Source organism: Callithrix jacchus, chromosome 19, assembly GCF_049354715.1.
Source record: "Callithrix jacchus isolate 240 chromosome 19, calJac240_pri, whole genome shotgun sequence".
Taxonomy (NCBI): domain Eukaryota; kingdom Metazoa; phylum Chordata; class Mammalia; order Primates; family Cebidae; genus Callithrix; species Callithrix jacchus.
In genome coordinates, this window is record NC_133520.1 from 30299858 (window position 1) to 30442396 (window position 142539).

Consider the following 142539-nt stretch of genomic DNA (forward strand, 5'->3'; position numbering starts at 1 on the left):
TTCACTAGCATATTGTCCTTAAGCTTCATCCATGTTGTAACACGTGACAGGATTTCCTTCTTTTTAAGGGCACATAAAATTCTATTATGTGCATATAATACATTTTCTTTACCCATTTATCTGTTGTTTCCTCCTGTTGGCGATTGTGAATAATGCTGCGATGAACGTAGCTGTACAAATATATCTGAGATTTGTTTTGAATCCTTTTGGTTATATACCCAGAAGGGGGATTGCTGGATGGTATGATAATTTCACGTTTAATTTTTTTTAGAAACTCCATACTGTATTTCATAATGTCTGTATTAAATTTCCCACCACCAGGGCACAAGAACTCCAACTTCTCTGCATCCTTGTCAACACTTGTTATTTTCTGTCATTTTTATAATGGCCATCCTGATGGGTGTGAGGTGGTATCTCGTGAGTTTTATTTACATTTTTCTAGTGATTAATGATGGCAAACACCTTTTCATGTACTTATTTATCATTTGTATATCTTCTTTGGAGAAATGTTTATTTACATCCTTTGCCCATTTTTAAACCGGATTATTTGGGGTTTTGTTGTTAAGTAGTACAAGTTCCTTATATATTCTGGAGATTGATCCCTTATCAGATATATGATTTTGCAACTATTTTCTCCCATTCCATAGGTTGCCTTTTCTCTCTGTTGACTGTTACTTTGATATGTAAAAAAAATTTAACTTTTATGTAGTCCTATTTGTCTTTTTTTTAATTTTGTTACCTGTGCTTTTGGTATCATATCCAAGAAATTATCCAATTGTTGGCATATAATGTTGTTCACAATGGCATTTACATTTTAAGAAATTGCTAATAGTAAAGCACTTACTATTGCTATTTTGCTCATTGTGTCTGTTTCCCTTGTAGCTTTCTCTGTTCCTCTGTTTTTTCTTTTGATGACTTCTTTTGAGTTTCTTTAAAACTTGTGTGTGTGGTGACAGATTTTGATTCCCTTCTCATTTCCTTCTGTTTACAGTCTTTGTCCATTTTCTGTGGTTATAACAGAATACCTGGAACCTGGTAAATTATTATTATTATTATTATTATTATTATTATTATTATTATTATTTTGTGTGTGTGAGACAGAGTCTCGCTCTGTCCCCAGGAGCCAGGCTGGAGTGCAGTGGTGTGATCTCAGCTTACTGCAAACTCCGCCTCCCAGGTTCAAGCGATTCTCCTGCCTCAGCCTCCCAAGTAGCTGGGATTACAGGCGTGCGCCACCACACCCAGCTAAATTTTGTATTTTTAGTAGAGATGGAATTTCACCATGTTGGCCAGGATGATCTCTCGATCTCTTGACCTCGTGATCTGCCTGCCTCTACCTCCCAAAGTGCTGAGATTACAGATGTGAGTCACTGTGCCCAGCCCTGGTAAATTGTTTTTTTTTAAAAGAGGTCTGTTTAGCTCACAGTTCTTGATGCCAGGAAGTTCGAGACCAAAGCGTTGCATCTGGCCGAGGGCTTCATGGAGCGTCATCACGTGGAAGATGGCGTCACATGGTGGTAGTGCGTGTGAGAGCGCTGAGTGGGGACATGCAAAAGAGAGAAAACATGAGGGACGACCTTGCTTTTAACAACCCACTCTTGCGGTAACCAACCCAGTCACTGAAGAGCAATAATTCACTCCTGTGAAATGGCGTTAATCCCTTTATGAGGGCAGATGGCTTATGACCCAAACGTCTCGGAAAGGTCCCACCAGTTCTCAACACCTTTACATGGGGAGCAAGTCTCAACATGAGTTTCAGGGGGGATAAACCATATTCAGATCACAGCACCTGTATTCTATACATGTTGTCCTTGTGGTAACCATTGCAATTACAAAAAAAAAAACAACTTCATGTTTTAACAATCTATTTTTAATGAGTAACATGTGGTGGTTTCCTAATTAAAGCCCCTTAATTCGGAAAACCTGCCTGCTTGCTTGCTTGCTTGCCTGTTCTCTTATATACGTGTGTCTTTATAGATAAATTAGGGAAAATCTGTCCCTTTGTATTTCAAAAAAGGGCAAAGTTGTAATTAGATTTCTGGTAGACACACTCTTTTCTCCATGGGGGAAGCTAATAAAAAGAGGGTATAACACTTTCCCTAGCTAGAATTCCCCACAGAAGTTTGCCTTTGGACTGCAAATGAAACTGCTCTTTCATTCTTAATCATCAAATAAGTAATGCAGTACCATTGGGACAACTGTAGATTCAGATCTTTAGGGAGAAGACTGGAAGAATATGGGTAATATCATAACAGTCGATTTTAAGCTGATAACTTAGCTTCCATTGCATCTAAATCTCTGCTGCTTTACATCTCAGCCCCCCATCTTTATGTTACTGACGACTCAGATTACCTTTTTTATATTGCATATCCATTACCATAGATTTATAATTATCTTTTATGCTTTTGTTTTTTGAATTCTATGTCAAATTAAGAAGTGATTTACACATGTTACAATACTACAAGATTTTATATTCATCTATATATTTACCATTTTCATATAGTTTTGAATTGCATTTTATCCCCTTTACCTCAACTTCAAGAATTCCCTTCAGCATTTCTTGTAGGTCAGGACTAGTGTTGATAAACTTCCTCAAATTTTATTTATCTGGAAAAGTAGTAATTGCATCTTTGCTTTTGAAGGACAGCTTTGTTGGATCTAGCGTTCTTGGTTGGCAGGCTTTCTCTTCCAGCACAGACATGCCTCGTTTTATTGCACTTTGTTTCATTGTGCTTCACAGACATTGCATTTTATACAAATTGAAGGTGTGCGGCAACCCTGCGTCAAGCAAATCTATTGGCACCATGTTTTCCAACAGCACATGCTTACTGTGTGTCTCTGTGTCACATTTTGATAATTCTTAAAACATTTCAAACTTTATTATTACTAGTAGTATATCTGTTATTGTGATCTGTGATCAGTGATCATTGATGTTACTATTGTAATTGTTTTGGGGTGCCATGAAAAGACAGCAAATTTCATTGATCCATGCTGTGTGTGTTCTCACTGCTCCACCAACTGGCTGTTCCCCATCTCTCTTCTCCTTGGGCCTCCCTATACCCTGAGACACAAAAACATTGAAATTAGGTTAATTGATAATCTTACAATAATAGCCTCTAAGTGTTCTAGTGAAAGGAAAACTCTTATGTCTCTTGCTTTAAATAAAATGCTAAAAATGACTAAGGTTGGTGAGAAAGACAGGTCAAAGGCTGAGCTGGGCTAAAGGCTGGTCCTCTTGCACCAAACAGCCAAGTTTTGAATACAGAGAAACATTTCTTGAAGAAAATTAAAAGTGCTGCTCCAGTGAACACACAAATAAGAAAGCAAAACCACTTTATCGCTGACATGGAGAAAGTCTGGACAGACGATCAAACGAGCCACGACATCCCCTTAAACCAAAACCTAATTCAGAACAAGGCTAACTCTCTTCTGCCCGCTGGAGGAACCCCAGAGAAGTCAGGAAGCTGCAGAAGAAAAGTTTGAAGCTAGCAGAAGTCAGTTCATGAGGTTTAAGGGAAGAAGCCATCTCCGTAACATATTAAGTGCAAAGTGCAACAGCAAATGTTGATACAGAAGCGGCAGCAAGGTATCCAGAGGATCTAGCTAAGATCCTTCATGAAGGTGGCTACACTAAACCACAGCTTTTCAATGTACATCAAACAGCCTTCTATTGAAAGGAGATACCATCTAGGACTTTCATAGTTAGAGAGAAGTCAATGCCTGGCTTCAAAGCTTCAAAGGACAGGCTGACTCTCTTGTTAGGGGCTAATGCAGCTGGGGGCTTTAAGACGAAGCCAATGCTCACTTACCATTTTGGGAATGCTAGAGCCTTTAAGAATTATGCTAAATCTGCTCTGCTTGTGCTCTATAAATAGAACAACAAAGCCTGGATGACAGCACATCTGTTTACAGCAGAGTTTATTGAACATTTTAAGCCCACTGTTGACACATACTACTCAGAAAAAAAGATTCTTTCAAAATGTTATTGCTCTTTGGCAATAAGGCTGGTCACCCAAGAGCTCTGATGGAGATGCACAAGGAGATGAATGTTTTCATGCTGCCAACACACATCCATTCTGCAGCCTATGGATAAAGAAATAATTGCAACTTTCAAGTCTAAGAAATACATTTTGTTAGGCTACAGCCCCCATAGATAGCGATTCCTCTGATGGATCTGGGCAAAGTAAATGTAAATCTCCTGGGAAGGATTCATTATTCTGGATGCCATTAAGAACATTTGTGATTCATAGGAGGTTAGAATATCAACATTAACAGGAATTTGGAAAAAGTTGTGTTCAACCTCATGTATGACTGTGAGGGGCTCAAGACCTCACTGGAGGAAGTGACTTCATATGTGGAAATAGCAAGATAACTACAATTAGAATTGGATCTTGAAAATCTAACTGAACTGCTGTAATCGCATTTTAAAACTTGAATGGATGAAGTATTCCTTCTTATGGATGAACAAAGAAAGTGACTTTTTTTTTTTCTTTTTCCAATCAGAGTCTCACTCTGTTGCCCAGGCTGGAGTGCAGTGGTGCAACCTCAGCCCGCTGCAATCTCCACCTCCCTGGTTCAAGCAATTCTCCTGCCTCAGACTCCCAAGTAGCTGGGATTACAGGTGCATGCCACCATGCCTGGCTATGTTTTTTGTATTTTTAGTAGAGACAGGCTTTCACCATGTTGGCCCTACCGGTCTCGAACTCCTGACCTCAGGCAATCAATCTGTCCACTTCGGCCTCCCAAAGTGCTGGGATTATAGGTGTGAGCCACAGTGCCTGGCCGAAAGTGGCTTCGTAAGATGGAACCTACTCCTGGTGATGATGCTGTGAATATTCTTGGAATGACAGCAAAGGATTTAGAATATTACATAAACTCAGTCGATAAAGCAGCAGCACAGTTTGAGAAGACAGACTCCAATTTTGGAAGAAGTTCTGCGGGTAAGATGGTAAAATGCTGTCAAACAGCATCTGAGACTACAGAGAAACCTTTCCTGAAAAACAAAGAGTCAGTCAATGTGGCAAGCTTCACTGTTGTCTTATTTTAAGAAATTCCCACAGCCGCACAAGCTTCAGCAACCACCACCCTGATCAGTCAGTGGCCATCAAGGACAAGCTGAAACTCATCCGCAAAAAGATTGCAACTTGCTGAAGACTCAGATAGTCATTAGCATTTTTAGCAATAAAGTATTTTAAATTAAGGTATATACGTTGATGTTTCAGATGTACTGCTAGAGTACACTCAACAACTTTTATATGCACTGGAAAACCAGAAAATGTGTGCGCCTTACTTTACGGTGATACCTGCTACACTGTGGTGATCTGGAACCAAACCTGCACTATCCTCAAGATATGCCTGCATTTTATTTTGTTTTTTCATTATTCAGTTTGATATATATACATATATATGATTTGTATTTATATAAACATATAGATCATATATATATATTTGTCACCCAGGCTGTAGAGCAGTGGCGCTACTTGGCCCACTGCAACCTCCACCTTCTGGGTTCAAACGATTCTCCTGCCTCAGCCTCCCAAGTAGATGGGACTGCAGGCGCGCACCAGCACGCCCAGCTAACCTTTGTATTTTTGGTAGAGATGGGTTTCACTATTTTGGCCAGGATGGTCTACATTTCTTGACCTTGTGATCCACCCACCTTGGCCTCCCAAAGTGCTGGGATTACAGGTGTGTGCCACTGTGCCCAGCCCAGTTTGATTTATCTTTTAATGTCTCCTGTCATTGATTTTTTTGGCCTGTGTATTATTTAGTACTGTGTTGCTTAATTTCCAAATACCTATAACTTTTTTAGCTGCATTGTTACTGATTTCTATTTAATTCTGTCACTGCAGGAGAACATACTCTGTATGACTTCAATCATTTAAAACTTACGGAGACTTATTTTATGAACTAGTACATGGTCTATTTTGATTAATGTTCCATGTGTACTTGAGGAAAATGATATTCTGTAACTGTTCCATAAATGAAAACTAGGTCAAGTGGGCTTATAGTATTGCTCAAGTCTTCTATGTCATACTGATTTTTGTTAACTTGTTTTATTAACTGCTGAGAGCCAGACCCTAAAAAATTCTCCACTTATAATTGTAGCAGTTTCTATGACTCTTTTTGCTTTATCTATTTTTTTCTTCAGGTATTTCAAAGCTTTATTATTAGGTGTCCACACATTTAAGATTGCTATGAGTTTTCAAAAACTTTGGGCTTTTTATTATTATAGAACATACGGTTATGGACTAATGTATCCACCCAAAATTCCTCTGTTGAAACCTTAATGCCCAATGTGATGGTATTAGGAGGTGGGGTCTGCAGGATTTAACTAGATCATGAGGGTGGAGGTGGGGGTCTGCAGGATTTAACTAGATCATGAGGGTGGAGGTGGGGTCTGCAGGATTTAACTAGATCATGAGGGTGGAGGTGGGGGTCTGCAGGATTTAATTAGATCATGAGGGTGGAGCCTTCATGGATGGAATTAGTGCCGTTATAAAAGAGACCCCAGAAGGCTGGGCGCGGTGGCTCACGCCTATAATCCCAGCACTTTGGGAGGCCGAGGGGAGTGAATCACGAGGTCAAGAGATTGAGACCATCCTGGTCAACAAGGTGAAACCCCGTCTCTACTAAAAATACAAAAATTAGCTGGGCATGGTAGTGTGCGCCTGTAGTCCCAGCTACTCGGGAGGCTGAGGCAGGAGAATTGCTTGAACCCAGGAGGCGAAGGTTGCAGTGAGCTGAGATCATGCCATTGCACTCCAGTCTGTGTAACAACAGTGAAACTCCATCTCAAGAAAAAAAAAAAAAGAGACCCCAGAAAACTCATTCTCCCTCTTTGTGCCATGTGAGGATACTGAGAGAAGATACCTCTCTATGAGCCAGGAAGCAGGCTCTCACCTGACATTAAACCATCCTGGACTTCCCAGCCTTCAAAACAGTGAGAATGTTCATTATTTAAGCCACCCAGTCTATGACATTTTAGTTATAACAACCTAAATATACTGAGACATATGCCTCTTTATCTCTGATGAACCTCTTTTGTTTCAAGTCTATTTTATCTGGTGTTTATGTAGCTATACTACCTTTTAGTACATGTAGGGTGTGCATGGTATTTCTGTTTCCACTCTTGTAACTTGCCTGTGTCTTTGTGTTTAATGTGTGTTTCTATCATCAGCAGCATATAGTTAGATCTTGATTTTCCATCCAGTCTTACAATCACTGCTTTTTATTTGGCGCATTCATTTACATTTAATACATTTACTGGTGTGTTTATATCTATGTTTGTTTTCTTTTTGAGATGGAGTCTTCCTCTGTCACCCAGGCTGGAGTGCAGTGGTACCATCTCAGCTCACTGCAACCTTCACCTTTCAGGTTCAAGCAATTCTCCTGCCTCAGCCTCTCGAATAGCTAGCATTACAGGTGCCCACGACCACAGCCTGGCTAATTTTTTGTATTTTTAGTAGAGACAGGATTTCAACATGTTGGCCAGGCTGCTCTCAAACTCCTGGCCCCAATTGATCCACACACCTTGGCGTCCCCAGGTGCTGTTATTACAAGCATGAGCCACTATACCCAGCCTCTATGTTCGTTTCCTATTTGTTCCATCTCTTTTTTGTTTTTCTTCTTTCCACTTTTGATTGATGTGGCTATTTTTTTGGTATTCCATTTTATCTCATCTATTAACTTTTGATTAATGTCTCTTTATCTTTTAGTAGTTGCTTGAGAGATTATGATATGCATGTTAAGTATAATAGTCCATCATCAAAAAAATGTTCCCCACTTTGTGAATGGCATAAGAACCTTGTGACATTCAACCCCTCCCACCCTTAATGGTCTTGTCACATATTTTACTTCTAGATGTAAATCACAAAATCTAGTGTTACTATTTTTACTCTTTAAATGGTTGATAGTCTCATCAAGAGATATTTTAGATGGTGGTATGTGCCTGTAATCTCAGCTACTTGGGAGGCTGAGGTGGGAGGATCACTTGAGGCTAGGAGTGTTTGAGCCCGTGGGGGGTTATGATTGCGCCTGTGAATGGCCACTGCACGCCAGCCTGGGCAACGTGGCAAGACCTCTTCTTTGAAAAAATAAATAGACATTTTAGAGATAATAAGGTAGTCCTTTCTATTTACCAATATATTTATCCTTTATTTCTTTTTAAAGATTCACACTTGTATCTGGCATATCTTCAGTTTGAAGAATTTTTCTTAGCAAATCTTGTAGTGTAGATTTGTTTGACATAAATATCCCAACTTTGGTATGTATGAAATATTTCTATGCCATTTTTATTTTGAAGAACATTATCACTGAATGTCAAATCCTAGTTGAGAGTCTCTGTTTTCTTTCAGAATTCTGAGATGTTATTCCATTTGTCTTCTGGGCTCCATCGCTTCTAAAGAGAACTCAGTCATTTTTCTTAAAGTGTTTCCACTATAGGTAATGTATCTTTTCCTCTGACTGCTTTAAATTTTTTCTTTATGTTTTGTTTTCAACAGCATAACTATCATGAATCTATGCCTATAGTAATTTTCGTTTCTTTTTCTTTTTTCTTTTTTTGGAGACAGAGTCTTGTTTTATTTCCCAGGCTGGAGTGTAGTGGCATGATCTTGGCTCACTGCAACCTCTACCTCCCAGGTTCAAGTGATCCTTGTGCCTCAGCCTCCCAAGTAGGGAGGTGTGCACCACCACGCCCAGCTACATTTTGTATTTTGAGGAGAGACGGGGTTTCACCACGTTGGCCTTGAACTCTTGGTCTTGACCTCCTGGCCTCAAGTGATCCACCCACTCTGGCCTCCCAAAGGGCTGAGATTACAAGCATGAGCCACTGTGCCTGCCCCAGAGTCTACGGTCATTTTCTTTGTATTTATTTTGCTTGGGATTTGCTGAACTTCTTAGATCTATAGCTCAATACCTAAAACTTCTCAGCTATTATTTCTTCATGTATTTCTTCTGCTCATTCTTTTTTCCTCTCTTTTTTATGCTATGTATATATGTAGTATATAATGTGATACATTTGTTAGATCACTTAATACTGCCCTAGACCCTGGGTGCATGTTTCTATTTCTTAACAAATATAATGAAGATAAAAGTTTTTTATCTTCATAATTTAGTTTGGATAACTTCCATTGACCTACCTTCAAATTCACGTTTCCAGTCTGCTGATAAGCCCATCAAATGATTTATCTCTGTATAATATTTGTAACTTCTAGAATTTTTCATTATGCTTTTTAAAATTTTTATTTTAAAAACTTTTTAATTTTTAATTTCTTAGAGATGAAGTCTTACTCTTGTCACCAAAGCTGGAGTGCAGTGACAAACATAGCTCACTACAGCCTCAAATTTCTGGGTTCAAGCTATCCTCCTGTCTCAGCCTCCCAAGTATTTAAGTCTACAAGTGCATGCCCCCATGCCATGCTAATTTTTTTAATTTTTTGTAGAGATTGAGGTCTCACTGTGTTGCCCAGGCTGGTCTCGAACTCCCAGCCCCAAGTAACCCTCTCACACTGGCCTCCCAAAGCATTGGGATTATAGGTGTGAGCCCTCAGGCCTGTGCTCTTTTTTACAGTTTTTATGTCTGTGTTGAAATTCCCCGTATGTTTCTGCGTATTGCCTGCATTTTCCACTAGATCCTTTAACACGCTTTTAATAGTTATTTTAATGTTTCCATCTCATAATTCCAGCATCTGCGCCATCTTTGGGGTCTGTTTCTATTGACTATTTTCTTTCTTCCTTGATTGGCTTATTATTTTTTATTAAATGCCAGACACTGTGTGTAAAAGAATAGTAGAGACTGAAGTATATGCAATATATGGTTAGAAAAGTGCTCAGCCCTTCCTCTGCTAGGCTTTTAGAGTGGCGGACTGAGTCAGTTTGATGTGTAATTGAGCTGGGACTGGTCTCGTGGCAGCTTTAGTTTGATTCTGCTTACTAATGGTTTCAAATGACTTGAGGGCAAGATGAGAACCTCTCCTTCAGCAGGTACCAGGGAGATTCCAGAATTATTATTATTATTATTTTAGATGGTGTCTCACTCTGTCATTCAGGCTGGAGTAGTGGCACGATCTTCATGATCTTAGTTCACTGCAACCTCTGCCTCCTGAGTTCAAGCGATTCTCCTACCTCAGCCTCCCAAGTTGCTGATACTACAGATGCACGCCACCACACCCAGTTAATTTTGCATTTTTAGTAGAGATGGGGTTTCATCATGTTGGCCAGGCTGGTCTTGAACTCCTGACCTTGTGATCCACCCAACTTGGCCTCCCAAAGTGCTGGTATTACAGGTGTGGTCCACCATGCCTGGCCTCAGAAATGTCTTTATGCTCTACAGTCCAGCCGCTAGCTTTTTGAACTGTGGGAATATGCCACCTAACTCTAAAGAACGGCTGCTAGCTTTTGGATCTTTGGGAAGATTTCTTTGCTCTGCAGTCCAAACTCTGGCCTTCTGTGCTTCGGGAGATCTCTCTCCACCCTGATTCCTGATCCTGAGCCATGGAGTTCCAAGGCAGGATATTCGTTGAAAGGCCAGAGTGTCTGTGAGCAGCTTGCTCAGCTCTCCTTTCCTGCTCCCAGCTTGAGGAGACTTTGTGTGTCTTTGCTCAGGAAGATCTTTCTCAGCTCTCCTGTCCTGTCCCATCTCAGACAGCCTCCCAGAGGGCCCAGTTTCTCAGAGGGTTTCTCTCAGTTCACGACCCTGTCCTCAGCAGGCCCTGTGCATGTCCACCTGAAGAGAGAGTCTCTCCATCCTCTGCCCCCCACCTTCACACCTGGGAAAGTCCATGATGCAGCTTGATGAGCAGGTGCAGGCTCTCTTCGAGGCTGGGGCTTGTCGGGACCCTGGCCCATCATGCTAGCCCACACTGGTTTCTTTTTACCCTGATCAAGGAGAACCTCCTTTCCCTCCTCTGAAAGTGGCTGTGGGCCTCTTATCTCTTGGGAATGGCTTATTACTTTCAGGAATTTTAATGGACTTATTTTTGTTCTGCTTTGCTCTGTTTGCAGCTCTCTGATGGCTTTTAAAAACTAGGCTGCTGTAGGTGTTCCAGCCGTCATGTGATGTTATAATCCTGTTCTCGCAGGATTTTTTACGTGGGAGCAAAACGCCCCCAGTTGTTTTTTATTATGTTCAGGACATTGTGCTTGGAAAACTGCAGGAATATAATTGAGGCCTGGGATGATGTCATTTTCTTCCAGAGACAATTTTTATTTGCTTCTTCCAAGCCTAGCAAGCCGAGGAGTGCTGGCAGTCTGGAGTAAGTTTAAGCCAGTTTTAAAATTGAGGTTTTTCTGAGCCACCCAGAGGACTGAAAGCTGGGCTGCAGCATGCAGGGAACAGACAACTCCTACCCAAAGCATGGGTTAGGGTGGGGTGTGGGGTGTTATCAGGGCCCCACCTGGGTGCATTCTAGACTCCAACTTTTATCCCCTAACTCCATGAGGCCCTCATGAGTAATGTTGAGCCTCTCGGCTGTCTTTTCTTGATTGGCAAATATTGTTAGGGCAACAGTGGCTCAAATGCAGACTCACCTGTCAGGACAACTGCTTTCTTCCAGATCTTGGCCCATGACTCCACACTATCATTTCAGGGCTCCTATGCTTTCAAAGTGTTCAGCTCACCTCATTGTCATTAGCAGGAGAATCAGTCCAAATTAGCTAATTTGCTATTACCAGAAACTGCCATCTCTGTATCTTATTTTTTAAAAACTCAATCTTCAACAGCTGACATCAGTATTTAAAAATTTCTCTTCTCGCTGCGCACGGTGGCTCATGCCTGTAATCCCAGCACTTTGGGAGGCCAAGGTGGGTGGCTCATGAGGTCACTGGATTAAGACCATCCTGGCTAACACAGTGGAACCCAGTCTCTACTAAAAATACAAAAAACAAATAAATAAAATTAGCCGGGCATGGTGGCACGTGCCTGTAGTCCCAGCTACTTGGGAGGCTGAGGTAGGAGAATCTCTTGAACCTGGGAGGTGGAGGTTGCAGTGAGCGGAGATCGTGCCACTGCGCTCCCGCTTGGGCAACAGAGCAAGACTCCATATGGAAAAAAAAAATCCTCTTCTCCTACATAATTTGTGGTTTAGACAACTTCTGAATTTCGATATATTTCACATTATATCTTTTGATGCAGCATTATTTAATGTTTTAAGGTTCATGGTGGTTATAAACACACGGTGGATATTTTATGCCCTCTATTTCCCAGCCATTGCTTTTTTGCCTTAAATTTTACATTCTGTTTTTGTGTAAATTTCATTTACTTGGTATATCTTTGCCTATATCATTATTTTGTAAACATTCAAAAACATTTAGCTTTAAGCTGTGTTATAAAAGCATTCTCACTGTCACTACCAGCATGATTTATCTACTCTAATTTTATGTTACACATTTATATCTTTTGTTCCTCTTTATTATTTTCTTGTCCTTTGCTATGTTAATCCTTTTTTCCTTGCTCTTTCTCTTTAGGTTCCTGGGAATTTTTCATTCGGCTTTTAGTCCACTAGTGGATGGATACCTCTTATTTTATTTTTATCATTTTTTTTTTCTTGAGACCAAGTCTTGCTCTGTCACCCAGGCTGGAATGCAGTGGTGCAATCTTGGCTCACTGCAGCTTCTGCCTCCTGGGTTCAAGTGATTCTCCTGCCTGTCTCCAGAGTAGCTAGGATTGCAGGCTCCTGCCACCACATACAGCTAATTTTTGTATTTTTAGTAGAGACAGGGTTTCACCATGTTGGCCAGGTTGGTCTCGAACTCCTGACCTCGTGATCTGCCCGCCTCAGGCTCCCAAAGTGCTGGAATTACAGGCGTGAGCCACCACGCCCAGTTATTATTATTATTTTTTTTTTTGAGACCGAGTTTCGCTTTTGTTACCCAGGCTGGAGTGCAATGGCGTGATCTCGGCTCACCACAACCTCCGCCTCCTGGGTTCAAGCAATTCTCCTGCCCCAGCCTCCCGAGTAGCTGGGACTAGAGGTGCGTGCCATCAGGCCTAGCTAATTTTTGTTTTTGGTTTTTTTTTTTCAGTAGAGACGGGGTTTCACCATGTTGACCAGGATGGTCTCAATCTCTTGACCTCGTGATCCACCCACCTTGGCCTCCCAAAGTGCTGGGATTACAGGCGTGAGCCACCGCGCCCGGCTAACAGTTCACTGCAGACTTGACCTCCTAGGCTCAAACCTCTGAGGAACCAGGACTACCAGCTTGGCTTGCACCACCTTTCCCCGCAAATTATCTTCTTTTTTGTAGAGAAGACAGAGGGTTGGGCGTGGTTCTCAATATGTTGCTCAGGCTGGTCTCAAATTCCTGGGCTCAAGCAATCCTCCCTCCTTGGCCTGGGATTACAGGGGTGAGACACTGCCCCTGGCTGATACCTTTTGTTTGAAATCTCAAATTTCTTAACATCAAGTATAAAACGATATCAACCAATATGTCCTAAGATAGATGCATATGCTTTTGCCACCTCTCACTTTTTATTAATAACCTTCTCTTCCTTTGCTACCTCCCAGTTTTCGTCAAAGTAAATTGTGATACAAAAACCTCAGTTTATAATCATGAAATATTTTTTATATATAATTTTAACATTGATTAGTGTTGTTTCATATTATATTAATTACAATTATTTCATTTATGTAGTTTCATTGATTTGATTCTTTGCCTTTTCTTTTACCTTTTTTTCTGTTAAATTCTTTATTTTGATTCGTTTCTTAGCTGACAGTACTATGACCTCAAGTACTGTTTTTCAAAAAGGGTTTGCAGAAGAGCTCTCCCACCCCCAGTGGAACTGGATAACATCCTGTACCAGTTACCAATTTATTACGGTCTGGTTCCAAATCCACCCTTCACAGATGCCTGCAAAGTTTCTCCCTTGCCAGCGGGCACGATGTTAAACTTTGTCAGTAGAGGGCGCTAGAAGACAGAGGGAAGAAGTGACTTCTCTTGCGGTTTCTTTAAGCTTTCCTTCCCACTTGCTTGTAGGACTTGAACCCACAGGGAGTTCCTTCTCAGCTCAGTTTCAGGGCCCTTCCGCAGGCATCTTCACGGCCAGTTCCCTGGGTGTCCCACCTGGTTTCCCAGCGGTGACTTCAGCCGCACCGTCTTGGGCGGATCCCTGGTGGGGCAGACGCGACCCAGTCAGTTTCCTGCGGACGCTCCCGGGGGCAGCTTCCCAGCGCGTCCTGCGTGAGCCCTCGGGGGCTTCGCCGTGAGTTCAGTGCATCCTCCAACAGCAGCTACCGGAGGAATTTTGTGGGGACCCCAGCAGGAGGCCTCCAGCCCCTCAGGCGTGGCCTGCGGTTCTCTTCCCCGCAGTGTTCGCTCTCTGACTGCGGCCCGGTTCTGTCCGGGGACAAACCCAGAGACCTTCTCTGCCGTCAGTGGGCGGCGACGCATTTTCTCCAGCAAGGACTGAACCCCCGTCTCGGAGAGCCAGCCTCCTTCAAGTTCGTTCCTTCCTTTTGGATTCTCCCCCACCCCTGGGAGACCATCTAACTTTCCTCTTTATTCCCACTGAATCCACCCTGACTGATTCACAGCTCCGAGTTCCGAAGCAAGGGCAAGCTGTGGGGCGCTTCTGGAGGTCCCTACTCAAAACGGGAAAAGCTGGCCAGGCGCGGTGGGTCACGCCTGTAATCCCAGCACTTTGGGAGGCTGAGGCAGGAGAATCGCTTGAGCCCAGGAGTTCAGGATCAGTCTGGACAACATAAGAAGACCGTGTCTCTACAAATACACACATATATATATGTAAATTAGCCAGACATGGTGGTGAGTACCTATGGTCTCAGCTACTCAGAAGGCTGAGGCAGGAGGATCGCCTGAGCCCTGGGGTGTCGAGGCTGCGGTGAGCCGGACCTCACTGCACTCCAGCCTGGGGCAGGGACTGAGACCCCGACTCAAAAAATAAAAATTAAAAGAATGGAAAGAACCAATGAAATCTTGATGCAGTTAACACCTCTGAATATTTCTCTGGTTTCTAGAATCCACACAAAGCAGAAATCCTACAGAATGATGGCTTGCGGCAAGGGCGAGGTGAGGTCCCCACAGGGGACATCGTAATAGGGCCGTCAGACTAGTTGGAGAAGTATGCTCCGTCCCATAAAAACGTGCTCCTTCCTGACTTCTACCCCATGTGGGTGGGCCCATGATCTCCTCCTAGACTGCTCAGCTGGAATCACAGTCCTGCCCCTGTCTTTGCTGTCCTTCATACCTTCTCTTGGCTGCCTCACTGCCACACCCTGGCCCAGGCTCTGGTCACCTTGCCTAGGGTAGCGGCTTTCCTGGGAATGCCATCTCCACTCCATATACTCCTTCTGGTGCCTGAATGCCCTGCTCAAGGCCTCACCTCCCAGGAAGCTTCCTGATCAGCTTAACTCACGATTTCTTCCTGTTCTGCCCTCTCCTATTATCTGTGCAAATCTTAAGGCACTATCTGCTCTGTCGTGTACCTGATCTTCCCTGTCAACCTAGACTGCTTTGATTAAAGCTGTGACGGGCCGGGCGCGGTGGCTCAAGCCTGTAATACCAGCACTTTGGGAGACCGAGGCGGGTGGATCACGAGGTCAAGAGATCGAGACCATCCTGGTCAACATGGTGAAACCCCGTCTCTACCAAAAATACAAAAAATTAGCTGGGCATGGTGGTGCGTGCCTGTAATCCCAGCTACTCAGGAGGGTGAGGCGGAGGAGTTGCTTGAACCCAGGAGGCGGAGGTTGCGGTGAGCCGAGATCGCGCCATTGCACTCCAGCCTGGGTAACAAGAGCGAAACTCTGTCAAAAAAAAAAAAAAAAAAAAAAGCTGCTTCGGACAGTCGAGGAAACACTTATTTCCTCGGAAGTGGCGTCCTCTGCTGGTAGAAGTATGTAATGTCTGGAACTTCTCCCTAGCTCTGTAAAGGACCCTTACCGCCCAAAGCAGAGAGAACCAGTGATATCCAGGGAAATCCAGCTGCCCTCCTCTCTGCCCACCCCATTCCTTAAGCATGTAAAATTCAATCCGCCGACTCACCCACCAGATTTCCACACCTTACTATTACACTCAGATGTCCCTGATGCTCCAGTCTCATGGGTAATGGCAATCTCTAACATTAACTGGATATGCACTATCTATGCCATGCACTGGGCTAATCTCTTTACCTATATTGTATTATTTAAGCCTCATAGCAACTTTGTGAGGCAGACAATTGGGTCATGTTTCCTAAGAGCAGAGCTTGAGACATATTTCAGTGCACATGTACTTCTTTTGGGGAAGAACCCCCAGAAGAAAGAAAAGGAAGAAGAATGGAGTGGGAAAGTAGGGAGCCAGGCCGTGGGGTCAGCTGTGGCTGAGCTGTGGCCTGATTCCACGGGGAGCCGTGGAGCATGTGCTATACCTGAGTTCATCTTGTCTTGAGGTTGGGTACTGGCCTTTCCTGCCCTGTGTCAGACAAGCATCGGCTGCAGGCCCCAAGCAAGGCGGCTTCCATTACCGGAAGTCTCTGAAAGGGAATAACTGTGAACTGCTGCCATCAAACCTCACAGCAGCTGGGGGGCAGGGATGGTCTTTACTGGTCCAGTAAAGAGGGTTTAGCTGGGCACAAGAACAGCAACCATGGTACTGTTATTTCTACTGTACGAATGCAGAATTCCAATCCTCCAGGTTTTAGGTACTTTATAGATTTTGAGTGTTTTTATATTCCTTACCTCATCAATGTTACAGTAATCTTGAGAGGTGTGATCATGGTGCCCACTTTAGGAACGAGAGGGAGGGGGTGGGAGACTTCCTCGGATTGCCCAGTAGGTAAATATCTTCTCTGTTTGTAAAGAGCATCTTCCCAGATACATAGCCAGCTGTCATGGGTCCCAGTCCACCCTCTTCCCTGTGACATTCAGGATCTGGTCGTTTACCAAGGATCTTACAGCCCTTTTAACTCAGACTGAGTCCAATGCAGCCGTGAAGCTGACAACATTCATTGCTGAGACTAGGTATGAGAATACACCTCCTATCATAAGGGGCCTTACCTTGCCTGCCTGGCACTTTGCTGGGCTCAGAACGCATCTCCAAATTCCCCTATGGGAAGGAGATGCCGGGGCACTGCTTACCTGCTCCTGCTTCTGTAGGTTCCCTTGGCAGTTTCCTTAGAGGTGTCCCAGCAAGCTAGAGTCGGTCAGAGGACATTGAGGGTCAGGCCAGAGAAGTTTAGAGAGTCCCAGGACTACCTGAGCACTGCCATCACCCACCACAGGGGAAGCTGTGCAGTCAGTCTTGTGGCAGAGGCTGGGGTTTCTTGGATCTCAGGAGAAGCGTCACCTCTACCACCCTCTCAAGGCCCTGGGCTTTTGCCCTCAAGCTGCCTCTGGATCTAGCAAAGGCGTCAAGCCATCTTTGGGGTGGGGGAGTTCCAAGAGCTGCATCAGACTAGCTCGCCTCCTCCGACACCGAGTTCCAGGGGATGATCCACACCTAAGAGCTGACGGGGTATAGCAGGAGCACGTCGGGGACCCAGAAACCCAGCACTGTGTTGGGAAAGTATGGATTTAAGAGCTCACTGATACAGGTTCGAATCCCCCACTCTATCACAGGGCATCTCAGTTAAGATGAGGTAGACATGAGAGTAACAAAATTCACAACAGCAGCTATTGTGCTGTTAGTTAGTGGCCCTTGCCCTCATGGTAGGCCTTTGCCTACCAAGCAGCAAAACAGAGGGAGGGACAAAGAAGGAGGAGCAGAGACCAGACACACAACCTGTGCCTTAGGGAAGGCTCCAACACACTCCTGCCTAAGGCGTCCACTTACCTCTCTTTGGCCAGAACTCAGTCACATGACCACACCCGGCCACACAGGAGGCTGGGAAATGCAGTCTTTACTCTGGGCAGCCATGTTTCCTGCTAAAACTTTTCTTACCCTGATAAAAAGTAGCAAGTTACTGGAGACTAGCAGCTCCTACCACACTAGACTGTGGCCTCAGGCAAGTCTCATGGCCGCTCTAGGCTTGGAGATAAAGCTATTTTACCACAAACAAGTTGCATGAACTGAAACCCCGGATGCAAAGGATCTAGCACAGAGCCTGGAATATACTATGCTCAACCTCTCCTTTTCCGTTCCTGTCTCCAGATATTCTGGAATGTGCGGTGGTAGGTCTCAAACACCACAGCTCTCGCAGCCGGTGTCTGAGTGCTTTCTCTATGCAGACTCACAAGATCAATGTTGGAAATAGATGCTTGGTGCTGAAAAGAAAAATTAGCACTGAGACAACGGATCTTTCAGCAATGCAATTTTTACTTCCTGGACTGCAAGAAGGGTACACTCGCTAGCCATCTTGCTACAAGAGTACAATGAACAAAAGCAAACAGACAAATTTATCCCTTATGCATTTGGGTGGTCGTTACTGCTGTGTCTGATCTACATTGGCTGGAGCCAGACCTCACAATCTAAACTAAAACCCAATTGGTTAACAACTTAAAACTTTTCTAAACAGGTAAAAGCAATGGAAGGCTGGGATATGCCTGTGAGCACGTCCAGCACAGAAGTTTTGGTCAGAGTACAAGGACATAGAATGTACTACGTGTCTGTAAGCATACCGTGTCTGACAGCTATATAGAATAGGGCTTAACAAAGTTCTTAGCACACTTACTCTTTAGCAAGAAAGGAAACTTTAAAGAGGAACTTTTCTACTCCCCACAGTCACCCTGAAACTTCTTACCAGAACTTCTGAACCAGACCTCAGGGCGGTAGAGTAAGTCACAGTGACATTTATAGAATAAATAATGCCAGCATCACACACTATTTACCCCATGAAGTCTACACATTATTCCACTTCATTCCGGCACAACCCCAGGTAATAGGAACTATTATCCTGACGGACAGATTTGGAAACTGAGGTCAGAGAGGTTAAGCCACTTGCGGAAGGTGACACAGACAGTAACTGGCTGAACTGGGATCAGATCCCGGTCTATCTGGCTCTGAGTCCTCGTCCTGTAATCATCACGGTACAGCAGTCAGGGGTTTCCCTGTATGAGGCATCTACTCACCGCCCCGTGATGGAACCTATTGTTAAAGGATCTCGGCCACACGAGGGAATCGGGGAGGAGGGGACCCCATGAAGGAAGCCTTTTCGCTGGTGAGGAGACTGACCTCAGCTTTGCCGCCTGTGAGACACTGATTACAGCTGTTAACAGGCAGGCAACCTAGGAAGACGCCTGGAGCCTGGAGACACGATGTGAGTCAGAGCCTTGGACTTGCCTGCATACTCCTCATACTGCCCCAGCCTCAAGGGCAGACAGCCAGGACCAGATAGGAGTGGGGACAGCCCTAGCCCCTGGCCAACCGCTCTGAAGAGAAAAAGCTTCTTCCTAAGCCGCAGTAAATCCTTAGGGTTAATTGCAGCCCGAACATTCATTTCAAAGACCTCACTTCCTGAATCCCAGGAACGCCCAGGAGAATGGGGACCGAGGTGGCCTGGCCCAGAAAAAGCAAGATACAGACATTGTCTCAACCTGTACATTCTCAAGGAGAAAGAGGGCCCTCCCAGCAGGACAAGTGGGTGGGCCTCATGATCCTGGAGGGGCTGAGCACAGGGAAGGATGGCGTAGGAGACTCCACCAAGAAGGCGGTGACCCTGGGCTTGGGCACCCACTCCCTGCTGGAGAACCCAGCCTGGCCTGGCTTCCGGAGCCCTCCAACCTTCACCTTCATGCTACTTGACTTCCACCTAAATCCTGCACTGCTCCCTGTGGGAAGGCAGGGGTGTGACTTCTTGGTAGTCTCATCTGGCTGGTCTCCCTGGAGAGTGGGAGCTCCTTAAGGGGAGGGCTGATCCAGGCCCCTTCTGGACTTCAGTTCCCGCAGTGATCCCTAGTACGCTACCCCCCGAAGTGTCTGATAGAACACTGGCCCAGCATCGAGGCCAGCGCCTCTACTGGAGCTGCCCGCAACATGCTGTGTGATCCTGGGAAATGTGCTTAAGTTCTCTGAGCCTCATTTTTCCTTTTACACGACAGAGATAATCCTGCCTCTGGGAGAATGAACTGAAGTAAATTACCCTGATCCCCTAGACGAAAAGGAGGGAGCAGGAGAAATTCTTCCAACCCACAGGGCCCAGCACAGAGGAGGCGGCACCCCCAGTTTATTCACCGTGAACCTGGTGTGCCAGACAAAGTTCACCGGCAGGGGGCGCCAGGCCACCGCTCGGTGCTCAGCCTCACTTTGGGGAGCGGGCAGAGTCTGGTCTCAACAGGTCTCGCCTCTGGCACGGTGCGTCTCGCGGCCCAGAAAAGGCACCTTGTCCCCAGAGGTCTGAAGTCGCTGATTGTGTTTATTCAAAGCCAGCCATCGTTGCTCACCCGTCCGATTTCCTCTGGCTGTGTGTGGACGGGGGTGCGTGTGACCGCGTCTGTGCACCGGGGACGGTGCTGTGGGCTTTGTGCTGAGCCAAGGGTGCGGCTTCTCCTGTCCGCCAGGTCCTGGGCTCTCGGCCGCGGCCGGCAGGGGCGGTGCTGATGCTGCAGGAGGATCGGGAGCCACTGCCTCTGCTCAGCCCCGCGGGAGCCGCTCTGTGTGCCTGCAGCGGGAAGGGCCACCGGGCGGATTGCCTCCTTGGCCGGTGGCCCCTTCAACAGACCGGTCTCTCCGATGGGCCTGCTCGTTAAGTCAGTGTGAGGGCACACGGAGGAAGCCCTGCTTGCCTCTCTAGTCAGAAGAAAGGGGCCACGGGATTGTAAAACAGGCCTTCGGTTCTTGGATAAGAAGACAAAACCAAACCAAAAGCCTGCTGGGCTCACTGTCTTACCTGGAGGCAAGTGATTGCTCAGGCCAAATCACCCAACCTGGGCTCTGATACCTGCCGTCCCAGGTGGGGCCCATGCGAGGGGGAAAGGGGCCAGCATGGCCTCTGCCTGGGGCTCCCAGCCTGAGGGGGCAGTGTGTCCTCACCCCAAGAGACCAGTGTTTGCAGGACAATACTGTCAGGCTGGTACGAGAGGCAGCCTGTGGCCACACAGGATGGAGAAGAGGGACTCAAACTGTGAAACAGACAGGGTCAGGGAGCCCACTCCCATCTGACCCACCAGCCAGCAGCCCCTCTTTGCTTCCTCACTTTTCAGACAGAGTCACCCTTTTTTTTTTCTTTCTTTCTTTCTCTTTCTTTTTCTTTCTTTCTTTCTTTCTTTCTTTCTCTCTCTCTTTTTTTCTTTCTTTCTCTTCCTTCCTTCCTCCCTCCCTCCCTCCCTCCCTCCCTCCCTCTCTCTCTCTCTCTCTTTCTTTTTTGATGCGGTCTCACTCTGTTGCCCAGACTGGAGTACAGTGGCACCACCTCAGCTCACTGCAACCTCTGCCTCCCAGGTTCCAGAGATTCTCCTGCCTCAGCCTCCCCAGTAGCTGGGACTATACACCACCACGCCCAGCTAATTTTCATAATTTTCAGTAGAAACAGGGTTTCACCATATTGGCCAGGCTGGTCTCAAACTCCTGACCTTGTAATCTGCCTGCCTTGGCCTCTCAAAGTGCTGGGATTATGGGTGTGAACCACTGGAATCGCCCTTTTCATAGACACAGAAGGGTCACCACGTAATCATCCTTCCTAGGCTGAGGGTACAGACAGGAGCTGGCAGAGAGGGTACTGGGCAATTTCCACAGGGTCACCAGTCCTGGGGAAGGTTCCTGGGGTAGGTGGCTAGGGGTGGGGTAGAGGTGGGGGACTGCCACAAAGGCTTCCAAGACCCTGAAGGAGGCCAGGCACCTTGAGTCTTAAGAAGCCAGAGGAATCGTCTAATCAGGTGACAGTGCCCGTCCTCAAGGGGCCAGTGGGCCAGGCAGGCACGCACAGCAGCTGTGATACCTTCAGGCAGACCACAACGCACTCTACAGTTTGCTGAGTTATTTTACACACACTTATTCTGTGAGGTCGGCAGAAAAATGCAGCTCAGAGATGTTAGGTAACTTGTCCCAGGACACACAGCCAGGACTTGTGCCTGTATCTCCTGAGCTCTAGCCTGAACTGGCTCCTTAGGTAGCCTTTGCCCCTCCTACCAACTCCCTGAAGCAGAACCTTAGAGCCGCAGGGCCCATCTTGTTCTGACAGGTCTAGAACTTGCCTTTATTTTTCAGGTGACTGGCATTGGTTAACATCTACAGGCCTGGCTCACCCAACAAACCGCAGGAGATGCATGGATGGGCAGACAATGCCACTGTGATTGCTTACAGTGAGCGCCAGTTTGTTTAGAAGGCTGGTGTCAGGAATCGACTCAAGTCATCCATTCCCTCCTGGCGTTACCGGGAAAATGCAGAACCAGAGCAAATGCAGCCAGCCTTCCCTGAAGGAGTTCTCAATCTGTCAGACTGGGCTACAGAAATATGTGACGTGGTTGGGCACAGTGGCTCATGCCTGTAATCACAGCACTTTGGGAGTCTGAGGTGGGTGGATCACAATGTCGAGAGTTCGAGACCAGCCTGATCAATATGAAGAAACCCCATCTCTACTGAAAATACAAAAAATTAGCCCATAGTGGTGGGGGGCACCTGTAATCCAGCTACTCAGGGGGCTGAGGCAGAAGAACCACTTGAACACAGGAGGCAGAAGTTGCAGTGAGCCGAGATCACGCCACTGCACTCCAGCCTGGACGACAGAGCAAGATCACGAGGTCAAGAGATGGAGACCATCCTGGCAACATGGTGAAACCCCGTCTCTACTAAAAATACAAAAAATTAGCTGGGCACGGTGGTGCGTGCCTGTAATCCCAGCTACTTGGGAGGCTGAGACAGGAGAATTGCCTGAACCCAGGATGTGGAGGTTGCAGTGAGCCGAGATCGCGCCATTGTGCTCCAGCCTAGGTAACAAGAGCGAAACTCCGTCTCAAAAAAAAAAAAAAAACAAAACCAGAAATGTGTGATGTGCTGGGAAGCGTCAGGGAAAGGGCGGCTCAGGAGTGTCCTGGGTTGTAATCACAGCTCTACCAGTTCTTAACATGTCCTTGGCAGGTCGCTCAAGCCTCAGCCTCTTCATCTGATACATGGAGATGATGCACAGAACGACCCAGGGCTTCTGGGAGGAGCGTAGAGCATGTGCGGTGCAGGGACTGGGTCCAGGCAGATAAACAGTGGCTCTTCTATTTCCGGAAAGCTGGGCGACTTCCCTGTCTGCAGAAGGCGTATTTACAACAACCACTCTCTGAAAGCCGTTATTCCTCACCCCGCTCAGCACTGGGTCTTCTCACAAACCCTCGCTATTCCTTGAGCCCTTCTCTAGCACAGTGTCTCTCCAGTCAGGCAGGTGCCAGATAATTCCCTGGGCTACAATTTTATTTAGTGACATTCTTGTTTCTTTTTCTTTTCTTTCTTTTTTTTTTTGAAGACAGTCTGGCTGTCACCCAGGCTGGAGTGCAGTAGCATGACCTTGACTCACTGCAGCCTCCGCCTCCTGGGACCACAGGCACACGCCATCATTCCTGGCTAATTTTGTATTATTTGTAGAGACGGGGTCTCACTATATTGCCCAGGCTGGTCTCTCAAAGTCCTGGGCTCAAATGATCTACCCACCTTGGCCTCCCAAAGTGCTGGGATTACAGGCATGAACGCCATGCCCAGCCAATTTAGTGCTTTTCTTGGCCTAAGGGTGCACAGCGCTCAACTTGAAGGAGATGTTTTCTGGTTCTTGGAGTGGATTTGAAGATACTAAATTTCATTTCCCTCAGCCACATGCTTTCCTTGAGTGACAGGTTTCCCGGGTGACAGGTTTCCAAGTCTGGGGAAGCTGGGACAGCCTGGTCCTGCCACTTGCCACAATGTGTGACCTCGGGCATGTTCTGGAACCCCAGATTCCTTATGTGTCAGTCAGGAGACATTCAGCCACGGGGTTGGGAGAGGATTACACTTGAAATGTGTGCAGTGTCGAACACCTGGCCCAGCGTGAGGAGGGACTCAATCAGTGATCATTGTCTTGTAGTCATGAAACAGATGCTGGGTTTTATAAGTTTCAAATTTAGAGACTTTACCCATGGGAGGGAAAGATCAACTTCACAAACGGGGCATTGGAACCACGTTGGCTGAGTCCCTCTGCTCCTTGCCCTCAGCTCTGTGTCCCTGATCCTGCTGGTATCAGCCCACCCATGGAGAAGCAGGGGAGAAAGGAGGATGCTCCCAGGGTGGTCTGCTTCCCCCATTCCCCCCAGACTGGCTTCTTACCTGGAGACCTGAGGGACCAAGAAACTGAGGCTGGAGCTGTCCAGAGGAATCTGAAGATTTGTGGTTGGTGGGTGGAGAAGAGGGCGTGGGGTGCTGATTGGGCCAGGAGGATGGAAGCCTTTTGGAAGAGCCTTTCTACCCCCATCCCCCCCGCCTTACAATCTCTACTCCACCCGCATTCTCTACACAACCCTCTGAAGGAGACAGGCAGCCCCCAAACAGGTGTTCTTGAAGACACCCCAGTTCAGGCTCATCCTCCAGGAAAGCACACACCTAAGAAAGCTAACTCCTACCCCTGCGCCGGTTGGAAGCCTGATGTGGGTGACACAAACACCAGCCAACCTAGAGCAGGTAGGACATCGAGATCCCCTGACCTGGGCTGCACACACAGCTCACAGAGGCCCCTCACAGCTGGCCTTTCAGTCTCTGCTCATCACCGTCCTGTGGGTTATTGCCATTTTACAGACCCAGAAGCTGGTCCCGGGAAGGAAGGGGCCTGCTGAGGTCACACAGCCTATCCTTCACTCTAGAGTACATGGACAGCAGGACTTGCTGTCTCCCTGGATGGCCCCTTGATGAGCTGAGGACCCAGGAGGGTGTTTGGCTGGCTCAAGTGCTCAGCTCAGCTTCCTGGTGAGATTCGCCAAGTCCTAGCACTTTAGTAGAAGAGTGGGAGACAGCCAGTGCCTGGAAACAGCACCCTGGCCATCCCCCATCCAGCCCCTGACCTGCTGGATGGGGCTCAGACTCAGGAAGATACTGGAAGCCTGGGTTCCCCATTGGCTAGGAACAGAAGGGTTAGGAAAGGCTTGGGAGGCACCTGCCCTCAGTGCTTACCCGTGGGAGTCTGGGGTTTCCCGCTGTTTACTCATCCCTCTGGGTTTTTGTGTCATTTTGTTTTTGATTCTCTTTTTGTTTTTCTCCAGGGCTGACAAGAAAAGGAGAGATGGTGGTATACATTCCTGAGCTGGGAATCTGGAAGGGGAACTGAGCCAGACTCTGATGTGTATCACATTAATTGTATGTAACATTTCTCACAGACCTGCCCTTACTGTGCCTTTGAAAACTGTCATGGTTAGCCAAGGCGGGTGGATCACTTGAGGTCAGGAGTTCGAGACCGTCCTGGCCAACATGGTGAAACCCCATCTCTACTAAAAATACAAAAATTAGTGGGGCCGTGGTGTCGAGCACCTGAAATCCCAGCTACTTGGGAGGCTGAGGCAGGAGAATTGCTTGAACCTGGGAAGTGGAGGCTGCAGTGAGCCACTGCACTCCAGCCTGGGCGACAGAGTGAAATTCTGTCTCACAAAAAGATAGAAAATGGTTATGATTTGATCCCATGCTTGGTGGCCTCATCTCTGTCTCTGTCTGTCTGCCTCCCTCTGTCATCTCTGCCCATTTCCTGTTTCCGTCTTTGTGTGTGTGTGTATGTGTGTGTGTGTGTGTGTGTGTACAAATAGATATATGTATATATAGTCTGTCTTTCTCTGTCACTGTCTCTCCCCCGACTAATCTGATCTGAAGGATCACAGAGCTGGATGGGACAAGAGTCACCACCTCATCCATTCACAGCCTTTGACCAAGATGGTCTGTGAACCACTGGATGTGGGTTCGGTTTTGAAACAAACTTCCCTTTCCCGCCCACTGAGGCGTCAGTTCATGCTCAGCTTAGGTTTAACAGTCTCTAGATTTCCTCCTTGGGCCCAACTCTCACCCTTCCTGCTGCCGTTTGGACACTGGCTTTGGTGTCCTGCGGGGAATAATGATAAGGCAGAGGTCACAGTCCTGCCCCCCACCCAGCCTCGCCTGCTGCGCAGTGAAACCGGTCCCGGCCAGGAGGGAGGAGGAGGGGCAGAGGCAGCTGGGGAGTGTGCCCAAGATGCCGCGGGGGCGGGGGGAGACTGCAGCCAAGGGCTGCGTCTGAGGCTATTTATAGACGGACACACAGAGACACGCACGCAGCGCCAGAGAGTACTGTTTGTTTCCTGGAAACGTGGACTGTTCTCCGTCCTACCAGATTTCCCAGGGAGCGTCATACTCAAATAGGGAAAACAGTGTCTGCAGCTTGGTGTCCGCCCTCCACGTAAGGAGAGATCTCATTGGCTCCACTCCCCCCTTGGTAACCGCAGCGATTGCCCCTGGCCTGGGGAAGGAAGCCCTTTCCAGGCGTTGCTGACTGCCCTGCTCACTTCTCTGTCTCATCTCTCGCCTCCCAGGCCTTCTCGCGCTGCTCCCACAGCAAAACACTGCACCGGTGCTTCCCACTCTCGGGGCCTCGCCCCTGCACCTCCTGCCCTTTGCACACACAGCTCCGTCTGCTAGGAATGCTTTTCCATCCATTCCTATTCTTCTGGCAAAGCTCTACCCACCTGCCATGCCTCACCTCTTCTGAGGGGTCTTTTCTCACCTCTCCTCTGAGAGCTTAGGACTTTGCACGATTATCTCGCTGCTGTTATTTCTATTTACATCCGTCTCCGCCTCCAAACCATAAATTCTTCAAAGTCAAGGACTTTCTCTTACTCATCTTTGCATCCTCAACATGTAGACCAGTGCCTGAACCAGAGCTGACGAGCAATGGAGAATTGTTGAGTGAATGGATGAGATTTTCACAGTGTAGCTGCTGAGAGCTCAGGTCTGCGTTCAGTGGAAGATGTGGCTTAAATACCAGCTCTATGTGAACTTAACCTGGAATTAGAAAAAATAAATAAGTAAATGCCAGCTCTGCCTCTTGCTAGCTACAAGATTGTTCCAGTGACTTGGCCTCACTAAGTGATTCTGCCTCTATGAAACGGGCTATAACAATAGAACCTTGCTCATGTGATTAATGTAAACTTTTAACGACATTGCATACTCACACAGTGCCTGGCTCACATGTGGGTTTTTCTCACCACCCCCATTTTGTCTTTCAGCAAATCCTGTAGGTTCCTCCTTTAAAATGTCCAATCTGTTCTTGCCTTCCAACAACCCAATCCAAACCACCGCCTTTTCCCACTGACACCCTGCCCTCACTTATTTCCAGCACAGCTGGTCAGAACAGTCTCAAAAATACGTCACATCAGCTGGGCACGGTGGCTTATGCCTATAATCCCAGCACGTTGGGAGGCCGAGGCAGGCAGATCACAAGGTCAGGAGTTGGAGACCAGCCTGACTAACATGGTGAAACCATATCTCTACTGAAAATATAAAAATTAGCCTGGCTTAGTGGTGGACACCTGTAACCCTAGCTACTTGGAAGGCTGAGGCAGGAGAATCGCTTGAACTCAGGAGGTGGAGGTTGCAGTGAGCTGAGATCACACCATTGCACTCCAGCCTGGGCGACACAGCGAGACTCCATCTCAAAAAAAGTATGTATGTCACATCATGGCAGACTCCTCTGCTAAAATTCTCGGCACTTCCTCTTCATTCAGAGGAAAAGCCCAGGTCCTCATCATCCTTATCACAGCCTATGAGGCCCTTTAGGATGGTGTCCCCCGCCACCTCCGAATCCCCCTCCTCATTTTCTCCCCTGCTTTCCTGGCTCCAGCCGCACAGCACTCTGCCCCAGTGCCTTTCCCTGTGCCATTTCCTCAGATTGGAATTCTATTCCTTCAGCATTCTCATGCTTCCTTCAAAGGCTACCTTCTTTATGAGGCCTTCCCTGACTGTCCAATCTAAACTTTCAATGATATGCTCACTCGTAGCACTTTCTCTTGCTCCCTTTTTAAATTTTTCAAAAAAATTTCATTGAGATGGAGTCTTGCTCTTGTTGCCCAGGCTGGAGTACAGTGGTGTGATATCAGCTTACTGCAGCCTCCGATTCCTGGGTTCAAGCGATTCTCCTGCCTCAGCCTCCCAAGCAGATGTGACTACAGGCATGTGCCACCAATGCCCAGCTAGTGTTTGTACTTTTAGTAGAGACAAGGTTTCACCATGTTGGTCAGGCTTGAACTCCTGACCTCAAGCACTCCACCCACCTCAGCCTCCCCCAAGTGCTTCTTACAGGCATGAGCCACCAGGCCTCACTGTTGGTACCTTCTATCCCACTTCGCTGCTGGATTATTTCACGTTAGCCTTTATCATTAATAGTAACATATATTTTAGTTATTTCCTTATTTACCATCTGTCTTCCCTGGTAGAATATAAACTTCAAGGGAGCAGGGATGTTTCTTGTCATGTTCGTCATCGTATTTCTAACAGTCTGGCATGAATAAGTACTAGTAAATACTCTGTTGAATAAATGGATCAGATCTGGGAAGTTTTGCTGGAGTCCATTTCCCTCTGTTTACGAGAGCTTGGTGCCCTGAGACTGTGAAGATGAGAGCTTATATTGATGTAAAATATGAAACGTAGCATCCCAGAGATCTGGATGGGGTGCGGCCTCTCCTCCTTGCCCCTGGGCAGCCAGAACTGACTCAGGAGGCAGAACCCCAAACCATGCTTCTGCCTCAGACTGGATTTTCCCCTCCTTCCAGCCCAGCCCAGCTGCTTCCAGTAGAGGGTTTGGCTTGGGAGTTGGTATCAGCGTTGCAAGTTTCTACCTGGGGGTGAAGGCTAGAGGCTGAGTGCAGGAGATGGTCACTTGGAGACCGGACGAGCCCAGGGGCGGAATGAGTTCAGCTGCTCACAGAGATGTTGATGTTTCCTCAGGAGGTAGCAGGAATTTGGAGAACAGAGAAATGCCCTGAGCCTTGCAGGGCGAGATCTTTAGTCAGTGAAAAGGAGTGGCCAAGAGGGCCCATGATGATGAGATGGTGGGATAAATGAACTTCAGAGAGGGGCATGAGGAATGATGGCAGGGAAGGGCTAACACGGAGCAAAGAAGCATTGGTCCCTGCCGCCTCAGCCTGAGGGGTGTTGGGTAAGGCAGAAAAACAGGCTTCTCTTGACACAGTCTGTTTCAGGGAATGCCAGCAGATGAAGAAGATGTATGGAGGGGGTGAGGATACAGGCGACTTTTCTGGGCCCAAAGGGGGCTCAGTGAAAGAGTTTGGAAAGGAGGGTGGTGAGAGAGGCTAGCACAGTGCACACCCACAGAGGAATGGGGTGAGAACATGTGCCCTTCAGACAGTGACCAGCAACCAAAGACGGAGAGAGGAGCTTAGTCTTGGCTGGGCCTTGGAGGTGGCAACCACGCCCGGGGTTCCAGGAGAGAGGCCCAGCAACTGAGACATGAGACCCAGAGTGCTGCGCAGGCGGAGAACTGCCGCTTATGCTCTCAGGGGCCAGCCACTGCCTTGACGTCTGCACAGTGGTGTCTGTGTCTTGGAGGGACAGGGCTTCCGGGGTCCTGGATGCAGGCTGTGTGCTGCCCTAACTCACCTCTTCATCCTCTCCACTACTCTGTGTCATGTTGGCCCACACAGGCCCACTCTCCTGCTGCTGGGAGAAGGGGCTGGAAGGTGTTAGGAATTCATCAAGCTTGCAACTAAAGCTGACTCTAAGCCAGGCCCCATCTGGGGAAGGAATCTGCTCCCCCAAAGGCAAGTATTCCCCCGAGGGTTGCTTCTCAGCTTCTGCCCTACTAACCCACTAGTGTCTGTGGGAAGAGGAGTGATCTGGGTTTCTCACCCTCCTGTGCCAGCCTGGCTCTGTGATCGGGAAAGGTGAAGGCAAGAAGGACGGCTGGGGGTACAGGAGAGAGGATGAATAGGGGATGGGATGGGAGCTGGGTCAGGGGAGGGATGTGGACAGATGGCCAGCCCAGTATTTGGCTGGAAAGGTCCCTAGTGATGTGTTTTTGCTTCTGCGACTCCCTGGGTATATCAGGAGCAAAAGGATGGGAACGATCTGCTAAAAGTCTGTTATCCTGCAGGCCCCCCAAGAATGTGACCTCCCACACCTTCTCCCTCTAGGTCTTCTCCTATGGTATAAGAAGGTGTGACTGAAAGTGCCGGAACTCACAGGAGACACATGGACTTGGGACAGAAACAGATCTGAAGCCAAATTTATTGCCTCTTTCCCAAATTTAGAAGACAGACATGTTGTAAACGCTCCTCATCCTCACTCCCAGGGGCCCAGGATAAACCCCCTTTATCTCCAGATGAAAAACAAGAGAAGAGGCCCTGAACGTAGTGGAGCTTCCCCAGATGTTGTTCTGGCAGTGCTGTAATGGGGCTGGGCCTCCTGGGGCTGAGTGTCTGGGGCAAGCAGGAAGCTGGCATCACAGCTGTGACAGCCAGAGACCACCCGGGGAGCGGGGGCTGAAGGGTGGAGGAAGGCAGATTCAGAAAGTGGGACTTAAGAAAGAGTCTAAAGAAGAGGTACTGCAGCTTCTCACCTCCAGCTTCCTGGCTCTGGGCCTGAGGTATTTCTCTACTGCACCATGGGCTCAGGTCCAGGGGAGGCCAAGCACTTTTCCATCCATGTGATTTGGAGGAAGGAGCCAGGAGAAAGGGAGAGACAGTTGGACTTCCCTGAGCCTCAGTTTGCTTAGATGTAACAGAGTATTGGGCTAGGAGACCCACTCTGCCTCTTAATCTGTCATCTGTGGTCCACACTGACGGCTCCTTGGGCCCTAGTGGAATACGTGATCATCTGCCAGCAAGAGAGGATTTTCCTGATTAGGGGACAGATATATGTCCTGGAGGCCTACTTCCTGAGTCAATCCCATATCCAATTATTGGCCCAGTCCTGTCAATCATCCTTTTGAAATACCTTCTATTCAGCATCACTGAAGCCACCAACCATTAGATCATTCTTGGATAGTTTCAACAGTTCCCCAAGTGGTCTCTTTGCCTGAAGTGCTTCCCTTCCTGACCTTTCCTCAGTCGATACTCTGCTGTCAGAGCTCCTTCTAAACTTCGGGTCTGTCTTGTTCTTTCATGCTTAAAAGCTTTGAAGGTTCCCTGCAGTTGAAAGTTTAATTCTTGATTTGGCTTTCAAGCCCTTTACAATCTGGCCCAACCTCTAAGCTCAATTCGCCCATTCTCAGTGTTTTTCAAACACATACTTTGCACTCTCATACCATTGTGCCTTTGTAGTTTTTTTGTTTGTTTGTTTTTGAGACAGAGTTTTGCTCTTGTTGCCCAGGCTGGAATGGACTCAGCTAACTGCAACCTCTGCCTCCCAGGTTCAAGCGATTCTCTTGCCTCAACCTCCTGAGTAGCTGGGATTACAGGCATGTGACACCACACCCAGCTAATTTTATATTTTTAGTAGAAACGGGGTTTCTCCATGTTGGTCAGGCTGGTCTCGAACTCCTGATGTCAGCTGATTCACCCACCTGGCCTCCTAAAATGCTGGGATTACAGGTGTGAGCCACCGTGCACAGCTTTTTTTTTTAGATATATAGTTTTGCTCTTGTTGCCCAGGCTGGAGTGCAATGGTGCAATCTCAGCTCACTGCAACTTCTGCTTCCCAGGTTCAAGCGATTCTCCTGCTTCTGCCTCCTGAGTAGCTGAGATTACAGGCGCCTGCCACCAGGCCTGGATAATTTTTTATATTTTTGGTATAAATTTCATATAAAATTAGTATAAAATCACCTCTTAGAGTTGTTGGGAAAATCAAGTGAGTTTACAGTACTTAGAATAGCGTCTGGCACATAATAGTGGCCACTACATGTGAACTATTATTATTCAGAATGTATACTTTCCACGAAAAATTTGAGATAGCTTGAAATATTAAACCACAAAGAGAAGAGGATAATTATGTATGTATTTTTTTTAGAGAATTTCTAAGTCTCATATGTGTGCATTTATTTTTTTTTTTATTTTTAATTGCATTTTAGGTTTTGGGGTACATGTACAGAGCATGCAATACAGTTGCATAGGTACACACATGGCAGTGTGTTTTGTTTGCTTTCTCCCCTTCACCCACATTTGGCATTTCTCCCCAGGCTATCCCTCCCCACCTCCCCCTCCCACTGGCCCTCCCCTTTTCCCCCCAATAGACCCCAGTGTTTAGTACTCCCCTCTCTGTGTCCATGTGTTCTCATTTTTCATCACCTGCGTATGAGTGAGAATATGCGGTGTTTCATTTTCTGTTCTTGTGTCAGTTTGCTGAGAATGATGTTCTCCAGATTCATCCATGTCCCTACAAACGACACGAACTCATCATTTCTGATTGCTGCATAATATTCCATAGTGTATATGTGCCACATTTTCCCAATCCAGTCTATCATCAATGGGCATTTGGGTTGATTCCAGGTCTTTGCTATTGTAAACAGTGCTGCTATGAACATTTGTGTGCATGTGTCCTTATAGTAGAACGATTTATAGTCCTTTGGGTATATACCCAGTAATGGGATTGCTGGGTCAAATAGAATTTCTATTTCTAAGGCCTTGAGGAATCGCCACACTGTCTTCCACAATGGTTGGACTAATTTACACTCCCACCAACAGTGTAAAAGTGTTCCTTTTTCTCCACATCCTCTCCAGCATCTGTTGTCTCCAGATTTTTTAATGATCGCCATTCTAACTGGCGTGAGATGGTATCTCAATGTGGTTTTGATTTGCATCTCTCTGATGACCAGTGAAGATGAGCATTTTTTCATATGACTGTTGGCCTCATATATGTCTTCTTTCGTAAAGTGTCTGTTCATATCCTTTGCCCACTTTTGAATGGGCTTGTTTGTTTTTTTCCTGTAAATCTGTTTGAGTTCTTTGTAAATTCTGGATATCAGCCCTTTGTCAGATGGGTAAACTGCAAAAATTTTTTCCCTTTCTGTTGGTTGCCGATTCACACTAGAGACTGTTTCTTTTGCCGTGAAGAAGCTGTGGAGTTTCATTAGGTCCCATTTGTCTATTTTGGCTTTTGTTGCCAATGCTTTTGGTGTTTTGTTCATGAAGTCCTTGCCTACTCCTATGTCCTGGATGGTTTTGCCTAGATTTCCTTCTAGGGTTTTTATGGTGCCAGGTCTTATGTTTAAGTCTTTAATCCATCTGGAGTTAATTTTAGTGTAAGGTGTCAGGAAGGGGTCCAGTTTCTGCTTTCTGCACATGGCTAGCCAGTTTTCCCAGCACCATTTGTTGAACAGGGAATCCTTTCCCCATTGCTTGTTTTTGTCAGGTTTATCAAAGATTGTATGGTTGTAGATATGTTGTGTTGCCTCCGGTGCCTCTGTTCTGTTCCATTGGTCTATATCTCTGTTTTGGTACCAGTACCATGCTGTTTTGATTACTGTAGCCTTGTAGTATAGTGTGAAATCCAGTAGTGTGATGCCCCCTGCTGTGTTCTTTTTGCTTAGAATTGACTTGGCTATGCGGGCTCTCTTTTGGTTCCATATGAAGTTCATGGTGGTTTTTTCCAGTTCTGTGAAGAAAGTCAATGGTAGCTTGATGGGGATAGCATTGATTCTGTAAATTACTTTGGGCAGTATAGCCATTTTTACGATATTAATTCTTCGTAACCATGAACATGGAATGTTTCTCCATCTGTTTGTGTCCTCTCTGATTTCGTTGAGCAGTGGTTTGTAGTTTTCCTTGAAGAGGTCCCTTACGTTCCTTGTGAGTTGTATTCCAAGGTATTTTATTCTTTTTGTAGCAATTGTGAATGGCAGTTCCTTCTCGATTTGGCTCTCTTTAAGTCTGTTATTGGTGTAGAGGAAGGCTTGTGATTTTTGCACATTGATTTTATATCCTGAGACTTTGCTGAAGTTGCTTATCAGTTTCAGGAGTTTTTGGGCTGAGGCGATGGGGTCTTCTAGGTATACTATCATGTCGTCTGCAAATAGAGACAATTTGGCTTCCACCTTTCCTATTTGAATAACCTTTATTTCTTTTTCTTGCCTGATTGCTCTGGCTAGAACTTCCAGTACTATATTGAATAGGAGTGGTGAGAGAGGGCATCCTTGTCTAGTGCCAGATTTCAAAGGGAATGCTTCCAGTTTTTGCCCATTAAGTATGATATTGGCTGTTGGTTTGTCATAAATAGCTTTTATTACTTTGAGATACGTTCCATCGATACCGAGTTTATTGAGGGTTTTTAGCATGAAGGGCTGTTGAATTTTGTCAAATGCCTTCTCTGCATCAATTGAGATAATCATGTGGTTTTTGTTTTTGGTTCTGTTTATGTGGTGAATTACGTTTATAGACTTGCGTATGTTGAACCAGCCTTGCATCCCTGGGATGAATCCCACTTGATCATGATGAATAAGTTTTTGATTTGCTGTTGCAATCGGCTTGCCAATATTTTATTGAAGATTTTTGCATCTATGTTCATCATGGATATTGGCCTGAAGTTTTCTTTTCTTGTTGGGTCTCTGCTGGGTTTTGGTATCAGGATGATATTGGTCTCACAGAATGATTTGGGAAGGATTCCTTCTTTTTGGATTATTTGGAATAGTTTCAGAAGAAATGGTACCAGCTCCTCTTTGTGTGTCTGGTAGAATTCGGCTGTGAACCTGTCTGGACCTGGGCTTTTTTTGTGTGGTAGGCTCTTAATTGCTGCCTCGATTTCTGCCCTTGTTATTGGTCTATTCATAGTTTCAGTTTCCTCCTGGTTTAGGCTTGGGAGGACACAGGAGTCCAGGAATTTATCCGTTTCTTCCAGGTTTACTAGTTTATGTGCATAGAGTTGTTTGTAATATTCTCTGATGACGGTTTGAATTTCTGTGGAATCTGCGGTGATTTTCCCTTTATCATTTTTTATTGCATCTATTTGGTTGTTCTCTCTTTTCTTTTTAATCAATCTGGCTAGTGGTCTGTCTATTTTGTTGATCTTTTCAAATAAACCAGCTCTTGGATTTATTGATTTTTTTGGAGGGTTTTTCGTGTCTCAATCTCCTTCAGTTCAGCTCTGATCTTAGTTATTTCTTGTCTTCTGCTGGGTTTTGAGTTTTTTTTATCTTGCTCCTCTAGCTCTTTCAATTTTGACGATAGGGTGTCAATTTTGGATTTCTCCATTCTTCTCATATGGGCACTTATTGCTATATACTTTCCTCTAGAGACTGCTTTAAATGTGTCCCAGAGATTCTGGCATGTTGTGTCTTCATTCTCATTGGTTTAGAAGAACTTCTTTATTTCTGCCTTCATTTTATTGTTTATCCAGTCAACATTCAAGAGCCAGTTGTTCAGTTTCCATGAAGCTGTGCGGTTCTGGGTTGGTTTCTGTATTCTGAGTTCTAACTTGACTGCACTATGGTCTGAGAGGCTGTTTGTTATGATTTCAGTTGTTTTGCATTTGTTGAGCAGTGCTTTACTTCCAATTATGTGGTCAATTTTAGAGTAGGTGTGATGTGGTGCTGAGAAGAATGTATATTCTGTGGATTTGGGGTGGAGAGTTCTGTAAATGTCTATCAGGTTTGCTTGCTCCAGGTCTGAGTTCAAGCCCTGGATATCCTTGTTGATTTTCTGTCTGGTTGATCTGTCTAATATTGACAGTGGAGTGTTAAAGTCTCCCACTATTATTGTGTGGGAGTCTAAGTCTCTTTGTAAGTCGTTAAGAACTTGCCTTATGTATCTGGGTGCTCCTGCATTGGGTCCATATATGTTTAGGATCGTTAGCTCTTCTTGTTGTATCGATCCTTTTACCATTATGTAATGGCCTTCTTTGTCTCTTTTGATCTTTGTTGCTTTAAAGTCTATTTTATCAGAGATGAGAATTGCAACTCCTGCTTTCTTTTGCTCTCCATTTGCTTGGTAAATCTTCCTCCATCCCTTTATTTTGAGCCTTTGTGTATCCTTGCATGTGAGATGGGTTTCCTGGATACAGCACACTGATGGGTTTTGGCTTTTTATCCAATTTGCCAGTCTGTGTCTTTTGATTGGTGCATTTAGTCCATTTACATTTAGGGTTAATATTGTTATGTGTGAGTTTGATACTGCCATTTTGATGCTAGCTGGCTGTTTTGCCCGTTAGTTGTTGTAGATTCTTCATTATGTTGATGCTCTTTAGCATTTAGTGTGATTTTGGAATGGCTGGTACTGGTTGTTCTTTTCTATGTGTAGTGCCTCTTTCAGGAGCTCTTGTAAAGCAGGCCTGGTGGTGACAAAATCTCTGAGTACTTGCTTGTTCACAAAGGATTTTATTTTTCCTTCACTTCTGAAGCTCAGTTTGGCTGGACATGAAATTCTGGGTTGAAAGTTCTTTTCTTTAAGGATGTTGAATATTGGCCCCCACTCTCTTCTGGCTTGTAGAGTTTCTGCCGAGAGATCCGCTGTGAGTCTGATGGGCTTCCCTTTGTGGGTGACCCAACCTTTCTCCCTGGCTGCCCTCAGTATTTTCTCCTTTATTTCAACTTTGTTGAATCTGACGATTATGTGCCTTGGGGTTGCTCTTCTTGAGGAATATCTTTGTGGTGTTCTCTGTATTTCCTGCAATTGAGTGTTGGCCTGTCTTGCTAGGTGGGGGAAATTTTCCTGGATAATGTCCTGAAGAGTATTTTCCAGCTTGGATTCATTCTCTTCATCACATTCTGGTACGCCTATCAAATGTAGGTTAGGTCTCTTCACATAGTCCCACATTTCTTGGAGATTTTGTTCATTCCTTTTTGCGATTTTTTCTCTGATCTTGGTTTCTCATTTTATTTCATTGAGTTGATCTTCGACTTCTGATATTCTTTCTTCTGCTTGGTCAATTCGGCTATTGAAACTTGTGCATGCTTCACGAAGTTCTTGTATTGTGTTTTTCAGCTCCTTTAATTCATTCATATTCCTCTCTAAGGTATCCATTCTTGTTATCATTTCCTCAAATCTTTTTTCAAGGTTCTTAGTTTCTTTGCATTGATTTAAAACATGTTCTTTTAGCTCACAAAACTTTCTCATTATCCACCTTCTGAAGTCTAATTCCGTCATTTCATCACAGTCATTCTCCATCCAGCTTTGTTCCCTTGCTCGTGAGGAGTTTTGGTCCTTTCTAGGAGGCGAGGTGTTCTGGTTTTGGGTGTTTTCCTCCTTTTTGTGCTGGTTTCTTCCCATCTTTGTGGATTTATCCACCTGTCATCTGTGTAGTTGCTGACTTTTCGATTGGGTCTCTGAGTGGACACCCAGATTGTTGATGATGAAGTATTTCTGTTACTTGGTTTTCCTTCTACCAGTCTAGCCCCTTCGCTGTATGACTGCTGAGGTCCACTCCAGGCCCTGCTTGTCTGGGGTGCACCTATAGCAGCTGCGGAACAGCGAGGGATGCTACCAGTTTCTTTTTCTGCTATCTTTGTCCCAGAATGATGCCTGCCAAATGTCAGTCTTTTGGATATAGAGGGGTCAGGGAGCTGCTTGAGGAGACAGTCTGTACTTTGTAGGAGCTCAAGTGCTGAGCTGTGAGCTCTGTTGTTCATTCAGGGCTGTTAGGCTGCTATGTTTAATTCTGCTGCAACATAACTCATAAAAAAACCCTTTTTTTCTCAGATGCTCTGTCTGGGGTGGGGGTTGGGGCTTTCCTTGTGAGTGTTGGCCTTGCTGTCCTGCCCAGCTAGGAGGCAGTCTAGTCACTATTTGCCTGCCGAGGCTGCGCCCTGCTGGTGTGAGGTTCACCCTGTTGCTGCAGGCTCTGCCCTTCTGCTGCGGTCTCCGCCCTGTTGCCACGGGCTACGCCCTGCGGCGGAGTCTCTCTGTTGTACCGGGTTGCCTCGGCAACGGCAGGCTGCATCAGCAATGGGCGTGTACCTCAATAGGGGCTGATTGCCTCGGTAATGGCAGACGCTCCTCCCCCATGGAGCTGTGCTTTAAGAAAACCTCCTCACCGGGAGCGTTTGGAGTCGCCGTTTTGTTTGTCGCACTGCGCTACCCCAAATGCTGTGTCCCTGGGCTTTCCTGGGCTGGCTCACTGACCAAGTCCCATTCAGTCTCAAGTTCAGCCCTCTCAGGTCTCAGTTTGCCGGTTCAACAGGGCACCCGTAACAGTGCGCTTTTGTATGGAGCACTGTGGAGCGCCTCTGCGCTCCGGCGCGGGCCACAGCCACACCGGCTGCCAGCTACACCAGCCAAGGCCTCTGCCTGGCGTCCCGCGTCTCTTTTATACCTGGGAATTTCCCCGTTCTGTGGGCAACTAAGATCCGTCTGGAAATGTGTCCCCGACTCACCCTCTCCGTGCATCCAGCGAGAGCTTCAATCCTGGGTTGTTCTCACAGCGCCATCTTGAGTCCTCCGTGTGCGTTTATATTGTATTAAAGATCAGAAACTAATTGGTAGTAGGTGGGAGAAAGAGAAAGACAGGTATTTACCAATTTGTTGAATCAGTTACTTCTCTGACACCTAAATTTATCTTTGAACTTCCAGGAAGCCAAGGTAAAAAGGGAAATACACACATTATATGGGTTTTCATTGTGAAATATAAGAAAGCATTCAAGTTAGCCTGTTAAAACGCCCGCCCTAGCCCCCTACGTTTACACATTCCTCAAGAAGAAATTTATGATATGAATCCCTGTGTTGGAATATTGGAGCCAAGGAACCTGCAGTTGTTTTCAGTTGGCTTTTTGTATCTTCCTCAATTGTGCTACCTTTAATAAGACTCATAATGACAACAGAAGTAATCAGGATATTGGCTGGGGTAGTAACAATCAGTATCATCTCTACATTCTTTCTATTCTCATCTCAGAGCTTCCTTTCTTCTCTCTTGGCTCAGGAACTCTCTGGGATCAGGGGTTGAGCCTCGCTGAGTCAAATAATCAGATGGCCCCAGGTGGTTTTAGCTGCCTCCCTGCAGCATTAGAGTTGTGTAGAAGCAAGGTGGAACCCATGGCAAAAACTCATGAGGTGAATGGAGACAGGAAGGTTGTGAGATAAGTCTAAGAGGGCTTTGAGAAGACTGAGCTTCCAAATTTGGAAAAGAACGATTATCTCAGCGGGGATGGGTAAATTCCTAGAAAGATAACTCGGCTGGGTGTGGTATCTCACACCTGTAATCCCAGCACTTTGGGAGGTCGAGGCGGGCGGATCACGAGGTCAGGAGCTCGAGACTAGCCTGGCCAATATGGTGAAACCCCGTCTCTACTAAAAATACAAAAAAATTAGCTGGGCATGGTGGCAGGTGCCTGCAATCCCAGCTACTCAGGAGGCAGAGGCAGGAGAATCGCTCAAACCCAGGAGGCGGAGGTTGCAGTGAGCAGAGATCACGCCACTGCACTCCAGCCTGGGCGACAGTGTGAGACTCTGACTTAGAGGGTGAGGGGGGAAGAAAACAACTCTCTGTCCTCTACCTTTTGAATTCAGAGGAATCTATTGTAAGTCAATATCCTTTTGTAAAAACATTGCGTAATCCAGGAAGACCACCACCACCACCACCACGATCCTCCAGCCTGACCTGCCAGTCTTAAAAAAAGTGGCTCTTTGCCTAAGAATTTACACACTTGGAAGCTTTGGACCTATCCCATTGAATTCTTAGATAGGTTCAGAGATATGGGTGGGGGTTAGAGCTGAATTACTCCGCAGAAGAAAACAAGAAGAATCTATATTTTTGCTCCTGAGAGAGAGGAGCAGGAAAGAGGGGCTTGAGTAACCTTCAAATGGTGTTGGGAAGGCCTGGAGCCAGCGTTAGAGAGGAAGCCGAGGGCAGTTTAACAACAGAAATGCCCAACTCTCTCCCTTTCCAGTTGTTTACATTTTTGAGAAATTAATCCTCTCCGGAGACCCCCAACCTTCACCAAACCCCATGATGCACATACAGACCTTGTAAGGAGTTCATATGAAGAAACAAGAGACAGGGCTGACACGGCCCATATCAGTGAGGGCACTCACGGGTCAGTAGGATGATTCCCAAACGGAACTGACTTGAGATCTCAAAGCCAGAGGCACTGATGAGAAAGAACGTCTTCCCCATCCTCCATCCCCACTTCCAGGGGAATTTGGAATATTTTGAGGAAGACTATTGGGTCACTCATCGATGTTTGAATAAAACATACAACCAGGAGCCCCCATGGCTCCGGCCAGTTGTCCTGGCGCTTGAGGAGGCGAGGCTACGTGTTCAAAGACAGCCTGGGCAACATAAGAACCTCTCGCTCATTTAAAAAACAAAAAACATTGAACAATCTATGAGCAGTTGGCTACAGCTATCCAATAGCTTACCCACTGGGAGCATGGAATTAGGTGTTACCTTCTTATGTCTGACGTTTAATGAGGTAATGAGGACAACCATCTCCAAAGGGAGGGCTCCTGCCCACCCACTGTGCAGTCTACTTCTCAGCAACCTAGCACAGTCCTCCCTAAGAGGGCGTTCCATGGGGCTCATTGAAGACAGTGAGTGGGAGGAGAAATGCTACAGAAATTTACTATGTGTGGCTGGCCGTCTGGCTCACTGCCATTTACGTATGGATCCCAAATCCATCACTGGACCTCATGATCTGAATATCTTTTGTCCTCTTTGTCGTGGAGTGATCAAAGGAAGGAGATTTAGTCCCCACCCTCAGAAGCGGAGAGTGTGGGCTTTTCATTCTGATTGGAAAGAAATGGTTCCTCCCTCAGGACACTCTTGAGTTCCCGAGGAGGGGAAGCTTCCACACCGAGGACACAGAGCAAAGCTGCCAGCAGACAGGCAAACCTGGGCAGAACTGCACTGCACAAGCGCCATTCACAGTTAACCAAGGAGGTCAAGTCAAGGTGCAGCAGGAAATAGCTTCTTGGGCCTGGGAATTTTGAGCTGAGCTGGATTTGGAAGGCGAGAGTTCTTACTGGCAGCCACAGAAGGCAGTCGTGTCCCGTGCAGTGTCCAGTACTGAGTGAAGCGTCTGCACAACGACCGCTCGCTCACCTGCGGTTCCCCTCCCTGCTGGAAGGGTAACTCAGGCATGCTCACTACTTGCTTACTAACAGAGGCTGCAGACAAACAGCCCACCACAGCGCACACAAGAGGCAAACTCCAGATGACTTTATTTACAGAGATGAAGCTCTTCAACAGGGTCAAAGGGCATTCTCAGAGCACACAGGTGTGGCCTGGGAGAGGCAGGTTCTGGAGGGGGCACCTGAACCAAGTGACCACCTGTAAGTCTGAATGGCACTTCACAGCTTGCAAAGCTGTTTTACACCAAGCAGAACACTCATCTAGCCTTACAAGGCTGGAGGCCAGCACCCTCTATATTTTACAAAGAAGGAAGCTGGGGACTAAAGGAATTATAAGACAATCTTAAGGCCACACGGCAGAGGTGAGGATGTCCTTTCTACCAGCCGACACTGGCCTAGCATCACAGCCCTCGGGTCCTGGACTTTGGGATGCAGAGCATTCAGGAACTATCAGAGTGCATCTATGAAAGGCCACCTGGTCATCTGCATTTCAATCTAGCTCTGCGCATTTCAGAAGAAACCCAAAGAGGGAGGAGGCAGAGAGACAGTGTCTGGGAAGGCTGCCCGCCTGGGCTCTGGCTCTTAGGAGAAGAGGGGGAAGCCAGCGTCCTTTTTCCAAACGCGGGTCACCTTTGCCCTGGCCCGGGCATTGTTTGGGAGAGGAGAGCCTGGCCCTTGAGAGCTGGCAGCTGTGGCCCTCCCCGTGCGCGCCCCGGCCCTACCGGCCCCTCCGGAGTCTGTGCCCATATAAGGGAAGCACTTCCAGGTGGCCGAAGTAGAGGCTGTGACGCCCCCGGTCCACGTCAGCGGCCGGCGGGAGGCGCGAAAGCCCGGCAGAAAAACAAGTGACGCGACGCGGAAGGGAGGCGCGGGGCGGCGGGAGGAGCGGCGGCGCCTGCCGAGTTAACCCCTGCCCAGGCGGAGGGAGCCGCCAAGGTCAGAGTGCGGCCAGCCAAGGTCGTGGGCTGTCTGCGCTTCCGTGTGAAGCGGGGCGAGGAGCGGGGGAAGCCGGGGGCCAGGGGCCGCGCTGGTGACACCTACCTGAGCACCCCTGTCCTGGGGTGGACGCAGGTATTTGTGTTTTGGAAGATCTGCTCTTTGGGCGTCCAGGTGTCTTTGAACACCTGCGCATTTTGCCTGGTGGTGTCAAGGACGCACATTACATGGATAGCGGCTGTGTGTATTTTTACTACAGAGCCTAGGGATTTTGCCATGGGGTGTTTAAAGGCAATCAGGTCTCCTCTTGAAACTCAATCTCTTCTGTCCTGAAACAAGCAAACAAAAAGCACAACTGGCATCTGTGCTTCCAGAGACTCCGGAAAGTCTCGAGAGGTGCTGCTGTAAGGGGACTGGTTTCTTATTAGCCAAGTGGCCTTCCCACTCTTTCCTCAGACCAGGCAATAAAAAGGTATGGCCTCGGGGCTGACGGAGAAGCAGCCGGAAAAAGGAGGGTTTCCGGAGGCCTCCTGCCAGGCAGAGGCCAAGAAAGAAACAGAAAAGGAAGAGAAGCTGCAATGAGAACTCAGGGCTCATCACGGAGCCTTCACTGTCTAGGGGCAGGTTGGGGAGGCTCTTTGATTTCTGAGTCCAGCTGTGTGCTCAGATAAAGCCTGTTGGAGTGCTGTTTTCAGAGGCCTGCCACGTCTGGCCTGAAATTGTGTGTGCGCGTGCCTGCCTGTGGTGGGCTGGAAGTAACTTGGCTAGCTCAGCCTCCGGGAAAGTCCCCAGGGCCTCCCAACCATCCCTTCACACCCACAGTGCTCAGCCACCCACATTCACGGCTTTAAGACCGACTTCCTCTTTCTCCTTACCCTGGCCCAGTCTCTCCCTGGTAGAGAGTTGTCTGGGTGGAAAACTCACCCCATCCCCAAGCTCTGGGTGCTGTGATAGAGTGGAGTCTGGGGCATGAAAAGAGACAATGGTCCTCCTGGCAGGGCGTTGGCCGAGGATGTGGCAAGTTTGCCTTGGCTGTGAGCACAGTCCCTGTCCCTGAAGCTTATCCTTGGGGTGGCTGGTGAACATGGTTTTATGCCTGGGAATTTTAAAGGCTGCTGGAGGGGCCTTCCTTCCTCAGGAGCCAGTGTCCTGGGACTGGAAGATACCAAAGGTGTTGAAGAATTAAAACAATGGGGCAGTGTTTGTGTTTCTGCCTGGACGGTGCTGCATGGTGGTTATGGCTGTGGGTTTTGGGGTCAGATGGGACTTTAGCTCTGCCCCTTGCTGGTAGGTCTTCTGGCAAGTTCCTGACTTCTCGGAGCCTCAATTTCCTTGTTTGGAAAATGGAAATAAAAGTATTAATCCTACTGATTCGTTGTTGTTGTTTGAGGCAGGGTCTCACTCTGTCACCCCACCCAGGCTGGAGTGCAGTGGCATGACCATAGCTCACTGCAGTCGTGACCTCCTGGGCTCAAGCGATTCTCCCACCTCAACCTCTGGAGTAGCTGGGATCACAGGCATGCACCACCATGCCTGGCTGATCTTTTTTTTTGGTATTTTTTGTAGAGACGGGGTTTTGCCACATTGCCCAGGCTGGTCTCAAACTCCTGAGCTCAGCCAATCCATCCACCCCAGCCTCCCAAAGTGCTGGAGTTATTGGCATGAGCCACTGTGCCTGGCCTATATTGTTCCTTTGAGGATGAAAAGAGATCCCATTTATCAAGCATTCATAATGTTCGCTCCTTCCACAATATTTGTGCACCCGGAACATAAACACATTAGATGGTAACTTGTATGACTATTAGCAGTGGTAGTAGTGTCAGAAAAGTCCTCTTGGACATCACATGGAGAGTTAGCTGGAGTCACCAGGTATTCAACGTTTGCCTTTGGAAGTCCTGTGCCTCTCACCTTTCTTTGAGGTCACTCTGGCCCCTCATCAACTCCAGCACCTCCTTCACCATCCTGACCCCAGCCTGGCCTGGAAGAAAAAGCAATGGGCATAGAAGCACAGGACCGAGGCTTCCACCCCAGCTCTGCCCTGCCCTGCCCTGGGCCACTCAGCCCTTCTGAGCCTCAATTTCCTTATGAAATGGAGAGAAGACTTTCTGGCTGGCTTATTTATTGTGAGAGTCAAGAGAATAAATATTTGTGAAAATACTTTGAAAACAGCCCCCGCCTATCAGTTCTCCACCAGGAGACTTCTCCCTTCTCATCCTCCGCACCGGCTCCTACCCCGCGCCACCCCTTTAAGTCTCTCTGTAGATTTTCATGGCTTTCAGCATTTTGTTCACAGCTCTGTTGACAGTGTTCCCTTGACTTGAGAATTCCGGAGGTGGCTTAATTCCGACTTCCCCATGGACACGTCCTCCGGGCATATGCCCTGTTCATTCATCCTGTGATTCCCTTGCCAGACCCAGGAAGGGCATGTCGTAGGAGCTCAGTCCACACTGATTCTTTTTCTTCTACCAGCAAATCTCAGGGATGGAGGCCTAAAAAAGTGACCCCAATAGAATTTGGGGAAGCAGGCTCTGCCCTCCAAGACAGAGGGGTTGAGGAATGCGGGAGGACAGGAGGGGATCGGCCCTGCACTGTGCATACCAATGGATGGCCACCGTCGCCACACACAGACACAAGGTAATGCCAGTCCCCACAGGGTGACATTGTGCTGACTGGGTTTCCTCAGAGTTCCCAAGGCTGGGAGAACCTCTGAGAGCCTCAGCAGAGAGCCCAGCCACTCTTCCTGGTGGGAAAGCAAACATTCTGCCTAAAAGGGAAGTCCCTGGGTTTCAAGTTCCACTTCCTCACAGCCAGAGCGCTAACCTAAACCCTGCCTTCTCTTCCTCCCTCACCCCACCGGCAAACCATTTCCTCTTCTGTTGAGCTCATGGAAACAAACAACAGCTGTCTTCTCACTGATTGGTTTAAAAATAAGAGACTCTTGCTTTACCTCCCCCTTACTTCTGATGACCAGAGACCTCAGCACAGTCCCTTCAGGCCTCCACCCACTCCCCTGGGCACAGAGGGGCAGCCCCTGGGCCACCCACAGCCTCTCCCCTCCTCCCTGTGGGGACCAGACTCTGCCTGCCACTGAGCCACATTTGTTCACCCTCAGTGCGGTGACAGCAGCGGCCCTGTCACTGAGTCTTTTTTTTTTTTGAGACAGACAATCTTGCTCTGTCGTCCAAGCACGATCTCGGTTCACTGCAACCTCCGCCTCCTGGGTTCAAGGGATTCTTCTGCCTCAGCCTCCCGAGTAGCTGGGACTTCAGGTGCGCGCCACCACGCCCAGCTAATTTTTGTATTTTTAGTAGAGACAGGGGTTCACCATGTTGGTCAGGATGGTCTCGATCTCTTGACCTCGTGATCTGCCCTCCTCAGCCTTCCAAAGTGCTGGGATTACAGATGCGCGCCACCATGCCAGGTCCTGACCACTGGGTCTTACCAGTGTGGCTCCTGCATTCACACTTTTTGCCACATCACTTTGTCTCTGCAGTGGGCCTTGCGCAAGGCTGGGTGGAAACAGATTTCCTGCCCTGTGAGGGCTGATGCAGTGCCATGGAGATATTTCCTACCACTTTGCCAGGCAAACTGCAGGCCAAGGAAAAGATCAGGAGTATGAAGTTCTGAGCTCACAGCTACTCAGTAACCCCTCTAAGCCTCATTGTTTTCATCTGAAAGACGACAGTGGCAAACTGCGTACAGAGTGACTGTCAGGGTCAGATGAGATGTGGTTGCGAAGGCGCATCGTAAACGGTGCCACCATGGACACAGAGTTGCTACTTCTGTCTGCCACCTCCACAGACCCCAGGTCACCACCAGCTGCCATCTCTGCAAATGGCCCTGCCTTCCTGAAAACCCCAAACCAAGACTTGCCTCCCTGGGCCTCCGAGTCCACCCTATCCTGTCTCCGCCGGCGTACTTACTCAGCCTACAGCACAGGGAAATGCGCCTGTTGTTGAGAGGCATGGAAGGTTTCCTCCCGTTTTTTCCACGGTTTGTGTTTGTCTTACCTGTTCCGCCTGCTTCCCAGCACCGTGGGAGTGTAAGCTGGTTCCTCTGCAGTGGATCCAGGGCCAGTACCTGTTTGTCCCTCACAGCACAGGACAGCAACAAGTGTGCCAAGTGGAAGTGTGTGTGGGAGAGGGCACACAGTCAGATGGCTCCTTGGGGCAAAGCCTTATTTCTACCATGTAAGACTTTGTAGACAATCAGTCTCTGGCTGTCGAGGGGTTTTGTGTTCATTTTCTCTTGTGAATCAAGCTAATTTTGGATTCACTGGGATACAATAGTGAACTGAAAGGCAGCTGCCTACAGGAACTCAGAGAACCAAGCAGAGTCAAGCCCTGGGAAACCTTTTAGACAATGATTCGTGGAGAAGGAGAGGGACAGTCATAAAGTTCCCACGTCCCTCCCAGTCCCAGGCTCACCTTGCAGAGGTGTGGTGGAGGGCAAGCACGCCCAGCAGCTTCTCATCTGAAAGCCAACCGGCACAGCCCGCCTCCAGTGGGCCACCCACGTTGCTGGGGCCAGTGAGCCTCGGAGCTGGGAAATCCTGGCCAAACAAATGCCCTCTACCACTATGAAAAGAAATTCTCTCCCTGATGCTGACACCTTTGTTTGTTTCTTCTTCTTTTCTTTTCTTCTTGTTAAGAGAAGTGGTCTCACCATGTTGCCTGGGCTGGTCTCAAACTTCAGGGCTCAAGCCACCTACTTGCTTCAGACTCCCAAAGTGTGATCAATATATAATATATGTGACATTATGTATAATATATTACGTTTCTCCTGGTCTCTAAACTCCAGGTTCAGTGACAGGAGAATGCCCAGTTCCTTCCGGTGGACTATGAAAACCACAGGAGCCGTTCATCAACAGCAATAGGGTGATGAGAGCCATCTGGGAGTATTAGGAGGCAGAAGGTCTGAGAACCTTTCAAACTAAGAAACTGCCCAGTCACGGTGTCCTTGACTTGACTTATTCAGTCCCTGTCCTGCCATATGGTTATTATAACTATATTATATCCCATCAACAGCAATAGGGTGATGAGAGCCATCTGGGAGTATTAGGAGGCAGAAGGTCTGAGAACCTTTCAAACTAAGAAACTGCCCAGTCACGGTGTCCTTGACTTGACTTATTCAGTCCCTGTCCTGCCATATGGTTATTATAACTATATTATATCCCAGAACTTTCCCATTTATTGTGTTATTTAATCTTCATGATGATCCAACAGAATAGTCCATAGAGATCTTATCAGAGAAGCCAACTGGGACCCTGCGAAGGGTCTCCCACCTCCTGCGGTACTGAGAAGGAACACTTCCATCTTTGCCCCGGGCCGTTCTACTGAGGAAGCTGCAAGGTGGTTCCATGGAAGACCAGTTCAGAGTCCGTAATAGCAGGATGACTTAATGACAGGTTGAATCAGTGGGTTATTTGGAGCAGGCAGTGCAGGGAAAGGGCTGGCCCTGTCAGATGTGGCTCATCCTCTTCCCTCTTCAAAAGCACTCCCTCTTAATGCTTGACCTATCAGAGTCAAGGAAGTATGTGGCACTATTGCTAGAGCCAAAATCTGCAGAGTCAAGTGCACATCCAGCCTGCTAACAAATTCCAGGCGCCCTGAAGTCAGTGGTGCTGGCCTCAAAGTCACAAGGGCTTTCTGGGTTTGGGCGCACCCTGCACTGCTGCTGGGGGACTGGGAGTAAGACACAGACCTCTCCAGACACCTGGCCTGGGAGGGTCATCCTGTCCTGCTTACAGCAGAGAGGAACAGAGCCTGTCAGTCCCAGCCCCAGCCCTCCAGCGTGATGCCGCAAGTCTGGAGCCCGGTGAGCTCTCTGCCTCAGCCACCAACTCTCTGGACCTCACTCCCCTTCATTATAAAGTGAGGATGTCAGACTAACCATAGCTAGGATAGCCGTGAGCTTGGACGGCCTGGATGGTCTTCTCGGAGCCGAATTACCCTAATTCCTTCCATCTTCTGTCATTTGCCTTCCACTTGTTGGTCTCATATACATCTTTTTAAAGGCTTTTGTCAGTTTAGTTCAATTCAACATTCTCCAAGCAGCTGGTATATAATGGACATTGACCCAATACTGGAAAATCAATGGAGCCAAGATATCTGTTTCCGGGTGCTTCCAGTCTAGCAGAGGAAGGCAGGCAAGGGAGCAGACAAGGAGATTAGGGTCTCTGGAAGCTGTGGGAGGGAGAAGAACAGGGAAACAATCCCACCAGGCCAGAAAGGGTCTTCCTGAGGAGACTTGAGTCTGGGAAGAAACTCATCCCTTTCCAGGAGAAGTAGAGGAAAGGGAGAAGGGGACTAATATTTTTTGTTTGTTTTGTTTTAAGATTTGGTTTCACTATGTTGCCCGAGCTGAAGTGAAATGACTATTCACAGATGCAATAATAATGCACCATAGCCTCGAACTCCTGGCCTCAAGGGATCCTCTCACCTCAGCCTCCTGAGTAGCTGGGACTATAGGTGTAAGCCATTGCACCTGGCTGGGGGGACTAACTTGTAAGTTATTATTATTGTTATTTTTTTTTTGAGACAAGGTCTGGCGCTGTTGCCCAGGTTGCAGTGCAGTGGTGTGATCTCAGCTCACTGAAACCTCCATCTCCCAGGCTCAAGTGATCCTCTCATCTCGGCCTCCTGAGTAGCTGGAACTATAGGCACACACCACTACACTTAGCTAACTTTTGTTAGTATCATGTTGCCCAGGCTGGTCGCAAACACCTGAGCCTCAGCCTCAGCCTCCCAGAGTCCTGGGATTACAGGCATGAGCCACCATGCCCAGCCTTAAGTAATTATTTCTAATAGGCAAACACCACACTAGGCAACTTATATTATTTCACTTCATTCTCATAACCTTTTGAGTAAGTATTAAGCCCATTTTACAGATGAACAAACTAAGGTTCAGGTTGCCTAAAGCCGTACTATAGGGTTGAGCTGAGACTCAAATTCAAGTCTGCCCAATTCCAGAACCCATGCATTTTCCGCCCAGGTAACAGAGTGTGAAGGGCACAAATAGCTGAGACTTTGCATATTTGGTAGGGCCTGGGCCTGCTGGCCTTTTCCGAATCCTCCTGGCCTCTCCCACAGCCAACAGGAGAACTGCCACTTTAAGAAGCACAGCCCCTAGAAGGGTTGGTTTCCATTCATTTTTAATGGCCCAGCTGCTGTGGTCTCCCTGCCTCCCCATGGGCTAGTCCAGGAGTTTCTCTGCAACTGAGCACTCTCACCACGCTGAGGCCTGTCAATGTTTAATAGCAGCAAGGATCTTATCTCGGTTACCCAAGTCATTTAGATTACTCCCGCACAGGGTGCTTGGAGCATGAGGGGAGGCAGCAGATGGCAGACCCATCAGTTACCCCCCTGCTCTGCGGAGGGAGGAGGGATTATGGGAGCAGAAAGGGCGAGAGGGTGGGAGAAGCGGAGGGAGGCTGGCGGGGTGACACACTCTAACAGGGCAGAATTTGCCTGGCCCTGGTTGTGGTCTCCACCCTCCCTATTCTCAGCCACCTCCCACAGCAGCTGCCCACTGCACACACTTTCAAGGCCCTCCTGGGAGACCCAAAACACAGGGGAGTGAGTGGTTGAATTTCTGTGGAACTTGAACCTAGATGACTTTGAACCCCCTCTGGTGTTCCCTGGGCATCAGAATCTCTGCCTATTTTCAGGGAGAAAACACAGCACTACTTGTCTCTCTTATAAACTGTTGAAAATAGGGACCCCAGGTGCTCCAGGGGCATGGACGTGTTGCAAAGGTCACACAAAACTATACCTTCAGTACAATCTCACAGATTCATAGATGTGTGAGCTGGATAGGGGAGAGGAGTCCACATGCCCTGGATCCTGGCTCTAGAGTACCCTAAGTGGGAGGGATAGGTTCTTGCTGCTCCCCTGTGCCCAGGGAATGCCTGGATCAGATAGTCAAGTTCTATTTGGGGAGTAGAACGTCACGGTTCAAATACAGTACCAGAGGCCACTGTGATGTTATTTACAGACATTGTCTAAAGATCTAGCCTCCAAGCTGGGAGGAAGGGCAATGAGCTTGCTGCCTTCTCCAATTTCTCCTGCTCTCTGAATTTCTTATATCCTGTCATCATTCCTCATCCCCCTACCTTGTCTCCATCCAGGAACACCCTATGCTGCCGTATCTGATGAGTCACTCACAGCTGGGAGCCTGGAGAGTGTTCTTACACAGAAGGGGAGGATTGGGAGCAGAGCAGAGGACCCACCACCAGGGCCAGAGGACCCAGAGAGGTTCCTAGACATGGGGTTGGACAACTGGGAGTGGGAAAGGGGCAAGGAGGGTCCAGGGAGGCCTCACTGGATCTGGTGAACATTTCCCTGCCCTGCGTTCTGGGGCTTTCTGCCTGATGGGAATTACTGTGAAAAACAGCCGGATGCTTTTCTAGGAAGACTTCTGCAGGTTGGGGGTGGGGGCAGTAAGGGTGATTTCATCATTATTTCACTCCTAGTTCAAAAGGGAAGAAGGCTGGTTGAATGAACCAGTAATAGGTAGCATATCAGACAAACATTCACAGGACTGGGACCTTTGACTCCTAGGGTGGGTTTCTGAAGTTTGAACTTCCAGAGGCTGGGGAATCCTGAAGGAGATTTCTGAGACCCTGTGGAGCTTGATACCAGTGGTGTTAGGATTGAAGGCACCCTGCTTCTCTGCTCTGAAAAGCACATGCTACCTCCTGTGTCACTTGCTGAGGTTTCCATGCCAATGAAGTCCCTCTTCCTGACTCCTCCCTTTACCTTCAACATGCATGCTTGGTGTCTGCGCCAAGCACTTCATACCCTTTACCCCCGCAAACAGCACAGCCCCTGATATGCACATGATCTGTGTAACAACAGTCCCTACCTCAAAATGCTATGAGAATTAAGCGAGATACTTATGTGGGAATGCCTAGACCTACACTTGGTGCACAGCTAACACTCACTAAGTCAGCTCGCTTGTCTGGGGAGGCAAGATGTATGCTTTCTGAGTAGTAAGGGCTGCAGGTGTGTGCCACCTCATGTCCCACTAATTTTTAAATTTATTTTATTATGTGTAGAGATGGGATCTCCCTATGTCGCCCTGTCTGATGTCAAACTCTTGGGCTTAAGTGATTATCTCCTGCCTTGGCCTCCCAAAGTGCTGGCATTACAGGGGAACCCAATGAATATTCCTTAAGTAAGTAAATGCGTGAACAAAGCCAATGTCACAGGATGGGAGTCTGGCCTAATGGAAAGAGCCCTAGATGGGGTGGGAGGCGTAGGTTCTAGTCTGAGCCCTGCCACAAAGTAGCTGCGTGACTTTGGACATCTCTTTTTCATCTCATGGCTTCCTCTTCTTCACCTGAAAAATTAAAATTTTTGTGTAGATGATTTTGGAAAACCCTGCTTCTGACAGTTGGCAATTACGAGATACGGTTTGCTGAGCATCTATAATATTTAGGTACTATGCTAGGTGCTGCCTATAAATTACCTCTAATATACTGATTCAGTAGTTTGAGGTGGGGTCCAGAATCTCAGGGAGAGGCTGCATGATCTGAATTTTTATTGAACTTCCTGGGTGATTTAAATTGGTGTCCTAAGCTCCCTTGGTATTCAGGTCAGATGGGAGATTTTTAATTAGTACTATAGCCAATGGGAAGCTACTGAAGGTTTTTAAAGCAGAAAAAGAAGGGTAGTGCTATATAGAGAGAAAGAACTAAGAAGCTAGGAAGAAGGAAGAGAAGTATCTTTGATCTGTTACATATTGAGGCTGAAATACCAGAAAAATGCTTCAAAGGTGTCCGGCTCTCAACTGGGAAATAAATAAATTGGAAGCTCTGTAATGAAGGTGGGGTTAGAGATGATGATTTTGAGATTTATTCTTTATCAGGAGATGCAAATTCAAATACTCCAGAATCAAGGCAGGTAATGCAAATAAGGATTAAGTATAATTATTTAAAAACAGCATTCATCTTTAATAAATGGCAAGTACCACTTTGTCTCAGCAGGGATGCAATAGGTCATGGTGGAGACTGTGGTGAACTAGAGGATGTACTCCCTGTCTTATGGGTCAGTCATTGCCAAAGAGAAGTGTGGGATCAGTGTTAACAGATATTCTGATTTTTACAGAGAAATTCTAGGTATTTTTATTTTGACACTTCCTAATTATTAAATGTTTACAACTAATTTTTTTTTTGAGACGAAGTCTTGCTCTGTTGCCCAGGAGTGCAGTGGCGCGGTCACAGCTCATTGCAACTTCTGCCTTCTGGGTTGATGTGATTCTCCTGCCTCAGCCTCCGGAGTAGCTGGGATTACAGGCACCTGCCACCACACCCAGCTGATTTTTGTATTTTTAGTAGAGATGGGGATTCACCCTCTTGGGCAGGCTGGTCTTGAACTCCCAGCCTTGGCCTCCCAAAGTGCTGGGATTACAGGCATGAGCCACTGCACCCGGCCCACAACTAATTTTTTAAGTGCTTAAACACTACACAGACAGAACCATTTATATCTACGGTCAGCTCTGCCTTGGGGGATTCCAAATGTGACTTTCAAGTTGTACAGATGGGATTCAAGACAGAGGGTTGAGTAAACTGAGAAGAAATTCAGGCGCTGCACTGTAAAGAACCATGACCCTCCCAAGCTTCCAGCCAGGCTTAGAGAGACCCTGGTTCTTTTGGCCACCGGGTGCTTGGTGAGCTCCCATGTTGGTGGCAGCAAGTGGAGCCTGCACCTGCCGCGGCTATTTCTGCCCATCAGCTGGAAATCATGTGGGTAGACTTCGAGGTCCTGATACCTCTGAGGTTAGATGCCACCTTGGGGAGTGGCCTGCAGCCTTCACTCCACCACTCTGTATGTCCATTTTCATTCCAAGCTGTGAAGACGTCCTCTACCCAGGAGTGTCTGAGTCCTAGCTGGAGCAGGCATCTTGTTTGACACATCTCAGACATCCACTTTGTATCGGGAAATTCTTCTGTTGTCAAATTTAAGTGCTTTCTGTACAATTCAATCTTTTTTTGCTTCTTCTATCTTTAGAGCAAGTGGTGGCATGGGTTACTCTTTTTTTTTTGAGGCGGAGTTTCGCTCTTGTTACCCAGGCTGGAATGCAATGGCGCGATCTCGGCTCACCACAACCTCTGCCTCCTGGGTTCAGGCAATTCTCCTGCCTCAGCCTCCCGAGTAGCTGGGATTACAGGCGCGTACCACCATGCCCAGCTAATTTTTTGTATTTTTAGTAGAGACGGGGTTTCACCATGTTGACCAGGATGGTCTCGATCTCTTGACCTCGTGATCCACCCGCCTCAGCCTCCCAAAGTGCTGGGATTACAGGCTTGAGCCACCGCGCCCGGCCGGGTTACTCTTTAGCTTCCAGACTCTCCTTCAGCCTTCAATAGGGTCTCAAAAAGTCCCTTCTCAGAAAGTGTCCTCAGGACTGTAAAGCTTATTGTTATCTGCAGATTAGAAAGCCGTTTGCTTATGTACATGTTAGTAAGCCTTCCTTTAGGCTACATGGGTAGTTTTCTGCTCACCCTCAACCCTAATCATCTTTGCATTATCTATTTCTGTCCCTATTCTCAGTTCATTCTAGGGTGGAGGAAGGGGTTCAAACCAGAAATATTAAAAATAGCTAGCATCCCCACCTTCCTGTAGTTCTCATTAGCACGTTTTAGAAACAATGTCATTTTCTTCTCTTAAACTCTGTTCTATTCTAGAGAATAACTTCCAGACTGGCTGGCCTGGAACTGACCTTGAAAGGTTCGACTTTGTGAGCAAATGATAGGGAACCCACAAACATGTCCCGATCATTACCCAGAAATGCCTGCAAAGAGTTATGATATATTTAGCAGTATCTCTACCCTGATTAGGAAATGAGGAAGAGGCAGCTGGTCTTCCCTGGGTGATGTTTCTTATCAGCTCTGGCAGCGCAGTAAAGCTGTCACCAATGAGGTATGTAAAGAGGAATGGTCAAATGAGCATTCGCACCAGCTACACCCAGACATACTCCACCAAAACGTACCCTCTGCCCCGATGCCCACATTTCTCAAGATGAGTTTCTTCACCAGATACCATTATATGTGCATATTCACATAGCTAACACATACCCATATCCCCTTCTACCCACAAACATCAGAGCCCACGCGCAATCTAAGTATGTGTGTTCACTCAAATATGTGTACTAATACCTCCCTAACTACACTGACACACACGCACCGACCAACAAAAAATACACTCTGCATAGTGTAGAAATGACCTGCTTATCCTCCAAGAATACCAGCCCAGCCTCTGCCTAACTCACTCAACCTCAGGTTTCTACTTATGCTCAGAAAATTGAGGCAACCAAGCCAAGTCCCCACAGGCCCAACAGTGCTGGGAAAGATAGAAATCACTTGCAACCGCCAGGCGCGATGGCTCACACCTGTAATCCCAGCACTTTGGGAAGCCGAGGCAGGCGGATCATAAGGTCAGGAGATCCAGACCATCCTGGCCAACATCGTGAAACCCCATCTCTACTGAAAATACAAAAATTAGCTGGATGTGGTGGCACATGCCGGTAATCCTAGCAACTGGTGGGGGGAGTGGCGGGGGGCTGAGGCAAGAGAATCACTTGAACCAGGGACTCGGAGTTTGCAGTGAGCTGCATTGGCGCCACTGCACTCCAGCCTGGTGATAGAGTGAAAACTCCATCTCAAAAAAAAAAAAAAAAAATTGTTTGCAACCATCTAGTTGCTTCCGAGCTGGAAATGAAGAGCAGGGCTGTGTGCTACCCCCACAGACAGGGCCAGCACAGAGGCCTGAGGATTGGGACCCACTTCTGAGTGGGAATATGGCCTGAAGAGAGCCGGTGAGTCACTCCTGAGTGGGTCACACAGGTGGGCCATGCAAGTGGGCGAGATGAGCAACCAGGACCAGAGAAACCAATAGGTCTGAGGTCACATGGCACAAAAGTTCTGGTCCCCATGAGGCATAAATGAAGTCCACCTTCACTCCCACCACCCCATCCCCCTCTTCAGTGGGTGAAGTCACTGGTCAGCACATGTCAACATTTAAAGTTCAAAATTCAATCCAAGACCCCTGGGGTGCGAGTGGATGGAGGAAAAGAAGAACAAGGAGGAAGAGGAGAAGGAGGGAGGGCAGGAAGGGAGGAAGAGAAGCAGGAAGGACAGGTGGGGAGGGAGAGTGTGACTCACTCTCCTTATCGTGCTGCTCTAACAGCACCTTGGTTATACCAAGGAATGGGAGGCAATAGGCAACATGCAAAGAAAAAAAGCAGGGGTGACATCTCGACTTTTAGGGCTTCTAAGGATTCTGGTCCTAGCAATTTAAGAGCAGTTTCAGGAAATTTCAAAAACAATTGGGACTACTTTAATGTATTTGTCCAGAAATTGATTGAGAACCTAAATCCAGAGCAGGGTGCAATTACACTGTATATATATATTTGAATTTATTTATTTTTATTTTTTTCCTTTTTGAGATGGAGTCTTGCTCTGTTGCCCAGGCTGGAGTGCAGTGTCATGATCTTGGCTCACTGCAACCTCTGCCTCCCAGGTTCAAGCGATTCACCTGCCTCAGCCTCCAGAGTAGCTGGGACTACAGGCACGTGCCATCATGCCCAGCTAGTTTTTGTATTTTTTAGTAGAGATGGGGTTTCACTATGTTGGCCAGGCTGGTCTTGAATTCCTGTCCTCAAGTGATCAAGCTGCCTCAGCCTCCCAAAGTCCTGGGATTACAGGTGTGAGCCACTGCACCCAGCTGCACTGTATATTGACTTGGAAACTTTGAATAATGAGATAAATTAAGCTTCCTCTCCCTAGGCTTGTGTATAGAAAGAAAAGAGGAGGGCCGGGCACAGTGGCTTATGCCTGTAATCCCAGCAGTTTGGCAGGCAAGGGCCGGTGATCGCCTGAGGTCGGGAATGAGACTATTACCTCATCTGGCCTGATCCAGCATCTGGGGAGAAGCCAATGAAGAGGCCTTCTAAATGTGTTTAATGTCAAATCTTAGAATTCCAGGGCATTTTGACTTGTTGTATGAAGCAGTAGAGCAGAATATTTGAATTCTGTATTGTCCCAAAAATGTGGGACAGGTGAGCATAGTAACCTGTTTTCAAGTAACTTGCAAAATCTGGCTGAGGCTCTAAAAAGATCACAAACACTACCAAATGATAGATTATGATGCCCAGTGTATGGTACGCATGACCTTAACTCAGCTGCGAGAGAATGGTCAGCATAGGTTTTCAAGGTGGAAGACCAATATTACACTGTGACTTTGGTGGTGTGGGAGAGTGAGGCGGGACAGGGCAGGGGGGCGTGGTGGAGACAATGATGTATGCAGGAGATACGGACATGAGCCATGGGGCAGCAGGGTCATGCATGTTCAGGCATGCGTGGAATGGGGACCACGTTACAGGGAAGAGATGGGGATCATGGGCAAACTGTTGAGGGATCCGGGCTGTAGATCTGCCATGATACTTAGAGGACAGTGAGAAGAGTGACCCTGGAGCACAAAGTAGCAGAAACCTAAAAAGGCAGATGGGGTTAAATGATGAACGGTCTTAACCATTAGGCAAAGGAGTCTGGATTTGATTTCGTAGATGAATGGGGGCGGGGGGCTGTTTCAGAATGACCTGAGCAAGAGAAGAGCTAGTGAATGAAGTATTTTAGGAAGAGAACTCCACTAACAGTGGGAAGGGTGGTCTGGGGATGGGACTGAATGGAATCCACTGCAACAATCTAGGTAGAAAGAAGCAACCAATTCAGGGACTGGATCTGGGGAGCAAAGTACAAGGAGAGGCTGACCTTTCTGAGCTGAGTGACTGGGAAATGATGGTGTTGCTGACAAAAATGGAGATCAGGAGGGAGCTGGCTTCGGCTGACATTGAGGTGTCAATGTGAGGTTGGACATCCAAGGGAGAGGACAGAGCCGGTGCAAACAGGAGCAGGATGGAAAGACTGTGCAGATGAGAATAGCCATTGTGAAACAGTTACATCAAGACAGACTTCATGCATAGGACCTCTCCAAGGAAAGGCAGCATAGAGAAAAGGGAGGAGGACTGCGGGGACAGAGTGTGGGGAACGGGGCAGGAAGGGATCCAGGGCCAGCACAGCAAGGAAAGGGGGTTGGAGAAGCCTGGGGCACAAGGAAAAAGGACAGGGACACTGCTTCCAGAAGGTGGTCAGAGGGTCCAGAGTTCAAGGAAAATGGGAATTTACAGAGGCCATTGGTTGTGAGTCACTTTACAAACACTGGGCATCTGTATGCCAGACCCTGGGCCAGGCTCCAGGGTGTTGGGTAGAAGTTATTCACATTCAACAGGCATCTACCTAGTGCCCGTGATGGTGGCAGGCCCTGAGGGTAGCAGAGGGACACTGAGGCCAAATTCTTTCCCGAGTAGCTCCAATCCACAATGAGAAAGGAAGACGGCTGGGGGAAAGGAGGGAGAAGATGGAAGAATATGTACAGTTGCGAGCAGACTACAAATTCAAAAAAAACCGGCACTTAAGGAAAGGGAGAACTAGAAAAATAAGTTGAGAAGGCAAAAGGCTTGCAACACACCTCCTGCCCCTGCCCACCAGAAAAGTTAAACTTGAGTGTTTCTGAGCAAGAGAAAAGGCATTGCTGCAGACGGTGGAACTTGTTGTGGGAGGTCGGATTACTACGGAAATAAATAGAAGACAGCCTCCCTTTCCAAAGAGCCAAAAGGAACCCACTTCGTCTAGTTAAGAGAGGAAGCGAAGTACGTCCTGGTGAGTGGTTCTGACCGTGTATGGTTGGAAAATGCTGTGGGAATCAGAAAGGGGACACTTTGGGAGGGGTAGTGTCACCGAAGGCTTCTCGGAGGAGGTGGCCTCTAACCCGAGCCTTAAACATGGGCGGAGAGGCGAGGCCCTAGCCTGCGCGGCGCGGAGACTCGGGAGCCGCCTCAGTCCGCCCAGAGCGCTCGGGCCCTCCCCGGCCCTCGCTTTCTCCTCCCGCCTGCCTCGCAAAGCTCAGCCGGGCGCGGGTTCCTAGCACTGACGTCAACGAGCGATGACCTCAGTATCGCCGAGGCTGCGACGGCGGGGGCGGGAGCGGGAGCGGCGGGCGTGGGGGGACCAGCGTCGGTGCGCGGGACGGGGCAGGGCGGCTCCGGGCCCCGCCTCCATCCGCTGGCCGCGGCCAATGAGCGCCGCCGCCGGCTGTCCCCACCTTCCCCAACCGCCTGAAAAGCGCGGCCCGGGGGATGTCCGGGCAGAGCTCGGGCAGCTGCCAGCCAGCGCTGGCCTGTGGACCCGCACTTCCCACGCGAGACCTCTCATTGCGCCCGAGCCGCGCGCGACATGAGCCACGGGAAGGGAACCGACATGCTCCCGGAGATCGCCGCCGCAGTGGGCTTCCTCTCCAGCCTCCTGAGGACCCGGGGCTGCGTGAGCGAACAGAGGCTTAAGGTCTTCAGCGGGGCGCTCCAGGAGGCACTCACAGGTGAGCGCACGCCGAGGGCCTGGCGCCACCGGGGGTCGGCGCCCTCCCTGCCAGGGCGGTCTTTCCTCTACTCCTGCGGCAGGAGCAGCTTTGGAACTTGGTTGCCCCCTGGGGCGGCCGCAGTCGCCTGTTTCCTGGGTTCTCCTCCCCAGCTGTGTGCTCCGGTCTCTGCCCGCCGCGGCTCTGATGGGGCGCGCCCCTCCACGCCCTCGAGGGCGCAGACCCTGGCCCTGGAGTGCCAGCCCGAGTCCCCAGCTTATGCCCGGGTCTGATTACGGGTTCGTCTCCCTCGCTGGACCCTCGAGATCTGAAGACCCTCGATGGGTGTTGTTGCGGGCCGCCCGGCCGGCCGAGGGGTCCCGATGAGGAAAGAAGGTGCAGTTGAACCTTTTCAGCAACTTGGAGACCCAGTGCGGCTCTCCCTGCCGGTCGGGGTGCGCTGTGTCTGGGACAGTCCGCTGGTTGCTGACTCGCTTCAAGTTGGAATCTGGGCCCCTTTTGTGTTCTCTTTGGTCCCCCTTAGCCATCTGCCACCTATTGTGGTAGGGAGGAGAGCCTGGTAGCTGGTGACCCTGCCCGGAGGGCCTTCGAGTCGGGAGGTGGCGAAGAGATAAGCAGCCCGCTGGCTGCTGGGGGGAGAGACCTCTCTCCCAGCTGTTTCTAGCTGGTTGCCGGCAGTTTTGAGAAGCGATAGCCATCTCGGAACGCACCCACACAGACCCTGGCTTCTGAGGGAAACAGATGTTTCATCAAAACAACGCAGTTTTCACTCCCTTAGGCACTGCTAAGGAAGGTTCTCTGACTCTTCTAAAGGAGGCAGAGGAAACACAGGGTGTAAGGCCCAATGACTTGCCTGTGGACCCAACGATGTTGGTGGCCGCAGCCTTCCTGGCCCTGAAACTTCAGCTCACAGGTCTCCAGAGGCCCTGCCTGGGCATGCCAGACCGTCACACCCTTCCCTCCTGAAACTGACGGTGTGCCAAAAGCAATACAGTGGCCACTAGAGAGTACCCCAGAGCTCTGGAGTCCCCTCCCAATACTCTCTCTCTCTCTCTCTCTCTGTCTCATCCTGGAAGCAAAAGCCGGTCTCTCCAGCTCCCATAAAATTTTCTCTGCTAAGTGACAAGAGGATCCTGGAACTGAGGAGAGTCCACCTCCCTTACTTAAAGTCACTGGGACCTTTCTCTCCTCCTGTCCTTTGACCCTCCTCCCTGCCCTGTGGGAGCGTCCATGGCCCAGCTGCTCTAACCAGGGCATCTCCCCCTGTCCTGTCTCCACAGAGCACTACAAACACCACTGGTTTCCTGAAAAGCCATCCAAGGGCTCCGGCTATCGCTGCATTCGCATCAACCACAAGATGGACCCCATCATCAGCAGGGTGGCCAGCCAGATCGGACTCAGCCAGCCCCAGCTGCACCAGCTGCTGCCCAGTGAGCTGACCCTGTGGGTGGACCCCTATGAGGTGTCCTACCGCATTGGAGAGGATGGTTCCATCTGCGTCTTGTACGAGGAGGCCCCCGTTGCTGCCTCCTGTGGGCTCCTCACCTGCAAGAACCAAGTGCTGCTGGGCCGGAGCAGCCCCCCCAAGAACTACCTGACGGCGGTCTCCAGCTAGGCCCCTCCGTCCCCACCCTGGGCGCCGCCGTGCTCATGCTGCCGTGACAACAAGCCACCACATACCTCAACCTGGGGAACTGTATTTCTAAATGAAGAGCTATTTATATATATATATTATTTTTTTTTTAAGAAAAGAGAAAAAAAAAACCAAAAGATTTTTTTTTTAAGAAAAAAAAAAAATCCTTCAAGGGAGCTGCTTGAAAGTAGCCTCCCCAGGTGCCTTTGGAGAGAACTGTTGTGGGCTTGAGTCTGAGCCAGTGTCTGCCTATAGGAGGGGGAGCTCTTAGGGGGTCAACCTAGCCAAGGTGAGGTAGGAGACGTTTGGCTAGCACCCCAGAAAATGTGAGAGGGAGCAAGCAAGGTTAGCAACTGTGAACGGAGAGGTCGGGATTTGCCCTTTGGGGGAAAGAGAAGCCAAGTTCAGAACTCTGTGTCTCCCCCAGGCAGACACCTGCATTCCCCTCCTCTCTTACTCAGGGGCATTCGTGCCTAGACTTAAATGATACTTTGTTGCCTAATCTTCTCTTTTCTTTTTCTAATGAGGTCCTGGGCAGAGAGTGAAAAGGCCTCTCCTGCTTCCTACTGTCCTAAGCAGCTTTTCCTGAAATCTTGACTAGTTTCTGATTCTACCCTCAGGGGCCTGTAGATCTTGCTTCCCAGCCAGGAATCTGAAACTTTGCGTTTTGTTGGTTTTCTTGTTTTTTCTCTGAGGGAGAGGAACCGGAGGTTATTGGGGTTAGGATGCTAGGGAACTCTGCACCAAACCTTTGTTTTGCTAGTGCTGCTTTGTGCGTATGTGTGGCAAATAATTTGGGGGTGATTTGCAATGGAATTTTGGGATCCAAAGAGTATCCACTGGTGATGTTTTTTGGCCAAACTCTTCCTTTTGGAACCACATGAAAGTGTTGATGCTGCTGCCATGATCCCGTTGAGAGGTGGCCCAAAAGCTACAGGGAACTCCAGGTCCTTTATTACTGCCATCTTTTCAAAAGCACAACTCTCCTCTAACCCTCGCCTCCCCTTCCCTTCTGGTTGGGTCATGGAGCTACCCTCTTTTCTAGGACAAGAGTTCTCAGTCACTGTGCAATATGCCCCGCTGGGTCCCAGGAGGGTCTCTCAGAAGCTCCTGATGCCCTGGTGGCCTTAGGGGAACTATGTCTCCTGCTCTCCTTGGGATGTCGGCTGGCTGGTCAGCCTTGCATGTATTCCTTGGCTGAATGGAAGAGTGCCCCGTGCTCTGCAAGACTACTTGGTATTCTTGTAGGGCTGACACTAAATGAAAGCCAAACCTTGGGCACTGTTTTTTCTCCCTGGTGCTCAGAGCACCTGTGGGAAAGGTTGTCTCTCTCAGTACGATCCAAATCTGTCATAGACTTGTGCAATATTTACTGTTGTGGGTTGGAGAAAAGTGGAAAGTTACACTGGGAAGAAACTCCCTTCCTTCAATTTCTCAGTGACATTGATGAGGGGTCCTCAAAAGACCTCGAGTTTCCCAAACTGAATCACCTTAAGGACAGGTCTAGAGTATTTGGTCAGGATGGTTACCCTCCTGCTGTTGCCCCTTACTGAGGAATCTTCCCCCCTCTTCCGCTACACCCAGGCTCCCCACAGCCAGTCCCCTTTCCTGGATTTCTTAACTGCTCAATTTTGACTCAAAGGTGCTATGTACCAAACACTCTCTGTAACCATTCCTGGCAGTTCTGCCTCCTTTTCAACTCCCCACAGTTTTGTGTTGCCTTCCCAGACCCCGCTTTCAGCCTTTGTTGCTTTAAAGTTAACTTTGGGCCCACAGAACCAAGAGCTCATTTCTGGCTTGTGGGTTGAAACAAAGCTGTGAATCACTGCAGGTCGTGTTCTTGCATCTTGTCTGCAAACAGGTCCCTGCCTTTTTAGAAGCAGCCTCATGGTCTCATGCTTAATCTTGTCTCTCTTCTCTTCTTTTTGATGTTCACTTTAAAAACAACAAAACCCGTGAGCTGGACTGTTGAGCAGGCCTGTCTCTCCTATTAAGTAAAAATAAATAATGGTAGTATGTTTGTAAGCTATTCTGACAGAAAAACAAAGGTTACTAATTGTATGATAGTGTTTTTATATGGAAGAATGTACAGCTTATGGACAAATGTACACCTTTTTGTTACTTTAATAAAAATGTAGCAGGACAAACTTGTGTGCTAGAGAGAAGATAAAAATCCCCACATTTTGCATTTGCATTTCCCTTTCAGATCCAAATCCTTTCTTTGTGTTTATAGTATTTCTCATCAAGTTGCACTCACAATCTATAGCATGTGGGTGGTATAAAAGAAAACTCTGGTTGTGTTGCAGGGCCGTTTCCAAGCATCCCCTCTTCCCCTGGAAAGTAGCTCCTTCCCCCTTTTTTTTTTGAGACAGAGTTTCGCTTTTGTTACCCAGGCTGGAGTGCAATGGCGCGATCTCGGCTCACCGCAACCTTTGCCTTCTGGGTTCAGGCAATTCTCCTGCCTCAGCCTCCCGAGTAGCTGGGATTACAGGCACCCGCCACCATGCCCAGCTAATTTTTTGTATTTTTAGTAGAGACGGGGTTTCACCATGTTGACCAGGATGGTCTCGATCTCTTGACCTTGTGATCCACCCGCCTCGGCCTCCCAAAGTGCTGGGATTACAGGCTTGAGCCACCGTGTCCAGCTTTTTTTTTTTGAGATGGTCTCATTCTGTTGCTCAGGCTAGAGTGCAGTGGTGCAATCTCAGCTCATTGCAAGCTCTGCCTCCTGGGCTTAAATAATTCTCCCACCTCTGCCTCGAGTAGCTGAACCTGCAGGCGTGTGCCGCCACACCCGGTTGATTTTTATATTTTTTGTAAGGACTGGGTTTTGCCATGTTGCCCAGGCTGGTCTCAAATTCCTGAGCTTAAGCAATCCTCTCATCTCCGCCTCCCCAAGTGCTGGGATTACAGGTGTGAGCCTAGCCTACTTCCACCTTATTTTGAGACGGAGTATCACTCTGTCGCCAGGCTGGAGTGCAGTGGCATGATCTCAGATAACTGCAACCTCTGCCTCCCGGGTTCAAGCAATTCTCCTGCCTCTGCCTCTGGAGTAGCTGGGACTATAGGCGCATGCCACAACACCCAGCTAATTTTTGCATTTTTAGTAGAGATGGGGTTTCACCATGTTGGCCAGGGTGGTCTTGATCTTTTGACCTTGTGATCTGCCCTCCTCAGCCTCCCAAAGTGCTGGGATTACAGGTGTAAGCCTAGCCTACTTCCATCTTTTTTTTTCTTTTTTGAGACTGAGTCTCACTCTGTCGCCAGGCTGGAGTGCAGTGGCGCGATCTCAGCTCACTACAACCTCTGCCTCCTGGGTTCAAGCAATTCTCCTGCCTCTGCCTCCCAGGTTCAAGCAATTCTGCCTAAGCCTCCCAAGTAGCTGGGACTACAGGCATGTGTCACAACACCCAGCTAATTTTTGCATTTTTAGTACAGATGGGGTTTCACCGTGTGGGTCAGGGTGGTCTTGATCTCTTGACCTTGTGATATGTCCACCTCAGCCTCCCAAAGTGCTGGGATTACTGGTGTTAGCCACCGCACCTGGCCTTCTACTTCCACCTTTAATGCCAATTCTAATTTCCCTTGAAGATTCTACAAGTAACAGGGTTCTAGTCTGAACATTCCCTAGTTTAGCCAGATCACCATCTTATGCATCCTGTTTTTGGTAGTCCTTTGTTTCAGTCATTTACGCATTCATTCATTCACTCATTTAGCAAGCAGGTATGTCAGTAAGTGCTAGGCACTGAATATGTTAAAAATGGTTAAGACCCAGCATGTCTCACAGACCAGGGGTTGGTAAGCAGTGGGAAATGAACTCCTTCCCAGGCTAAGGCAGGATTGTTTTCAATTCCCATTAAGGCTCTCTAGTCATCTCCGGGGCTGCCATTTGCTATCCACCATACTTGTCTTGTTAGACAAGAGCAGTTAGGCCTCAGGATCTGTGTGCTGGAGGTGAATGCCAATGCCACAAGTTAGCTAAAGAGCAGCTATTTCTTTTTATTGTTTTGAGATGGTGTCTCCTCCTGTTGCTCAGGTTGGAGTGCAATGGTGCGATCTTGGCTCACTGTAGCCTCTGACTCCCAAGTTCAAGTGATTCTCCTACCCCAGCCTCCCAAGTAGCTGGGATTATGGGCATGTGCCACCACACCTGGCTAATTTTTTGTATTTTTAGTAGAGATGGGTTTCTCCATGTTGGTCAGGCTAGTCTTGAACTCCCAACCTCAGATGATTTGCCCACCTTAGCCTCCCAAAGTGCTGGGATTACAAGCGTGAGCCACCACACCTGGCCAAGAACAGCTACTTCTGGCAGCAAACACTGGAGTGAGAGCCAAAAGTTTGTTATCAATTTCTAACTCCCTTTGGGTCCATGCAAGGAGATAACAGTTTTTATCCTCGCTGACTTTCGAGTTCTTTCCATGAGGTTTTGACACAGACCCAGCAGTTCCCACTGTGCCAAGTACGTTTTGACCTGGTCTACTTTTTTCTTGGCTGTAGGTGAGCCGTGTTTAAACTAAATTTTATACATGTTGCTTCATACACAGTGACAACTCCCCCAACTTCATTTCATACTTCCATGACCTTTATCAACATACAGTTTTCCCTAGGGGTGTTAGGTTGGAGGCAGCTCAGGGAGGCTGTATGAACTATGTCTGTATTGAGCGAGGAGGGTAGGGGAGCCAGGGATGGGGTTAGGGGAGGCCAGGTCATCTGTATCATAAATAGAATTTGGTTGACCGGGCGTGGTGGCTCACGCCTGTAATCCCCGCACTTTGGGAGACCGAAGCAGGCGGATCATGAGGTCAGGAGTTCAAGACCAGCCTGGCCAATATGGTGAAATGCCACCTCTACTAAAAATATAAAACTTAGCCAGGTGCAGTGGCACTCACCTGTAGTCCCAGCTACTTGGCAGGCTGAGATAGAAGAATCGCTTGACTCAGGGTGGAGTTTGCAGTGAGCCGAGATCGTGCCACTGCACTCCAGCCTGGGTGACAGAGTGGGACTCTGCCTCAAAATAAAATAAAATAAATAAAATTTTGTTAAGACTCATAGACTCCTTGTATCAAGTGGCTGTTATTGAAAGTAGTCTCATTTTTATTTGTAGCTTCTAAAATAAATGTCCTAGACACTTGTTGAAAAGGACCTATTTTTTGGATGTAAGGACAGGGTTAGTTAGGGTTGAGGAATTTTTACCTACCCTCTTTTTTTTTTTTTTTTTTTTTTTTGAGACGGAGTTTCGCTCTTGTTACCCAGGCTGGAGTGCCATGGTGTGATCTCGGCTTACTGCAACCTCTGCCTCCTGGGTTCAGGCAATTCTCCTGCCTCAGCTTCCTGAGTAGCTGGGACTACAGGTGCGCACCACCATGCCCAGCTAATTTTTTGTATTTTTAGTAGAGACGGGGTTTCACCATGTTGACCAGGATGGTCTCGATCTCTTGACCTTGTGATTCACCCGCCTCGGCCTCCCAAAGTGCTGGGATTACAGGCGTGAGCCACCGCGCCCAGCCTCCTACCCTCTTTTGAGTGTTTGGTACAAAGTCAGCATCTGTCTTCCTGATTCCTAAAAGACCTCGCTCATGAAGGTTATTTCCTTGCTTAGTGGAAAGCCTGAAATTTAGGGAAGGCTATCTGGAGACTGAGGAGACACTTTACCAACTTCTGTGTCCTCAACTCAGGGAGGCTGCAGCAAGGCAGATTAAGTGTGGGGTCACTCTCGGCTCCTGGTAAACTAGTAGTCTCTCAATTTACATGAGAAGGTTCTGTGATCAAGCAAGATGTGAACCAATTTCAGTAGAACTGGAGCATACCCCTTGGCTACCTGGAGGTACAAGGGCTCTGGCCTGAACTTGCTTGAAGAGTTGGAGTTGGTGGCTTTCCTATGTTCAGGGACTAGGCATTGGTTGGTCTGTTCTGCTTACATCTTCTCCACTTGGTAAGCACTGCCAGTTTGGGAGACCTGTGATTAGTCAGCTGTTTTTAAATGATAATGCACCTCCCCAGAGAGAGTAGACAAGGCCCTGCACTGCAGATTAAGAGCCCATCCTGGCTCCTGATAAGGAGTTTTGGGTGGGGGAGTCCTTGGTGCTGCAACAAACAAGTCTCAGGAGGAAGAAACACGCTTCTGCAGGCCCGACTCCCGTGAGGAGCCTTTGGTAAGGAAGATGAGGACCCAGGTCCTGGCTTCTAGGCCAACATGGCATCCCTGGCCCAACAAAGATGGACGCAACAGAAAGAGTTCTGCACTCGGGGGAAGAATGTATGGGTTGTGGTCCTGGTACTTCCTAATTAGCTGTGTGAGTTTGGACAAGTCCCTCTGCTTTCTGTCTTGAAAATAAGGGGGTTGGCTGAGTGCAGTGGCTCATGCCTATAATCCCAGCACTTTGGGAGGCCTAGGTAGATGGGTCATTTGAGGTCAGGAGTTCGATACCAGCCTGCCCAACATGGCGAAACCTCGTATCTACTAAAAATACAAAAATTAGCCAGGTGTGGTGGCGCTCACCTGTAATCCCAGCTACTCAGGAGGCTGAGGCAGGAGAATCACTTGAACCCAGGAGGTGGAGGTTGCAGCAGCCAAGATCAAGCCACTGTACCTCAGCCTGGGCAGCAAAGCAACTCTCTGTCTCAAAAAAAAGAATTAGAGTTTTGGATTAAATGACCTATGTTCTTTTCTTTGGCTATTTATTTGTTTGAGACAAGGTTTCACTCTTTGCCTGGGCTGGAGTACAGTGGTGTGATCACAGCTCACTGCAGCCCCCCTATCCTTGGCTCAGGTGATCCCCCTGCCTCAGCTTCCTGAGGAGTTGGCCTGGCTAACTTTTTGTTATTTTTTGTAGAGGTGGGGTTTGCTATGTTGCCGGAGCTAGTCTCAAACTCCTGGCCTCAAGTGATCCTTCTGCCTCAGCCTCTCAAACTGCTGGGATTACAGGTTCTCACCCAGCCTTTTTCAGCTTTTGATTCTAAATCATCCATCCTCATTACTCTGCCAATCACTGGGGGGCCGATTAGCACCATTATTATTATTATTTTCAATTAGTTGAACTAAAAGGTAAATTGGGCTGAGAAGCAGTCAGTAATAATCTTTTGCTTGGGTCAGACTCCTGTCTGGTAAGGTTTCAGTTTGCAAACACCGTGAAGCAGTACTACAGAGGTTAGGAGCTCAGGCACTGGTGTCAGGCTGCCTAGGGAGGTCTGATCTCAGCTCTGCCACCCACCTATCCACTGAGCAACCTAATGGCTAGTGACTTCAACCAGGCCTCAATCTCTCCCTTCATAAAATGGAATTAAGAATATAACCCGGCTGGGTGTGGTGGTTCACACCTGTAATCCCAGAACTTTGGGAGGCCGAGGCAGGCAGATCATGAGGTCAGGAGATGGAGACCGTCCTGGCCAACATGGTGAAATCCCATCTTTACTAAAAATACGGAAGTTAGCTGGGTGTGGTGGGGTGTGCCTGTAATTGCAGCTACTTTGGAGGCTGAGGCAGGAGAATTGCTTGAACCAGGGTCAGAGGTTACAGTGAGCTGAGATGGCGCCACTGTACTCTAGCCTGGGCAACAGAGTGAGTCTCCGTCTCAAAACAAACAAATAAATTAACAAGCAAATATAACCCACTTCAAAATGTTACGAAGATTAAATGAGATCTATAAGCTACTTATAATAACAGTCCTGGCACATTTAAGTACTCAATAAAAAGAAAATAGTGGCCGGGCGCGGTGGCTCACGCCTGTAATCCCAGCACTTTGGGAGGCCGAGGTGGGTGGATCACGAGATCAAGAGATCGAGACCATCCTGGTCAACATGGTGAAACCCCGTCTCTACTAAAAATACAAAAATTAGCTGGGCATGGTGGCGCGTGCCTGTAATCCCAGCTACTCAGGAGGCTGAGGGAGGAGAATTGCCTGAACCCAGGAGGCAGAGGTTGCGGTGAGCCAAAATCGCGCCATTGCACTCCAGCCTGGGTAACAAGAGCGAAACTCCGTCTCAAAAAAAAAAAAAAGAGAATAAAAAAAGAGAATAGTTGTTCTTTTTTTTTTTTTTGAAACAGAGTCTTGCTCTGTCACCCAGCCTGGAGTGCAATGGCACGATCTGAGCTCACTGCACCCTCCACCTCCTCGGTTCAAGTGATTCTCCTGCTTCAGCCTCCTGAGTAGCTGAGATTACAGGTGCCTGCAACTATGCCCAGCTAATTTTTATATTTTAAGTAGAGATGGGGTTTCACCATGTTGGCCAGGCTAGACTCAAATTCCTGACCTCAGGTAACCCACCTGCCTCGGCCTCCCAACATGCTAGGATTAGAGGTGGGAGCCACCGCGCCTTGCCTGAGAGTAGTTGCTCTACGTAGAAGTTAACCTCATCTCCTTAAGGGCTCTGAAAAGGGTCCTAAAATGAAAGGTCCTAAAATGAAGAAGAACACTCTGGCAGACTGCTAAATGGAAGAAAACCATTATTAAAATCACACCACCTACTAGTACCTTCAAGAATGGCTACAGCTAACACTATCCGGGCAGCCTGTGGCCTCTTCCCTACGAAGATGATTCTCAATTCTTTGTTTAAAAACATACACAGGACCAGGTGTGGTGGCTCATACCTGTAATCCCAGCACTTTGGGAGGCTGAGGCAGGTGAATCACAAGGTCAGGAGTTTGAGACCAGCCTGGCCAACATGGCAAAACCCTGTCTCTGCTAAAAATACAAAAGTTAGCTGGATGTGGTGGCGCATGCCTGTAATCCCAGCTACTCAGGAGGTTGAGGCAGGAGAATTTCTTGAACCCGGGAGGTGAAGGTTGCAGTGAGCTGAGATTGTACCACTGCACTCCAGCCTGGGTGACAGAGTAAGACTCCCGTCTTGAAAAAATAAAAAATAAATAAGGAAAACAAAACAGCCCAGCGCAGTGGCTCATGCCTGTAATCCCAGCACTTTGGGAGGCCAATACGGCTGGATCACTTGAGGTCAGGAGTTCAAGACCAGCCTGACCAATATGGAGAAACCCTGTCTCTACCAAAAACACAAAATTAGCCAGGAATGGTGGCACACAGCTATAATCCCAGCTACTTGGGAGGCTGAGGCAAGAGAATCGCTTGAACCCGGGAGTCAGAGGTTGCAGTGAGCCGAGATTGTGCCATTGCACTCCAGCCTGGGCAACAAGAGTGAAACTCTGTCTCAAAAAAAAAAATAAAATAAAATAAACATAAACAGAAAAACAAAACAAAACAACAACAAAACAAACATGCACAGGCCAGGTGTGGGGGCTCACGCCTGTAATCCTAGCATGTTGGGAGTCCGAGGCAGGTGGATCGCTTGAGCCGAGGAGTTTGAGACCAGCCTGGGCAACTTACTGAGACTGCATCTCTACAAAAAATAAAAAAGAAGACATGCACAGCCAGGTCTGTGGCAAAGAAAATACGCACAATCCAAAAGCCCTTCCTGGGGTCCCCTGTAGCCCACAGTAGGGACTTGAAAAGTACCTGCTGAATTAACGATTGATAACTGAATGAACTCATGTCTGACCTCTGTCATTCTTGCAGAAATGTACGGTATCCTTGCTAGGCATCTGACCTTGTTGGTGGGCCCCAGGCAACTTTGACCCATTGGCTCCACTGCTCTGCTTGTGGATTAATACCAAACTGGGCTACGTGCACATTTACACACAAAGTGGGTGGAGAAAGTTTTCCAACAGCAGCTTTGCTTACCTCCACGCGGCCCATCTGTGGAGTACACCCACAGGTTCTCCCTTCCCAGAAGAAAAATAAATGGGGAAGCTGAGAAGGGCAAGCCCGCACTCTCTGGCTTTCTCTCCATGCCACTTATTTGCAGAGCTGGCAAGAAAAACGTTTGAGCTCAGTATAAGAGGCTCCCAGGGCCCTGGATAAGGATCTTATACAAGCGAGTATGCCCTGGATATGCAGCCAGTCCTTTTCCCTGCTGTAAGCCGGGTTCTCTGGGCCCCCAGCAGCTCTAAGCCATATTGTTCCCAGTAGCTCTGCCATTCTCCACCCTCATTCCTATAAACAAGAGTGAACCTTGATTCAACTCTTGTTCCGTAAACTGCTATGAGATAAGAAGAGGTAATAGCTGGGTAAGTTGGAGCGAGAGCTACTTAACATCACCATCAGGGAAGTGCCATTTAAAGTTCGATGGGCACGGGGTGGGCACGGGATGGGCATGGGAGCGAGGGTGGGACCAGGCAGCAGATAAGTGAGGCTGGCTGGACAGAAACTGTGGTGAACTTGAGGAGTGAGTTCCAACCTTGTCTGAAAAGGATCCCCACTCCTTAGCTCTAGTCCACTGTAATCATGAGAGACCAGAGATTTCAGATATTGAAATTTTCAAGAGCAGCAAAAATATAGACTTTTGACATCTCCCTAAACTCTAATGATGGCAACTAATTTTTTGAAAGTGTTAAACACTGGGGTTTGTTGTTGTTGTTTCTGTTTTTTGAGATGGAGTTTCTCTCTTGTTGCTGGCGTGCAATGGTGCTATCTCAGCTCACTGCAACCTCCGCCTCCTGGGTTCAAGTGATTCTCCTGCCTCAGCCTCCTAAGTAGCTGGGATTACAGGTATGTGCCACCACGCCTGGCTAAATTTGTATTTTTAGTAGAAACGGGGTTTCTCCATGTTGGTCAGGCTGGTCTCAAACGCCTGACCTCAGGTGATCCACCTGCCTCAGCCTCCCAAAGTGCTGAGATTACAGGTGTGAGCCACCAAGCCCAGACAAACGCTATTTTTTTAAGGTACATATCTGCATGTGCTCCCAACTGTGGCCTATGATATGTCTGGAGCCACCTGGGAATGGGATGTAAGAGTTTGCAACCCTACCCCCAAGCTAGGAGCGTGCTCTGCATTGAGGACCTCAGTGGAAGGCTGTCCCTACAGCCACAATCTCTAGGAAAGAGCATTCTTGCATGTTGTTGATAGAAATGAGAGCATACAAGGGACCTCTTCACCCAGAAAATTAGACAAAAAGCAGCTCTCCTCACCTTCAGCTGTTGGTACTCATTAAACTTGTGCTTGGGACTGCAGCCTCCCAGCCTTTGCTCAAGGAATGCCCTGTCCTCTTCCTGTCCACCCACTTTTGCCAAGTTCACTCACGTTTTCAAGCTCACACCGTTTTGGTGTTCACCGTTCAGTGCTCACATTTTCAGTGACATCTCCCCTTCGCAGACTGGAATATGTGGCCTTCTCTTAAGTTCCTATGATGTTCGGTTTTATAACCCTGAATTTACAGCTAGAATGTAGGCCAGAGACCTTGCCTGGACAGTGCCTGGTACTTAGTAGGTATTAGTGAATTTTAGTTGAACAAATGAATGTCCAATTGCCAAGAGAGGAGGCCAGTGGGTGAAAGGAATTTAGATTAGGGGTAGAAGGAAAAAAATTCAGCCCATTCAGCTATTTTGAGCTGGGACTCACTAGGAACCTGTGATTGCACTTTAGGAAAACTTGGTCCTTTGAATCTTGCAGGCTTTTAGGTCTTTAAGTGCCTGCCATTGACATGTAAATGTCATTTAGATGGGGGCGTACACACTTTAAATCCTATGTGAGAGAGCCTTCATTATCAATCAACTCCCTAAGTGGATTTACCTAAAAGGTAACACCTGGAGAGAAGAAAGCTGGGCTGGCGCCAAAAAAGGACTCTGGACTCGGCCGCAGGAGAGGGAGAATAGATTCCACAGCTACTAAATACTGATTCCATCCAGAGAAATCCTTCCCAATACCTACTTTGGAGGCCAGCTGGGGGCTGATGGAAATGGGGTAGGAGTTGTTAGGAAATCGGGGGCCTAGCATCAGGGCTGACAATAGCTTGTAATAGAAGTCTTTAATACCTTGCCTTGAACTAGTCTCTTCCCCACTCTGAGCCCAGGTTTCCTTTCTTTTTTGAAAGTTTTTAGATTATTAATCATCTTGTGAAAAATCCACAATGGCCGCAGATAACATCATTGCACCACCTTTTCTCCTTCATGAGCCTCGTTTTCCCATCTGTAAAATGAGTCCCTTGTGCTCAATGATCTCTTACCATTCTATTTTCGTTTTCACATGGAACAGAAAAAAAAGAATCTATTTCTTCTGTTCTATTTGCTGCTGACACATGACCTGGGTCTTGTCCTCGTGACACTCATACGACAGCCTCCTGCCTCCCTGCCTTACCGCCGGAATGATCTTCATCCTGGGACAATGCAAACTGTATTTTCTTTTCTTTTTTTTTTTTTTCCAGTTTTTTTATTTATAAATATATGGAATTCTTCAGAAATTTGTGTGTTATTCTTGTACAGGAGCCATGCTGATCTTCTCCGTATCATTCCAATTTTAGCGTGCGTGCTGCTGAAGCACGGGTGCAAACTCTATTTTCATCATGCCATTCCCTTCCTGCTGACCTTCTTTGCTGTTCTGTATCCCTAAGATGGGAATCCAAGGCGTTCGCAGTCTTTCCAACCCCAACTCCCTGTGCAACAGCCCAACCAGGCCAGAACCCCTCACCTTGTCAAATTCTCTCCTGCCCACCTTTCCTTGCAGCTCTGCCTACATCTGCAAGTTTCTCTACTCTGCCAATTGACATGGCACAAATCACTTTCTTTTAGGACGTGAGCGCCTACTGTGTGCTGAACACCCACTATTGCCAGGGACTCTGCCTGGTGCCTTACACACAGTACCTCTAACGCAGTCTCTGAGTTCTTACAACCTCAGATTCACAGATGAAGAAAGTAAGGCACCAGTAACTAGAAGGGGTGGAAATGGGTTTAAAACCTAAATCACCTGCCTCCAGTGACGATGCTGTTTCTCTTTATGGCTGACTCTTCAGGATGCCTTCCCCGAATAATTCCACTTGTCCTCTACGTACATTCTTACCTCGGGGGTTTCCAGCATTCATGCCTATGGTTTAAAACACTTCACATCTTTATGACATAGTTCTTACTTCAGAATCCCTTAAGGATGTATACACATAGTTTATTACTGTTCACATTTTTATAGCAAACACAGTGCACAAAGCTGTGTGTGTGTGTGTGTGTGTGTGTGTGTGTGTTTTGTTTGTTTTGGAGATGGAGTCTCGCTCTTACACCCAGACTGGAGTACAGTGACACCATCTCGATCTCGATCTTGGCTCACTGCAACCTCTGCCTCCCTGGTTCAAGCCATTCTCCTGCCTCAGCCTCCTGGGCAGCTGGGATTACTGGCACCCGCCACCACACCGGGCTAATTTTTGTATGTTTAGTAGAGATAGGGTTTCATCATGATGACCAGGATGGTCTCAAACTCCTGACCTCAGGTGATCTGCCAGCCTCAGTCTCCCAAAGTGCTGGGATTACAGGTGTAAGCCACGGTGCCCGGCAGCACACTGCTTTGAGTTGATGTCTCGTGGCTCTGCAGCCTTTCTGCCCTCTCCAACTGTCGTCACTCACGCCTCCATGGCGGGAACCATTGTTTCTATTTTCTTTTTCACCTCCACGTGCTTGTCTACCACTCTGCACGGAGCAGGCCTAAGTACATTGACCGCTGGATGAAAGATGGGTTGAACAAACTATGGTGTGGTCCTCAGGTAGCTGTGGGGCAAGAGTCCCCTCCTCACCATCCCTCCATCCTCCCACTCTAAACCTAAAAGGAAAAGTGCAGTATTTGGGAGTCTCCTAGGAGGGCGTCAAGGAACTCTGTAAGCTAAGCCTGCCTGCATACATGGTTCCCGGCATAAGCTCTACACACTAGTGAACATGTTCTTGGGTGAATGCTGATGGCAGGGTTTCTTTTGATCTCGGTGAAGTCAGTTCCACCCTGAACCTCAACAACTTGAGATCATAAGCAGTAAAGATGGAGATCTAGATACAGATGGAGATCTAGATAAGTTTGGTAATAACTGGAGACTTAACTTTGGAATGAGCTTTCGCATCATGTGGGCTGATGAAGACGGATGATTCAGTCTTCATGCCTGGACCACGGGTTTACTTTCACATGGTCCACAGAGGTTTAGAAGCTCTGGCTGAGGGTGAGGAGGCAAAGCCTTCTGAGGAGTCTTTCCTATATGATTGCTCTTGTCCTCGTTCAAGGCAAGCTGGTGCTAGAGAGGGATGATCCCTTTACTGTGTATGCGTCAGTGGGGGACTGGGAGGGGGATGGTGCATTTCAGCAACTCAGCTGTTAGTTCCCAGCAGCTGGTGGGTGCCACAAGAAGTGCAATTAAGCGCCTGACCAACCCCCCCACCCAGCTCCTCCCCAGCCTAGTTAGTCCCCTGCAAACCCTCTCTTTGTGGGCAGAGTGTTCCCTTGCCAGCTGCCTGCTCCTCCAGGTGTTTCCTGTACTGTCTATTTACTGGCTGGGGTGGCTGAGGGCGGGGAGAGGGAGCCTGTTTTGGCTTCCTGTTAGCCAATGGCAGTGGGTGTGGGGAAGGCTGGTGCTCCTGTATTTAGGGGGAGCTAACCACAAGCAGCAGCTGCCTCCTGACACCTGCCTTTCTGAGAGCATGTAAACAGTTAGGGCCCAGGGAGGAAGAAGTCCTCCTGAGCAGGGCAGGCACTTCTGTTGGGTCAGGCTGGAGGAGGTCATTTCATAAGCTCCCAACCACCATTCTTTCCAGGGGAAAAGGTGAGGTCAGGGCCTAAAGCATGGGTCATCCCAAGGACCTCAGGCCACCCTGGACTCTAACCCCTACATGAGAAGCCCGGGTAGTGCTGGCTCTACCTCCACTGTCCACCTGCCATGAAATGAATGGCACTGCCTCCCCAGGCAAAGGCCAAGAGTGGATGATGAGATCTTGGCAAAGCCTCCATTTCCTTACCTGAGACCTGAAAGGGCTACACAGTCCCCATCTTCACCACAGCTCCCCAAATCCAGCCAGCTTAGTGCAGAGACACCATCATGGGTTTCCCCCTGGCCATTCTCCAAGAAGGCAGGACAGTATTTTTGGTTCCAGTTTTTTCATTCCAGTTGAAATAATACACTTGTCTATGTATGTATGATCCTTCCCTTCCTTCCCTTCCTCTCTTCCTTCTGTCCTCCCTCGTTCTCCTCTCCCTTCCCCTTCCCTCCCCTCCCCTCCTCTCCTCTCCTCTCTCCTCTCCTCCTCTCCCCTTCCCTCCTCTTCCCTCCCCCCTCCTCCCCTCCCCTCCCCTCCCCTCCCCTCCCCTCCCCTCCCCTCCCCTTCCGTCCTCTCCTCTCCACAAGGTATCACTCTGTCACTCAGGCTGGAGTACAGCGGCAAGATCTTGGCTCACTGCAGCCTCAACCTCCCTAGTTCAAGTGACCCTCTTGCCTCAGCCCCCTGAGCAGCTGGGACTACAGGCGTGCACCGCCACACCCAGCTCATCTTTGTATTCTTTGTAGAAACAGGATTTCACCATGTTGCCCAGGCTGGTCTCAAACTCCTGAGTTCAAGCTATCCAACTGCCTTGGCTTCCCAAAGTGCTGGGATTACAGGCTTGAGCCACCATGCCCGGCCTCCTCAGAGCAATTCTATAGCACTGACATTATTACCCTTAGACTAAAGATGAAGAAACGGAGGCTCAGAAGGTTAAGCCAATCACCTTTGGGCACAGTGCTAGTAACTGGCAGTCAGGTTTGAATCCAAGACTGGCTGAATAAACAAGAAAAGTTACGGCAAACAACCCAGGGTTTCTTCTATTTCTTCTTGTCACGCTTGGTACTCTTGTCTTCTAGATTCCAGGAACTTTTACACAAAGCCGCAGTTGATTTTGCAGATAGTCTACAGAAGATAAGCAGTCTGACATCCCAATCTTCCTCATCTCTTATGCCCAGCCTCAGATCATCTTCCTCTGTGAAATCACTGCCATTCATCCTAATGTGAAGTGATGTTTTAAAAACCTACAGAGCTCTTATAGCAAGAAGCTGCTGCTCCCTCCCACTGTATGTCTTCCATGGGTTTCTTTTTTGTGCATATGTCATATTTCCTTCCTTCCTTCCTTCCTTTCTCTCTTTCTCTCTTTCTTGAGATATAGTCTTGCTCTGTCGCCCAGGCTGGAATGCAGTGGCAAGATCTCGGCTCATTGTAACCTCCACCTTCCATGTTCAAGCGATTCTCCTGCTTCAGCCTCCCAAGTAGCTGGGACTAGAGTCACCTACCACCATCCCCGGCTAATTTTTTGTATTTTTAGTAGACAGGGTTTCACCTTGTTAGCCAGGATGGTCTCAATCTCCTGACCTCGTGATCCGCCTGCCTCAGCCTCCCAAAGTGCTGAGATTACAGGTGTGAGCCACCGTGCCCGGCCGCATATATCATATTTCAACTTAAATATAAGGTCCTAGAGATCACCTCTGCTGTTGCCCAACATTCACACAGCATCTGCATCTAGAAGTATCTGGGCATGAAGCTGAAGCAAGAGGGGCTAAGGAGACCAGGTAGTCTAGACCCTTTAGGGAAGAGTCTTTTACCCTTTTACCTCTCTTTTACCCTTTGCCTCGCTCCAATTGGAGAAATCCCAGTTTAATACAGACTGGCCAGCCAGATGGGTTGCTTCATCCTAATCAGATATTTTAGCTGCTGACTTCCCAGCCCTGGTACAAAACACAGGAACTCCCTGTGTTCATTGTGACCCACTTCCTTTCTTACTGGAGCCTGCTCAGGGTGGAGGCTTAGGTCTCAGTGGCTTCTCTTGTTTTCACAAAAGGAAAATAATCTCTCTGTCATAATTACTGCTTGACCAATAGGCTTCTCCTGTGACACCTCCCTGGGGGAAAGAAAATGGAGCACTGATTGTTTCCTAGGAGGAGGTTCCAAGATATCCAGAAGGGCAGAACAGGATGTAGGAGCACTTGCTGAGATTATGGTGCCATTTGAAATGTGAGGGATTGATGAGGATCCATGCTGGCCATGGAGTACAGAGGTTGTTATTTGGGTCTAGCACGGGGCCAGCTGCAAATGGCAGCTTGAAACCTATTTTTTATAGTTTTGAGTTTTCAGCCACCAGCCTGGCAGGCAAGGGTACTGTTGGGACAAATACCCTCTTATAGGCAGAGACAGGTCCTTTTGAGAAGCATAGGGAGAGAGGAGAGTAGAGGAGAAGGAACAGGGATTGATTCTCAGGGTGTTGCCCGTCCGAAGGAGGTGATAGGATAATTATATATGAAAGCACCTAAAACACTGACTACATAGGGTTGAATGCAAACATTCACAGAATTACACAGAATGATCTACATCAGCGCTTGATGTTTGCTACACAAATGGAAATGAGCAGAGATGGGTGAGGTTAGCTTGAGCAAGGATTGGGAAAGACAGATGTTTTGAGAAATGCCCTTGCAGCTCAGAGAAAACATCTTTACAACCTTATTTATGCCCAGGAGAAGACATTCCAACCACCTCTGAGCACTGGCACTTTGGCCAACACAAACCACAGGAGGTCAGATGGGTGGGCAGAAGAGCAAAGCATGAGGCCAGTTAGGAGAGCATCAAGTATTGTCACCTGTGTTCCCTGGGTAGTCACTATGCTCCTCCATGCTCCCTATCCTCCCCTGACACCAGTATTACCACCTTAGCCCTCTGCAGAAAGAACAATAGTGGGCCAGGCGTGGTGCTCAAGCCTGTAATCCCAGCACTTTGGGAGGCCAGGGCGGGCAGATCACGAGATTAGGAGTTCAAGACCAGCCTGGCCAACATAGTGAAACCCTGTCTCTACTAAAAATACAAAAAAAAAAAAAAAATTAGCCAGGTATGGTGGCTGGTGCCTGTAATCCTAGCTACTCTCGAGAGGCTGAGGTAGGAGAGTCGTTTGAACTAAGGAGGTGGAGGTTGCAGTGAGCCGAGATCTTGCCATTGCACTTGAGCCTGGGAGACAGTGCAAGACTCCATCTCAAAAAAAAAAAAAAAAAAAGAAGAAAAGAACAACTGTGGCATTTAGCCTAGAAGAATGCATGCCTATGGCCTCAGAATCATAACTTTACTAAACTATGATTAAGACATAGGAACGGTTCTCTTATTCTGAATGTATTGACCTCAATAAATAAACTAGATAAACTCTTAGCAGAGTTCCCCTTAAATCCTCCCGAGTCAGGCTAGGTTGATGGAAAGCAGAGAGAGAAGGGAGACAAAAATCTGAGGTTCGGGAGGTTGGGCGGAGGGCACTAGCCTTCGCTCAGCCTCCAACCCTACTCTCAAGAAAGGATCTCTGCACAGCCTTGAACCTTTCTACTCTCAGTTGCCTCATGAAGTAATAGATGTGAGGTACTCTGAACTACGTTGACAGTGCCATGCCCACTCCACTTCCTGGGAGCTGAGGGTGCGGGGAAATTGAGAGGAAAGCCTTGCACAGCTTCTCCTGATGGAGCATCAGCGTGCTCTCTACCACACTAGGAGGTAGGGCGGTGGGTGTTTTTCACCCCCCAATTTACAGAGAGGAAACTGGAACTCGAACAACCCAGATGACTTGCCCAGAATTACACAACACACACACGATGAGCTGAGACGGGAAGCTGAGTTTTCCGACTCCTGGCCCAATCCTAGCTTCTTAATGTTTGTGGGAATGTGTGGATGATTTTAATAGAATCCCATTCTGGAGCAAGTCAAACTTTATCATGTAACTGCAGAGCACCCAGGTCCTACTATTCCCCACCTGTCCCAGAGGCCTCGGATTTTCCATTTAACCCTAATTTCTGAAGAGGCAAAACAATTCGAGTCAAGGGATTTTTGCCTAATGAAAGCCTCAAACTACAAAGTCCCAAAGTATTAAGGCTTAGTGCTGCTGCCCCAAACTGAAGTCTTCCTTTCCAGGGGACTCTTTCCTTTCCAGCTCTGTGCAGGGCTGGCCAGAAGCCGAGCAGGAGCGTGGGGGCAGCGCTTCCCCAGAGGACAGATGGGCTGGGCTGGCCGTGGTGCCTGTGCTTTCAACAAACTTTTTGTTTTCCAGCCAAACATGCAGCGTCCATTCCCCTCTCACCTTCTGCTCCCTGGCAGCCCACCGGCTACCCCGTCCTGCCTTTGGATTTGCCCTGAGGAGCCGATGGGCTCTAGAGGGACGGGGGTCTTTCTCCTTTATGACTTGGGAGAAGGATGAAAGGAGGCTTGCAACTGGTGTGGGGCAACTGTTGCCATCTGTCTGGTGGGACGTCACCAGGGAAGGTCTCGCCCATTCACTCCTTCACGCACCGCTGGCTTGGGCCTTTTGTTTGCTTCGCCCGGGAGGGGGCTGCTGTAGTGGGGGAAGCCTCGGGTGAGAGCAGCAGCTTCTTTGTGTCTGGACCAAACTTCCAGTGACTCACTAGGTTAATTTGCATGAGGATGCAGCTGAAGCCCCAAACCACTCAAGTGACTGACACCCCCTCCCTCCTCCTTTGGTCACACAGCTCCCCAGTCAGAGGGAGATAGATAGCCTGGCTCCTGTCCTGGGATAAGGAGCTGGCAAAGCCTCTGCGTCCTCTCTCTCCACCCTGGTCCCTTTACCTTTCCCAGGGCGAAGTGGATCTGGTATTTTCCTCCTTCCCCACCCCTAGCCTGGAAGAGCTGACATCCAAAGTCCGGCTTCCTCCCCACCCCCAAGGTCCCTTACAGCTCTGTTCCTTTTGTTTGTTTTTTCTGTGGACTAGGCCTGGCAGGCGGAGGGGCCAAAGCAGGAGAAAAGACCCATTAGCCACCGCCCGGCAGCTGAGCAGGAAAAGAAAGGAGCTGAATAGAGGCGGTGGGGTTGGCAGCCCTCCAGCCCAGCTCCTGGTCTTTGAATTAACACCCCAGCCAGAGGCTGGGGATCAGTGTAGGGAGGCTTTGGGGCATTTAATTATTTAAAGGTCTCAATTCGAGGAGCTAAGTCCCTTGGGAAGGGGGAGGACAGGCAGATGGTGTGCCCCAGGATCTGGGACACTGGTGCAGGGTGGGGTGGAGGACATGGGTGGGGGGGGAAGGGGGTACTGAGCCAGGGCATGGCTCAGAGAGTAAGCATGGGGGAATGGGAAGTGAAACAGTCGACTGCCCTCTCAACCCAAGCAGCACCCTGCAAATAGCCGTTCCCAACATCAGCTGGGGGCAGGTTCTCAGCCTCTTCTTCCTGTATCCCTGCCCACCATTCCCCAAATTCGTTGGTGTCTGCCCTAAGCGAGATCCATTTTGAAAATATACAACAAAGCTGTGAAGTTTGGGGGATGAATACTTCACCTTTCTCCTGCTTCTGAGACATGCTCTGGGCTGGTCCAGGGGATCAGGACTGGGCAGATGGGAGGATTTTCTCTGACTTCATTTTTCTTTTTTTGCATAATGGTGAAATTCACCTATCAAATCTAGCATTTTATCTGGTTTCATTTTATATGGTGAAACCACAGGGTGAATCTCTTGGGAGTCTGGAGAAGTCTCTTGGAAATCTTTTTTTGTTTTTGTTTTTTTTTTTTGAGACAGAGTCTTACTCTGGAGTGCAGTGGCATCATCTTGGCTCACTGCAACCTCCACCTCCCGGGTTTTAAAGATTCTCTTGCCTCAGCCTCCTGAGTAGCTGGGACTACAGACGGCCGCCACTACACCCAGCTAATTTTTGTATTTTTAGTAGAGATGGGGTTTCACCATGTTGGCCAGGATGATCTCAATCTCCTGACCTTGTGATCCACGAGCCTTAGCCTCCCAAAGTCTTGGGAGACTTAAGGACCTTAACTGAAAGTCCTGCTCTTGTGGGGCAGGGGTCAGGTGCTGCTTCAAAAGGCAACCATTCTAGCCATTTCCTTTGGCAAAATAGCAGGAAAATCTACCTTTTCTAGAGCCAAGTCGGATGGGTCTCCCAGGTGGAAACAGACTACCTAGGTACAGCTAGCTCTGAGCTCTGTGCCAACAGGCAAGTTACCCAACTTCGCACTGCCTGTTTTCTCACCTGAAAAGGAGGATCAAAGTAGCTCCTACTTGGTATTGTAGGGAGGACTGATTTTTGTGAGTTGCTCAAAAGGATACCCAGCTCTTAGAAAGTACACAATAAATGTGATTAAATATTATGGCCATTACGGGAACAGGAGGCACTTATCTAGGTTACACAATGGAAAGAAAGAAGCAGGATTGGGGAATTGAGTTTGAGGCCAAAGAAGAACGTGTGAGGGTGTAGATTTGCCTCTGCCCTTTCTCCCTCGTGTAACTGGGTTATGAGTGGAAAAGTGAGACCCTCCTGTGCAGACCCTGCTTTGCGGCACTGTGGGCATTACTGTTACATGGTGAGAAGGTGTGCGATTTTCGTCTCCTGCTTCTTGGGGCCCTTTTCACTCTCTCTTAAGCCCCTCCGGGGCTGCATGGTCAACTGGTCACTTCGGGGACACACACTGCAAGACAGCACCGTCTTCAGTTCCTATCTGGTCTGCCTCGAAAGTTAGGTGGGTGATTTTTGCACCTTCTCGCGTTTGCAGGTCTCTCTTCCCCAACATGCTTGGTGGTGAGGGTAAGGGGACGACGGCGATGCCTTTCAACCCGGGACCGTTGCGGCCGAGGCGATCCCAGACCGGCTGCCTGGAGTCAGACCTGCCCAACAAGGACGCTTCGGGGAGGAGGGAGACAGCGCCGGCTGCGGGTGCGAAGGCAGGCAGGTGTCTGGCTCTCTCCCTCCCGGATGTGGGCCCTCGGCCGCTCAGCCCCCCGTCCCCCCGCCCCCCACGTCCTTCAATCCCCAAGAGCAGCTGGCTGGGACCTGTAAGAACCACCAAACGCCCTCACAAGTCTGCTCTCTGCTCCGCAACAGCGGCCGAGCGGCATCCTCCGCCCGCTCCGGGGAAGCCCCACCTTGGCAACAAGCTGCTGATTGGTTGGCCCGGGGGCGGCGCGGGCCATTCCCAGCCCTCCCTGACGCCACGGCGTTTGGCAGAGAAGTATTAAGGGGGGGGGGGAATGGGGGGAAGGAAGAAAGTAAGAAAGGTGGGGCGCTAGGTGGTTTCGTAGCCCGGTTGCTCCCCCGGCGGCGATGGAGAATGGGGCCTTTCAGAGAGGGGGAGGCGGGGCGGCTGCTGGGCTTGGGCCTTCTCGTCACCTGCCGCAGGAGGAGCTCAGGTCCCTGAAGCCCCCAAGGCGTCCCCGTCTCTCAGGTCCTCCCCGCAGCTTGAGCGCGGCAGGGCCCCGCCCCGCGCTTCTTGAGCGGTCTGGGGGTTCGGGGGTGAACCCTTTCCCGTCTTCCTTCCAGAGTCCCGCAGGCTTTGGGCATTGATTTCCCCAAGTTCGAGCTCAGGCTCTCTTCCTTTTCTTCTCGTGTCTCTGTGTGCTTGCGCCCTCCTATGGCCGAGTGACTTGAGCGCTGTCTGCCATTGCCAGTCGGCCACCCTCTAAAACCAGATTAACCACCCTCCATCGGACTGTGGCTACCGGCGCCAGCCTCAGCCTCTAAGACAGCATGCATTTCCCCAGCATGTACATAGTAAACTTCATTAACCTATCTTCAATATCGTTGTCCTTCCACCCCGGGACACAGAAGCACACACACACCTACACCCTCAAAGAATGCGGCATAGTAGCTTCGAGATAACTATTCGACTCTAGCCTCTGCCACTTTCTGGCTGTGTTACTTTGAGCAGTTACTTAACCTCTCCGAGCTTCGATTTTCTCCTATGAAAAATACTCATGATAATAATGGCACCTGTCTCCTGGCATTATTCTGACAAAATGCCCGGCACATAATTGCCTCATAAATGGTGATTTTTTTTTTTTTTTGACGGAGTCTCGCTCTGTCATCCTGGCTGGAGTGCAGTGGCATGATCTCGGCTCACTGCAGCCTCCGCCTCCCGGGTTCAAGTGATTCTCCTGCCTCAGCCTCTCGAGTAGCTGGGACTACAGGAGTGCACCACCACATCCAGCTAATTTTTGTATTTTTATTAGAGACAGGGTTTCACCGTGTTGGCCAGGATGGTCTCTATCTCTTGACCTCGTGATCCACCCACCTCTGTCTCCCAAAGTACTGGGATTACAGGAGTGAGCCACTGGGTAAATAGTGATATTATTTTAGGTATTAATACCAAAGCAATAAGTATCTCTTCCTCACATTTTACCTCAGCTGACCATACTTGATTTAGGTGCTGGGGATAGCTTTAGATCCTAAAGACATTTAAAGTCTTATTAGTAAAGTAATTTAAGACCCAGAATGAAACTTAGTATGGCTTCAAAGCCCTGGGCTGGGTCCTCTGTTTAGCTCCTAGATTTTTGCTAAGGGAGAAATCTCTTGGCAAGACTGTATTTTCTCTTTTCCTCAAGGTCTTTTCTTCAAATTTCCCCCTCTCAAACATTTTCAGCACAGAAGCACCCGAGGATTTACAACTCCCTTTTTAACAGGATTGAACTTTCTCCTTTTGTTAGGTAGAGCACTCCGCAAATGTTCTCTCCACATCCGTACATCAACAAACACTAAGATGGGCTTGTATGTTTTCCCCAAGCCCCTTTCCTGAAGTCTTTTCTTGTCACCTGGAGACCCAACCCTTCTGCATTCTCTTGCCTGCCTGAAACATACCACATGCTGATGTATACATTGTCTACAGTGAGCATGGAGATGGCTGTTCAGTGCTCACAGACCCCTGGCGGCTGGCCAGGTCTATCACCTGCTGGGCTTAGTTGATGTTTTGCATTGTTAAGAACAAAAGCAGTGATGCATCTGGGGCATTTCAGTAGTGCCTGATGGCAGGGTCAGGGAGGAGGGTAAGGGGCACACAGCGACAGGATACAGTTCAATGGGGAGTCAGTATGCCTGGGGTTCAGTGTTGAGTCTATGCCTTTAGGGGGACAAGTCAATTAAACGTGCTGGGTCCCAGTTACCCTGTCTGTAAAGTGGGGTGCATCATACCTGTGTCCTTACTGCATAGGTGTGTGATAAATGTCATAGAATTGAAAATACTTTATATTTTCTGGATTAAAAAAGGTGCGTGCATGTGGTAGGGGTGGATGTGTAATGGGTTATTAAATCCCTGCCATGCCACTCTTTTCATTGGGCCCCAAAGAATATGATTCCACAGATGTCATTAAAAACTTATGAATGCAGCTCTGTGTTAACCTTTGGGGAGTATTTGCAGGAATCATATGATGTGATCCCTACCTTTAAAGAACTTACAATCTAACCACGTTGCTCAACTAACACACGAAGCATTGATGTGTGGTACTACTGTGGTTTACTACAAGGGTTCCTCAACCTATCCAGTCTGTCCCACAATGAAAGGATCATCTGGTGATGTGACAGTGGAGCTGATCAGCACAAGTGCTGGCCCCTTACCTCTCCATTTCTGTCCTCGGTGGTCTTACAAACCATCCTTGCTGCTGCCTTCAGTGTTCGTGATGCCTTGAGTCCTGGGCTTGGGATGATAGTGCATTCATTGCGGCCTTCTCTCTTGCTCACTCTGATGCTGGCCTTCACCTACGTTCACCCAGTGCCTGTTCCTGATGCTTTCTTGCCTGCACCTGCCATCACCGCTGCTCACAAATGCCAAGACAGCCATTATAGCTGCAGCTGCTACTCTGGAGTGGACCCTGGATGGGACATTGGGGGTGCTGTTGTCCCTGCCTCTCCCATACCGGGATAAAAGGGCCATCTCTCTTCCCGTTTCCATGAGAGGAAGAAGAGTGCTAGTGTACCCCTCTAATCTCTGCATTTGCTCCTTAGGCTAGGTAGCTTAGAAAGATGCAAGGCAGCAAGGTGCAGTGCACACACCCGTAATCCCAGAACTTTGGGAGCCGAAGCGAGAAGATTGCTTGAGCCCCAGGAGTTTGAGACCAGCTTGGGCAACATAGGGAAAACCTATGTTTAAAACTAGCCAGGCTGCAGTGAGCCGTGATTGTGCCACTGCACTTCAGCCTGGGCAACAGAGCGAGACCTTGTCAAGAAAAAAAAAAAAAGTGCAAGGAGCTCATCTTTTTTTTTTTGTCTAAGATGAAATTTCACTCTTGTTGCCCAGGCCAGAGTGCAGTGGTGGGATCTCAGCTCACCGCAACCTCCACCTCCTGGGTTCAAGTGATTCTCCTGTCTTAGCCTCCCTAGTAGCTGGGATTACAGGAGCCTGCCACCATGCCCAGCTAATTTTTTGTATTTTTAGTAGAGTTTCACTGTGTTGGCCAGGCTTGTCTTTTTTTTTTTTTTTCTCTCTCTCTCTCTCTTTTTTTTTTTTTATAGTGAAACCCCATCTCTACTAAAAATACAAAAATTAGCTGGGCGTGGTGGCATATACCTGTAATCCCAGCTGAGGCAGGAGAATAGCTTGAACTCGGGAGGTGGAGGTTGCAGTGAGCCAGGACTGCACCACTGCACTCCAGTATGGGCAACAGAGTGAGACTTGGTCTCAAAAAGTAAATAAACAAAATAAAATAAATGACCCGGTCTAAGGTATTTTGTTTTTTTTTATTCCAGGGGGACCTTAATTTCTTCTTCTTCTTTTTTTTTTTTGAGGGAAAAAGAGAAAAAGAAGGGGAAAAAAAGAAAAAGAGGGAAAAAGGAATATTACTTCATTCCTAAAATGGGTTTCAATAATGGCCGATCAGTATTTTGAATGTTTAAAGTGGTTAATCCATATTTTATGTGTTTAATATGGAGACCTCTATTGTGTTTATTTGTTCTGGCTCTGAGTTCAAGTCTTGGATATCGTTATCAATTTTTTGTCTCGTTGAATCTGAGTCTCATTATGGGTCTTATGTATCTGGGTGTTAAGATCTCTTATTGTTACATTAATCCTTTTACCCTTGCATCCTTGTAGCTTTGAAATCTATTTTATTAAGTGTGAGAATTGCAACTCCTGCTTTTTATTTATTTATTTTTGCTCTCCATTTGGTTGGTAAGTTTTTTTCCATCCCCTTGTTTTGAGTCTTTGTGTATCTTTAGATATATCGTTAGATTTTGTGGATAATGTATATTTTGTGTGTTTAAAATGGAGAGCTCTATTGAGTTTATTTGTTCTGGATCTTAGTTCCAGTCCCGGATATCGTTATCAATTTTCTGTCTCGTTAAATCTAAATCTCATTATGGGTCTTATGTATCTGGGTGTTAAGATCTCTTATTATTACATTAATCCTTTTACCCTTGTATCCTTGTAGCTTTGAAATCTATTTTGCAAATGTGAAAATTGCAACTCCTGCTTTTTATTTATTTATTTTTGCTCTCCATTTGGTTGGTACGTTAGGCTTGTCTCAATCTCCTGACCTCAGGTAATTCACCCACTTCAGCCTCCCAAAGTGCTAGGATTACAGGTGTGAGCCACCGTGCCCAGCCAGCTCCTCTTTTCCCACAGCACAGAGGGCTGTGCCTTCTTTAGGAGCTGCCCGTCCTTGCCTCCTTGGTGGAGGCTGTGAGGCTGGGACAGCAGGAGAACCAGTTCTGTTGCATGCGTGGCTCCCAGCTCCCACCTCCGGATTCCCGGTGCTGGGCCAGCAGACTCTGCTCCTTTTCTTTTTTGAGGATTGCCAACAAAGGCTCAGGATAACTTCTGGGAAGGAACAGATGAGTGTACTTGCTACTATCTTTGAAAACAAAAGACGGAACATGCCAATTAAAATTAAAAGCAATACCAAGTCCCACTTATCAATGTGGCAAAATTTCTCAAGTCTGAAGGAATATTTGGCACTGGGAAAACGTAGGGACACAGGGACCCTCATATACCAATGGTGTGAGTGTACATTTGTACAACCACTTTGGAGAGTAGTCTGACGGTATCGAGTAAAGGTAAACTGGTCATACTTCATGACTCAGCAGTTCCCTCTTGGCATATATGCCAGTGGTTTTTAACTGGTGGCGATTTTGGCCTCCAGAGAACCTTTGGCAACTCTGCAGACATTTTTGATTGTTCTCACTGGGGTGTAGGTAGAGGGTGGGTGCTACTAGCATCCAGTGGATAGAGAGTCTAGGGATGTGGCCAACATCCTGCAATGCACAAGCCCCCCCCCCACCCCGCCAGCAAAGAATGAGTCAGCAGCAAATGCCACTGTTGGGAAGCCCTGGTATATATCCCAGAAACACTCTCAAATGCAAGCCCAAAGACAAGCAAAAGATGTTCACTGAATTATGTTTTTAACGGTAAAATGTTGGAAAACTATCTAAATGTCCTCCAAAAGGAGAAGAGAGAAGTAAACTTACAGGAGCTAGGATAAATGAACTGGGACTATGAGAATCAATATGGATAAATCTTAGACACACAATGTTCAGGGAAGAAACCACAGTGATGCATAGTGTCTGACCACGTGTAAAATCTAAAGACACAAACAACTCTCCAGTTTACAGCTATATAAATATGTAATAAAAGTTTAAAAATATGCCAATCTCAGAAGAGAATTTACCTCTGGAGAAGAAGGGAGAAGAATGGGAAGAGGTCAAAGGAGACCTAAAATATAGTTCCAATGCTTTGTTTTCTTCAAAATTTACTTAAAGAGTAAATGACAGAATGTTAGCATTTGTTAACTCTGGTAAACAAATGAATGGTAAATACATTGGTCTTTGTTATATTGCTTTCTGTGCTTCATTGTAGGTTTTTAAATGTTTTGTAATTAACAAAAAAAGGAAAGATACAGACTCAAGGATAAATGTGAGCTGGGCGTGGTGGCTCACACCTGTAATCCCAGGACCTTGGGGGGCCAAAATGGGAGCATGGCTTGAGGCCAGGAGTTTGAGACCAGCCTAATCAACATGGCAAGACCCCATCTCTATTAAAAGAGAAAAGAAAAGGATAAATGTGAGTTGTCATCTGTATACACCAACCCAGAAAGATGTCCCCTCTTCTTTCTCTCTGTTTAGTTTGGTGAATATACGCTGCCTACCTTGGGCTGTTTCTGCTGTGGTCAGGGTGTCATACACCAAGGCCTGGGTCTCAGGTGCCTGCGCCTTAGTGCTTGGCTGGTATTCCGTTCCCAAGGCCCTGGAAACCTCTGTCTGACATCCCAGATGAAGCTCTTTTGTCTGCCTTACGGAAGTCCCTGTGAAATGGTGCAGTGCACTGAATAGTGTGCCCCCAGAACCTTATAATATGACGTATTTGGAAACAAGGTCTTTGCAGTTATAATCAATTAAGGGTCAAGACGAGATCACAAGATAAATATGTACAAATATTATGTGTCTGTAATAATTAAAAATAAAAATAATTTAAAAGATGAGATCCTAATGAATGACGGTGGGCCTGAAATCTGATGACTGGTGTCTTTATAAGAAGCAGGGGACACAGAGAGACAGGGAGAAGGTGGCCATGTGAAGATGCAGGCGGGAGGAGACTGGAGTTATAGTAGCATAAGCCAAGGCATAGCAGGAGCCACCGGAAGCTGACAGAGGCAAGGAAGGCTTCCCAGAGCCTTTGGAAGAAGCTTGGCTCTGCCATCCCTTGGCTTGGGACTGCTAGCCTCCGGAACTATGAGAAAATCAATACATCTTTTTTTTTTTTTTGAGACGGAGTTTTGCTCTTGTTACCCAGGCTGGAGTGCACTGGCACGATCTCGGCTCACCGCAACCTCCGCCTCCTGGGTTCAGGCAATTCTCCTGCCTCAGCCTCCAAAGTAGCTGGGACTACAGGCGCACACCACCATGCCCAGCTAATTTTTGTATTTTTAGTAGAGACGGGGTTTCACCATGTTGACCAGGATGGTCTTGATCTCTTGACCTCGTGATCCACCTGCCTCGGCCTCCCAAAGTGCTGGGATTACAGGAGTGAGCCACCGCGCCTGGCCGGAAAATCAATACATCTTAAAAATTGTTTTAAGTCATTTAGTTTGTGGGTTCCCAGTTATGGCAGCCCTAAGGAACAAATAGATTCTGGGTTCTGAGGATCTGAAACCAGATTCAAAGCAGTGTTAGCATTTCCCAGGGTGAAATGTTTCTGGATTAAGAGGAAGGAGGTGTTTGTATGCGCCAGTCTAATTTATATAAGGACACTCTATACCCCTGCTGGTGTCTCTCTTACCCAGTTCCACAGAGCTGTCTTGGTGGCTGGAATATGGATGAATGCAAGGCCAGGGACACTGGTTCACATCTGTAATGCCAGCACTTTGGGAGGCCGAGGTGGGAAGATGGCTTGAGCTCAAGAGTTTAAGACCAGCCTGGGCAACACAGCAAGACCCTGTCTCTACAAAAATGAAAAAGCAAGTTAAGCAGGCATGGTGGCGGGTACTCAAGGTCCTAGCTGTTTGGGAGGCTGAGGTGGAAGGATTGCTTGAGCCTGCAAGTTGAATCTGCAGTGAGCTGCAATTGCACTATTGCACTCCAGCCTGGGTGACAGAGCGAGACCCTGTGACAAGGAAAAAAAAAATGAATACACCTCAAAACCCCTTCCACAGATTTCTTGAAATGAAAATCTATTTGTTTGGCTGTTAGGCATCTGAGCCCTTTATTTCTTTTGGGAAGTTCCCCACTATGTGAGACGGATCGCCAGGTATTATTACAGATGAGATTGCCAGACACTCGCTTCCCAGTCTCACTTGCTGGTAGGGCACTAGCACATGACTTGGTTCTGCCAGTTTGACTTGGAATTGAAAGCTAATGACGTGGCAAAGCACTCTCGTGAGGGTAGGGCAGTGATGGTGCTGGTCTCCAGATTCCATAGGCAGGAACAGCAGTGGGTCTCACAAATGGAGCTCCAGCATCTGTGCCAGGGTGGGGTGAGGTGGGTCTTTATGGGCATGACCTTGGTCCTTGGGCATTGTTTCTGGCTGTATGCCCTTCCAACTTGTATGGAGCCCTCCCAGAACTACCTGAAATACCATCCCCCTTTAAACGAATAAACAAATGAATTCTCTCTCTCTTTAAATCAGCAAACTTCAGTTTCTGTTGCTTGCAAACTAAGAGCTGGCACTGCCCCACCCCTCCCTCTACCTGCTGGTCTGATCCAAAGCGGCTCTTGATGATTATGTCTTGGAATTCCAGGACACGAATGTTTAAAACTATTCTGTTTTATGGTCCCATGAAGACATAGGTATCTATTAAAATGTGTCATAATTTTTGGCTCAGAAAACATGATAATGGAGGCCAGTGAGAGATGCTTTTTGTAATTTTAAGGTGTCGATGGGCTGAGAGTCTCCTTATGGGAGGACGGGCCGGAAACACCCCCTGACACTTGCACTGGGCCAAAGCCATCAGGGGTGTCCTCGGCCCACTCCCCTGCTGCCATAAGAAGCTCCCCTCTGTTCCTGGCTTACCCTTGCTACTGGGCTCGGAGCTGCTTACGCCCCTGACAGCTTGACCATGTATATACCTTGACTGCATATCTGCTTCTACTTTGGGGCTTGAGTTTTCTGGCTCCTTCCTTGGAATAGCTTTCCCACACCTTTCCGTGCAAACTGCCAGTGTTGGTCCTGTTATCTGACTCAGACCCCAGAGATATATCTACCTTTGGGGTCTGAGTCAGATACCAGCTAAGCCTGGCACCAATGGCATGCTTCTGATAGTGTCCCTGCCTGTCTCCAGAGTCCTATTTCACTAAGACTCATGGCTCCAATGAACACCTGTGGAGAAATGTGGGGATTATCCGGATAGAATGCGGGGGCCAAGGGCTGGTTCTCTGCTTCTAGTGGGTTGTGAGTGGGCTCACGGCTGACCCTTCTGATTTCCAGTGCTCTTACTTATGTAGGTAGGTCTTCCTATTGCCTCTTGGAACTCTGACCCATTTTCTGTTTGTATTTGTTTTCTTTTTTTCTTTTTTGAGATGGAGTCTTGCTCTTGTCCCCCAGGCTGGAGTGCAATGGCACGATCTCGGCTCACTGCAACCTCCGCCTTCCAGGTTCAAGCAATTCTCCTGCCTCAGCCTCCCAAGTACCTGGGATTGCAGGCATGCATCACCATGCCTGGCTAATTTTTGTATTTTTAGTAGAATGGGGTTTCACCATGTCAGTCAGGCTGGTCTTGAACACCTGACCTCAGGTGATCCACGCCTTGGCCTCCCAAAGTGCTGGGATTACAGGCGTGGGCCACTGCACCTGGCTCCTGTTTTTATTTCTTAAACTGGGTCAAATGTAATTTTCTTCTTTCTCCACTACATGTAGCTCACATTCAGGACACATATATGGAAACAGCTCATTTATCATAGTGTTTGCAGTTTCTGTTGGGGCCCAGCATGGCTGGGCAGAGTCTGTTTGGTCCTTTCGTCCATTCCAGTCTTTCTGGACCAACTTCCCCCTTCTTCCCTGGACCACATAGTCCAGATGAGGATTAGATCCAGTTTATTGTGCCATTTCTTCTCGCACCACATATGGGCTCTGTCCCCAGGGCATGGCCTAGTTTCCAGGAATGTTTGCTGCTCTGGAAACTCGGGTGGCTACAAGATTGAGCAATGTGTTTGCTCTGTTTAGGTACAACTTGGTGGCCTAGGTACCCAGAGGCTCAGCTGGCAGCAGGGGTCGTTTCTGCCAGCTCCCATCTGTCTGTTTGAGGCAGAGGAATTTCTGGGAGAATGGAGGAGGTCTACGCAGGACACTGTCTCCTGATGACATGCATCCACTATGGACCCTGGATCTGAGTGCTTAGAAGAATAAATGGCTGAGCTAACAAACAAAGCTAGCCAAGTGCTTTGCAGGCCCTCAGTGAGAGGGTGCTGGGGCTGTTCCGCAGCATTCCTGGCTACCCCACCCCTCATCAGTCTCTAGCCTTGGGAAAAAAATGAACATTTGGCCCTATGCCTTAATTGGCACTTATAGCAAACTACCCCATGGGTTCTTGAATGCACTAGGTGTCTTTTGAGTGGTTAAGGCAAAATGAATGTTAGTTATTGTTATTTCTATCAAATGCCAATGCAAGGACCTTGAGAGCTTTACGTTCTTCTTTCACATACTGAATGCACCAACCACTGACACATTATCTAGCTGAAAGTTTGCATTCAGTAAAAATTTGTTGTGTGATTGAGCTATGTTCATAGAGAGAAAAGATGATGATTTCCCTCTATGATCCAAGTTTCTGCCTGTCTATCCCTGGCTTGACTTAGAGAGAAATAAGAAAACCTATCTTTTTTTTTTTTTTGACGGAGTTTCACTCTTGTTACCCAGGCTGGAGTGCAATGGTGCGATCTCAGCTCACCGCAACCTCCGCCTCCTGGGTTCAGGCAATTCTCCTGCCTCAGCCTCCCGAGTAGCTGGGATTACAGGCACGCGCCACCATGCCCAGCTAATTTTTTGTATTTTTAGTAGAGACGAGGTTTCACCATGTTGACCAGGATGGTCTCGATCTCTTGACCTCGTGATCCGCCCTCCTCGTCCTCCCAAAGTGCTGGGATTACAGGCTTGAGCCACCGCGCCTGGCCTAAGAAAACCTAGCTTTGTTTTTTATACATCTAATTGAAAGGTAGCATTCCTTCCAGTTACGAAGGTGACAAACTGTAGCGTTATTAGCAGTAGCTGAGGATTTTTCATCAGCTCAGATCACAGATATTTTTATTTTTTATTTTAGTTTTTGAGACAGAGTCTCACTCTTTCTCCCAGACTGGAGTACAGTGGGTCTATCCTGACTCACTACAGCCTCCACCTCCTGGGTTCAAGCAATTCTCCTGCCTTAGCCTCCCAAGTAGCTGGTACTACAGGCATGTGCCATCATGCCCGGCTAATTTTTGTATTTTTGGTGGAGACATGGTTTTACCATGTTGGCCAGGCTGGTCTCAAACTCCTGACCTCAAGTGATCCACTCACCTTGGCCTCCCAAACTATTGGGATTACAGGCATGAGTCACTGTGCCTGGCCCACAGATATTTTTTTTTTTTTTTTTTGAGACGGAGTTTCGCTCTTGTTACCCAGGCTGGAGTGCAATGGCGCGATCTTGGCTCACCGCAACCTCCGCCTCCTGGGTTCAGACAATTCTCCTGCCTCAGCCTCCTGAGTAGCTGGGATTATAGGCACGCGCCACCATGCCCAGCTAATTTTTTGTATCTTTAGTAGAAACGGGGTTTCACCATGTTGACCAGGATAGTCTTGATATCTTGACCTCATGATCCACCCGCCTCGGCCTCCCAAAGTGCTGGGATTACACCGTGCCCGGCCAATATTTTTATACCATATTACAGTTGTTAAAATAGTTTGCTAATGCCATTTGCATGCATCAATACTTTGAAATGACTATAATTAATTAGACTTGTTGCTAGATCTTGTTATTTATTGAATTAATAAAGAAACATAAGTGTAGGGTCCAGCCCTACAGGGTCCTTTCAGCCCCTCTCTGCTGGTGTGGAGATGAGAAACTGTAGAAATAAAAGACACAAGACAGAGATAGAGAGAAGAGAGTTTGGGCTCAGGGGTCCACTGCCAAGCAAAGCGTGGAGACCAGCAGTGGCCCTGAGTGCTGGAGGCTCTCACTTTTATTGAGTTACAAATGAGGGAGCAGGGTGGGCAGGGTGTGGTCTTGGTGGTGGAGACTGGGGGCAGGATAGATAGGGTGTAGCAGTGACAGTGTCAAGTGTACATCACCTGTCATTCAGGTAGGGGCTCAGGAATTTCTGGCACCTGAAGTGAGGTAAGGAGCATAATGCATCAGCACCTTTTCCATACTTATCAAGAAAGAACTGCAACATTAAGATTTATATTGCTATTACTGATTATCTTTTCTAAGAAAAAAGGAACCAGGTGCAGAAGCAGAACATGAGAGTGGACATGGAACGTGAGCACCGAAGCACAGCATCACGTAGAGACAACTAAGTCCCCAGATGTCTGCGGGCCTGCCTGACAGTCATCAGGCCTCACCACAAGAGCTTGGAGAAGCAGAGTTTTCTCCTAATTCCTCCGGGGAAGGAGACATCTAAGCTATTTTGGACATCTCCTTCCCTAGCTGGCTAAACAGCAGGCACTTTCACAGTGCTGGCGCTGCTGCCGCACAGCCGAGGCGCCCTCCAGCAGCTCTTATGTAGGGTGACAGGGGGCTTAGAGCCGTCTTGCTTTAGTGTCATTCATTTCACAATGTCACCCCAGGTTCACCTTCCGACCTGAGAGGCATTAGTAAAAGAATTAAGATCACCTATGAATAACTAAGATAACATGTGAATAACTGATAACTACTACTGTTATATTTCTAGTTACTTTCTTCTTCATTATTTATACGGAAATAGGCTGAGGTTTTTGGCTCCTGCCTCAGCACTATGGGGTCTTCTCCCTCCACATATATAATTATTACATCAAAAATGTATATGTTTTATATTTTGGTAACTGTATTTTAATATAATTGGTTTCCTTTGTAATCCTATACATTTTTTTATGCCTTTGAAAACATTCCGAGCAGAGGCCCACAGGCCTCACCAGAGTGCCACAGCGTTTCACAGCATGCAAAACTGAAGACCCCCTGGTTACACCGTGTCTCCTGGTGTCCTGACTTTTGGTCAATGTCCAGTGGGTCTGGAGGCTGATCCGAGCAGGTTGGGCCCAGGCACGGTGGCTCATGCCTGTGTGTAATCCCAACACTTTGGGAGGCCGAGGCAGGTGGATTGCTTGGTTCCAGGTGTTGGAGACCAACTTGGGCAACATGATGAAACCCCATGTCTATAAAAAAGACAGAAGTTAGGCACGGTGGTGCATGCCTGCAGTCCCAGCTACTTGGGAGGCTAAGGCAGAAGGATTGTTCAAACCCCGGAGGTGGAGGTTGCAGTGGGCTGAGATCGCGCCATTGCACTCCAGCCTGGGTGACAGTGAGACCCTGTTTAAAAAAAAAAGCAAGTTGGGAAAAAGTGGGATGCGGTTTAAAGGTTTCAGAAGAGGCTCCTGGTGCGAGGTGAGATGCTGCCCACTAGTGGCCAGAGGCAGAACTGTGAGACTGCGTATAGCTAACAGGGCAGGTCCTGGGACATGGGGTTTGGGTTGGTGGTAGTTAAGTTTCTTGGTACCTGGGTCTGAAATAAGAAAATAAAGGCAGTAAGTGGTTGACCCCTGCCTCCTGCTTCAGCATGATCAGTTGAAACTCTCTCCCTTTCTCTGTGTGCTGCAGCCATTTTCACTGTCTAGCATCGCAGAAGCTTCCTTGTGCATGACGGTGTGTATGCATGCTGCTATCTTTGCCTGGACCGGTCCTTCCATCTCCTCGTTTGGATCACGGTGCTCCCCCTCCGTGCCTCAGAGTACCTAGGCCTGGCTCCTTGGCAATATTAGTGTAGACCTACGCTCGTCTTCACAGCCCTTTCTCAGTCTGGAACTTCATGACTCTCCGTGTGATTTTTGTTGCTGTCATTGTTCAGGGACTGTCACTGCACTGGATGACATAACCCTGAGGGCAGGGGCTGTTTGCTTTTGTTCTCTGCAGTGTCCCCGGTTCCTGCTCAGTGGCACTCAATAAACGTGCTGATGAAAAGTGAATTTTGAATTGGAAATTCATAAAGGAACTGTGAATGCTCCCAGAATGGATTTGGGTCCACCTCCAAAAAAAGTAAGATGATCTTTCTGCATTTATGACAGCCCATGACCCACAAGCTTCCCACATACACCTAATAATCCAATGATACAAGGATCCTCAGGACAGCACAGTGGAAATCTTATCGCTGAATCGACAGGCTGGGGAGACAGACCACCAGGGTCGATCCTGGCCTTGATGTGTCCTTCCTGGGTGACCTCTGCCTCTTTGCTTCCAGTTTCCTCATTTGTAAAATAGTGAAAATCATAGTGCCCTCAGCATAGAACGATGAATACTAAATAGGTAAAGCCCTCAGCATATAATAAGATTGATCAAATGGCAGCTTAAAGAAAAAGAGTTAACTGAGCCAGAGGGACAGTCTTTCTTTTTTTGAGTCGGAGTTTCGCTCTTGTGACCCAGGCTGGAGTGCAGTGGCGCTATCTCGGCTCACCGCAACCTCCACCTCCTGGGTTCAGGCAATTCTCCTGCCTCAGCCTCCCAAGTAGCTGGGATTACAGGCATGCGCCACCATGCCCAGCTAATTTTGTATTTTTAGTAGAGATGGGGTTTCTCCATTTTGGTCAGGCTGGTCTCTAGCTCTTGACCTCATGTGATCTGCCTGCCTTGGCCTCACAAAGTGCAGGAATTACAGGCCTAAGCCACCGCGCCCGGCTGGCACAGTCTATTCTTGCTACTCTCTTTCTTAGAAAGCACTGGATTTAGAAACAAGGGAAACCTTGCCGCAGGGCTGCCTCCCATTCCTCTCCCTGCTCCGTCTTGGTTGGGGTGCTCATGGGAGCGGCTAAGAAGCAAAAACGGAGAGGCAGAGGATTCCTCCTTAGAGTTGGAGAGGGCCTTCCCCGTGCACCGCGTCTCTGTCTCCTCCACCTGGCACCTTCCTGCACTGGAGACCCAGGGCCGAGGGGCCTCACCTGCTGTCCTTGAAGAGAGGACGGTGGTTAGAGCTGTGATTTCTTTCTGGTAGTTTCACACACTCACATTCCTGCCTGACTCTCACATCAGAGAATTATAGTCGAATTAGTTTACCCTGGCTTAAGATGGGGTTGTGACGTTTACAGTATGCTTGGTACAGAATTTAGTGCCCAATAAAATATCAGTTGTTAGTTCCCTATCAGAAAATAGTGGATGGTTCCGAAAGCACGAGCCTATCCTGCCCTCCTAACTTAGATGACATTTGCTAAGCACCTATCACAACATCTGACACTTAAAGGCTTTCAAGAAATGAGCAGAGGAGGAATGAAAAAGTATATGGAAGGGGGGCTAAAGGCTTGTTTTCCTCTTCCAGGGCCAATGGGCTTTGGTAGGCTTGGCTGCCCTCAGATCTGCACAGTTGTCACTAGAGGGCAGGAGCAGTTAAGCCAACAATATCAAGGACCAGCCAGATCCAGAATTACTGGGTTGGAAAGAGAGGATGGTGGAAAGCGTTAAAAAAAAAAACAACCCCAGGTATTCTGTATCTTTTGGGGGCCATATGGAAGGGAATGTGTAGACAGAATTGAAGTCAGACTTACAGAAGGACTTCTAGGACACAGTTTGCTAACTAGGGCTTTTAGACAGGTAACTTTTTTTTTTTGCCTCTTAGCTTTATCTGCCCAAACAGAATAGACGAGAAAGAGGGCTCATCCGTCCACAGCCTGTGTGACCTGTGACCGCACCAGGTCCTCCTAAAGTAACCCTCCTGCAGCCTACTTTAAATGACTCCACTCTGCAGATGCAGTCCTAAAATAACTTTATTGGTCAGGTTAGCCACCACTCATGCTTTTCCTGTGATAAGGACCCTTTACAGAGGCATGACGGTGCTCACATGCAGGTGCTTTCTGAAGAGCCCGGGGGCGGGCAGCCTTGCCCTCGCATCAGAGCTCCTTTGTTGAAATGAGCTGGTTTGGCTTTTGTGGATTCCAGGTCTAGAGCCAAGAACCTAGTCCAAGGATTCCCTCTTCCCTTCCCAGGGGACGTGCTTCAAAGCATAGAGTATCAGGGATGTGATGGCATCTGGGCAGAGCCCAGACTGGGGCTAACTCTCCTCCACCAGTCCTTGCCCCTGACTGCCCAGATGGCTTCATCCCAACAGTGCCCCAAAGAGCAGGTGGGCTAAGCCCCAGGCACCATTGCCTTTCGAGATGGGAAGAATTAAATGCTCCCCAGCCAAACTATAAAGCAAAAGCCTCCTTCGCTAATGAGGATATAGCTCAGACACGTGGAGAGTAGAGGGTGTCATGCCCAGCACAGGTGACATTTGGCTGCCTGACCTGGGCTTCATGGACCCCAGCCAGAGCTGTACTTTTCAACTACGGCCTTAAGACAAACCAGATAATATACATTAACCACATCCTCCTTCTTTGGGTTAGCAAGTCCAGGGCTGGCTGGAGTCTCTTTCTACCATCAGGATGTAGAACCTTCCTGCTTGGATAAAAGGAGAGGACGAACTATGTTTCTCATGCTTTAAAAACCATGTGCCCTCTACCTTTGTGGATGAAGACCCAGGTAGGGTGCTGTTTGGAATGTGGAAAGCGCTGGGTAAGAATGGAAGTACTGGGGCTGCTCCCTCAGCTCAGCCAATTTGAGGCGTGCTTGCCCATTGCAGATGCCGACGATAAACAAAGTCTGGCCTTTCCTCTTCTGAAGTCTTATCCACCTTCAAAGAGCCATCCAGCTGCTAAAATATAGCCCTATACATTGATCTAAGCCTGAGGTTGGCTGTCTCTTCCCACATCAGGCCATGAATATTATCATGCTGGTGACCTCCAATCTGGCGGTTTCCCGGGGTGAGATTAGGGAGGTACAGAAGTGACTCCTAGTGTCCTTTCACCCTCAGACAAAAGTGTGGGTTGTCTCCACAGGTTGCTGGGCAGATGCCCACATGCCTTGGGGTCTCCTGGCTCTGCTTCAGGCATAGAAGGGGCATCTGTGGAGGAAAGTGGAGTGGGTGACGTGGATTTCAGAAGAGGCAGCTGGGCAAGAGGTATATTTTGAGAAACAACGAATGGGAGCCCAGAGTAACTGGACGACCAGTCAAGTGCTGCTCACAGACAGCCAGAGACTCTTAGAAAAGTATGGTTATAAGACTATTGCCCAGGCAACTTTTAAAGTTCCATGACTTCAGATCATTGGGAAGAACTTAAGAGCAGTGAGATTTATTGGATTGGAACATCCAGGGATCTTTCCATCTACCACCACTTCTGTCTCTGGAAAAGAGTGGGCTTCTGCCTATGTCCTCAGCAGAAGGCTGCCTGTCCCTGATCCCCCCCAACCCCGCCTACAGGGAAGAAGACTACAGAGGGAGCCCGTGGACTTCTGTCACATGGTCCATCCTGGACCTTCCAGCAAAAGCCAAACCAAACCATCAAGCCAAATGCCACGGGGGCTCTCCGCCCGGTGCCCGGTGCCAGGGCTGCTCAGATCTCGATGAGGCTGGCCAGGCGCAGGCAGAGGGGCGCGTCGGCAGGCATGGCGCTGCGCTTGATCTCGTTCCCGTCCAGGCGCAGCACCTGCAGCTTGGAGAAGTTCACGACGTCCACCACGGTGCAGAAGCTGCTGATGGAGAACTCTGTGGGGACAAGAGGAGCGCGGGTGGGGGCGAGAAGCCCATGTGAGGAGCCTGAGGACACACTGAAGTTAGTCTCCGTGAAGCAGCTTAGATAAAGGGGTGGAACTTGGTGGGGGTGGGCCCGTGTTTTCCAGGATGAAGTCATACCTACTGGCGCCACTAGGGGCAGAACTAGGGACAGGGTGAGGACTGTGCCTGCACCTGCAATTCACCTCCTAGCCACCAACCTGAACTTGACTCTGCAGGCCCAGGAACATCTTTTATTTTTTTTTTTTTGGCGGGGGCTCGTGGGGGTGCGGCAGTGGGAAGCAGTGGGAAGCAGAGGGTAGCCAAGGACCAACCATAGGCACCTTGAAGTACTTGACTGCTTTTGGAGAGGGAGGGCTTTGCTGAATTGCTGTGAGAGAGAAGACTGCGGAAATGGAAGGACTTAAGTATCTCCTGCTACTTTGCAGATAGAGAAAGTGGCAGGAAATTAAAGAGAGAAAGCCTGGGCCGAGAGACAAGTGTCTTTGTGTGCCAGGACTTTGAGGGGGTCACACGTCTCCATTCTAAACCCTGCCAGAGCAGTGAGCAAGCCTCTGAGTTTAAAGGAGCCTGGGGACCCATAGAGCGCTGGGGCTGCCATGAACCTCAAAAGTCAAATAAGTAATTTCCCTGCCTCCTGCATTTAATGATTACAATCTACTCCTTTTTTTTAAACCTCAGAAGAAAGTCTCCTAAGATTTTCCCCTAAACCACAGAATTCTAATAGAGACAATAGTTCTGTTCGGTTGGTTTTAGCATAAATCTTATTTGCCATTAACCCTGTTCTCCCTCTGGTTGTCCTCTTGACAAATCAACCACTCTGCCTCCAGTCTACTGCATCAGTAACTTGAAAGGAAAAGCCAAGAACTCAGCTAAACTCCAGCAGAGACAGCAAAAATCACCACTGAAAGCTACAGAAGCCTCGCAGGGCTGTCTTTACCATGGTGAGTGAGGCTTTCAGGAACCTTGCTCCTCCTGTCGTTCTCTGCAAAGGGGGTTTGAATGAAGTCACCACTGGGTCTTGAGGGGAGGATTGTGCATGGACACATCCCTAGCAGCTGTAACACTTAGGTAGATCCAGAGCCAGGGCTTGCTGCTGTTGTACCAGAGGCCTCCCTCAACTTGCAGCCATGGTCAAGAGCAGTGCGTCAGTCTGGGGCCAGGCAGGAGAAGCAGGAGCCGGGCTTTTCCAACTCTATTCTTAGGGGTGACCGTGAGGGCTCCCTTGAGGGAGGTTATGGGTATGAAGAAGACAGTTCCAAGAAAGACAATATAAAAAGCTTAAAGAGGCTGATGAAAAGAAGTGTTTTTAAATTAGTATTTCCAGTGGGTTCCTTTCTTTCTTTCTTTTTTGTTTTTTGAGACGGAGTTTCGCCCTTGTTACCCAGGCTGGAGTGCAATGGCGCGATCTCGGCTCACCGCAACCTCCGCCTCCTGGGTTCAGGCAATTCTCCTGCCTCAGCCTCCCGAGTAGCTGGGATTACAGGCACGCGCCACCATGCCCAGCTAATTTTTTGTATTTTTAGTAGAGACAGGGTTTCACCATGCTGACCAGGATGGTCTCGATCTCTTGACCTCGTGATTCACCCGCCTCGGCCTCCCAAAGTGCTGGGATTACAGGCTTGAGCCACCGCACCCGGCCTCCAGTGGGTTTCAGTCTCCAGAACTGACCGAGACGAGAGGAGGTGAGGTTGCAGCAATTTAACCTGCAGACACAAGACAGAAAACCCAGGCCTAAAGAAGAGTAGACAAGGAGAGCCGGAGAAATTGGGAAACATGCGTCTTTGGAAAACGCTCCCCGTGGGGTAGAATTTCTGGAATGCTTTTGGATGTTTCCTTTCTGGTCCCCAGGACTAGATGAAGTGGCCTCTGAGTGGGCAGGCTGGGGGTAGAACCTAGACTGGGGCTGGGTCTGTTAACTGTGTACAAGCAGAGCAGTGGGGCAGGGAGAAGCAGGAAAGTGGCTCAGCTTCACTATACTTCCAGCCCTATTTAAGACGGAGATACAGGCTCCGTGATAGATTCTTTCCCAGCCTGGAGCCCTCAGACTGTCTGCTAAAATTCTGGATCCCAGCTGTGGGTAGGTAAAAATGGGACATACTTGTGGGGAGCTAGCCACACAGTGTGTAAGGATTCTAGCCACACAATGGGTACTGAGCTCCCCCATCTGTCATCCCCAAGCCCATGAATAGGACAGGCTTCTTCGTGGAGGCGCTGGAGGACATTTTTCTAGCCCAAATTAAATACTGACATAAGTCTTTCCAAATTCCTACTGGTGTACCCGCCCTGCTCCACTGGATTTCAAAGCTTCCAAATCACATTCCGAGCTGTGTGCTTGCCAGGCTGGAAAAACTGAGGGAGATACTGAAGGAAGAGGGAAGGGGCGGGGTAAGGACCACGTCTGATTCCCCTGTGCACCCCTGAGCCCCTGTTCTTCTTATAACTCCTCTCTCCGAAGGTTGTTTCAATCCCAGCTCCACCCCTGCCATCCCCAAGTCTCTGACTGGTTTGCAGGGGGATGTCCCTCATGTTTGCTGCAGGAGATGGGGCTGAGCTTAGGGAGCTGTTTTCCTGCTAGCGGTCTACATCAGAGAGATATTCCTCACCATTCTCAGTTGGAGGTGCCCGGCTCTAGGTTCTGTAGGTCAGGGTTCTAATCAACATAGTCTGGGGTACCTCGGGAGATGCCTTTACCTTTTCTGTGTCTCTCTTTCCCCCAAACAACAACGAAATCTGCCTGTCAACTTCAAAATGTCAATGAGAAGAAAGGCTGACAATAAATTCTGCACCAGGCCGTGGACAAAACACTTTAGGTATATTAATTGACAGGTTTAAGGAAAATAAAGTATTGGTGTTTTTTTGTTGAAAAAGAAGCCTGAGAGAAACTAAATGATACCTAGTCATGGGGCTTGGACTTAAACTGCACAAGAATTGATTTGAGGGTAGACACTGAAAATTTGGGAGTTGTTTGACTGAATGAAGAATCTTTTTGCAGGACCTTGGGAAACTGCACTAATTTTATTTTCTGACAAGTGTCTGGAAGAGGTGGTCCACCTCCCATGTGAGTGGCAGATGTGGTTCTGCATCAGGGCAGGACGGTGATGTGCTGAAGCCTTTCCCACCCTAACTTTCTGACTGTAAGAGTAGGTGCTAATAGATTCTTTCCTATGACAGCCGCTCTTTGCTGTCACATTTTCAGGGTCAAACTTGGAAGAAGCACAGCAAACGGTGTGACATTTCCGATGTGACTGCTCCCGGATTCGGCGTGCTTGGCAGATAAGTAGTGGTAACGGCTGGTGGGATGATAGCCACAAGGAAATGTCAACTGTCTGCAGCATGCAACATCTTCAAGCTGTCTTAAAAGACCCCCCAACCCCCACCTTGGGAATAAGAAGACCCCAGAGAAAGAGAGGTTTTAATAAAAAAGAGTTTAGGTTGTACATGATGGTGCCAGGCACTTCAAACTAAACGACCAGACAGTTGCCTCTTTGCCTTGCCCATCTGACTGTCAATTCCCAAACTGCCCTCTGGGGCTGGTGCCTCTCTCACTCAGAGGGCTGTCCAGCTTGTTAACATCTTGCTCAATGACTGATCTGTTCCCCGAGCACAGGGAGAGAAAGGAATGAGAGGGAGAGGATGACGACTCAGTCCCTCTCAGCGCTTTGATGGTACTGTTCCATCTCAGCAGGCTCCACTTCAAAGCCCTTTGCCAGTGGTTGCTAAAGTTCTCCCTTCTCCAGATGGAAGAGGACTTTGCTGACAGAGGAAGGGAGGTTAAGTGCTGGCTCAGTACCTTCCAGCTGGGATTAAGACATCAGAGGCCCTGGGGTAATGTAAGCATGTTCTGAACACAAGATCCTAAGACAAAAGGGAGCTGAAAAGCAGCTAGGTAATTCCATCTGAAATGAATGTTTCCTAGAGTCAGGAAGGCAGCCCTTTTTGTTCCTTCCGGCATCGCAGGGAAGTGCCTATGAAACAGGAAGCCCTGTGTCCTAGGCTTGGTGGTGGTCAGGCTCATGTTACCCTGGGAATGATCTCAGCCCTGCCCCAGGGGCTCCTTGTACTCCAGGAAGAACTGAACTGACCAGAACAAGTGCCACGTTCAGCTCTGAGAGGCTGCACATTTGTGCCCACCAACCGTTATGTTTAAAAAACAAATAAACACCAAAACACAAGACAGGGCTGCGAACGCAGGAGCAGATCAAGTGGAAACAGAGGGCTCATCCTCTTCTGGGATGATGAGTAAGTACGGGGAGCACGGTTTCTTAGCAATCTGCCATTCTCCCAAGACAGACTTTAGAAGTTAAACTTAAATCTCCCTCCCTATGAGTGATGCCTTCCTAAACTTCTCTGAACTCATCTCTTACTGCTCCTCAACACATGATCCCTTCCTCTCAGACACACGCATCTCCCAGCTGTCCCCTACATTTATAGGTTAACTGTGACAATGACTGGCTCCTTTGTGGCAAGTCTCTGCCCCAGAATGGCTTTATCCTGCATCCCTCCAACCCACGCCCGCTTATCTCTCAAGACCTGGAATGAAACTTACCTCTCCTGGAAAGTCTTCTTCTGCACCAACCCACTCCCTACTGAATTGTCTCAGCACTGCTATTTAGTGTAAGTGTATTCTCTTTTGCACAGGGGTATGGCTTAGTTTCAGGTTGCTTTATTTGTGCTGTCTGGTTCCCCTACTTCTATTTCTTTTATATTGCCACTAGCACTCAGAATCGTGTCTTTCAAGTGAAATAGACAGCCAGTCCCCTCCTCCCTTTGCCAAGGTCTCACCATTGATCCTATTGCCTTGGAGGTAGAGGTTCTCCAGGTTGGTGCTGACAGGGGGAATCTTCTGCAGCTGGTTGTAGGAGAGGTCTAGCTCAAGGAGGCTGCTGGAATTGAAGGTGTTGGAGGCCAGGCCATTGTTGGTTAGACTGTTATGCGACAGCCGCACATACAGCAGCTTGGGCGCCCCCCGGAAGTAGCTATCGGGGACGGTATAGACATTGTTGTGCTCCATGTACAGCTGCTCAAGAGCTGAGGGCAGTCCATCGGGCACCCTCCGAAGGTGGTTATAACTCAGGTCCAGCAAGATCAGTGACCGGAGGCCCCTCATGGAACTGCCCACTTCCTGGATCTCATTGTGTTGGAGGTACAAGGCCGTGAGGTTCTCCAGCCCCTCCAGAGCATTGTTGGGGACCCGTGAGATCTGGTTGTGGTCCAGATGGAGCTCTCTCAGGGATCGAGGCAGGGGACCGGGCATCCGGGTCAGGTTGTTGTGGTCCAGGTACAGCCTCTCCAGGTGCTTCAGCTTGGAGAAGATCTTCCTGCCCACCTTATCACTGGTGATCTGGTTGCCATGGAGAGCAATCCAGAGCAGCCCTGTGGCATTGTCAAAGACACCTTCCTGGATGGAGGAGATCTGGTTGTTCTGGAAGTACACGTACTTCATGCGGGAGGGAACGAAGGGCAGGTACTTGAGGTTGCGGTTGTCACAGTACATGGCCGTGGGAAAGTTGGGTGGGCAGTCGCACTCCTGGGGGCAGTCACGGGGGTCTGGAGGGGATGGAGATCCGTAGGCATAGGCTGGCCCTTCATCCACCCCATAGGGGTAAGGATCGTAAGGCTCATACGGGTAAGGCTCATAGGGATCGTAGTAGGTGGACTGCTGGCTGCGGAGGTACTGGAACCACCAGTGAGGGTCGTCATCATATTGGGCCTGGGAGAGGCAGAAGAACCCTGCCAGCAGCAGGAGGAAGGTCCACTGCATTTTGTCTCTGCAAGAAGCAGGAGAGAACAGAGCAAGCCATCATGAGTGAGAGTCTCCGGGCAGTGAGGCAGAGTAGGCAAGTCGTAGGCTTTGAGCTATGCAGAGCTGACTTCAGTGTCAAACATCTGAGAGCAGGAGCCTTGCTCCCACTTCTTCGATGTCTCCTCCCAGTCTGGTTCTGTACTTGGTCTAGCTGGGCAATAGCTATTTGGGTTGAGCTAAGTTCATTTTACCCTGGTCGGAGAGTCGCAGAAAGAGAGTCTTTGAATGGGGAGAAGTGCATTTTTGGAGGGGCAAGTCTCTAGGAGCCTCTAGCACCCTGAAAGTCCTGTGGGGAAGCTGAAAAGCCCACAGCAGTCCCCATGTTTGTGGTGTGGTGGTGGGGACAGTAGTGGGATGCTCATAGCCCTGAACCCAAATCCAGTTTGGATGTTCCAGGGAAATAGTATTTTCCTAAGAGTCCAAGGAAAAAGCCCCCTGGTTCTTCCCATGTCTGTGGGAGACCTCCAGAAGCAGCTTGAAACACCAAAGGGAAAGAGCTGAACTACTTCTGGAAAATGTTCTGGTCTCTTGGGCAGGCTGGGAGTTTCTGGTCTTGGGTATTTGCGGAGGAATGTGGTCCCCCTGCAGCCACCACAAGGCTCGGGTTGCCCTCCAAAGTGCCATCATCTGTAACAGTCTGCTGAGTGAGGAAACTCACTGGTTAGTAGTTTGTGGCTACGCATGCAACTTGGCCGGGACAGGGCCTTCATGCAGCAGTTACAAATCCCTTCCAGACTGGAGACCCTGGTGCTAGTGTGGCACTTGTCTTCCACAGCAGGTACTTAGTGTGTGGAGTCTGCGTTACTCTGTTTCTCTCTTCCATGGTGCCGAGTGAGGTGTTAGCCCTCCTCGTGCTCCACCATGGGCATCATGCAAGAGCCACATGGCGCCAAGAGAATGAATGAGGGACACCAAAAGAAGGACTAGAAATTGGAAACTCTTGTGTATGCTCAAGGGAAAGCGGCTTGACGTGGGATCCTGACGTTCTCCTCTCCTATCCCTCCTACCCCTGCTCCCAGCAATGACACCCAGATGACTGAGCTCTGTGTCTAGGTCCCCACATTGCTGGTGGCCTGGTGCTTTTGAGCCTGTTATGCTAATGAGACAGGAACAGGGCAGGCTGAGGAGGAAATATGGGGTCTGATGTCATCTGAGAGGGAAGCTGAAGATATGGAAGGCGAGAGACTGGGGTGGCCTGGGTACCCTACCCTGGATACCTATAGCCAATGCGTGACATACTCCTGTGGGCAGTGGGCATCTTCCTGAGTGTCACCCTTGGACAGAGAAACCTTAGAAGCTTTCGTGGCCATATAGTCCTCACATTGCTGTTGGGCCTACTGGAGTTGGCAACTGTAAACAGGAGACAGGAAGGAGTATGAAAGTCAATATTGTCAGATCCAGTGAACTGATGGGAAGGACCCCAATGTGACACTCAACAGAGTCACCTCCTGGCCACTGTCCATCCCAGACCTCTCTGTCCCCTCAAAACAGTTTCCTTGGGCCCACTTCATCCTATCAGTTCCTAGGCTGCAGAGGAGCAGGCACCCTGGCTCATCCACAGGCAGCCTCCGGCCTCAGACAAAGAGCCACAGTGTTTTGGAGAAGCAGACCCAACTGCCCACTGCCTGGGCACGCTGGCTGGTCCCTGGCTCTGGCCAGGAGAGAAGACGAATGGAGCGGCCCGCTGCCAACAGAGCATTTTTCCATGCACAGCCCTGGGCTGCTGCAGGACCAAGGTGGCTGTCTGGAGGGCTGGCACAGTGAGCTTCTGTCTCCATTTTTCCTTCTTTCAGACTGGGCACCTTGGCAAGCAAGAGCCACCTTCCCCTTCAGACTCAGCTTTCTAGGGGCTGTGCACCCTGCCCACTTCAGCCTCTTCTGAGAGCCATGGCTGCTGGAAGGGTTTGATGGGGAGCTTGTGCCTCTCCTTACCCCACCACATCTCTTAGCAATGTCACTTCAGGGTTGCATACTCTTAAATTGTTTCCCATAATGCTAGAGACCCTCCTGTGCTCAGAGTTTCTGTAAGGTCGAACGTTTCCAGGACTGCCACTCTATGAGTTGGGGGAAGTTCACTCAGGAGCTACTGCTGTCCTTTCATTTCTCCACTCTAGAGAAAGCTCTCCCTCCTCTCGGTGGAGAAGGTGAAACCAGAGGTCATCCCCCTACCTGGATTGTACTCCCACTTCAATCCACAGCTCCCTGGACATGGCCAGTTCTCTACACTTGTTTTTATTCTCTCCCTTCCACTCCAGACACACACACACACACACACACACACACACACACACACACACCCCCCCAAACATCTCCCCTCTCCCATAATAGCATTTATATACCAAACCCTTCTATAGGATTGCAGGGACATCCAGGACTTGGAAAAGCCTTCAAAACGCCCACATTCCCAGCGTGGTCGGATTTATGAGCAGCAGGGAAGAGGCTTCCCTACTTTTTCATGCCTGAGAATTGGAGGTCCCCTCAGCACCCATAAAGGAACTGTAAGAGAAAGGTAAAGCGCTGGGTCCCCTCCCTTCCACACCCTCTTTGCCGCTCTCCAGCATCTCTGGGGTCATGGCCCAGAGGTGGAGAAGGAGGAATGAATCCTCCCTGCCTACCCCTCCTCTCCCTTCTCCCTTACCACTTTGCCTTTACTTCTTTTAAGAAATCGCAAGGGACAAACCCGAAGTAAAATGACTATACTTACCTTGAGTTGAACCTTTCAGAGAGTGGCCACGTCCCTCTGTCTGGCCTCCTTGGGTTGGAGAATGTGTGAGAGAGAGGAAGAGAGAGAGGAGTGAGAGAGTCTACTGAGAGTGTGCGGGTTTGTGCCAGACCAGGGTCCCGCCCCAAATTCCTAATCAAATATTGTGAAGAGGGGCTGAAGAGCCTGGATCCTGGCTTTTTCGGCTCTGCTGCAGGGGCGGAGCTCACATCAACCACGCAAATCCTTCTGTCCGCCTGACGCTGTAAAAACTACCTTTTTTCCACTCACTTATCTTCCCTGAAGCATTGGCAGCCCTGGGTCTCTTTCTGCTGAATGAGTTAGTGGCGCCCTAGAAGTTATTTGTATAGTCTCTTGTGAAGAGCCTGGATTTCTCATTAAAGCCACAAAGGCAGATGCAGGGATGGGGAGGGCCAGGGTTTGGTAAGAGGCATCTTAACTCTTTAAGCAACCCACATGTCTCCCCCAGAGAGCCAGAGCTCACCATTCTCAGCTCCCCCTATAGTCAGGTCATCAGGCTAGTGGATAAGGGAGTATGCATGACAAGGGACAGCCGGCTCTGGTTCTAGTCTGCCCCTAAGCAGTGTAGACATTTTCTGGGCTACAAGTCCTGTCCACCTCCACCACTAGAACTAAAGGAAAGGCAGAGACTCCAACGTTTGTTGATCACTGCTTCTGTGCTAGCATCATTCACTCCACTTAATAATGCTCACCACAGCTTCAGACTTAATAACACCTTGCTGGTTTGTAGCAAGGACCGTATCAGGTGACGTGCGTAAGGCTCCTGACCTGGCACATAGCTGAGACTCGCCATTGATTGGGATCAGCACTGTCCTACCCATTTTATAGCCATGGCATTCCTGAGCCAGGGGAGGACAAGGTCAGAAAATGGGGCAGGAGCTATACACCATGAAGGGACTTTTGGGCAATGGAAATGATTTGACTTTTTTTGTTGTTGCTTGTTTTTTGAGATGGAGTCTTGTTTTGTCACCCAGGCTGGAGTGCAGTGATGAGATCTTGGCTCACTGTAACCTCTGCATCCTGGGTTCAAGCAATTCTCCTGTTTCAGCCTCCATAGTAGCTGGAACTACAGGCGCTTGCCGCCACGCCTGGCTAATTTTTTGTATTATTGGTAGAGACAGGGTTTCACCATGTTGGTCAGACTGCTCTCGAACTCCTGACTTCAGGTGATCCACCCACCTTGGCCTCGCAAAGTGCTGGGATTACAGGTGTGAGCCACTGCGTCCAGCCTAGTCTTAATGTTTAAGAAACAACATGTTTTTGCAACAAGATCATCTTGATGCCAAGAGCAAAACAAAAACAAAAAAGCCACATTTCAAGCAGGAAAAGCCATGGGATCTGATTTGCATGGGATCTAATTTACATTTTAAAAGCATGTAGGAGGGGCTGCTGTGTGGAGACGGGGAGGCCAGGGTGGAAGCAGGGAGGTTCCAGCCCAGCCTTGAGTAGAGGTGATGGCAGCTTGGACTGGTGCAGTGGAAGAGCGAATCTTATATTTTAGACAGGGAAGTGACAAGTCTTGCGGAGTTAGGAAAAGATAAGGATGAGTCCCGTGATTTTAGTTTGAGCAACTGGGTGGGTGGTGGTGACATTTCCCAATATGGGAAAGGTGGCGTGTGACCGAGTTGGGTAGAAACCAGTTATGGTTTGGATATGCTAAGTGAGAGCTGCCTATTAGCCATTCCAGCGGAGATGCATGCAGACAGTTGGACAAATGAATCTGAATTTGGAGTTTAGGGGCTAGAAGAAAACATTTGAGGGCCATCTAATGTGGATCACACAGAATCTTGGTAACTTAGATAAACTCACGTTTCCTAAAAGTTCTCTCTGCAAGTATGTTAACTGGCTTACGTCAACATCAAAGAAACACCTTTATCTTAAAAAAATACAAAGTGAGAAATGCTGAGATGACTTGGATTTGAAGACTTTAGAAGTATCGAGGCAGATGGCCCTTTTGGTTTATTCAATAGGTTTGAGCTGTTGACTTAGTGTGTGGGCTGTCAGAAAGGCCCTGCCCGGGACCACTCTTCTCAGAATTAAGGAAGAGATTTAAAAAAAATGAAACCTAATGAATGAGCCGTTTCTGATCATCTACTATAGAGAAGTGATTTACTTATGTTATCTCATTTAATGATCACAGTGAATATTTTGCATTGGAATTAGTTTTCTTTTTTTTTTTTCTTGAGACGGAGTTTTGCTTTTGTTACCAAGGCTGGAGTGCAATGGTGCGATCTCGGCTCACCGCAACCTCTGCCTCCTGGGTTCAGGCAATTCTCTTGCCTCAGCCTCCTGAGTAGCTGGGATTACAGGCACACGCCATCAGGCCCAGCTAATTTTTTGTATTTTTAGTAGAGACGGGGTTTCACCATGTTGACCAGGATGGTCTCGATCTCTTAACCTTGTGATCCACCCGCCTCGGCCTCCCAAAGTGCTGGGATTACAGGCGTGAGCCACCGCGCCGAGCCAGAATTTGTTTTTTTTTTTTTTTCAAAGCTACTTTTAATACTTTGGGGTGAGCCCCACAGGAATAAAAAAAGGTTACCGAGGTTACCGAGAAGGGGTAACCTCCCTGCCACCCAGCCCCGGGAGTGGCCAGGGGAAAGGAGGCTACCTGAGAGGAAGGAAGCACAAAAGGGATTTGCCGTGGACTCAGGCCAAGAGGAAGCCATGGGTGCTGGGAGCTGTGGGCACTGCAGGAGGAAACGCAAGCGTGGTGGGGCTGGCTCCAGGCGCACAGGCAAAGGGCAGGAGGGTTGGCCATGAAGCCACAAAGCTGCTTGTTCCTCCTTCTTCTCGTTGCCTTCTTCTGCTTCTGCTGCTTGCTCTCTGAGTCTCTCTGCTTGCGGCAGCAGCAGAAAGCCCATCACCTTGGCGTGTCCCCCTAGCTGAGTCGCTCTGCTTTTTCATGTTCTTCTGGCCAGTAAGCTCACTCTGGTTACCATGGGTCATGGTGAGGGCTGTGGCTCCGACCTGCTTCTGCTATATCACCTCATTCTGTCAGGATTAAATTATTTTTTAAAAATTTTGACCCTGCGTTCAGCCAAGGAATTACGGTTGTAGTGATATAAAGGGACTAGCTGGTAAGTGGTAAAACAAGGATTTGAACCTTAGTCTACATGACTTGAAAGCCTGCATGCTTTCCTCTAACTCTAGCACAGAGGATTGGCAGAGTGGAGGGGCGATGACTACGCCGCCGTCAGGGCTGGCCTCCACTAGGTGAAGCTCAGTTAATTACGGTTGCCCAATCTGCTTGAATCTGGGGGCAGGGGAGTGTAAAGGTGAGGGGGGCAGGGGTACAGGGGTTCTCTTCCTCAGCCCACACATATTTCATTTCCATTTAATAAATTTGAGCATCTGCTGTCTGTCAGGCATGATCCTAAGTGTTGGGGACAGAAAGGCCTCTGTATAATGCCTGCTCATAATAAAGCAGATCTGAATGCAGCAAACTCTGACCTCATGAGTGAAGCAGAATGGCCTGACTGTGAACATGCTTATGAATGATGCACAGATAATTTTCTAGTCATTTTTGAGTCCAGAAAGCAGTCACTTGTCAATGGAGGACACTGATCTTGCCAACTGAGCCTGGGAAACATTTTTAAATGAGCCTAGATAACCTGGACAGATTTGCCATTGGGTACAGATGTTTATTTTTTAAAATTTCAGCTTGCTGACTAATTCTGCATTTACTAACAAAGAAAGTGAGTGGATTCAGGGGACCAGATAGTGCTGGATTCTTCCCAGCCAGGCCCTACCAAAGAGGCAGTATCTCTATGGGGTTTGTTGGCCATTTCTAAAGCGGTGGGCTGTGCCCCAGGTCTTTAGCTGTCCATCCTGTTTCAAGGCTGGCCTGGGATGAAGGAAGGATGGAAGGGATGATTGGGACCAGGTCAGGAGGCAGAGTTCCAGGGAACCACCCACTGTTCAAAAGTTCCTTTTTCTAACCTTTAATGGCGGCTTTTACCTCCATTTTGACCACTGCTGCTTTGTTTGCCTGGTTCCTGGATCTAGGCCCTCAGAGCTTGTCTTCAACATGGGAAGCCAAGAATGAGATACTGATGTCCACCAGATTGCTCGCCAAGGGGTCCACATGTAAAGGAGGTCCATTTGGGACACCAGTACCTTCCAGGGGATGTCTAGCCAGCACTATGCCATCACTAGACTACAAATAAACTAAAGAGACAGGCAACGTCATGCATTTCCGTAGCCCCTGTCCTAGCTGGGCACACAGCGTGTAGCACTTAGTAGGCAATCAGTAAAGGGTTATGAGAGGAATTGGATTTTTGGCTGCCCACAGAGTCTGTTTGTCTGTCTTCAGTACTCAATGCTGGTTGGAAAAATCGCCATCAACCAGGCCAGGAAAACCTTTAGACTTTCCAGGGGTTCAGGCCACTGCTATTTCCTCCCTACCCAGAAAAATACAGGTTAAGCCACAATCACTAGGCAAAGCTCATCGCCTCTGACGCTTGATCCACCCTGTCTGGGAGAAACGAAGTCCCTTCTGACTCAAGTTCCCACCAGCAAAGAGACAGTGACATTCCTGTGGCCACCTCAATTCCTTCCTCCTCATCCCCCACAAGACTCAACAACCCTTGCTTTTCTGACCCAGCCCCTGATACTAGATAACTCAGGGAAGGTGGAGGGCAGGAGGGTAAGACTGAAAATCCACCCAACCAGATTTCTTGAATTGGATATACAGAGGTCAGCAGAAAAATGACCATGGCAATATTATTCAATCCAGACCTTGCTGTTGGCCCATCCTGAAAACTCTTGATGCCAGTGAGGGAGTTTTTCCTAGTCGGATGTTTTGATGAAAAGTCTTGGTTACATTGGTACCCAACAATGGTGTCCCAAAGCTTCCAAGAGAGATGTTTTTCCCTATTCCCTTGGCACCAAAGGGTCATTAGAAGTCTCCTCTTTCCAGAAGGATGAGAGCCATGAAGATGTTGGAGCTGGAGAAAGACTTGTTTTCTTTGAACTGCTACGGGAGAAAGACCTCAAATTCCAAGTTCTAGAAGATGCCTGAGGACTTTAAAATTTCCTTTTAGCAATAAGCTGTTTAAAAAGAAGGCAGAAAACAACCTCTCTCTTTTAGTGTAGCATCTCTTATGTTTACTGTGTGTTTATTGAATATTTGATATTGTTAACATGATGATGACATGATGAATTCCAGAAGACTACTTTCTAGAAGGTATGAGTGTATTTGGAAAGGTGGGTCATTCTGGGAGAGATACTTGAATAAGGAAGAAGGCAGAGGGGATAACCTAAAACCTAAATCCTGGAGGGTTTGGCCATTCAGTGACTCTGTACATGATGTTCACTTTTGTTCTGCAAATGAGCCAAGAATTAATGGTGTCCCTCAGACTTTGCAGAGGGCTGTTGGAAGAAACCCACATAAGACAGACCAGTTCCCAGGATGCTATTAAGGAAATTACATGACTGCAGGGTAGAGCAGGCCCAGATATTAACTCTAAACTACCAGACCTAGATATTAGCTCTAAAATAGTTTAGCTCTAAGTTAGCTAAAACACCAGCTGCCATTTCTGAGATTCTCACCACACCCCTGAGATAGGTATTATCATACCTTACTTTTACAGATGAGGAATAAAGTTCAGAAAAGCTAATTAATTTGTTCAAGATTGTATAGCAATTAAATAGCCGAGCTGGGATTCTAAACTTAAGTCTGGCTGTTCCCAGAGTTTGAGTTTCTAACCACTGTGCTATAGAGTTTCCAGTGTAGAGGAAAAAGCCTGGGCTTGGAATGTAGTTACATACTCAGATTCCAACCCTACCACTTACTATCTCTGTGACTTTGGGCAATTGCTTAAGCATCAGTGAGACTCAGTGTCCTCATTCATAAAATGGGGACAATAACTGTAACCTTTTAGCAGTTGGGAGGACAAAACGAGGTAAAGAAAAAAGGCTCCTAGTAGAGAGACTACCGTGTGATGGCCCTTCAGCAGCAGCCACTCTTGGTTATTTTCATAGATTGGAAGCTCGCTGGGAAAGAGACAATGTCATGGTGCCTTCATAAGTTAGCACAGTGCTGACCAAGTTCTGGCCTGTAGTAGGCCCATTCTAACCCTTAGTTGGATAAATGAAAGGTGAAGAAGTTAGATTTCACTAAAGTCTAGTAAATCTACTTTGGGTAACTTAAACCAGAGAGAAGCTAGCCACGGGTAGAGTAGGACTTTTGGGGACTGGAATCATCAAACCCCCAAGTAGAGGAAGAGAGAGGGCAGAGTTGGTGCAGAACTCTCTACAGCGATGGAAAAAGATCTTCAGGGGATAGATGGGAAAATATCTTCCTTACACAGGGTATATTAGTCCATTCTCATGCTCCTCTGAAGAAATACCCGAGACTGGGTAGTTTATAAAGAAAAGACTCACAGTTTAATTGACTCACAGTTCACATGGCTGGGAAGGCCTCAGGAAACTTATAATCATGGCAGAAGAGGGAGCAAACATGTCCTTCTTCACCTGGCAGCAGGAGAGAGAAGTCCTGTGCAAAGGGGGAAAAGCCTCTTATAAAACCATCAGATCTCATGTGAATTCACTCACTATCACAAGAACAGCATGAGAGGAACACCCCTGTGATTTAATCACCTCCCATTAAGGTCCGTCCCACGACACATGGGGATTATGGGAACTACAATTCAAAATAAGATTTGGGTGGGGACACAGAGCCAGACCATATCACAGTGGGTCATGGAAAAGATCAGCATTCAAGAGCTGACCCAGAGAGTCTTAGAAGTTTAAGAATTGCCGGGTGTGGTGGCTCACACCTGTAATCCCAGGATTTTGGGAGGCCAAGGCATGTGGATCACGAGGTCAAGAGATTGAGACCATCCTGGTCAACAAGGTGAAACCCCATCTCTACTAAAAATACAAAAATTAGCTTGGCATGGTGGCGCACGCCTGTAGTCGCAGTTACTCAGGAGGCTGAGGCAGGAGAATTGCTTGAACCCAGGAGGCGGAGGTTGCGGTGAGCCGAGATCGTGCCATTGCACTCCAGCCTGGGCAACAAGAGTGAAACGAAACTCCGTCTCAAAAAAAAAAAAAAAAAAAGAAGTTTAAGAATCAAGTGTGGAGTTGGGGGAAGAGTTTGCCAAGAATACCACTTAAGCAGTAGCATCAGTAAGAATTTCCTTGAGCTGAGGAGACAGGTTCATGCCTATCTGGGATGGGTGGGGACGTTTCTTCAAGGTGAGAAGCAGTGACATGTCCCATGTGCCCATCCAAAGGTCTGAAAACTTGGATTGTAGTTCCACTGCAGTTTAGTGAAGACCCAGAATCATACCCCGAGTAATGTGTGAGATTTCTTTAACTCTAGTTTCTTGCATTGCCCGCTTGCCTGTGTATAGTCCTTATGGCAAAGCAATAGTTAGACAATTTTTAAAAAGAAAGCCTCCTTCCCAGCACTTTGGGAGGCCAAGGAGGGTGGATCACGAGGTCAAGAGATCGAGACCATCCTGGTCAACATGGTGAAACCCCATCTCTACTAAAAATACAAAAAATTAGCTGGGCATGGTGGCGCGTGCCTGTAATCCCAGCTACTCAGGAGGCTGAGGCAGGAGAATTGACTGAACCCAGGAGGCGTAGGTTGCGGTGAGCCGAGATCGCGCCATTGCACTCCAGCCTAGGTAACAAGAGCGAAACTCCATCTCAAAAAAAAAAAAAAAAAAAAAAAAAAGAAAGCCTCTTAAAAAGAGGGATCTATTTAGGAAAGCCAATGTATGTATCATTGTTGTTTTGAAAAGGGAGTAGATTTTGAGTCAGACAGAATGGTTTTGAATCCTAGACATCTAGAACATTTCCTTAATTTTTTTGGTCCTCAGGTTCCTTATGTGTGGAGTAGAGATGACTAACACCTATCTCAGTGGGTGGTTTTGAAACAATTGTAAGTATCAGCATATATCTGGCATATGGTAGATGCTTAGAAAATGCTCGCCTTGGGTGTTTGTCCAGGGACTAATTGGTGGGTAGAAAGGACCCTATGTTCTAATCTATTGAAAAATCAAAGGGAATACTATTTTAGTAGAAATGTAGATGGTAGTAGCTTGGAAAAAAAAGGGATGACATACCTGACATTTGGGAGACAAAACAGAACTAGGAATTTAGCAGACCCTAAACCTCTAAGCTTCTGACAATACAGCCCTCCATTTAAGAGGGATGGTTCTCTCTCTCTCCCTCTTCCTCTTTCTCTCTCTCTCTCTCTCTCTCTCTGAGAAAGGGTCTCACTCTGTCTCCTAGGCTGGAGTGGAGTTGCGGGATCATGGCTCACTACAGCCTCAACCTCCAAGGCTCAGGTGATCCTCCCACCTCAGCCTCCCAAGTAGCTAGGACAACAGGCATGTACCACCACACCCAGCTAAATAAGGGAGGGATAGTTCTTAGCCCTGGCCACACATCAGAACCACCAGAGGAGCTCTGGAAAACACCCACACCCAGGCTCCCCTCCAGATCAGAATCTCTGCAGACGGTGCCTGGCATGCTTTTTATTGATTGATTGATGATTTTAGTGTGTAGCCTGGTTTGAGGATGCTATCCAGAGGTGAGGGACGAACACGATGATCTCTAAAATAATCTTTGAACATGTAGCTCAGAAAAGAGGGGTAGTTCAAACTTTTCTTTAAGAAATAACCAGAAAGGGAGAGAAGAACAATCATTTACCTCCAGGTGATTAAGGAGCATAATCTAAAACAGCCCACTCAAGACAAAATCTCACATTTGATGTTAGCAAATCATGCAAAATTTGCATTTTATTTTTACCAAATATTCACTTTTATTTCAATAGAATTCCCTGCCTCCCCAAAGCTCCTTGAGTAAAAATGGTGCTCTAGACCCACCACGCTTCTCTGGGGTTTTATGAACCCCTAGCACTCCCAACTTGAGTGGCACAGTTTTAGGCCATTCACCTTGGCTGGTTAGGTCTTCAGCCACCGGAGGGAGAGCTCAGAGAGCCTCCTGGCTGTGTCTTCGGAAAGCCCGTTGGCTGTAGGGTTCCCTGGGGCAGGCGCTGACATACCCATCTTTCTGTGTCTTTTGCTGCAGCTTCTTGGGGGGCACTGTTGCTTCTTCCACAACTTTCCTGCTGGGAAAACTGCCAGATGCCTCCCAGCCAGGCTGCTTGGTAAGGTTTGTGAAGAAATAAATTCCTTTCCCAATCCCTACGAGGCTGTATTTCTAAGGGAATTTGCAAGAATAGAAATTGTTTTGATTTTTAATCAAGATACAGAAAGATTCACTCCCTCCCCCATCTCCTACTTCTTAAATTTCCAATCACTTTGAGAAACACACCCTGTGGGAGAATTTGCTTCTAGCCCATCTGCCTGTAGCAGCCAGCCTCACAAGAAGTTTTCAAACTTCATCACCTTAAGGCATTTCTATCTGGCCTGCTACATTTTTTTCAGATCTACCCATCTCTCCATTGGCCCATCTTTCTCCAGCTCCCCATTTCATCAGCTTCAACAAAACAGCATCTTCTAGGAGTAAATGTGTTCTGGTTTAAGATATCACTGGGGTGTGGGGTGTAGAATTAGAAGGAGGTGACTTCAGTTGGGAGTGGTGGCTCACTCCTGTAATCCCAGCAGTTTGGGAGGCTGAGGTGGGAAGATCACGAGGTCAAGGGATGGAGATCATTCTGGCCAGCATGGTGAAATCTTGTCTCTACTAAAAATACAAAAATTAGCTGGATGTGGTGGTGCATGCCTGTAGTCCCAGCTACTTGGGAGGCTGAAGCAGGAGAATTACTTGAACCCAGGAGGTAGAGGTTGCAGTGAACTGAGTCATGCCACTGTACTCCAGCCTGGTGACAGAGCAAGATGCCATCTCAAAAAAGAAAAGAAATGATGCCTTCTTTCTGGAGAACCGGACTAGAAGAGGGAATGAGTATTTTTTAAGGCTCTAGAGTAGGTCCTCTACCTGCATTATTTCAATCTTTTAAACCAATTCATCATTTGAATCTTTGGTGAACTGAGATTTGAACACAAGCCCAGCACCTGGCATATAGTGCAAATGAATGAATGAAGGGATAAATGAATAAATGAATGGATGAGTAAATTGGGACCAAAGTCAGGCTTCTTTTGACTATCACCTGCCTGAGGGCCACCAGGAGCTGTTGTCAGTGATCCCTCTCAGGGAAATATACAGAGAGGTTCTCCCGGGCTTCTCACAGACACTGCCAGTCCCTTACCATCCACGCTTCTCTTGCTGCCAAGCCTCCCTCCTCACCAGTGGCAGAAAGGAGTGGCCCCTAGGCACTCGGAATTCGCCATGAGACTTGCATCACAACCCATGCCTGTCTGAAAGCGTCAGCTGTCCCCACCTGGGAATGTGAGTTGAAACAGAGCTCTCCCAGAAAGCCTCAGCTCCAAAAGATCTGCTTCTGGGGTCTCCATGTGGCATCCAACTTTATACTGGAGCCTGTCACAGCAGGCTCCACCCCACCTACTGCAACAATCCTGTCTTACCCTGTCCTCTCTGTCTCCCAGAACCAGGTTTCCATGAAAACCAAACCTGGAGGGCACACAAGAGGAGGACTTTTCCTATTTCTCCTTTCTTCTTTCTATATTCTTGCCCAGTTCTTTGACCTTGGCCCTGGCTTGTACTGATATTACTGAAGGAACAGCTCCCCCAGCTCTGCACCCATGCTTAGGACATTGTAGACAGCAGTTTGATAAACTGTATTGAGTTGACAGCTGCCAGACACACCATCTTGCCTCATCAGGAGGGAAGAGAGCCGCAGGCATGACTAGGAAGGGAGCCAAGGAGGAGGCAGTGAGGGTGGGAGGGAGCAGGGATCAGGAGGCTCTCTTCTAAGTCGAAAAGGCCTTGGTCTGTAGCTGGCTACTGTGGATTTGTAGGAGAGCAGATTAGTTCATGTTCAATTAGTGAGATTTGACATGAACAAGTGCTAATATTTGGAAGGAAATAAAGAATTGAAAAGTTAGTAGCTGGGAGATGTTCTTGCCTAGTCATACCGTCATCCTTAGAGACCTGTGTTTGCAACCCTTGGCTGGGATGGCTCAGAGATGTGTGGGAGTATCATCAGCCAGCATTATAAGAGAGTGGAAGAAGTGACTGGGGTGCAGGCACAAAATTGATGCTTTAATTGGTGTCCTCTCTGCTGTGTGAGGCCCTCTTCTAACGTAACATAGAGGAAGGGATGGGAAGGAGCACCAGCTGGCTGTAGGTAAAGGCAAGTCAGATTGTGTTCCTATACTCTCTTGTTTCTCCCATGTTTACTTCCCCTCCCTTCCCCCACAACCCTCCACTTCCTCCTCTTTCTTTTTTTTCCTCCTCGTAGTCTTCCCTCTCCTGGCTTTAAGCTGGATGCCACTCCAACTACAGAGGGCCACCTCTGACAAACCCTCTCCTCTCTTGTGTATTCTGTATACAGAGATGAGTGTGTGTGTGTGTCTTGTCACATGCGTAGGGGCGGGTGATGGGGCAAGCAGTTTGACCGGCTTGTACTGGCTCCCTCTCCTTTCCCACAAAACCTCATCTAGACTCCTGCCCATGCCATGATGTAGGCAACCACATGGCAGCCATTGAGTTTGGCACAGTCCTCAGCTGCCAGCAGCTTCTCATGAAGCCTCGGTACCTCCCAGGCCTGGGGGAAAAGCAAGGAGACACGAAGGAGCCATCACCTAAGGCCCGTGGCATCCGGGAGTTGAGTGGGCTTGGCCACCAAGTACAGGGAACCTTGAGTGCTGCTGGCAGGGCCTCTGGCAGTTCGTGTGGAAACTGCAGTGCCAACCCAGGGCAAAGGAGCTCAGTGGCATGCACTCACTTCCTCTTTCAGCTTTGCAATTCAAAGGGGTCACCTGGTTTAATTTATCTGGGGTCATTAGGGCCTGTGACCTCAGAAGCAGCAGGGCAGCTGATCCAGAGGTTGGTGACCAGAGGCCTGCTAGACCTCTGTGCCCTGAAGGGGGATGGGGCATGGACATAGGAGAGCTGATGACTCCTCCTCCTTGGCAGTCTAAGAAAATAGCCTTTACCTGATGAGTCAGGAACAGCACCACACTGCCCTGTCTGCTCAGCTCTGCTGGGATCTTTTTGTAAAGTATAAAACCCAGTGCAATCAGTGGAGGAGGCCTGGGTACCAGTTCCAGAGTGCTGAGAGCAGCGATGATTCAGCCACCCCTCCTCCCCGTGGTGCATATCTATCCCCACCAGGCCCTGGCTCCTCTCCTTAGCCCTGCTTCTCCAGGGACCCACCTGAAGGGAGGCAGGAGAGGAGATCAGCTTGGAGATCAGCTAGGCAGGAGGAGCCAGGGAGTGTGGTACACTATTAACTAGCCCAAAGCAAATCCTGCCTGCATAATGCATGATGGCCGCTGCCTCCACAGCCTCCCACTCCCTGCTGGCCTGCTGCTTGCTATTGTCTCTGGAGCCTGTCTCGCCTTTATCTGAGCCCTGATGAAGCACTGCTGTGTATGAAGAGGCTAAGTGCTAATAGAAACTCATCATATTCACTGATAATCCCCCATTACCTGAGATGGGCCAATTAGGAGCTCTCAGGCACATTTGCTTACTGCAGAGGGGGCTCCATGTGGGCACTGTGTGCTCCTGAGCACCACATCCTGTGGGCACATCAGTGTATGCATGGGTAACATATGCCTGTGCAGTTTGGCAACAACAGTGACCCAGGAGGCTGAATTCAACCATATGTAGTGAAGCATGGCTGCAATATGCTTGTGTGGGAAAGTAAAGGCAAGCTGCCCCCAGTCCTTCTCGTTTTAGAGGAATGAGTTAACTGGCGCTTATTTATTTGTAAATAATCAGAACCCAAAAAGCCAAACAACCTGCAGAGGGTGCTCCACGTGGGAACTGTGTGCTCCTGAGCCATGACTTTAAACAGTGCAAAGACACCCACAGAGATAGACATTTCTATCTCTTATCGAGGTGAAATCCACATCACATACAATTAGCCATTTTAGAGCGCACAATCCAGTGGCATTTAGTGTATCCCAATGTTGTGCAGCCGCCACCACTGTCTATTTTCTTGTTTCTTTTTAGAGATGGGGTTTCTCCATGTTGGTCAGGCTGGTCTCGAACTCCCAACCTCAGGTGATCCACCCACCTCAACCTCCCAAAGTGCTAGGATTACAGGTGTGAGCCACTGCGCCCAGCCACACTCTCTATTTTCAAGTTTTTTTCTGGTAACTCCAGAAGTACATCCCATGATTCTCTGGCAATCATTAATCTATTCTGTCTCTATGGATTTACCTATTCTGAATATTTTATAAAAAGAAGTCATAAAATATGGGATTCTGTGTCTGGCTTCTTTTACTTAGCATAATGTCTTTAAGGCACATGCAGGTCGTAGCATGTATCAGTATTCCCTTCCTGTGTATACTACGGCTTGTTTGTACGGTCACCCATTGACGGACATTTGGGTCATTTCCACCTTTTGGCTACTTGAATAGAGTTGCTATGAGCATCCATGAACCAGTGTCTGTGTGAGTGGCTTATTTTGTTTCAATTATTTGGGGGTGTATACCTCAGAATACCATTGCTCGTTCCTCGGAAGTTAAGTTTTGTTTTGGAGGGAGGATGGAGTCTCGCTCCTGTTGCACAGGCTGAAGTGCAATGGCTCAATCTCGGCTCACTGCAACCTCCTGGGTTCAAGCAATTCTCCTTCCTCAGCCTCCCGAGTAGCTGGGATTACAGGCATGTGTCACCACGCCCAGCTCATTTTTGTATTTTTAGTAGCGATGAGGTTTCACCATGTTGGCCAGGCTGGTCTCCAACTTCTGACCTCAGGTGATCCGCCCTCCTGAGCCTCCCAAAGTGCTGGGATTACAGGCGTGAGCCACTCTGTTGAGTTTTGAGGAAATACATTTTTTATTTGATCCCCACAGCATCTCCACGAGGCAGAAAGGACAGATATTAGAGAGAATGCATATTAAGCATGCAGCTCATCACCTAGCACACAATACGTGCTCAATAAACTAAAAATGGTTATTATTGTCGGAGGCAGAAACTGAGGCTTAGAATGGAAGTGACAGATATCAGAACTCAATGGAAAGCTTCCAATTCTTAGCCCATAAGGCTAGTCTTCTTGGAACTCAGGTCATAGCTTTTTTCCAGAAAACAGCCCTCGTAGGATAAATTTTCCCATGGGCTGGGGATCGAACCCATTCTGGCCCAAGGAAAACAGACAGGACAACTGAGCAGAGAGTCCTTCCATCCAGCTGCCCAATGCCTTGGCCGCTGCAGGCCTGCCAGCAGATAGAGAGTGGCATTGATTGTAACCGACAGCTGGTTGAGCTGTCACTCCTAGCTCCTGTGCTCCCTCCAGAGCCCTTCACTTTCTTGCCTTGTGGGTGCATCTGAAGAAGTAGCTGCATTGAGTCCCCCCTGCGGCAGCCCGGGGTGGGTGTGCGCTAGAGGCTCTCGACTACAAAAGGATCTTTCTGCTTGTCTCTCTTCATCTGGGAGCCTGGGGAGCATCTCATGTCTGCATCAGTGTTGCCACAGGGACTTGACCTGTTGCCCTTGCTTCAGAGGGCAGGATCTGCAGACCAGAGGCATTAAGGGACTTTCCAGAAGTCAGGCAAGGGAATGATGGCTCAATTTCCTGGCAGAGCCTTCTGACTACTCCCTATTCTCTTACACTCCCCGGTTCCTGCCCTACCTATCCTCCGATACTGAAAGCAGGCATGTAGACTCCTAGTGAAGAGAGGGGTCACAAACTCAGACAGGAAGGCACGACAAGAAGCCACGTGGCTTGCAGCTGCCTCTAGGCAAGATTAGGCTAAACTCCTGTGGGTCTTGCTGACCCCTGCAGTATGGCAGAGATCTCTCTGGTAGGAGGAAGAAGGGAGAAGTTATAGATAGGCTGTTCTGGAGGACCTGATAATTATTGCTTTGTTTCCTTAACCACCCATGATCCCAGCCTTTGCGTCTACCTTCTGATCTCCTTTTTTCCCTCCCTTCTTGTTAAAAGTCTGTGGTTCAACTGCTTTTACTCTCAGCTTTTATGCTTCTGAAACGTCAAGACCAGTTAAGAGTTGTGTGTTGTGTTTTGTTTTGACGTCTCTAAAAAAAGTGATGGAAAGGAGCCCTGGAGAGGCTTAGCTTCAGGGAAATCCTAAGCCTTAGAGAAAGGAGCGCAGGGGATTCCCCCGGCACATATACAGACAGGCTTCCCTCTCTTTTCTGCTGCCTCCAATGATTCTTTTTTTTTTTTTTTTTTGAGACAGTCTTCGTCTGTCACCAGGCTGGAGTGCTGTGGCACGATCTCGGCTCACGGCAACTTCTGCCTCCGCGGTTCAAGCAATTCTCCTGCCTCAGCCTCCGGAATAGCTGGGACTACAGGCATGCATGTGCCACCACACCTGGCAAACTTTTTTGTATTTTAGTAGGAATGGGGTTTCACCATGTTGGCCAGATGGTTTCCATCTCCTGACCTTGTGATCTGCTGCCTTGGCCTCCCAAGGTGCCGGGATTACAGGCTCCTGGCCCAAAGATTCTTAATGTCACAGTGGTTGAATTGGGATGTGTGCTCTAATCGCTGGCCTGGTGTGGCATAGTGGTTACCTTGGGAAGAAGGAAAGGGAGACTGATTGGCAGGGGCCCCCTGGAGGCAGGCGGTATTCTATTCCTTGACCTAGATGGTGTTTATGTGGGTTGTGCTGCTTTTCTTGAGCTATACATTTGTGCTTGTGCATTGCTATATGTGTGTTATTATACTTCACAATAAAATAGTTAAAGAAAAAGAAACTTTGCTTAAGAGTCAGAATATTTGGGGCTGGGCGCGGTGGCTCAAGCCTGTAATCCCAGCACTTTGGGAGGCTGAGGTAGGTGATCACAAGGTCAAGAGATCGAGACCATCCTGGTCAACATGGTGAAACCCTGTCTCTACTAAAAATACAAAAATTAGCTGGGCATGGTGGCGCGTGCCTGGAATCCCAGCTACTGAGGAGGCTGAGGCAGGAGAATTGCCTGAACCCAGGAGACGGAGGTCATGGTGAGCCAAGATTGCACCATTGCACTCCAGCCTGGGTAACAAGAGTGAAACTCCGTCTCAAAAAAAAAAAAATAAATAAAAGCATGGTTCACATGTGAAATATAATTTTATTTTTATGGAGAACCAGATAAAGTTGGGGATCAGCAGGAGGGTAAATGCTGCTGATGGGAATGGGGCCAGCCACAGAAAGGCCAGCCGGGGTGCTCCAGGTGTGGAGAACGGGAATGTTAGTTTCCTAGAGCGGCTGGAACAAATGACGACAAACGGGGTGATTTAAAGCAGAAATGTATTTTCTCACTGTTCTAGAGGCTAGAAGTCTGAAATCAAGACATGGGCAGGGCCGCTTTCTCTGAGCTTTCAGGAAGGACTCCCTTCCTCACTTCTCCCTAGCGTCAGTTGGCTCTCAACAACCTTTGGTGTTTCTGTGGCTGCCTCACTCCAACCTCTGCCTCTGTCTTTGCATAGCCTTCTTTGCGTCTCTTTCTACCCAATCCTGCCTCTTTTTTCTTTATAGACACCGCACCCTAATCCAGGACTTCATCTTAACCTGATTACATGTGCAAAGACCCTATTTCCAAATAGGGTCATATTCACAAGGGGCTAGGACTTCAACCCATCTGTCTGGGACACACAATTCAACTTGCTACCATGGTGTTCTGGGCAGGGAGACAGGACATCCAGACTCAGATGCCACTTCTACCGCTTTGTGGCCTTGTGTACTGGCTTCTCAACTTAAAGGAGAAAGTAAGTAGGTGATTAAACTTTGCTAGGTGACTGCAGTGTGATGGAAGTGTATTGTGAAGCTGGCGGTATCCTTCTGTTTTATAGATGAGGAGACTGATCTGGGAAGGGGCACAAAGGCAACCCAAGCGTACGACTGGTAACAATGGTTTCCTGGAACGAGAGTGGCGATGGGTTTCAGCCCAGCTGGGTTTCAAATTTGACATAGTAAAAGCCTTATGATTTCATAAAATACCAGAGGGTTGATTCCTGGTTCCCAAGTGAATCAGAGCATGGGAGATTAAATAAATAAACTGTAGTTGAAACCAGAAACCAAGACTTGTACTTGCCTCGAGGACATGATTCAGACTGCTAGAGCTCTGAGACAGGATGCACAGCTATGTCATTCCCTCTGGGCAGTGGCCAGTGCGCACAGAGCCCTGCTCTGGACATGTGACGTGGACCTTGAGGGACAGGGCAGATTCAGATCCCTGCTCTATCTGCAACCGTAGTGGTCCACAGCAACCCTGCTGTGCTTTGACCCAGACGGGGCGTGAATAGGTTCCCATCTTGGATTGTCTGTGGGTGGCCAGCCTGTCCACCTGTCCTCTATAGTCTGAGAGACCCCCAGAGACTCCATCTGCTGAGCGTGCAGCACAGCCTACAGCCCAGGCACTGTCTGAATGTAAGCACTGTGCTAGGGATGCAGAGGAGGGATGGGTTTTCCCACTCTGAGGAACTGGTCCTGTATCTGGGGGACATTCTGTCTTCTGAACCCTCTGGCCGGCTCCTTCTCAGGGGCCTAGCTCTCCAGCAGGTAAGGATTGATCTTTTGCCCCAGCCCTTTTGTGGGGCCACAGCTGCAGCTGCCAACAGTTCTGGTCACATTTCCAGGTGCAGGGGAAAGGAAAAAAGTGGTGGTGTTTGCTCATTTAACAGCTTTGAATAGAGCCTTTCAGAAGGGCCTTTGCTTGGCTGGCTGGCTGGTGGCCAGCAGAAACTGCTGCCAGGTATATCAACAGCCTTGGAGAAGTTGTCTATTCCAGCCTTTTCCTTTCAACAGGCCAGTCACCTAGAGAAGACTAAAGATGTCCCAGGGTTTGCTCCCTCCCATTTGGGCTGCACTGGATGGGGTCAAGGGACAGCAGCTGGAGTCAGAATTCTACAGGGTCCCTGGGATCAATGGCTTCCAAACTTGAGTCTGCCCAGGTCCACGGAGGGCAGTGGTTCTCAGACTGGAGTTGCATCAGAATCACCTGAGTATTTGCTAGCGCATTTCTAATGAGTTCCCAGGTGTGGCTGCGGCGAGGGATCACACTTTAAGGACCACTGATCCAGGGAGTTATAAACACAGATTCTCAGGACCTTATCCAGGAGATTCTTGGTTTGAATTGGATGGGGCCTAGGAATCTATATGTTACCAAGCTTGTGGGTGATTCTGAAACACAAGGCTTAAGACACCAGTGCCTTTGATCTGCATTAAGTCAGTGTGTCCTGAAGACACACACACTCAGAGGGTTCTCAGGACGTGGGCTGTGGGCCCATTTATGGCAGGGACAGTCACGTATATATAGACGTCTCTGTACTTAGCAGGAAGCAGCAGGAAAGCAGAGCGAAATGAGAGTTTATGTCTGAGTGAAAACTGGGACTGCCCCTAAGGTAGATGGAGATCATGTGCTTTGCTCTTCTAGTAGGTGAGAAGGTGAGAAATCAGATGTAGCTGGGGGTTCTGGTTGTAGTCTGGGACTTTGCTCAGCCTATCAGGGAATTATTTCCCCCCTTTGGACTAAGAGTCCTGTACCTTCTTTGCTCCTCAAAATTTCCCTCTTCCCAAAATGGGTAGAGTAATGCAAGTCTTTGAGATTAGAAGGAAAAAGGAATTTAAGTCACAATTAACAGTTTTGAGCTTCTTGCCACAGTGGGGAAACAGCCTGATGCAGTGGGGCAAGGTAGGGGAGGCAGGGGAAATGAGGGCAGTCCTTGCTAGAGGTCCCAGCTGCAGGGCCTGGGAGGGGCTCAAATGGAAAAAGCAGGGGCAGCAAACAGAATTCAGTTCCTATGCTGGGTGTCATGGATTGGTAGTGGCTGTCGGGAGTTCTGTGTTCAGGGGGATTTTAAGTCTTGCTTTAGCAGAAAAAATAGGAAAGAGTGATGTGATCGATTAAGAATGGCTACCATGGATGTCTAATTGAGATTTCCTATCCCTGGGCAAGAGCAGGAGAGCCAGGAGACGAAACAGCTTCCAGAAATGGATCCAATGGACGGAACCTTCACTATAAGACTGGTAGAGAGGTCTAGGTCCTCATGGGATAAGGAACTGTGTAGGGCTGTCGGGCCCCACAGGGTCATGGGGTGTCCCTTATGCTGTGCTGAGGTGCAGGATCCAAAGTAAAGAGACAGGACCCTGAAGAACTGAAGAGCGTCTGGACTTGGGGGGCCACACTACCTGTGAGCGGAGACTGGCAAGGCCCCGAAAGCACAGAAGCGTCTGTATTTATTAGGAGCAGGCAGGGGGAAGGGTCATGAGGTCATCTATAGGCTTAGTGATAGGGCATACATAATCATGTGAGTCTCAAGCAAGGGGGCCACCCCATATGTCACCTGGGCAGAGAGGTGGGCCATGCGCAGTAGGGGACCATGCCATGCGCAGTAGTAGAGGGTTGTGTACAGAAAAGAAGTCCACCTCCATTAGGTCACCGAGGCAAGGAGGTGGGCTGTGTGCAGCAGGTGTCATTCGCAATACTTCTTATCTGGGGGCTGCAGACTTCAAGGGATTTCTAATAGAAGGATACTGTAAGCCAATGCAGTGGGAGCTGACAGACTCGTGCTCTTCTCTTAAGATATTTATGGGAGGATGATTTGAGAGCTAGCACAGAAGTGAGAAAAGACTGACAGGGTGTACAGCCGCCGTGACTGGGCACACCAGAGGGGTTCTTCTCCCTTGGTTATTTCCAGGATCTCAGGCCTGAGGCCTACTTTGCACAGGAACTGGATGCAAGGTACTACAACTCCTTTATCAGGAGGAGAGGCTCTTGCTCCAAGCCTGCCATACAGCGTATACCCTTTCAGGCAGGGACGCCACTGCTTGGGCCTTTGGTTCTTGTCCTGGTCTGGCTGTTTTCCCATGAACTGCTTCTGTTCTGTGACTGCTCTAGGCATTCCTCCTACTATAAACTACTGTATGGTTATATGGAAGGATTATATAAAGCAGCACTAAATGTGTCAGTACAGCTCTGACTACAATACCTGTGTGATTATATAGAAAGATTATATGGAGCTAAGTATGAACATATCTATAAGCTAGATATAATAAGCAGTAAGTTATATTTCAGGCACTAATTCTATAAACTAATATATGATTATATATAAAGGATTATATAAAGGAAATAGCTGAGTAATAACACTATAAACTAAGATATTCTTCAGGCACTAATTGTGCCTGGGGTCTGGACAGTTCTTCCTTGGTGCCCATGGCGAGTGTTACCCACAGAACTGGGGCTCAAGAGCAAAACAGAAAAAAAAGTCAGTTATCAGGCCTGGGTCCTGAAGTCAGAGGGGCATAAACAGGTAGGGGATGATGCACAGTACCAGAGCACTGGCCTTGAGCACCTTCAATTCCTCCTGCACAGGACCAGGCTGAGGATGCAAGGACCATGCTGGTGGCTCCTGGTCACCTGGGATGGCTGCCTGCTGTGGCAACCTATTCTGACTCATTCTGGAAAGAATGCAGATTGGGTTCCTTGGGGCTCCAGGGTCCTGTTGGCAATGCTGACCTCTCCATCTAACCTCTTCTATCCAGGCTCTGCTGAGGGGCTGGCCAGGCCTGGGCAAGTCATTTGGGAAGTGTCTGCAATCAGAACAAAAAGAAAATAGCAAGGATCTGGGAGATCCATTAACTTTTCCAGCCCGTGTCCTGACACCTGATTTTCCACCAGGGAAATTCACTGGATGCCTCTGCCTCCTTGACCTCCGTGGCCCTGGCTGGGCCTCCTGACTTCGTTGCTTCTTCTCATCCTTCAGAAGATGACCTTGCATCAACTCAGGCAAAGCTTAACACCCAAGATTTCCCACCCCAACTTCCAACCTCCTGTCCCTTGTGCAATCCCAGTTTCTGCTACAAGCCTGTGCACATTCCTATCTGAGGACAGAAGAGGTCGTGATGGGCTCACAATTAAGTTCCTGGAGTGCCAGCGTGGAGCCAATTAGTATGCAAGGCCTAAACAAATCCTGTGCAGCGGGTTGGGGCTGAGGATCTGGCCTTAGGGTTTCTGGGCTCTAAACAGAAGTGGCTAAGAAGAGGAAGCAATAGGGAGGCAGCCCCTTCTATCCTCCTGCTCCCCTCAAATAACAAGATATGGAAAGCAGCTTTTGAGTGGTGCCCAAGACATGCAAATCAACCCCCTAGGAGCATTTCATCTTCCCAGGCTGGCTCTCAGAGAAGCCTCTTATTTCTTCCCCAGGGTCCCAGGGCCTTTGTCGTTTTTCCTCTCTTGCTCACTGTGCAACCACCATTTTATCCCAGTAGCAGCGAGAAGTGGCCTTTCCAGGTCCTTCTCCCTGGCTCCTCCATTTTCCAAACCACAATTACACAGGGTACTTTTGGTATGTCTCTATGCAGAAATAGATGTCTCTACGTAGATGTCTCCATGTAGACATAGACAAGAGAATACAGAATTGTAGGGAATGTCCTCAGAGAATTTATAACACCTTTGTACCAGAAAGAAAAGAGGAAGCAGGGCAGTGACTGACCCATAGTGACGTGGGAGGCCAGTGATGCCTCCAGGTCTCACTGTTCTTGGGGGTGCATCTGCTCCTCTTAACAAGGTTGAAAATTCTTGTGAGCAGGCACTACCTCCATACATCTTCAAAGATCCACAGGGCCCTGCAGTGCCTGGCACATGGTATGTGCTCAATAGATGTTTTGTTCCCTCATTTATTTTTTCCCACAACGTTTATGGAGTGCCTCTATGTACCAAGCATGGGGACTACAATGATGAACAGGGCTGTGGAGTGTCTGATTTCAAGGAACAATGACTAGAGAAAGATGTGAACATCTATAGTTGCAAAAGAAGATCCATAGTCATGATAGACTCTGTTAGGGTGGAGAGTTAGCTAAGGCTTCCCAGGGAGGCTTGAAGGGTCAGTAGGACATTGTCAGGTGTTAATGAAGAGAAGGAATTAATGCAGACAAAGGGAACAGACTTTGCCGTTCCTGGGAAGCATGGAGGCACCCACAGGAAGTTAGTGCCTCAGTGACCAGACTGAACTGCAAATGGTAGAGGCCTTTCTTTCTCACAGTCTCTTCTCTGACCCCCTTCGTTATCCTCTTCTTAGTGTGGAAGGCACTGGTGATAGGTGGGAAAGGAGGAGCTCAGCTCTCCTGTCCTCCTCCTCTCAGCTCTTATCCAGACCATCTCCCCCTTTCAACCCTCACACCTATTAAAAGAGGAGAAAGGATGACAGCACAGTGTAATGGTGAAGAGCAGACACTTTGGAGTACAACTTTCTTTTCTCTCTTTTTTTTTTTGAGACAGAGTATCGCTCTTGTTGCCCAGGATGGAGTGCAATGGTGCGATCCTGCCTCACCGCAACCTCCACCTGCTGGGTTCGAGCGATTTTCCTGTCTCAGCCTTCCGAGTAGCTGGGACTACAGGCATGTGCCACCATGCCCAGCTAATTTTTTTTTTTTTTTAATTTTTAGTAGAGACGGATTTCTCCATGTTGGTTAGGCTAGTCTCAAACTCCCGATCTCTTGTGATCCTCCTGACTCGGCCTCCCAAAGTATTGGAATTACAGGGGTGAGCCACTGTGCCCAGCCTGGAGTAAGACTTCCTGAGATGAAATTAGGCTTTGCTACTTACTAGCTATGTGATCTTAGAACACCCTCTCTATGCCTCTGTTTCCTCATTTGTATAATGAAGACAACAGCAGTGTCTACCTCGTAAGGTTACCGTGAGAAGAAAAAGCCACGTACAGCACACAGGAAGAGCACCTGCTGGTTGGAAATGGTGCTAGCGATCATTTCTAACGCCACTTTAATTGCTAATGTTAAATTGACAAATTCCTGGGCTCCTATGCAGAACCCACTGAATGTGAATCTCCAGAGGCAGAGTCTCCGTGGCTGCCTCAGTGTCACCACAGGGAATCCAGATGCACACCAAAGTTTTGGGAACTACTGGCTTCAGGAGCCAGTTCTGTAGAGTCTGAAATAAGAGACGCTCCAGAGAGAATCTGAAGCCAGTAGTTCCCATAACTTTGGTGTGCATCTGGATTCCCTGTGGTGCCACTGAGGCAGCCACGGAGACTCTGCCTCTGGAGGTTCGCATTCAGTGGTTCTGCATAGGAGCCCAGGAATTTGTCAATTTAACATTCTGTCCAGGTCTTTCTGACGAACAGTAAGGACCGCAGTACTGGGCCATTTGTTTCCTTTTCACATTTAGGGACTTGAAGCTCTTGCCCTATCCTTTCCCTCAGGGCTGGATTAATTAAGGGACTTTGTTACCTTAGAGAAACATACCTGGGGAAGGGATGTGAATGTATTTGCACCTTGTTAGCCATCAGGAACGGAGGTGGACAATCTGGTGTAATGGAGACGGGGTCAGTGCCAATGATGAAGATCCCCACAGAAGTGTGAGCAGGTGAGCAGGCACAAATACGAACATGTGCTTGGCACCGCAACTCAGCTTCCAGCGCTCCACCTACAGTGGAACTGAGGGAGGGCAGGGTGTGGAGAAGGGACCCTGGGCCAAATTTCTTTGTCACTTTGATAACACCTGCACCACCTTCTGGCCGAGGGCTTTGGCTGCTGTCTTTGCCCTCAGCCTCTGCCACAGGTCCACAGTCCTCCTCGTTCACCCCAGCAGGTCGCTTCCTGCATCTTGCCATCCACTGCACTGCTCCATGTTGCCTGGGTCACAGGACTGTCTTTGAAGGCCTTTCATCATCTGCTCCTTCTCTCCTATTAGCCTTATACAAGTCAGTTCTGCTCTGCAAGTTGCTGAGATTAACTAGAACGCAGAGGCTGGCCCAGCGGGGTTAAAGTTGTGAAAATGGGAAGGAGGGTGGCTCATCCTGGGGGCAATGAAAGGAAGGGGTATAAAAATCATGGGCTGACCGGGCCTTGGGAGGCCAAGGCAGGCCGATCACCTGAGCTCAGGAGTTTGAGACCAGGCTGGCCAACGTGCTGAAACCCTGTATCTACTAAAAATAGGAAAATTAGCCAGGCATGGTGGCTGGCATCTGTAATCCTGCTACTTGGGAGGCAGAGGCAGGATAATCACTTGAACTCAGGAGGTGGAGGTTGAGGTGAGCTGAGATTGTGCCACTGCTCTCAAGCCTGGGTGACAAGAGCAAGACTCTAACTTGAAAAGAAAAAAAAAAGTGATGGGCCTCTGGGCTGATGGCCCCAACCACTGGGACCACACAGCCACTGGGGAAATAAACCCCCAAAATGCTGTTGGAGCAACATGGCCAAAAAAGTGATACCCTTGCCGCTGCCACACATACCCTGTGCCAGTCAGTCCTGGCATTCAAGGCCCAGGGAGGCTGCAAATGCTTCTCAGTGGAGTGGAGTGCCTGATGGAACCACCAGCATGTTTGAGAATTGATGTGAAGGTAACACTTAATGAGCATTCCTGCCTAGAAAAATAAATGAAGCAGCTGAGCTTCACCACATAATAAAAAACCAGCCCTAACAGGTATCTGGTGAAGATGCTACAGGCAAAATAGGAAGGTAAGAAAGGGGCAGGGATGGGCAGAGACTGGCTCCTCTTCCTTCTGGGAACACAGCTACCCCAGCTTCCCAGCTTCCCTTGTTGGCCCCTCTCCTCCCCTTCCCTTCCCTCTCCTCTCCTCTCCTTCCTTTCTTCTTTACTCACTATATTGCCCAGGCTGATCTTGAATTCCTGGGCTCAAGAGATCCTCCCACCTCAGCCTCTCAAAGTGCTGGGATTACAGGTGTAAACCACCATGCCCAGCCAAAAAATAGCTTTCTATCATATTTGAGCCATGGAGAGTTTTAGGTTTCTTTGTAATAGCAGTTAGTATTATCTTATCTAATACAAGGTAGAAGGTTAGAACTTGCAGGGGCCCATGCCTGAGAGACCTTGATTAAGGTTGAAGGAGGGACAAGATGGCAGTTTTAGACCAGGTGCCTCTGGTCTCCTGAATGCCAGCACCACTGACCACTCTCTCCCTCTTCACAACATCTCCACGTTGGCCCCCCTTTCCGTTCTGTATTTTCTCCCATTTTCTGCCAAGAAGAGGGCCTTACCACTGTTTTGGAGGAGGGTCAGAGAAGACCTTCAAGAAATGCCAGCTCTCAGAGAGAAATAACATAAACTGGTTCAAATGTTAGCTGAAGAGAGGCAGCTGCCTTTCATACTTGTACCCACAAAGGTTAAGTCAATCAATCACCCTTCATGGTTAGTTCTCAGGGGAGGGAAAGGAGAAGGAATGTGTGATCTGAGGCCAGCAGTCTTAGCTGAGAGCTTGGTGCACTGCAAGGGGGAGAAAACCTTTAGTTAAAAGCTATCTTAGTGCTAATCCAAAGGGGATTGAGCCAAGTGAACTGCAAAGTAATTTCTGACCTTGGGACAAATGAAAGGCAAAACTACGCCAGCCCCCGGGCCTGAGGGGAACACAGAGTTGATTAATGCTGTGCCTGCAGGCTCTGTTCACGCTAATAAGATGATATTCAAAGGTGCAGTGTTTACCAAGCCGTGGTCTCTAAGGGAGCATAGAAGATTTCTAGAAAGGGTTCCAGGGCCTCCATGGTATGATCCATTCTTGCTCCCACCACCCCTGTCCTCTGCAGACTGTCAGTGGGGTACAGTGACAGTCTGCAGTACTGTTTTGACTCCTCAGAGCCTTTTATGAAGGGGAACTTCCAAAAAATTAGACCCTGGAGCTCCCTTAAATACAAGCCAATGAAAATGGCATATTTTTCTTAGAAATGCTCTGACCTTACAAGGAATAGTGGAGGCAGAAGGAAACAGAGGAAGCAAGAAGAATTTCCTGGAAGGGAATCATTATAATATAAGCATACTTTGGAGCCACTGCAGGTTCAGTTCCAGACCACTGTAACAGTGAATATCTCAATAAAGTGAGTCACATGAATGTTTTGGTTCCCCAGTGTATGTAAAAATTATGTCTAGGCAGGGCACCGTGGCTCACGCCTATAATCCCAGCACTTTGGGAGGCTGAGGCGGGTGGATCACGAGGTCAAGAGATCGAGACCATCCTGATCAACAAGGTGAAAACCCGTCTCTACTAAAAATACAAAAATTAGCTGGGCATGGTGGTGCGCGCCTGTAGTCCCAGCTACTCGGGAGGCTGAGGCAGGAGAATTGCTTGAACCCAGGAGGTGGAGGTTGCGGTGAGCCGAGATCGTGCCATTGCACTCCAGTCTGGGTAACAAGAGTGAAACTCCGTCTCAAAACAAACAAACAAAGAAATTATGTCTATACTACACTAGGGTCTGTTGAGTGTGCAATAGCATTATATCTAAGAAACATTGTACATACCTTAACGTAAAAGTGCTTTATTGCTAAAATTACTAATGAGCATCTAAGTCATCTTCAGCAAGTCATAATCCTTTTGCTGGTGGAGGGTCTTGCTTCATGGTGATGGCTGCTGACTGATCAGGGTGGTGGTTGCTGAAGACTGAAGTGGCTGTGGCAGTTTCTTAAAATAAGATAATCATGAAGTTCGCCACGTTGATTGACTCTTCCTTTCATGAAAAATTTCTCTGTAACATGTGATGCTGTGTGATAGCATTTCACCCAGAGTGGAACTTGTTTGAAAATTGGAGTCAATCTTCAAACTCTGCCACTGCTTTGTCAATGAAGTTTATGGAATATTCTAGATCTTTTGTTGCCACTTAGACAATGCTCACAGCATCTTCGCCAGGAGTAGATTCTGTCTTAAGAAGCCACTTTCTTTGCTCATCCAGAAGCTGCAACTTCTCATCATGAGATTTCAGCAGTTCAGTCCCATCTTCAGGCTCTCCTTCTAGTTCTCTTGCTATTTCCACCACATCTGCAATGACTTCCTCCACTGAAGTCTTGAACCCTAAGAGTCATCCATGAGGGGGAGAATAAACTTCTTCCAAATCCCTATTAATATTGGTATTTTGACCTCGATTGTTCTTAATGGCATCTAGAATGGTGAATCCCTTCCAGAAGGCTTTCAACTTACTTTGCCCAGATTCATTAGAGGAATCATTATCTATTGCAGCTATGGCCCTATAAAACATATTTCTTACATAATAAGACTTGAAAGTTGGAATTATTCCTAATCCCTGGGCTGCAGAATGGATGTGTGTTAGCAGGCATGAAAACATTCATCTCCTTGTGCATCTCCATCAGAGCTCTTGGGTGGCCAGGTTTACTGTCAATGAGCAGTCATATTTTGAAAGAAATCTTTTTTTTCTGAACAGAATGGCTCAATAGTGGGCTTAAAATAGTTCATCAACCATATTGGAAACAGATGCACTGTCATCCTGTTGTCCCACTGATAGAGCACAGGCAGAGTAGATAGGGTCTCATTCTGCTGCCCAGGCTGGAGTGCAGTGGCACAGTCATAGCTCACTACAGCCTTGAACTCTTGGTCCCAACTAATCCTCCTGCCTCAGCTTCCGGAATAGCTGCAACTACAGGTACAAACCATCACTCCTGGCTAATTTTTTTTTTTTAAGAGACGGGGTCTTGCTCTGTTGCCCAGGCTGGTCTTGAACTCCTGGGCTCAAGTGATTCTCCCGTCTCTGCTTCCCAAAGAGCTGTGATTACAGGTGTGAGCCTCTGGGCTTAGCTGCATAATTCCTTAGAGCTTTCAAAATGAGCCTGGGCATAGTGGCTCACGCCTGTAATCTCAGCACTTTGGGAGGCCAAGGCAGGGGGATCACCTGAGGTAGGGAGTTCGAAACCAGCCTGGCCAACATGGAGAAAGCCCACCTCTACTAAAAATACAAAATTAACTGGGTGTGATGGCACATGCCTGTAATCCTAGCTACTTGAGAGGCTGAGGCAGGAGAATCTCTTAAACCGGGGAGGTGGAGGTTACAGTGAGCTGAGATCACACGATTGCACTCCAGCCTCGGCAACAAGAGTGAAACTCAGTCAAAAAAAAAAAAAAAAAAAAGCCTTTCAACATGATAAATGAGCATTGGCTGCACTTAAAGCCACCAGCTGCATTAGCCCCTAACATGAGAGTCAGCCTGTCCTTTGATGCTTTGAAGCCAGGCATTGACTTCTCCTCTCGAGCTGTGAAAGTCTTAGATGGCATCTCCTTCTGTTGCTTAGTGTAGTCACCTGTAAGTTATCTTAGCTCAATCTTCTGAATAACTTGCTGCAGTGTCCACATCAGCATTTGCTGCTGCACCTTGTACTTTTATGGTATGGAGAGGACTTCCTTCCTCAACCCTAATGAACCAACCTCTGCTAGCTTCACACTTTTCTTCTGCAGCTTCCTGACCTCCATGGGGTTGAAGAGAGTTAGGGCCTTGCTCTGAATTAGGCTTTGGCTCAAGGGAGTATTATGGCTGGTTTGATCTGTCCAGACCACTACAACTTTCTCTTTAGCAGCAGTGAGGTGTTTTCTTTCTTATCATTCATGTGTTCACTGGAGTAGCACTGTTAATTTTCTTCAAGGACTTTTCCTTTGCTTTCATCCTGCTTGGCTGTTTGGCGTAAGAGGCCTATCTTTCAGCTCATCTCGGCTTTGGGCATACCTTCCTCACTAAGCTGAATCATTTCTGGATTTTGATGGAAAGTGAGAGACGTGACTCTTTCACTTGAACACTTAGAGGCTACTGCAATTTCAATGTTGTGTGTCTTAGGGAATAGGGAGGCCCAAGGAGAAGAAGAGAAATGGGGAAAGCTGGCCGGAGCAGTCAGAACACGCAGATTTATCAGTTGAGTTTCCCATCTTACACGGGCGAGGTTTATGACACCACAAAAGTTACAGTAGTCGTATCAGAGATCCCTGATCGCAGGTCACCGTAACAGGTATAATAATAATAAAAGTGTTTGAAATAGTGTGAGAATTACGAAGACGTGACACAGAGATAGGAAGTGGCACATGCTGTTGGAAAAATGGCACTGATAGATTTGACACAGGGTTGTCACAGACCTTCAAGTTTTTAAAAAAATCATGTCTGCAAAGTGTAATAAAGCAAAGTGCAATGAGATGAGGTAGGACTGACTGTAAAACTTCAGATCGAAAGCTATCTGAGAACTGGCAGCAGCAGTATAATGTAGAGGAAGAAGCATGAGCTCTGGAATCCTGGAGTTGTGACTATATCTTTATTTCACCCTCTTTTAGGAAGAACAGGTTTTCTGGGTACACAATTTCAGGTTGAGAGGTTTGTTTTTTCTTTCTCTTAGTTTTATTCCACTTCCTTTGAGCTCCCATTATTGAGATTTGGAATTCTACAATAAATCTCCATGCTATTAATTTGCAGGTGATTTTTCTGTCTTACTGGTTATAAGATCTCTTTGACTCTATTATTTTTCAGTTTTCCTGACTTTTTCTAGTAATGCATTTAGTTTTGTTTATTCTGCTTGGTATATGTTACATCCTCTATCTATGGACTCATGTTTCTCCTCTGAGAAATTCTCTTTGAATATTCACTCTCTTCTCTCCTTCTGGAATTCTGATTAGATGTTTATTCAATTTCTCATTCTATCCTCCATTATTGCTTTATGCCTTTACATATTCTTACTGTTAGTCTTAATAATTTCTTCAGGTTTCTTTTCTAGTTTACTAATTTTCTCTTCAGCTATGTTTAATATTCTACTTAAACTCTTTATTGTATTTTGAAATTGAACAATTATTTCATCATTTACTAGCTTTGTGGCCTTGAACGAGTGTCTCCAACTTTGTGTGCTATTTTTCTCACCTGTGGAATGAGGATAATAATTATCCTTACACGACTATGGTGGAAATTAAATAAGTTGATACACACAAAGCTGGTGATCCATGCTATTATAATAAATGCCCAACAAACATAAGTTATTATATTCTTACAACTTCCAGAGGTCAGCTGGGCACAGTGGCTCCCACCTGTAATCCCAGCTTTTGATGTAAAAGCTTTGGGAGACTGAGCCAGGTGGATCACTTGAGGTCAGGAGTTCAAGATCAGCCTGGTCAAGATGACAAAACCCCATCTCTACTAAAAATACAAAAATTAGCTGGATGTGTTGGTGCACGCCTGTAGTCCCAGCTACTCGGGAGGCTGAGGTGGGAGAATCGCCTGCACCTGGGAGGTAGAGATTGCAGTGAGCCAAGATTGTCCCACTGCACTCCAGCCTGGTGACAGAGTGAGACTCTGTCTCAAACAAAACAAACTTCCAGAGGTTGTTCTGATGATTGTGTGCACCTCCGTGATTCTAATTCTAGTTCCTCTCAGAGAACTCCTCTTAGAATCACCTGAACAGACTTCACAAACACGTCAGAAAGCCTTCACCATAGCGCACAACCCACAAATAAGTACATGTTTTCTGTTGGTTCTAACCGCATGATGCTACAACAGGCTCTCATATCTTCTTTGTGTCTTCTTGTCCTCAAAAGGAAGATGACCACGGTCCCTCTGTTCCCTCTCCTGTGTGCCAAATGGATCTGCAGCTAGAGACAAGCTCCTTCATTTTGAACAGTGGGAAGCAGGCCAAGAAGTTTTAAAGACAGATGGCATCAGCTAGAGAGAAGCAAGGTTAGGCTTGATTCATCTAAACCTGCCCCTTCAGGGCCCCCCTCCTGCACCCTTTCCCTGACAACTGAGTGATAAAATTCTGTCCCTGGATGAAGTCAACAATCCTTATCATGACAGAAAACTGCAAATATTTGGTGTTTCTCTATTACACACAGGGTGTAAGGGAACATAGGGAATCTCAAAACAGAGATGTGTTTGGGGGTGTATGTATGAGTGTGTGTGTTCAATCCTTTCTTCAAAATATTTCAGCTCTTCTATTTTCAGAAGATGATGACATTATCCCAGCATTTCAACCAGGTTTTCAGAAGTCACGAGGCTCAGTCCTGCACACACACAATCATGTCTGTCTATATAAAGACACAGACAGAGAAACATACATAGCTACTCACACATAATTCCATACACATTTAAACCCCCAGGCATCTAGAAAATGGCACTCACACATGCCCGTCTACACACATACATATATACTTGCATCTGGGTTCACAATAGACCATACCCTGACACATACATACACATACACACCACACTCTAACATACAATGCGAATAAATGGAAACTCGTAAACAGAGCTATTTCTGCAGCATCCATGGCATATACCAACAGGAAGTACCTGTGCACAGTACATCTTTCATGTAATTAACTCACCATCAGATTTTCAGGTAGGAAAGAGAATCACCTATTCTCAGGGCATATCAGAAATCTAGCTGAATTCCTAAACCTGTTAGGTTCCCCATTTCCTTCTGTCCTTGGGCCTCAAGTGAAATGACCTCACTTCACATGGACGCAGGGCTGGGGGATTATTCCAACGCAGAACAGGAGATCCTTGAACATGGGCCCTTGAAAGGGCTCATGGAGGCTAGGCAATGTCTACTATGAAAAGAGAAATAAATAGCTCCACCACTGGAAACAAGTGTCCAGAAAGCTGCAAATTTATCCTGTACTAGAGCCAACGAACAACCAGATGCTGATCACATCCCACGGGAAGCAGGGAGGGCGGTTCAGGCACAGATGGGGTCCTGTTGTAGAAGGGAGACCAGAGGGCAGGAAGAGGGGAAAATCTCAATCCATAAGCTTTCTCTTTATGCAAACCAGACTCATAAGTTTTCTTGATTTCAGCTGGAACTCACAGAACAGCTGCTTTATTTACTTACCTACCGGCTGCATTTCTGAGAACCAGTTTTATTCCTGTTCAAAGGAAGCCAGGCAGAGTTGGGAAAATATTTTCCCAGCCAGCTCCTTAGCACTACTGTCTGAGGGAAACCATCTGGCCAAGATGCCCTTCAAGTGAGTGAATGCAGTATTGCCCTCTCACTGCACAGAGGAGGGGGCGTGCACCGGACAGGGAAAACGGCAGGCTCCTGGGGTGAGCTGAAGCCGGGGTTATTCCAACTGACCCTCCTGGGCCCCTGGAGTCTAGTGATGTGCTGGTAAAGGGTTAACAATCAGCTCTCCGGGAGGTAGGAGTGAGGCATTGCCTTGCAGTGTTTGCTGACCTCCATGGCCTGTTTGGAACTACCAAAGTGAAGTCACTGGGGTTAGGAGGAGATGCCCAGGAGTACCCCATTATTTCATAGTATTTCTATCACACAGATGCAGTTGTGGGTACGTAACCTAAAGAGTGAAGATACTAAACAATACAGTAAAATAATTAGCAAGTGATGAGTTTTGAGTATTTATCACCTTTCTTTTTAATGTGATTTAATTTTAAGTTTATATAATTTATTTTCAAATGACACATGCCTCTAACAACTGGCTCTCAGAGTTCTGGAAAATTTCAGTGTCAGTTCTTGAGAGCCAAGATGGGCTGGCTCCGGAGCACTGCTGCTGGAGTCCCTCTTTTACTTAGAGTCAGAGAATGAATGTGCCAGCGTTAAAATCACTCTCTTTTGTAGCCCAGGCTGTATCATGGGAGATTTAGTGACGGCTCTATTTCCTTAAGGAGACTCTGTCTCAGAAGGCAGAATAGACACCTGTTTGGGAAAGAACAGAGGTTGAAAAACACAAGGTACTTTTTTTTTTGGTCACAAGTACACTGTGTGTACTTGACCAAGACAGCACGACACACAAGTCGCAGGTTCCACCTCTACTGAGCAGCTGCTGACTGTATGTGGTTCAGCTTACACAGTCAAAACAACTTGACAATGTCTAGCTTTATTCCTTTGGGACTCTTGTGCTCTAAGGGTGGTGCCCTGGCGCAGTTCCCAGGCATTTTCCAGGTCTTGAGCTCTAGCCTCTTTACCAGTGTAGCTGGATGGTGCTACAGAATCTGCAGCCATAGGATTTTCCATTATTTCCAACACCCTGTCTAGAGGAGTTGGGATACTTCTTGTCTCCCAAAACTGTCCCATGGGAAAAATTCTTACATGAGAGAGAGAACATTTTACCCAACTGGAGTCAGGGAAACTTACACATCTGTCCTGACCTCTGAGCTTCTGAAATATTACTGAGCTTTATCAAAAGCACACAGGTTCAGAAGTGGAAATTTCTAAGACAAAAGAAAATAGGAAATGAAACTTGAGGGGGAAGCCCTCTGAGTGGTGCTGCAATGCCAAGAACTGGGGGAGGGCTTGCGGCTCTAGCAGTTTGCTGAATGATGAACAGGACACACCAGGGACCAGAGGGTCGGAACAACAGATAATCAGAAATGAAGAGCTGAATGGGTGGGAAAGTGGGAGTGAATGGTGTTGATAGATGAGTTTCTCCCATTTTAGGGTTGTCTGTGATGGCTGCCCATAGTTACAATCATGCCCACAATTCTTCCCACTCATTAAGAACTTTGCTGCCCTAGTGAAATTTCCCTTCGTCCCCTCCTGTCTTCACTTCCTCCCTAACCCATTACAGATTCTATGGCCCTCCACCTCAATCTTTACTACCCTTACGCGGTTGATGTGCTCAAGGTTGCAAAGTCGGTTTTTTGATATCTCAGTTGTGTGTCCTGTGTAGATGGTTTAGCCCTCACTCTGGAACGTAAGCTCGTTTTGCACCCATCACTTTGTGCTAAGCCTTTGGGCTCTCCTTCAAAACTGAGCCATAGAACCCGTCTGGGCATGTCCTGGGCTTCCTCCAACATACTTTCCCAGCAAAGCCCCAACTTTATGTAGAGCCAGCTCTCTGCTCACTCTATACCATTTCCAAGCAAGCAAACGTGGCCAGAGGAAAACTATAACCGTGTGGACTGATTCTACCCCGAATTCAAGGTGATGCATCTCTAACGAGACTCGGTACTGCCTGAGAGTCCAGCTACACTCCTGGAGTCAATCTACACCCTCAATCCCTCGCTACAGTGGACGAACAGCCCCTTCTACTGAGGCAGTTCCCCTACTACTACCCCCATTTAAACATTGGATTGATCCCATCTCCTTCTGTCTACTTAGGACCTGTGGTCCTGCTGATAGCCCCTCTCCCCCTGGAAACGTCAGGTACTTCCTTTCTACTAGATCAAAAGTCCAAATTTCTTATGACATGTAAACTTCTCTCTCTCAGCCCTTGTGTGCATCAGGCTGGGAGCTGCAGTGGGGAATAGCAGATGGTGATGAACTGTATCTGATTCCCTGCTGTATACATCTCCTTTGCCTCCCCTTCTCACTAGGCTGCCTCTTGTCCTCGGGGGCTGCTGCTCTGGGAGAGGGAGGAGATGCAAGGAGCAGGAAAGGTCTTGCTTGGCTGGTACTATTGTAGGATGGTACAGAATTTTCTGGCCTTGGCCAGTGTTTAAAGCTGACTTTCTTCTCTTGGGTCTTACATAGGTTTCTTACACAGGGGTTGGGCTCCTCTGCTGGCAGCCTCCTTGATACTGAGCCTGCCTTTCCTCCAGCTGCCCATTCATCACTCCTCCCTTAGCACCTAGGCATCCTTTAGTTCACACCACACAGACTCCTGTTGGGACCCCATTGTTCCTCCAGGCAGTCTATATGAACAGTGTCTCTGTAGAGGCAGCCCCAGGCCACTGTCCCTTGCCCCGGCTCTCATCAGTACTCCAGTCTTACTGTCATGGATTACGGCTACTTCCCAACACAGCAGTCTTTACTTGGCGTTGCCCAGGCAGATAACCAGCCACAGGTTCCTGCCTTCATTACCTTTGCAGGCCTGGGTCCAGCTCCAGCCAGTTACGCCTACTAAGGTTGCCAAGTGGTTCCTTAAAGGCCCAACCACTTGTTTTCATGTGAAGGGTGGGGCCAGCTTCTTCCCCATAATCTTTCTCCATCTTTCTCCAAGGAAATCAAGTTCTGTCTCTCTCTACCTACTCCCCATTTTCAATCTCAATCTTTCATTCTCTTAAGTGGTTGATGTGCTTAGCGTTGTAAAGTGGGTTTTTCGATATCTCAGTTGTGTGTCCTGTGGAGATGGTTTAGCCCTCACTCTGAAATGTGAATTCATTTTGCACCTATCACTTTGTGCTAAGCCTTTGGGCTTTCCTTCAAAACTGAGGAAGAAAGAGTTGTATGTTAGCATCTTATTTTACACGTCCATATCTGCCCATAGCTATCTCTACAACCCCCACACTTGGTTGGATTCTTCACCAAATATTTCCCTCTAAGAATGCTCCTCCAGCACCCCTGACTCATTGAGCCCAGGCTGGAGTGCAGTGGTGTAATCTCTGCTCACTGCAACCTCTGCCTCCCAGGCTCAAGCCGTTGTCCTGCCTCAGCCTCCCCAGTAGCTAGAATTACAGGTGTGCACCACACCTGGCTAATTTTTGTATTTTTAGTAGAGATGGGGTTTCAACATGTTGGCCTGGCTGGTCTTGAACCCCTGACCTCACATGATCCACCTGCCTCAGCCTCTCAAGTGCTGGAATTACAGGTATGAGCCACTGTCCCCAGTCCTCTTCATAACTTTAAACTTTTCATCCTAATTTTATTTTCTTCTCTTTCTCTGTCTTTTTTTAAATGGATATTTTGTTTTATGATCTGTTTTTGTAATAGCCAGTAAGAAGGGTGGGTGCAGGGATGATGGCAGGAGGAAGAGGCCATACTGCACAGAGGAATGACAGATCCCTCCCTGCTGTGCTCCTGAGCCACCCTACAGTCCCACTCACAGCCTTCT

The 142539-nt window shown here is 48.0% G+C and overlaps 2 protein-coding genes, 1 long non-coding RNA gene and 1 other non-coding gene across 4 annotated transcripts; 1 reads left to right on the forward strand and 3 right to left on the reverse strand.

Moving 5' to 3' along the window:
• Window positions 1-25031: 25031 nt before the first annotated feature.
• Window positions 25032-42441, reverse strand: LOC144580390 (uncharacterized). Its single transcript, XR_013529834.1, has 3 exons — window positions 41820-42441; window positions 38087-38184; window positions 25032-26835 (listed from the first exon to the last, which is right to left on the reverse strand). It is a non-coding gene; the product is annotated as an uncharacterized LOC144580390 (long non-coding RNA).
• Window positions 42442-57921: 15480 nt separating this feature from the next.
• On the forward strand, window positions 57922-61930 carry BTG2 (BTG anti-proliferation factor 2). Its single transcript, XM_002760665.7, has 2 exons — window positions 57922-58150; window positions 59431-61930. Exons 1-2 carry the CDS (start codon window positions 58009-58011, stop codon window positions 59763-59765), a joined length of 477 nt encoding a protein of 158 aa, XP_002760711.1. The 5' UTR covers window positions 57922-58008; the 3' UTR covers window positions 59766-61930.
• A 10074-nt stretch (window positions 61931-72004) lies between these two features.
• LOC118149573 (U6 spliceosomal RNA) lies at window positions 72005-72107 on the reverse strand. The gene has a single exon (XR_004737151.1). It is a non-coding gene; the product is annotated as a U6 spliceosomal RNA (small nuclear RNA).
• Window positions 72108-96673: 24566 nt separating this feature from the next.
• Window positions 96674-107137, reverse strand: FMOD (fibromodulin). The gene is made up of 3 exons (XM_008985445.4): window positions 107046-107137; window positions 103321-104306; window positions 96674-98508 (listed from the first exon to the last, which is right to left on the reverse strand). The coding sequence occupies exons 2-3, from the start codon at window positions 104297-104299 to the stop codon at window positions 98357-98359; spliced, it is 1131 nt and encodes a 376-aa protein (XP_008983693.1). The 5' UTR covers window positions 104300-104306; window positions 107046-107137; the 3' UTR covers window positions 96674-98356.
• Window positions 107138-142539: the final 35402 nt, after the last annotated feature.

Bases quoted from the DNA above. Each gene is read 5' to 3' on its own strand.
- BTG2 (XM_002760665.7), top strand. From the start codon at position 58,009: ATGAGCCACGGGAAGGGAACCGACATGCTCCCGGAGATCGCCGCCGCA. The intron at 58,151-59,430 runs GTGAGCGCACGC...CTGTCTCCACAG, and splicing joins GCTCCAGGAGGCACTCACAG to AGCACTACAAACACCACTGG.
- FMOD (XM_008985445.4), bottom strand. From the start codon at position 104,299: ATGCAGTGGACCTTCCTCCTGCTGCTGGCAGGGTTCTTCTGCCTCTCC. The intron at 98,509-103,320 runs GTGAGACCTTGG...TTGTCCCCACAG, and splicing joins CCAAGGCAATAGGATCAATG to AGTTCTCCATCAGCAGCTTC.